Genomic DNA, 121896 nt, shown 5'->3' on the forward strand with positions numbered 1-121896 from the left:
TGTTGTCCCCTTGTTTAAGAAGGGTAGCAGGGAAAATCCAGGTAATTATAGACCAGTGAGCCTGACGTCAGTGGTAGGGAAGCTGCTGGAGAAGATACTGAGGGATAGGATCTATTCCCATTTGGAAGAAAATGGGCTTATCAGTGATAGGCAACATGGTTTTGTGCAGGGAAGGTCATGTCTTACCAACTTAATAGAATTCTTTGAGGAAGTGACAAAGTTGATTGATGAGGGAAGGGCTGTAGATTATTAACCATCTGAACCCCTCGATTAGATTCCAGTTTGTAATCACTCCCGGGTATCCATTATTCTATATATAAAGCATCTGAACCCCTCGATTAGATTCCAGTCTGTAATCACTCCTGGGTATCCATTATTCTATATATAAACCATCTGAACCCCTCGATTAGATTCCAGTCTGTAATCACTCCCGGGTATCCATTATTCTATATATAAACCATCTGAACCCCTCGATTAGATTCCAGTCTGTAATCACTCCCGGGTATCCATTATTCTATATATAAACCATTTGAACCCCTCGATTAGATTCCAGTCTGTAATCACTCCCGGGTATCCATTATTCTATATATAAACCATTTGAACCCCTCGATTAGATTCCAGTCTGTAATCACTCCCGGGTATCCATTATTCTATATATAAACCATTTGAACCCCTCGATTAGATTCCAGTCTGTAATCACTCCCGGGTATCCATTATTCTAAATATAACCATCTGAACCCCTCGATTAGATTCCAGTCTATAATCACTTCCGAGTATCCATTTTCTTCATATAAATATGTAGTTGAATATAATATTTAACAACAACAATTTTTATAGCACCTTTAATGTCGTAGACCCTTCCAAGATCCTTCACAGGCCTGTTGTTAAATGCAGTGGTTAGCACTGCAGCCTTATAGCTCCAGTGATTCGGGTTCAGTTCTGGGTACTGCCTGTGCAGAGTTTGCAATTCTCCCTGTGACCGCGTGGTGTTCCGCCGGCTGCTCCGGTTTCCTCCCACAGTCAAAGACTTGCGGGTTGATCGGTAAACTGGCCATTGTAAATTGCCCCGAGTGTAGGTAGGTGGTAGGAGAAGTGAAGGACAGTGGGGTTGTGGTAGGGAATGTCGGATTAGTATAAATGGGTGGTTGATTGTTGGCATAGACTTGGTGGGCCACAGGGCCTGTTTCAGTGCTGTATCTCTCTATGACTCTAAAATTTGACACTGAGCCACATATGGAGAAATGAGGATAAGTGACCAAAAACTTGGTCAAAGTGGTAGGTTTTAAGGTGTTTCTTAAAGGAGGACAGAGAGGCAGAGTAGTTTAGGGAGGGGATTCCAGAGCTGCGGGTCTACGTAGCTGAAGACATGGCTGCCAATGGTGGAGTGATTAAAATTGGGATGCACAGGAGGCTAGAATTGGAGGCTTGGAGGAGGCTGCACAGGTTGGAAAGAGCAAGGCCCTGGAGAGATCTGAAAACAAAGGTGAAAAGTGGGAGCAATGTAGTTCAGCGATGGGTGAAGTGGGTTTGGTGGGTAGGTTCGTGAAATTCTGGAAACTTCAAGTATTCTTTGCCCACTTTTAGGGGTTCCCAAGGAAGCAGTCAGATGTCTTTGCAGGAATGGTGTGGGCAGAAGCAGGAGGGTAGGACTATTGGTTTAACCACTGGCTGCAACAGTAACTAAGGATCAGTTGGTTAATACTAGTTAGGACCAACCCATAAACTTATCAAAATGCACCAGCTCTTCCTGACAGTGTTTGGTGAAGGCAGTGAGGTAAGTAACTAACCCCCTATAGACCTGGAGGGATCTCGGTGTTCTGATCCAAACCAGAGCAGGATTAGGGCCACGGGATTATGGAAAGAAAACAGTCAGAGTTCCTGCTCCTGATTCACATGGAGTGATTCCTGCTGGTTAGTCGGGGATGGACATCCCGTGTATTAAAAACGGATGATCTTTTCTGCCCCTGTATGAGACATCACAGAAGGTGAGGCTCACACGTGATTGGATGCTTGATGCTGTTAGATGTTTTTTGTTTCTGGTACACAACATGTAGTGTCTCTGGAGGTATCATCGAAAGCGCTCAATCCCAAGGTTGAATGTAAAGGAGAAAGAAAGACTTGCATTTATATATTTTAAAAATTCTTTCATGGGCTGTGGGCATCACTGGCAGATCAGCATTTGTTACCCCTCCCTAATTGCCCTTGAACTGAGTGGCTTGCTAGGCCATTTCAGAGGGTAGTTAAGAGTTAATTAATGACCTCATAGTTAGGGATCCTCTTGGAAGGAGTGATCACAGTATGGTTGAATTTAGAATACAGATGGAGAGTGTGAAGATAAAATCCAATACCAGGGTCCTGCGCTTGAACAAGGGGGACTACAATAGAATGAGGGAGGACTTGGCTAAAGTAGACTGGAAACAAAGATTTTATGGTGGGACAGTTGACGAGCAGTGGAGGACTTTCAAATCAATTTTTCAAAGTGCTCAGCAAAAGTATATTCCAGTGAAAAGGAAGGACTGGAAGAAAAGGGGTAATCTGCCATGGGTGTCTAAGGAAATAAGGGAGGCTATCAAATTGAAAAAGAAGGCATACAAAGTGGCCAAAAACAGCATGAAACTAGAAGATTGGGAAAACTTTAAAGGTCAACAGAGAGCCACAAAAAGGGCTATAAAGAAAAGTAAGATAGAACATGAGAAAAAACTAGCACAGAATATAAAGACAGATAGCAAAAGTTTCTATAAATATAAAACGAAAAAGAGTGGCTAAAGTAAACGTTGGTCCTTTAGAGGATGAGAAGGGGAATTTAGTTATGGGATATGATGAAATGGCCGAGGCATTGAACAGGTATTTTGTATCGGTCTTCACAGTGGAGGACATTAATAACATGCCAGTAATTGACAAAGAGACGAACGTAGGTGAGGACCTGGAAACAATCATTATTACGGAAGAGGTAGTGTTGGGCAAGCTAATGGAGCTAAGGATTGATAAGTCTCCTGGCCTTGATGGAATGCATCCCAGGGTACTAAAAGAGATGGCGGGAGAGATAGCAGGTGCACTGGCGATAATTTTCCAAAATTCACTGGACTCTGGGGTAGTCCCAGCAGATTGGAAAACAGCAGATGTGATGCCACTGTTTAAAAAGGGAGGTAGACAAAGGATGGGGAATTATAGACCGGTTAACTTAACCTCTGTAGTGGGGGAAGATGCTTGAGTCTATTATCAAGGAAGAAATAGCATGGCATCTCTATAGAAATTGTCCCGTTGGGCAGACGCAGCATGGGTTCATGAAGGGCAGGTCATGCTTGACAAATCTTTTGGAATTCTATGATGACATTACGAGCAAGGTGGACAATGGGGACCCAGTGGATGTGGTGTACCTAGATTTCCAAAAAGCCTTCGACAAGGTGCCGCACAAGAGGCTGCTGTATAAAATAAGGATGCATGGCGTTAGGGGTAAAGTATTAGCATGGATAGAGGATTGGTTGACTGACAGGAAGCAGAGAGTGGGGATAAATGAGTGTTATTCTGGTTGGCAATCAGTCACTAGTGGTGTGCCTCAGGGATCGGTGTTGGGTCCGCAATTATTTACAATTTATATAGATGATTTGGAGTTGGGGACCACTTGTAGGGTGTCAAGGTTTGCAGATGACACTAAGATGAGTGGCAAAGCAAAGTGTGCAGATGACTGTGAAACTTTGCAGAGGAACATAGATACATTGAGTGAGTGGGCAAAGGACTGGCAGATGGAATACAATGTTAATAAATGTGAAGTCATTCATTTCGGTAGGAGTAACAGTAAAAAGGATTATTACTTGAATGGTAAAAAGTTGCAGCATGCTGCTATGCAGAGGGACCTGGGTGTCCTTGTGCATGAATCGCAGAAGGTTGGTCTGCAGGTACAGCAAGTAATTCGGAAGGCAAATGGAATTTTGTCCTTCATTGCTAAAGGGATTGAGTTTAAAAGCAGAGAGGTTATGTTGCAGCTGTATAAGGTACTGGTGAGGCTGCACCTGGAGTACTGTGTGCAGTTTTGGTCTCCTTACTTGAGAAAGGATGTACTGGCACTGGAGAGGGTGCAGAGGAGGTTCACTAGGTTGATTCCGGAGTTGAGGGGGTTGGCTTATGAGGAGAGACTGAGTAGATTGGGATTATATTCATTGGAATTCTGAAGAATGAGGGGGGATCTTATAGAAACATATAAAATCATGAAGGGAATAGATAAGATACAAGTGGAGAGGATGTTTCCACTGGCAGGTGAAGCTAGGACAAGAGGGCATAGCCTCAAGATTAGAGGGAGCAGATTTAGGACTGAATTAAGAAGGAACTTCTTCACCCAGAGGGTTGTTAATCTATGGAATTCCTTGCCCAGTGAAGTAGTTGACGCTTCTTCAGTAAACGTTTTTAAAGTTAAGGTAGATATCTTTTTGAATAATAAAGGAATTAAGGGATACGGTGAGAACACGGGTAAGTGGATCTGAGTCCACGAAAAGATCAGCCATGATCTTATTGAATGGCGGAGCAGGCTCGAGGGGCCGGACGGCCTACTCCTGCTCCTAGTTCTTATGATCTTATGATCTTAACTACATTGCTGTGGGTCTGGAGTCACATGTAGGCCAGACCAGATAAGGATGGCAGATTTCCTTCCCTAAAGGACATTGATGAACCAGATGGGTTTTTATGACAATTGCCTGGTGCCATTACTGAGACTAGCTTTCGAGTCCAGATTTTTATTAAAGAACAAAGAACAGTACAGCACAGAAACAGGCCATTCGGCCCTCCAAGCCTGCGCCGATCTTGATGCCTGCCTAAACTAAAACCTTCTGCACATCCGGGGACTGTATCCCTCTATTCCCATCCTATTCATTAATTCAATTTAAATTCCACCAGCTGCTATGGTGGGATTTGAACACGTGTTTACTAGTCCACTGACATTACCACTACACCATCGTCTCCCTCTATAACACCTTTCACAACCTCAGGCTCTCCCAAAGCACTTTACTGCCACAAAAGTACTTTTGAAGTGTAAACACTGCTGTAATGTAGGAAACGCAGCAGCCAATTTGTATACAACAATGTGAAAAGGACCGGATAATGTTTTACTAATGTGGGTTGAGGGATAAATGTTGCCCAGGGCACTGGGGAGAACTTCCTTATACTGCATCAAAATAGTGCCATGGGATCTTTTATATCAACCTGAGAGGATAGACAGACCGCAGTTTAAATTCTCAGCCCAAAGACAGCACCTCTGACCATACCATATTCCCTCAGTGCTGTACTAGTAGTCTCAGGTTGTACCATGCACTTAAGACCATGGTTTGAGACTTGAACCCACAAACCTCTGAATCAAAAGTGGGATTGCTACCCATTGAACCACAGCTGACCTATATAATCGAAAATGTAGATTTGACATAATATATTGGATTGCCTGGATGGGTGTTGGAAATTTGTAAATGCAGTAACAGTATTATGACGGAACAAAAACAAAACAGACTTATTTTAGCATTAGGATATTAAAAATTACACTTAAGAACTGCTGTTACTCAAGCATCGATTCCCTGCAGTATCAGGCAGAGTCCATTAGAGGGAGCACCAAAGCTGCTGTCACACACTATAGGTCTCCAAGTACAATAGGCGCTAAAGGAAGCCTTTCGAGTCTGCTCACCATTCAATGAGTTCATAGCTGATTTGTATCATATCTCCATATCTCATGATACCCTCACACAATAAAAATCTATCGATCTAGGTCTTGAAAATTCTAATTGACACCCAGCCTTTTTATATCGTAGAATCATACAGCACAGGAGGCCATTCAACCCATCGTGTCTGTACCAGCTGTTTGAACCAGCTCTCCAATTATTTCCGTTGCCTTTCTTTACCTGAAGGCCGGCAAGTTTAGCCTCATCAAGTATATTTTGCAGGAGAGAGGGTTCCAGGTTTCCAATACCTTTTGTGTGAAGAAGTGCTTCCTGATGTCACTCCTGAATGATCTAGCTCTAATTAAAATTATGTCCCCTTACTCTTGATTCCCCCTCCCCCCCCACCATCAGAAGAAATAATTTATTCACATCTAACCTATGGAACCCTTTTAACATTTTTAACACCTTGATCAGATCACCTCTCAATCTTCTACACTCAAGGGAATACAAGTCAGGTTTATGCATCCAATTCGATCCACCTCCCAAAAAAGGTTCTTTCATACCAATTTTGCCCATGACAGAGCACCCAGTCCCTCTGTCTACAGTCCAATACAATCGAGTCTACTGTTCCTACACTGTAAGGAGTGCTGTAGTATAAGGGTCTGAAAGGGTTAATGTTTGGGACAATGAGAATAACACCTCCCACAGTGATGATGACATAAGAGATCACATTTGCAATAGGCTTGGGAGAAGAAAGAAGTATCATGAATAGCAGAAGCGAGACAGGTTTATGGAAAGTGTATATCGTCCACGTAAATATAATAACTGAGTTACTGTTTCGATTTATGATGACTGTGAGATCTCTGTAAACCAAGCTCAACTAGCATCTGAAATGCTAGCAACAATATACAATATGGTGGCGGCGGTGAACACATTCGGAAGATTTTGAGAAGTCTAACCAAGTATAGTAGCGCCAAAAGCCTGCAGATCTCATGGAGAGGCTGCAAAGAGCTCCAAAGTTGCTCCATAGATGACAAAAAGACACAGAGAGTCAGTGAGTCAGCTGCACAGGCATTCAGGCTGCACCACAGAAGCTTGGTGGTCTGGGAGAAAAATCCAGCTCCAGCGATCACAGGCATCAAGTCACAGAACCGAGCGATGGGGATCGGGTGCACAACCTTTAGAAAAGTGAAGAAATATTCTCTAACGGCGCACCGGGCAGGCAAAACGGGGAAAAGTTGAATCCTCGCAAAGGGTGGTTCCAAAGTTGGTGGCCATTATTCGAGGACTCCACAAGGGTGAAGCGCAGAAACCTCCGAGAAGTGTGGGAAACCTCTGAGAATTGCAGGAAACCGCCGAAAAAAGTGGGAAACGGGAACACTTTCATTGCAAGAATGAAAATTTATAAAAGTAAGAAAACAACCTACAGAGTTTAGGAAGGATATGCATCCAAAATATACAATGCCAGAAAGGTTTGAAAATTTGGAGGGAGCTAACCAGATTCAGAATTGGTTTCTGCGGAGGAGAAGATTTTTAAGATACAGAATAGCTTCCCCCAGCTGCACAGCAAGTCTGAAGCTGAACAAGTAAACACTTTGCTGTACTCAATAGGTGCCATAGCTGATGATGTGATCGCAAGGCAGGACATCAATGAGGTTTCCGATAGGTTTGATGATATTTTACAAGCTTTCGATAAGTATAAGTGTAAGAAGCAATAAGATTGTAGAAAGGGCCAAGTTTAATGGAAGGCTCCAGAAACCAGGTGAATTGGTGGATGCTTTCATTAATGACTTGTAGAGACTGGCTGAAAGATGTGAGTATGGAGACCAGAAGACAAAATTGAGAAGAGATTGCATTGCTGTGGGTATTGCAGTTGAATCTTTATCAGATTTATTACAGTCTAAAGAAGACCTCATCCTGGAGAAGGCGATACAGATGGTCAGACAAGCAGAGGTCCGTAAGCAGAACCAAGCAATTCTGAGAGGGGAAGAGAAACTTGGGTCAGGAAAACTCCAATGACTGTACAATTCCTGAAGCCCAGGATGGAAAAACAGTCTCTAGACAAGAAGGTACACTCAGGAGGGAAGGTGCAAGATGCTATGAAACCTTGCCAATGCTATGGTGCCTAAAAGACCCACAGATGACAACAGTGTCCTGCAAATAAAGCAGAATGCTTTAACTGTAAGAAGGTGGCCATTTTGGAAAAACGTGCCAAAGCAAGACTTCTAGTTACAAAGATTCCAAACAAAAAGTCTTCATGCAAAGAGCAATCAATGAAGTGGACAAAGCTCCATTGAAAGATAAATCAGGAAATTTCCTTGGGGAGATCAAAGACCCAAATCATTTATTCTGGACAGCAGATATTTATGTCAATGGACATATTACCAATTTAAAATTAGACACTGGAGCAAGCGTCACAGTTTTGTCAGAGAACGAACCGTAGTTATCAAAACATTGCTTGCAACCAACAGACACTCAGTTACTCGGTCCAGGAGGGATTGAACTGAAAGTCAAGGGAAAGCTACAGGCAACACTCCAGTACAAAGGAAGGCAGATATTGGAAACATTGTATGTTCTACAGAATCCAGAATTTTCTCTTTTGAGCAGAAGAGCTTGTTTAGATCTCCATTTTATTAAAAAGTGGATGAAATCAAGCAACAAGAATCCAAGAGACACTTTCAAGCAGATTTTCCAAATCTATTTTCAGGTCTAGGAAGGCTTAAGACCGAGTACAGCATTCCATCGAGAAAAGATGCTAAACCGATGTGTATCTTTACACCTAGTAAGATACCACATCCACTGATGAAGCAAGTCCAAATTCAGCTAGAAGAGGTGACCAGGATGGAAGTCATTTCTCCTGCCACAAAACCAACAGAGTGATGTTTGAGAATGGTTCCAGTTCCTAAACCAAACGGTACTCTTCGCAACAGTGTTGACCTAACTCAGCTTCATAAGGCAGTCGCAAGGGACATTCATCCAATGTCCTCAGTAAATGAAAGCTTGGCAAAGTTATCCAAGGGTATTATGTTCACAAAACTTGACATGAATATCGGCTTTTGGCAAGTTCCATTGGACGGGAAGTCAAGATTACTGACAACTGTCGTCACTCCGTTTGGAAGATTTTGCTTTAATCGTTTACCATTTGGAATAACATCAGCAAGCATTGGAAATATTCCTGAGAACTATGTCAAACATTCTACAGGGCCTTAAAGGAGTAAAATGCCATATGGACGACGAAGAACATGACCTGAGGGTTAGAGCAGTTTTGAATCGTTTACAAGAAGAATGCCTGCCACTTAATGAAAAGTGCGAATTCTCAAAAACATCTACTTGTTTTTTTAGGCCACATTGTCAGTAGCAACGGCATAATGGCAGACTGGCAAAAGATGAGAGCCATTAGTGAATTCCCACTTCCAACTTCTATCTAAGATCATTAACGATTCCCTGGAATGGTTAATCAGTTGGCAAAATATTTGCCCAATCTAGCACAAGTAACTGAGCTCTGAAGACAAATTAAAGAAAGATCAGGCACGGTGTTGGAATACACATCAAGAACAGACATTTCGAAGGATCACGGAAATGCTGATTTCGTCAGACATCTTAGCACATTATAACCCTTCACTCAGAACCAGAATTGCAGCAGACACCTCATCCACTGCGCTACAGGTGGTCATTTTTCAATGACAGCCAGATGGATGTAGAAGACCAATCTATGATGCATCTCGAGCATTGTCTGAGACTGAGACAAGATACACTGTCATAGATAAAGAAGCTTTCACAGTCAAGTGGGCTTGCGAAAAGTTCTGAGATTATATTATTGGCTTAAAAGTTGTCATAGAGACAGACCACAAACCCTTAGTTTCCTTACTGGATGAAAAGGGAAATCATGTTTAACAAACCTGTTGGAATTTTTTGAGGATGTAACTAACAGAGTAGATAAGGGGGAACTGGTGGATATGGTACATTTAGATTTTCAGAAAGCTTTCGATAAGGTGCCACACAAGAGGTTAGTAAACAAAATTAGAGCACATGGGTATGGTTCTGATGAAAGGTCACTGACCTGAAATGTTAACTCTGCTTCTCCCTCCACAGATGCCACACCTGCTGAGTATTTCCAGAATCTTCTGTTTTTATTTTATATTAGAGCACATGGGATTTGGGTGGGGGGCAGTGGGAGATATACTGACACGAATTGAGAACTTGTTAACGGACAAAAAACAGAGTAAGAATAAATGGGTCATTTTCAGGTTGGCAGGCTGTGACTAGTGAGGTATCACAAGGATTAGTGCTTGGACCCCAGCTATTCATAATCTATATCAATGATTTGGATGTGGGGATTAAATGTAATATTTCCAAATTTGCAGATGACACCAAACTAGTTGGAAGTGTGAGTTGTGAAGAGGATGCAAAGATGCTTCAAGGAGATTTGGAGAGGCTAAGCGAGTGGGCAAAAATTGGCAGATGGAATGCAATGTGGAGAAATGTGAGGTTATCCACTTTGATAGGAAAAACAGAAATACAGAGTATTTCTTAAATGGTGAGAGGCTGGGAAGTGTTGAATTTCAAAGGGACTTGAGTGTCTTAGTTCAGGAGTCACTGAAAACTAACAAGTAGGTACAGCGAGCAATTAAGAAGGCAAATGGTATGTTGACCTTTATTACAAGAGGATTTGAGTAGAGGAGTAAGATGTCTTGCTGCAATTCTATGTAGCCTTGGTGCGACTGCACCTGGAGTGTTGTGTGCAGTTTTGATCTCCTTACCCAAGGAAAGAAATATTTACCATAGAAGGAGTGCAATGAAGGTTCACCAAAGTAATTCCTGGGATAGAGGGATTGTCCTATGAAGAAAGATTAAATAAACTGGGCCCTTATTCTCGGGAGTTTAGAAGAACAAGAAGTGATCTCATTCAAACATACAAAATTCTTACAGGGCTCGACAGGGTTGATGCAGGATGTTTTCCCTGGCTGGGGAGTCCAGAACCAGGAGACACAGTCTCAGAATATTGGGCTGGCCATTTAGGACTGAGATGAGAAGCAATTTCTTCTCTCAGAGGGTGGAGAATCTTTGGAATTCTCTACCCCACAGGTCTGTGGAGGCTCAGTCGTTGAGTATGTTCAAGACTGAGAGATAGATTTCTACGTAGTGAAAACATCAAGGGATATGTGGTGGCACAGTGGCGCAGTGGTTAGCACTGCAGCCTCACAGCTGGGTACTGCCTGTGTGGAGTTTGCAAGTTCTCCCTGTGTCTGCGTGGGTTTCCTCCCACAGCCAAAAGACTTGCAGGTTGATAGGTGAATTGGCCATTATAAATTGCCACTAGAATAGGTAGGTGGTAGGGAAATATAGGGACAGGTGAGGATGTGATAGGAATGTGGGATTAGTATAAATGGGTGGTTAATGGTCGGCACAGACTCGGTGGGCTGAAGAGCCTGTTTCAGTGCTGTATCTCTAAATCTAAATCATACGGGGATAGTGCAAGAAAATGGTGTTGAAGGAGAAGATCAGCCATGATCTCATTGAATGGCAGAGCGGGTTCGAAGGGCTGAATGGCCTGCTTCTGCTCCTATTTCTTATGCTTGCTAGAATGCCTCTGAGAATTCAGAGATTCCAGTTGAGGCTAATGAGATTCATGCATGAGACAATGTATGTATAAGGCAAGAGGCAAACTTCTGCAGATGCTTTATCCAGAGCTACTGTTGACCATCCTACACAACAGGATGTTAACTTGGTTGATGACATACGAGATTACATGTGTAATAGGCTTGGGAGGAGCAAGAAGCATCTTGAGGAGCAGAAGCTAGACAGGCTTATGGAAAGTGTATATAGTCCATGTAAATAAAATAAATGAGCTACTGTTTAGATTTATGCCGCCGCCGAGATCTCTGTAAACCAATGTTAGCAACAATATGCAACAGCTGCAACTCAACAACATTGGCACTAATTGCATTTAGAGTATTCATATTTCAGGGCAGTAAGGGTGAGAAGTTACACTGCAGTCGGGTAAGATGCTTCCGATGATGGGGTGAGGGGAGGGGATGCTGTCAACTCATCACCATACCTTTCCCCTGAGCGTCTACACAGCTCAGCAAACTGGAACTCTGCTGCTGTGACCTCCCCACTGGTTTTGTTTGGAGCCTCCTGAACAGAGTACACCAAGGAGAACTGGGCCTGTGCCACTGCACTGTCAGAGATGGCCTCTTTCAGATGAGATGTTAAACCAAGCCCTCTCAGCTGGGCTTATAAGATCCTATGATACTATTTTGAAGAACAGCAGGGGAGTTCTATGTGGTGCCCTGGTCAATATCTATCCCTCAACCAACATCAATAAAAGTGGACAGTTTGGTCATTATTATGCCATGGTTTGTGGGAGTGGTAGCACTCTTGCCTGAGCGAGAATGTTGTGCATTGAAGCCCCCACTCTAGAGACTTGAGCAAAAAATCTCAGCTGACGCTCCAGTGCAGTGCTGAGGGAGTGACGTCTTTCACCCCAGAGTATGGTGGATGCTGGGACGTTGGGTAAATTTGAGGAGATAGACAGATTTTCAATTAGAAATGGGTCCAAAGGTTATGGAGAACAGGCAGGAAAGTGGAGTTGAGGCCAAGATGAGATCAGCCATGATCGTATTGAATGGCGGAGCAGGCTCGAGGGGCTGAATTGCCTACTCCTGCTCCTAGTTCTTATGTTCAGAGACAGATGTTAAATCGAGGCTTTGTCTACCTCTCAGGTGGAGGTAAAAGATCCTATAGAGTTGTTCAACAGAGAGCAGGGTTTTCCCCTGGTGTCCTGGCCCATATTTATCTCAAATAATATCACTAAAACAGATTATCTGTTAATGTATCTCATTGCAGGTTGTGGGATCTGGCTGTGTGTAAATTGCCCACCATGTTTCCTACAGTGAATACACTTGATAAAGATCTGAATATGGCTGTAAGGTGCTTGGAATGGCCTGAGGTGCAGAAGAGCACGAAGTAAATTCAAATTCTTGCTTTTTAATAATGAAACTAAAATCCAGGCTATTCTGGTGAGCCACCCTGCTAGAAAGGCCTCAGGATGATAAGGGGTGGGGGGATATTTAAGTGAAATTAGAAATGGGCCCCAATATTCTTCACCTTGCAGCATTTGAGGTCATGTAAATAAAACAAGGATCACCTCTTTTGCATTAAATAAACCCACAATTTTGCCTGGCTTCCTGTGATACTTCACTTAAATGTGAAAAGATTGTGTTTCTCTGACACACACAATGCCTCAAAAGGTATTTCATATTCAGAAAACCACTTTGAAGCACTCTCACTGACAATGCAGATTGCTCTATTTACACCTTCAGAATAAGTAGAGTTCATCTATTTGTTCTGGAATAAAAATATGAATCTAGAATCAGAGAATGATTCAGTACTGAAGGAGGCCATTTGGCCCATTGTGCCTATGTCAGCTCTTTAAAAGAGCTATCCTATTAGACCCGTTCTCCTACTCTTTCCTCATGGTCCTACAAATCTTTCCCATAAAAGTATTTACCCCACTCCCTTTTGAAAGTTGTTGAATCTGTTTACCCAACCCTTTCGTGCAGTACATTCTAGATTGTAACTTGCTGTGCACTGCAGAAGCACCTTCACCACATGAACCACAGTGTTTTAAGGTGCCGGCCCAGTGCCAACACCATCTGCGGGCAAGATGCAATGGGCAATAAAAGTCAGCCTTGCCAATGATGTCATGGCAGCACATCACAAGAATGAAAATCAATGTGCCAGATCAGAAGGATCTATAATCGGACCCAGCCTGTGTTTGAAATTTCACATGCTCGCCATCACACTTATAGCACCGATTCTGGTGTTACTTCAGAACAGAATAGAAAGGCAGGTTTATTAACTCACCCAGTGAAACACTACTTTACATCTCTTAAGTCAATGACGAACCCCACAAAACAAAAACATTTTATTTAGTAAAGAAAGGGAGGAAAAATGAGTGCAGATAAACACATTTTAATTGAGCCTAGATATATTTGGAAGGAAATGGTTTCTGAAATTGCACTGGTCATTAAAAAAAAAAGTCACGGCAATAAAATCTTTCCAAGTTTAATATTCTGGGAAAATTCTCTGCAACAGTAACAGGTTGGAACATCAGCCACATTTCCAGTAACACAATCCTGCGAATTAAGAATCCACTACATTTCCTTTTCTCCAAAAATTAGAATAATGCAAACCATATATAAAACAGCTGGTGGCGTCTGTAATTAAGAATACAGCTGTAAATACAAAGCACAAACAGAAAAGGGGATGGGAAAAGCATTATGTACAAAACAAGTGTTAAAGAAAAAATTATTTATAAAGGCGAGAGAGAAAAAAAAAAAAAACACAAAAACACTGCCCATAGAAAGAACTACTATCTCAGAACTGTACAGGTCACAGCTCTACTGACATAGGCATACCAGAATATCTCTGCAGGAAATGAAAGGATGATTTCAAAAGAAAATCTTAAAAGTTATTCTTAACTAAGTTGCTTTGGTGACAACACAAAATCCTCCAGAACAAGCCAGGACATCTGGTTGGCTGCAAAAACCCACGATGCCAGAATGTGATACAAGGATTAAATTTTACCTAAGGAAGTCTATATTTAAGGGGAGTCTGTTATACTTTTGTTACCAGTGCCAACCCTTTTTTTTATTAAATTAAATTAAATTAAAAGAAAACGTGTGCCAGGCTGGCTCTCTTGACCTGGAGCTCGAAACATAAAAGCAATTTGCCAAACTCAGGAATTTGGAAGCAGCTACCATTCCCCAACCTGGATAAATTGAGCAGTGGTTTTAAACAACCGGGCTAGGATAGAAGGTAAAATGCACTTCAGGCCAGCAAGGGATTAACTCAATATAATGAGCAACCGCCATTAAACCTGTACAATCAAAAAAATATATAGCTTTGTTAAAAATAAAAACGGTGAAAAGTAAAGGCTTTAGTGTGCACCTTCTAAGGTGAATACAGAAAACAGAAGCTTTCCTGTGTCTCAACGAATGGAACTGTAACTCCATGCTCTGTTACTGCCAATGGGGTGAATCATCGGTACAGAGGGAGGACTGCTCAGTATTTCTGTCCTCCCGTTGCTTGTCCCTCCTCTCCTGACCACGCTAACTCATTGCTAGACTGGTCTATTCTTAAATGAACATAATTGCACATAACTAGGCAAAGTGGTGAAACTTTGGACAGGATATCTGTGCCAGGAAGGTTTTTGCTAACAGTTGGCATAGGGTGGGAAATTAAAGGATCTGTGGAAGCCAGTTCAAAAACTGGCAATCCTGTGCAATTGCCAGCCAGTGTTTGAAAAGACCCATTTTGCCTGAGCTGGACTTGGGCTCCAATTCTTCACAAAAGTCAACAAGGCCAGATTGATATGACTCACAGCTTAGCATGGCTTTTCCTAGAGTCTGAATCAGCTGCTTTACCTCTACAACTCTGTCAAACTAGTGTGCTTTTTCACATGTGAGCCTAGATAGAATGACAGCAAGAACGCTCGATTGTAGAGGGCATCGTAGATAAGCCCGATCCTGCCTTCACCTGACAACCAGCAGCTGAAATCACTGAAGAGTGATTAGGACAAGGAATCCTGTCTGGGTTCAGCTGGAGATGCTATGGGGAACATTAGTCTCCTAATCTCTGCTGCAGCCGAGATCCAGTAACTCAGCATAGAGCTGATTGGTACACTTATACATCAAGTCACGTGATGGGGAATTGCTTCAGGGGTATTGGGTGGGGTATGATAAAGGGATGCAAGTGTAACCTTAAAGTCAATCCTCAAAAAACAGCAAACTGTGGTTACGTACTGCTACAGTATTCCACCACTCTGCTTGGCCCTACATTCGGTATCTCCCGTCCTCTAAAACGAGGCATTAGTTGAAGAGCTCAGGTAAGCAGCACCAGTATCTCAAGACACACTTTCGATGCAGGAGGAGTCTTCTGAGGGCCACCTTACTAAAATAAGGACATCAGTTCATTAACACCGAGGAAACTTTGCTGCAGAAAGCAGCCTGAGCAGGTCCCAGACATCCCTCCTGCCCAGGGGATGCATATGTTTCATGGACTGAAGGCGGATAAGACCAAGGTGGCAGGCGAGACAATTCTTATAACCAAGGGGACTTCAAATCCTGAGTACATCGAAGTTTTTCTTTTTAATTTAAAACTGGGAAAAGGGGTGGCGCTCACTGAATGACTGGAATTGTGCATCCCCATTGATAGTCCCACTTCCACTTCAAACAGAGTGAACAGCAGGCCCAAAAGCATCCGAGAGACAAGACGACCAGCGAGATGCTTTGGGCAGGAGTCACACACAAAACATTAATCCACTTTTTTTCTTGCAGATGACTCTCCCGCACCCTTAATTTCAGTCTCCAGCCCATGCAATTTTCAGTTTAACCACATGTCATGTATATGTCAGCAATGGTCTGGCAATAAACAATCTGGTTTCAGAACTAGATGAGATTTTTGAATACTGGAGAGCTCAGCATTAACGGGCAAAACTTTTAAACCTGTTGGAGCTGATATTCGGAGATAACTGCACGGAGGTATTTATTCAGGTGTGTTAACAAGCATTTCTTTCTTAAACCAGCCCCAGTTTTAGGATTACACCCCCAGAATCTACAGACTACACAGGTTACATTAACCACCCCTCACAATGTAGCATAACCAATCAGCGATAGCAATAACTCAGTATAATAATGACTCTGAAGAAGTCTAATGAAACCAATTCCTGGCAGTGATTCTCATTACTCCAGAAGCAGATCCTTCACCCAATTTATTACATAGAATGATTTAGATAATTATTTCATTGCACAATGTGCAAATTAAAGTTTACAAAAGAAAACAAACAAAAAAAAGCTTTTACCAAGCGTGGGCAAGCTTGGTTTTATCTGGTATAATATACTCTGTAATAAACGGATTTTGACCTCCACAGTGAATAGGAATTGTCGAATTTCAGGAGGTAGACTCCTCTGCCTGGGTACTGATGAGATCCGGCATACACTTCCTCATGGCAATCTCTTCTGTAGACTGGTACCACCTCATCTACCTGAACTTTGCTGGCCTCCTTTTTGACTTTTTCTCCTTCACTGGGATTGTCTGTAGGAGAAACACAAGGAATCAAGATTTAGAAACTTTTTGTACAAATGCACCACTTAAAAAAGAAAAAAAAGTTTCTTGCCTCTGCACCTGAAGGGGCTTTCCCCAGCTGGTGTATTGTTGCACCGAGTGCCTGTGCTGTATGGGAGCCCGGTGGGATCTTCCTGTTCCCTAGACAAGAGGCACAGTCAGCAATTCCCTGTGCTAGAGGTGCTCAGCCAACTCAACACCCAGACCAGCACTTGAGGCTGGGAGCTGCCGGATCTCGACTGGCAGCTTTAATCTTGCCATGCTTTTTTGGGGTGGGGTGCAGGGAGGGAGAAAAGAGAGAGGCTAAACAGTCCCTGCGTGTCCCTCCTTTTTACTTTTCTGCTAGTTGTCCGTCTTCACAGGCATGCTGGCTCTACTGTGCAATTTAAAGAGCCATAGGAGCAGCTACTGATTGGGGTTAGGGGAGTTTGCTAATCTGATACAAGATGTGTAGATCCATATTTCCGTGTGGGGCTTTCAGTGGGAGAATGTTTCTGCAGTCAGTCCCTTTTTCCATACTGAATGGTGCACTTGCCCCTCCCTCCACCCCACCAACTTCCCAAATCATTGGGGAGCAGGGCATGGGAGAAAGGAGAAATGTGAAAGACATTTTATTGTCTATTCCCCCACCCCCATTGTCACAGCCGATAAAAGCCGAAATGACCTGTTTCTTGTCATTTATCGAGGGCATTCATGATCCAAAAGAACAAACTTGAATTTCTATAGCAACTTTTACGACCAAAGTGCTTTACAGCCAATTAAATACTTTTGAAGTGTCATCACTGTTGTAATGCAGGAAACATGGCAGACAATTTATGCACAGCAAGCTCCCACTAACAGCAATGTGATAATGACCAGATAATGTTTTTAGGTGGTGGTCAAGGGATAAATATTGGCCAGGATACTCCCATGCTCCACTTTGAAATAGTGCCATAAGATCTTGTGTCTACCTGAGGGAGCAGACAGGGCCTTGGAAAATGGCTCCAGTGTAGTACTCCTTCAGTATGGCACTGGAGTGCCAGCCTATATTATGTGCTCAAGTTTATAGAATGTAACCTGAAACCACAGCTTTCTGATTTTGGGGTAAAATAGCATATTGTTTGTACTGGACTAGTAATGATCCGGAGACATGAGTTCAAACCCCACCATGGCAGCTCGGGAATTTATATTCGGTTAATTAAATAAAATCTGGAATAAAAAGCTAGTATTAGTAATGGTGACCATATAACTACTGGATAGTCGTAAAAATACATCTGGTTCACTAATGCCCTTTAGGGAAGAAAATCTGCCATCCTTACCTGGTCCCACAGCAATATGGTCACCTCTTAATCGCCTTCTGAAATGGCCTAGCAAGTCACTCAGTTGTATGAAAGATGGAAGTTCACCACTTCAAGGGCAATTAGGGATGGGCAATAAACACTAGCCTTGCCAGTGACACCCATGTCCCAGGAAGCAAAAAAAGGAGAGTGCACTACTCATTGTGCCACTGCTGATACCTAACTAAGAACATCTAACAAACTTTGAGACATTAGGAAGAACATGGGTGAATGCAGCCAGGATGAAATCTTCCTCAAATGCTGCATGTAATCAGTGCAGGAGCAGCCAAGCTTCAACAAAACATTGCTCAGTGCTTTGTTCTATGTCCCTACCCAAACTTATTGACTGACGCTGGGACAAAATGCCTTGCAATATTGTTCCCAAAGTGAGTGCAAAACATGGGCGGAGGGCAGCAATCAGGGTCAGGTCTCGCCTGAACCAGTCCTTATCTGAAACTTTCCTGCGTGATCTAACCTTACTTCACATAGGACATTTCCAATGTTCTACCACCATGTGACAGAGGCTCAGGCATTAAACGCAAAGTCTGAGGTGCAATTAAAACAACAGTGGGAGTCATTTTTACCTCTGTCAGAGGATTGTTGGTTTGGGGCTATATAATCGTTGGTGACCCTCCAGTGGAATACCAGAAGCGTGCTGCACTATTGGAGGTGGTGTACCTCAGATGAGAATCTATTATAAAGGATGAGATAATTGGGACACTTGGCAAATAATGATATGATTAGGCAGTCAACATGGATTTGTGAAAGGGAAATCATGTTTGACAAACCTGTTGGGAGTTTTTTGGAGAATGAGACTTGTAGCATAGATAAAAGAGAACCAGTCGATGTGGTGTATTTGGATTTTCAGAAGGCTTTTGATAAGGTCCAACACAGGAGGTTAGTAAACAAAATTAGAGCACATGGGATTGGGGACAATATACTGGTATGGATTGAGAATCGGTTAACAGAGAGTAGGAATAAATGGGCATTCTCAGGATGGCAGGCTGTTACTGTGGGGTGACACAAGGATCAGTGCTTGGGCCATAGCTATTTACAATCTATATAAATGATTTGGTTATGGGGACCAATTGTATCATTTCCAAATTTGCAGATGACACAAACTAGGAGGGAATGTAAGTTGTGAGGAGGATGCAAGGAAGCTTCAAGGGGATTTGGACAGGCTAAGTGAATGGGCAAGAACATGGCAGATGGAATATAATGTAAATAAGTGTGAAGTGGTACTTTGGTAGAAAAAACAGAAAGGCAGAGTATTTCTTAAACGGAGAGAGATTGGGAAGTGTTGATGTCCAAAGACCTGGGTGCCTTTGTTCATGAGTCACTAAAAGCCAGTATACAGGTGCAGCAAGCAATTAAGGCGGCAAACGGTATGTTGCCCTTCATTACAAGAGGATTTGACTACAGGAGTAAAGATGTATTGTTTCAATTGTATAAAGCCTTGGTGAGACTGCACCTTGAGTATTGTGTACAGTTTTGGTCTCCTTATCCAAGAAAGGATATACTTGCCATTGAGGGAGTGCAACGGATATTCACCAGAATAATCCCTGGGATGGCGGGATTGTCTTATGAGGAGAGATTGCAGAATGAGAGGTGATCTCATTGAAACTTACAAAATTCTTACAGGGTGTGACTGGGTAGATGTGGATAGGATGTTTCCTCTGGCTGGTGAGTCTCGAACAAGGGGCAGGTCATTTAAGACTGAGATAAGGAAGAATTTCTTTAGTCAGAGGGTGGTGAATCTGTGGAATTCTCTACCCCAAAGGGACGTGGAAACTCAATCGTTGAACATGTTTAAGACAGAAATCAACAGATTTCTGAATACTAACGACATCAAGGGATATGGGGAAAAATGGCTTAGAGGTAGATGATCAGCCATGATCTATTTGAATGGTGGAGCAGGTTCGGCGGGCTGAATGGCCTACTCCTGCTCCTATTTCCTATGTGACATTAAACTGAGGCACCATCTGCTCGTGCAGACAAACATAAAATATCCTATGACACTATTTAAACTGAGAGAGAGTGTTGTCTTGATGTCCTAGCCAATGTTCTTTCTTCAGTCAACAGCTATAAAGGACCAGTGCCTTTGTGGGATCTTGCTGTGCGTGAAAAAGTTACAGAACACCCCTCCCCCCACTCCCGAATTTGGACAAAATAATAATCACTGCATTTCAAATGAATTCTCTGTCTACTTTTGGACATTTCCTGCAAGGCAGGATATGCTACCTATAAATGCACATCGGTCTCAGTCCCTAAGAGGCCTAATGTAATTTCTCAAGTTTATGATGAGTTGGAGAATGATGGCCACAACAGAATGTTGTCTCACTACACTCCATGTCTCTAATGCAGCTGGGTTCAGTCACTTGGCGGGCTTATGTGGCCATATCGGGCATACTGCAATGTTGTTTGCCCATCTAATGGAGCCTTGCAAACCAGGTAAGTGCAGCTCGACCCACATGTGCAGGCACTTTGTGCCACGGCCTATCACTAGGCTGGATCAGATGAGCTAGTGATGCTGAATAGATAACCCACTCTCCCAATTGCCCCTCAAAACTGTAGCAGCTAAGTGATATCTGAAGTGATATTAAACCACATGCAACCATGTGTGAAGCAGACAGCTAGTTTCCAATGGCTCAGCACTTAGAGTTCTACAATTATCCTCAATGTCCCTGGGCTGGGAAATAGGTGGGAGGAAAGGCAACAGAAAACACGAGGCTTCCTGCTCCCAACTCCTATCCAGTGACCCCAGTTATCCCTTCATGTCCTGATCGAGCATCTCGACAAGCCTCACTGTGTAGGCTCCCTTGAGTGAGACAGCAGAGGGCTACTGGCTCTAAACTTGAAAATTCCAAAATACTCCTGGCTGGTCTCCCACATTCTACTCGCTCAACTGGAGGTCATCCAAAACTCTATTGCCGGTGTCTTAACTCACACCAAGTCCCGTTCACTCATCATTCCTGTGCTTGAAGTGCACTGGCTCCAAGGACCAAGCGGCCTCTTTCTGTGCCGTAAACTTTCTGTGGTTCTATTCTAAGTAATGTCTTACTTTAAAATTCTCATCCTGGTTTTCAAATCCCTCTATGGCCTCACCCGCTCCCCATCTCCGAAATCTCCTCCAGTCCCACAACTCTCCAAGATATCTGCACTCATCTAATTCTGGCCTCTTATGCATCTTTGATTTTATTCGCTCCACCATTGGTGGCCATACCTTCAGCTGCCCCTAGCGCTGGAATACCCTCCCTACACCTCTCTGCCTCGCTTTCCTCCTTTTAAAAACTCCTTAAAACCTATCTCTGACCAAGCTTTTGGCCATCTAACCTAATATCTCCTTTTGTGGCTTGGTGTCATACTTTGTTTTATAATGCTCCTGTGGGACAATTTATTACGTTAAAGGTACTATATACATAAAAGTAGTTGTTGTCTATGGAATCTGTGCTCCTAGCCCGAGACAGTGTCTTTAGGAGAGGATACTAATGTGGAGTGCCTGAAGTGGGGATCATCAAACACCCTCATCATTCAATGAAAGCTCAGAAAAATAACTAATTGTTAAACATTCTCTTGCTCCCCACCTACTGTCACACCTCAGCAGAGGTAGCGACCACAGTACCTTCATCATCATCCTCATCGTCGCTGGACTCGCTGACGTGCACGCTCACTGTGGTATTTGGAGAATCCGTCCATTCAAAGCACACACCAAAGCCTATGTCATAACTGTCTGTAGCAAATTCCCAGAAGAGGTAAGAGCCCTCCTCGTGAGTGGGCACCCGCACAGTTACCACCTCCCCCCGGCCCACTGTAATGACGGAATCCGCGTCCTGCCGGATCTTCTCCTTGAAGTCTTTAATTTGTGGCCGGGTCCACATGGATGGGGCTGCTATGACTGGAACTGCGTCTGCAGGAATACGAAAACATGACTCAATTGTAAAAGAAGTAATTTAAAAAGCAACCCAACAGAAAAAGTCAGGAAAGGCACAGCAAGCTGATCGACAGAAGAAGATCTCTGCACGCTTCCAATTCTGGCCTCTAGTGCATCACCACCTGCGGCCAAATCTTCAGCTGCCTAGGCCCGAAAGCTCTAGAATTCCCTCTAAACCTCTCTCTCTTTTAAGACGCTCCTTAAAACCTACCACTTTGACCAAGTTTTTTGGACACCTGTCTCAATATCTCCACGTGGATCAGTGCCAAATTTTGTTTGCTTTCTTGAAGAATTGTGGGATGTTCTACTACATTAACAATGCTATATCAATGTTACTCCTACACGACGTGATGTCTGCCCCAGTTTAAACAATTAAATACACGCGACTTACTAGTGCAGAACTGGCATGCCGTCCACTTCCCAGGCAGGTCGAACCAACCTACCTGCTCAGTCGGGTGCAGAGTCTCTTTTATGGACCAAAGGAATGTGAAAGGGGAAAACAATGGGTTTAAAATAAAACTCATGTCAGCTTTCATAAGGAGGCAACGAATGTTTTAGTAACCAGTTTAGTGAGCTTGATTGCAGAGTATTGTTGGACCATGGAACACTTTGCCATTGAAGTAAACAAATATGATCTGATAGCCATTACAGAGATGTGGCTGCAGGATGACGAGGATTGGGACCTGAATATTGAGGGGTATGTGACATTCAAGAAGAATAGGAAGCTAGTTAAAGGTGGAGGTGTAGCACTGTTAATCAAGGATGGCACTGGTGCAATAGTTAGAGATGACCTTGGTTCAGGAGATCAGAAAGTAGAATCTGTTTGGGTGGAGATGAGGAACAGTAGCGGAAAGAAGTCACTAGTGGGAGTGGTCTACAGGCCCCCAAACAGTAACCACAATGTGGGATGAAGTATACAAGAAGAAATACTGGGTGCTTGTGATAAAGGGACAGCAATAATCATGGGTGATTTTAATCTACATATAAACTTGAAAAAAATCAGACTGGCAATAGTAGCCTGGATGTGGAGCTCATAGACTGCTTTCGCAATAGTTTCTTAGAATAGCAGGTTCTGGAACCAACCAGAGAGCAGGTTATATTAGACTTGGTATTGTGAACTGTGACAGGATTAATGAATGACATCAGAGTAAAGGCACCTCTAGGTAGCAGCGATATGATTGAATTTTACATCCAGTTTGAAAGAGAGGAGTGGGTCTAAGACCAGTATTTTAAACTCGAATAAGGGCAACCATGTGGGCATGAAAGCTGAGCTAGCTGAAGTGAACTGGGTTACGAGGCTTGGAGATAGATTAATAGAGAAGCAGTGGCAGACATTTAAGGGATATTTCAGAATACTTAGACGAAGTATATTCCTACTATAAAGAAAAATTCTAAGGGGAGGACTCACCATCCGTGGTTAACTAAATAAGTTAAGGAAAGCATCAAACTTGAGGAAAAGGCATATAATTGCGCAAAGATAAGTGGCAGTTCAGATGATTGGTCAGAATATAAAGAATGGCAGAGAATGACTAAAAGGTTAATCAGGAGAAATAAATTAGAGGATGAGAGGAAGCTAGCTGGAAATGTAAAAAATGGATAGCAAGTGTTTCTATAGGTATTTAAAAAGGAAAAGTGTTAGTAAAGTGAGTGTTGGTCCTCTAGAGAGAGAGAGAGAATGGGGAGCTAATAGATAAAAAGGAAATGGCAGATGCAATGAACAAATATTTTGCTTCTGTCTTCACTATAGAGGATGCAAAAATCATTCTGGCAATAGCTGTAAATGGAAGGAAGAGAGGAACTTGGTGAAATTACAATCAACAGGGAAGCGGTACTGAGCAAACTGATGGAGCTGCAGGCTGACAAGTCCCAGGTCCTGATGGACTTCATCCTCTCATCTTAAAAGAGGTGGCTAATGAGGTAGTAGATGCGTTGGTGCAAATTTTTCAAAATTCACTAGATTCTGGAAAGGTTCCATCAGACTGGAAAGTAGCAAATATAATGCCTCTATACAAGGTGGTAGGCAGAAAAAAGGTAACAGAAAATAGGCCAGTTAGCTGGACGTCTGTCGTGGGGAAGGTGTCAGAATCGATTAAGGAGGTTGTAGCTGGCCACTTAGAAAAACTCAAGGTAATCGGGAATAGTCAGCATGGTTTTGTGAAAGGAAAATTAAGTTTAACCAATTTGTCGGAGTCCTTTGAAGGAGTGACTTGTGCTGTGGATAAAGGGGAGCCTGTTGATGTACTGTACTTGGATTTTCAGAAGGCATTTGACAAGGTGCCACATAAAAGGTTATTGCACAAAGTAGGAGCTCATGGTGTAGGGGGTAACATATTAGCATGGATAGTAGATTGGCTGGCAGAAAACAGTATGCATAAATGGGTCCTTTTCTGATTGGCAGGATGTGAGTGGAGTCCTGCAGGGGTCTGAGCTGGGGCCTCAACTTTTTACAGTTTATATCAATGACTTAGGTGAGGGGAGAGATAGCATGGTAGCTAAATTTGCAGATGACACAAAGATAGGCAGGAAAGTATGTTGTGAAGAGGACATAAGGAGGTTGCAGACCGATGTAGATAGGTTGAGTCGTCTTCTTCTTGGGTCTTCTTATCTTGAGAGACAATGGGTAAGCGCCTAGAGGTGGTCAGTGGTTTGTGAAGCAACGCCTGGAGTGGCTATGAAGGCCAATTCTAGAGTGACAGACTCTTCCACAGGCGCTGCAGATAAAATTGGTTGTCGGGGCTGTTACACAGCTGGCTCTCGCCTTGCGCTTCTGTCTTTTTTCCTGCCAACAGGAAGTCTCTTTGACTCGCCACTCTTGAGTGAGTGAGTGATTGGGCAAAAATCTGGCATATGGAGCACAATGTGGGAAAATGTGAAGTTGTTCACTGGCAGGAAGAATAAAAAAAGTAGTATTACTTTAAACGGAGAACAACTGCAGAATTCCGAGGTGCAAGGAATCTAGGTGTTCTAGTGCATGAGTCACAAAAAGTTAGTATGCTGGTACAGCAGGTAATAAAGAAGGCCAACAGAATGCTATCCTTTATTACGAGGGGAATTGAAAATAACTAAGGATGTTATGCTTCAGTTATAATGGGTATTAGTGATACCATATCTTGAATACGGTGTGTAGTTTTGGTCTCCTCATTTAAGGATGTAAATGCATTGGAGGCAATTCACGGGAGGTTTACTAGATTGATTAAGCATCTGTCATATGAGGAAAGGTTGGACAGACTGGGCTTGTTTTCACTGGAGTTTAGAAGAGTGAGGGGAGACTTGATTGAATTTTATAAGCTACTGAACGGCCTTGACAAGGTGAATGTGGAAACGATGTTTCCTTTTGTGGGCGAGTCCAGAACTAGGGGGGCAGTGTTCGAAAATTAGGGGTCACCCTTTTAGGACAGAGACGAGGAGAAATTTTTGGAACTCTCTGCCTCAGAAGGTGGTGGAAGTGGGGTCATTGAATATTTTTAAGGCGGAGGTAGCTAGATTCTTGTTAGGCAAGGGAATCAATGGTTATCGGGGGTAGATGGGAGTGCGGAATTTGAAACAGTGGCGGCACAGTGGCGCAGTGGTTAGCACCGCAGCCTCACAGCTCCAGCGACCCGGGTTAAATTCTGGGTACTGCCTGTGTGGAGTTTGCAAGTTCTCCCTGTGCCTGCGTGGGTTTTCTCCGGGTGCTCCGGTTTCCTCCCACATGCCAAAGACTTGCGGGTTGATAGGTGAATTGGCCATTATAAATTGTCCCTAGTATAGGTAGGTGATAGGGATAGGTGGGGATGTGGTAGGAATATGGAATTAGTGTAGGATTAGTATATAAATGGGTGGTTGATGGTCAGCACAGACTCGGTGGGCCGAAGGGCCTGTTTCAGTGCTGTATCTCTAAACAAACAGATCAGCCATGATCTTATTAAATAGCGGAGCAGACTCGAGGGACTGAATGCCCTACTTTTGCTCCTAATTCGTATGTTGGTATAGGAGTGGTTGAGGCAGAGGCCAATCCATATTTTAAGGGAAACATTGGATAAATATCTGAAGTAGAGAACAATACAGAACACACTCTATTTATAATATATATGTCATTTAGTAGTATAGAACTTGAGTACTGCTGCAAATAGAGACATCTTATCGAAGCTTTTCGTCTTGCACTCATCAGGACAATCCACAAGAATGTAAGGGAAAACAACAACTTGTACTGCATGAGAAGAGTGCGCTGATTAGTTGGCAAGTGAACTCTGATTGGTAGAGGCATTGCCATGGAGAATGCACCAATTTATGGTGACTGACATTTAACTGCCAAGCTTTGTTTGAAATTTAAGCTGCCTGGTTTAAATTTCAAACAAAGCTTGGCTGTTGACTGTCAGTCACCATAAACTGGTGCATTCTCCAGGGCAATGCCTCTACCAATCAGAGTTCACTTACCAATCAATCAGCACTCTCTTCTCATGCAGTATAAGTTGTTATTTTCCCTTACATTGGTTATTCTTGCAGATTGTCCTGATGAGTGCATGATGAAAAGCTTCGACATGTCTCTCTCTCTCTGGCAGGAAGTGAGTTAGTTTTGGATCTCACTCACAAAGTGCTGACTTAGGCATGATGGGGTGAATGGTTCTGTGCTGTAGAACTTCTACATCTGCAAATAAAATGCAAGGAGTAGTATAAAGGTAAAGGCAGTTGGCAACAGTGCAAGGCAAGGTGGCAGCATTAAGGGCACAATTTACCTGAGCAATGGAGGGTCAAGTAACAAAACATCAGCCACAGCTCAGGGCCGGCTGTGAACTCCCTATGCTGGAACAGCCAGCTGACTGTTCCTATCTAGATGAGTAATGTATTGGAGGGCACCCATGGAACTGGACTCCTGAGACATTTAGGAGAAACAGGGAGAAAAGCAGTTCCTAAAATAGGTGGGAAAGGGATGAAAAAGACTTTCCTACTGAGCTGACCAGCCTACACGTGGCTCCAGATGGAATATAGAAATAATGGCAAGTAAATCTACATCACATCGCCTATCACTGTACGTGGCAGAATGCACTTGGTAAGGAAAATATGGAAAAATATTTTCGCTGAGTCAATTAGAGGGAAACGTTTATCATCAAAACAATGAAGGGAGAGTTGAGAGAATTTTTTTTAAATTAGTTGTTCGAGAAACAGTAGTGGAAGCACAAACCATAACTGCTTTTAAAATGTTCATGCATAAATATTTGAAACAGTAAAAACTGAAAAGGGGCATGGGGAAAACAGGCAGCTCTTTCAGAGGGCTGGCACAAGCACAATGGATTGAATGGCCTCCTTTTCTATTGTAAAACTCCAGGATTGAAAACACTGAGCTTTTTACTCCAATTCCATGTGCACCCTTCACATCTTCAGTACTGGTTCACTCCCTCCACTCTACCTCGCAACTTCCCCGGCCTTTCAAAGACCACCTGAAAACTTCTCTTCACCGGTTTTCTGTACTCCCGCCTTCCAACTATTCGAAAAGCAAAATACTGCGGATGCTGGAAATCTGAAATAAAAACAAAGAAATGCTGGAAATACTCAGCAGGTCCGGCAGTATCTGTGGAGAGAGAAGCAGAGTTAACGTTTCAGGTCAGTGACCCTTCTGCAGAACTAGCAAATATTAGAAATGTAAATAGGCGACATGTTTAGAGAGAGGATCTGGATCGGCGCAGGCTTGGAGGGCCAAAGGGCCTGTTCCTGTGCTGTAATTATCTATGTTCTTTGTTCTAAAAGATTATAAGTAAAGCGAGGGTGGGGCAAGAGATAACAAAGGAGAAGGTGTAAATAGGACAAGGTCACAGAATAGCTGACCAGAAGGTCATGGAGCAAAGGCAAACAATATGTTAATGCTGTGTTGAGAGACAAAGCATTGGTACAGATAGGGTGTTAACAGACTGAAAATTGAACAGCTGCAAACACAAATGTGAAAAAAAAAAGTGGGTAAGCAAACTGAACGAAGATGAAATAAAATAAACTAAACACAAAAAAAAAGGAAAATAAAAGTAAAATGGAGCCCATCATGCTCTTTTTTTTGTGTTTAGTTTATTTCATCTTAGTTTGTTCAGTTTGCTTACCCACTGTTTTTCTTTCACGTTTGTACTTGCAGCTGCTCAATTTTCAGTCTGTTAACACCCTATCTGTACTAATGCTTTGTCTTTCAACACAACATTAACATATTGTTTGCCTTTGCTCCATGACCTTCTGGTCAGCTATTCTGTGACCTTGTTCTATTTACACCACCTCCTTTGTTATCTCTTGCCCCACCCTCGCTTTACTTGCTTATAACCTTTTATATATTTCTAATATTTGCCAGTTCTGAAGGGTCACTGACCTGAAACATTAACTCTGCTTCTCTCTCCACAGATGCTGCCGGACCTGCTGAGTATTTCTAGCATTTCTTGTTTCTATTCCAACTAATCTGCCCCCTTTCAATTTTCTTCATGCGCTTTCTAAATCCACGGCGACAGATGAATCACAGGAAACAAAACAAGAAGCTGCACTTGATGAGGAGGATGATAACGAAAAATCAAAACTTAGACATCAAAAACATCTTTGCGTGGAGAGCTACATAATCACAATTTGCTTTAGTTATCAATTCTCATATGTCCTCTCAGATTAAACCACTGACTGTATTTTCAGTAATTATATAACTAAGTCCAGTTGCTAATTGAATCACATTGTAGAGGGTTCAGATGCAGACATTTGTTTCATCCTATATAGTCAGGATGATGCTCCACATAAGCAAATGAGTGCAGGACCACCATCAATCCAGAACTAGACAACTAACAAGTTAGGGTTGGTAATATAGAAATACAAATGACCAAGATTCCAATGTTCCTTCAGTTGGCAATGTTCCTTGTAAGCTGCATGCACACAATCCAAATGGTTCTGTGCAGGCTGCTCACAAGTTGTCTCCTTTAAGAAACAGCGTGTGCGTAGCCGTGCAAGTACAATTAAAGGTAACACTCACTCAAATAAATTGGTCACGCATCATGAAAAATATTTATGGGACAGTAGTTGGAACTTCCCATTTCTCCACTTACTAACCCTGGATATTCTACCCATAAATAAAAATGGGTGAAAAATAAAGTGAAGGCGCATGGGGTCCAAGGTGTACTAGCTAGATGGATAAAGAACTGGCTGGGCAACAGGAGACAGAGAGTAGCAGTGGAAGGGAGTTTCTCAAAATGGAGACGTGTGACCAGTGGTGTTCCACAGGGATCCGTGCTGGGACCACTGTTGTTTGTGATATACATAAATGATTTGGAGGAAAGTATAGGTGGTCTGATTAGCAAGTTTGCAGACGACACTAAGATTGGTGGAGTAGCAGATAGTGAAGGGGACTGTCAGAGAATACAGCAGAACATAGATAGATTGGAGAGTTGGGCAGAGAAATGGCAGATGGAGTTCAATCAGGGCAAATGCGAGGTGATGCATTTTGGAAGATCCAATTCAAGAGTGAACTATACAGTAAATGGAAAAGTCCTGGGGAAAATTGATGTACAGAGAGATTTGGGTGTTCAGGTCCATTGTTCCCTGAAGGTGGCAACGCAGGTCAATAGAGTGGTCAAGAAGGCAGACGGCATGCTTTCCTTCATCGGACGGGGTATTGAGTACAAGAGTTGGCAGGTCATGTTACAGTTGTATAGGACTTTGGTTCGGCCACATTTGGAATACTGCGTGCAGTTCTGGTCGCCACATTACCAAAAGGATGTGGATGCTTTGGAGAGGGTGCAGAGGAGGTTCACCAGGATGTTGCCTGGTATGGAGGGCGCTAGCTATGAAGAGAGGTTGAGTAGATTAGGATTATTTTCATTAGAAAGACGGAGGTTGAGGGGGGACCTGATTGAGGTGTACAAAATCATGAGGGGTATAGACAGGGTGGATAGCAAGAAGCTTTTTCCCCCCAGAGTGGGGGATTCAATTACAAGGGGACACGAGTTCAAAGTAAAAGGGGAAAAGTTTAGGGGGGATATGCGTGGAAAGTTCTTTACGCAGAGGGTGGTGGGTGCCTGGAACGCATTGCCAGCGGAGGTGGTAGACGCGGGCACGATAGCGTCTTTTAAGATGTATCTAGACAGATACATGAATGGGCAGGAAGTAAAGAGATACAGACCCTTAGAAAATAGGCGACAGGTTTAGATAGAGGATTTGGATCGGCGTAGGCTTGGAGGGCCGAAGGGTCTGTTCCTGTGCTGTAATTTTCTTTGTTCTTTGAGTGTCTAAATACAGAAGCAGAAAAATCCCTTTCCACCTCCTTACCATCCTAGCAGTTCTGTCTGATAATATGTTTCTCTTCAAGACTGTTTTCCAATTTTACCTAGGTGATTCAAGCAGTTTGCCTCTACGGCCTTCCCCTTGCAAATTATTCCAAAAACTGATCGCCTATCCAGCTTTTCTTTCCAGGTCTACCTGAACTTTTTATATTCTTGGCTTACACTCATGTTTTCTGTTGTCTCATCTCACTTTAAACGGCCCTGACTAATCCTCGACATCTCCTGCTTTATTTTTAAAACCTCAATAATACCCCTACTTTGCAGTCTTTACCTCCCCAAATCCCAGCACTTCTAGCTAATCATTTTCTCCAATGAGGAGTCTCAGCTCTTCCAGCCAATCCCCCAGTCCAAGAGCCCCAGCTGTTTCAGACAATCACCCTCTCCAATGAGAATTTCAGCTCTTGCAGCCGATGCTAGGTTTTATTCTTTAACCCTCTCATTTTAACAGCTCTTAACTATATCTTTTCTAACTCAAATTCATCCTTTCTGGAGTGAGGGCTCCCGTAGCACACAATACTCCAAGTGGGTCTTGACCAATACTAAATATATTCCTCTTTTTACACACCCCAACATTCCACTAGCTTTTAAAAAATAAAAAGACAGCAATCAGACATTGGTTTGACGTCTTGAGGGTTGAGGGATTGAATTTCTTGACTCCTCGATCCTTATCCAGTTGAGTTGCCATTAATCTTGTAAGCCCTCTGCTTACACTGTATCCTTAAGTGCACAAAAATCTACATTAAGCTACAACACTAAGCCCCTGTGGGGCTACACTCAATTCATGCAGACCTTCTCTTCCCCATCACGTGCCAGAATCATAAAACCAGATGCCAATGCTGTCACTAGTAGCCCTGCACAACATACTGTGTACAACTTTCATGCAATCCCAAGGCACTTCAGAGGCACTGTAAACAAAATTTCACACTGTGCTACATGAGGATATATTAGGGCAGATGACCAAAAGCTTGGTCAAAAAGAGGTAGGTTTTAACAGGAGAGGTTTAGAGAACGAATTCTAGAGCTCAAGGCCCAGGCAGCTGAAGGCACGGCCACTAATGGTGGGGTGATTAAAATCAGGGATGCTCAAGAGACGCAGATAACTCAGAGGGTTGCAGGGCTGGAGGACAGTACAGAGATAAGGAGGGACAAGGCCATGGAGGGCTTTGAAAATAAGGATAAGAATTTTAAAATCAAGGCGAGCCAGTGTAAGTCAGCGAGCACAAGGGTGATGGGTGAATGGGACTTGGTGCAAGTTAGGACACAGGCAGCAGAGTTTTGAATGACCTAAAGTTTACACAGGGTAGAACGTGAGAGGCCAGCAAGGAGTGTGTTAGAATAATCAAGTCTAGAGGCAACAAAGGCGTGAATCAGTGTCTCAGCTGAAGAGCTGAAGCGGGGCGGAGTCGGGCAAAGTTACAGAGCCGGAAATAGGCTGTCTTAATGATGGCATGGAGATCCGATTTTTATGATATTGGATGAGAGGGAAATATTAGCCAGGGGATTGGGACAACTTCTAGTTCTTCAGTGAATAGTGCCATCAAGTAGGACCTCAGTTTAACATTTCATCCACAGAATGGCACTTTTAGCAAAACAGTGTCTCGGTACTGCACAGGAAGAGTTCCAGGGTAACTGTGATCAAGGAGTGGGGGCTTGAACACAAAACGTTACGCCTAGGTGACAGACGCCTAACAGCAAGTGTCTGGGCTTCAGGTGAGGGGTAGACAGGAGACTGGTTAATAAACTTAAATTTCTACCTTTTGGTCCATTTTCCAATATTTCTTCTGAAGATTCTGGCTCAGGCTCTTTCTCCGAACAGTCTGTGTGTGCAGTTGTCTGTCCATTCACTGTAGGGACCTCTCCTACCCCAATGTGGGTTGTTGATACTATTGGCTCCTGCTGTTTCTGTAGTGATGCCTGCCAGAGAAACCCAAAAACATAAGCCTGGTGTTCTTGCCTAAACATGACTAGCAGGATGTTACAACACGAGACCCAGCTTACGATTTTTGATGGTTGTCTCTTCCAATAGCCTAGGGTGGAATAGCATTTTTTCACACCTATTACCCTGAAGGCTGTGACTTCAAGGATACTGGTCATCCTCTGGTACTCCATTCATGAGCTTTTGTGGTCTATTCAACTAGAGCAGGCATTACAGCCTATCCAGTCCTCACTTGACATCTACACAGGCACATCAATATGGGTTTCTGAGGACTGTTTAGGGGCAGGGATGCTGGTTGATTTTCCCCTCCCACATAGGAGACACTGAGCCTATTTGTCATGCCGTGCCTGAGACCAGTGACCTCAACAGAGACTAGGCAGCTAATGCTACGATGACTGCAATCTGTATGGTTCAACTGTTGAGTGTATAATCTCAATGAGTCCTCATCAGCTGGAAACCAGGATATCCTGGCCAATTGGTTCATTCGATTGATTGAGATAGGTAAACAATCTGCATGCCCCACTCACCCCCTACCTAGGCTCGAGTTGTGAAAATCACAAATGCATAACAAAACTTTCACATGCTGCACAATGCAGTCAGACCTCAGGTAGGATAAGAATATTTGGGAAAATATTAGGCTCAAGAAGCCCTTATAATTCCCAACTCCACTTACTTGCATCTAGCCAGAATCCCAAATCCTCTTTCTGGAAACCCATCCAATTGCTCCTTTTACAAGTCCTTCCCTGGTAATAACTCATTCCACAATTTTTGCTTAGCCTTTGTGCGGGATTATTCCAGATTGAAGACTTTCAGAAAAAAAACAATGTTAATTTTGGTCTCGTCTGGGCCATGAATTTTAGTTTGGATCCCTCAAATTTAACTTGCCCCAAAAATGTTAACCAACTTCTTGTTGGGAGTTTTCAGGTGGGATAGAGAGAAGGATAAAAAAGGATGGGGTGTAGCATTATTAGTTAAGGAATCAATAACAGTTTTGAGGGATGATATGCTAAATGAATCATCAAATGAAGCTATATGGGTGGAGCTCAGAAATAAAAAAGGGGCAGCCACACTACGGGGACTGTACTATGGACCCCTAAATAGCGAGAGAGAGAAATAGAAGAACAAATATGTAGGTAAATTTCTGAGTGCAAAAACCATAGGGCAATAATAGTTGGGAATTTCAACTACCCCAATATCAAATGGGATACAAGCAGTGTGAAGGACACAGAGGGGACAAAATTCTTGAACTGCATTCAAGAGAACTTTTTAAATCAGCACGTAACAATAGAGGGGGTGCAATTCTAGATTTAGTCTTCGCAATGAAGCTGGCCAAGTGGATGAAGTAACAGTGGGTGACCATTTTGGAGATAGTGACCATAATACAGTTAGCTTTAGCATAATCATGGAAAAGGACAAAGATAAAACAGGAGTAAAAGTTCTAAATTGGGGGAAGGCAAATTTTACAAAACTGAGAGGTGATCTGGCGAAAGCGAGATGCTACAGGCAGAATGTAATCATGTCCCCACAAAGATAAAAGAGTGGTACTGCCAAATCTAGAGCCCCCTAGTTATCTAGAAGCTTACAGGGTAAGTTAAAACAGAAAAAGAAAGCTATGACAATCACAAATATCTTAATACTTTAGAAAGCCCCGAGGAGTATAGAAAGTGCAGGGGTGAAGTAAAAAAGGAAATTAGAAAAGCAAGGAGAGGACATGAAAAATTATTGGCAGGTAAAATCAAGGAAAACCCGAAGATGTTTTATCAGTACATTAAGAGCAAGAGAATAACTAAAGAAAGGGTAGGGCCTATCAGAGATGCACAAGGGAACTTATGTGTGGATGCAGAAGATGTGGGCAGGGTTATTAATGAGCTTTTTGTCTCTGTCTTCACAAATGAGAGGGTTGATGCAGACATTGCAGTTAAAGAACAGGAGTGTGAAATATTAGATACGATAAGTGCAATGAGAGGAAGTACTCGAGGGTCTGACATCCTTGAAAGTGGATAAATCGCCAGGACTACTGGATTTATTGCATCCCAGGTTGTTAAGGGAAGCCAGGGAGGAAGTAGCGGATGCGCTGAGGATCATCTTCAAATCCTCACTGGATACGGGTGAGGTGCCAGAGGATTGGAGGTCTGCGAACGTTGTACCATTGTTTAAAAGGGTATGAGGGATAGGCCAGTCAGTCTGACCTCAGTGGTGAGTAAATTATTAGAATCAATTCTGAGGGACAGGATAAATTGCCACTTTGAAAGGCATAGATTAATCAAGGATAGTCAGCATGGATTTGTTAATAGAAGGTCATGTCTTACTAACTTGATTGAGTTTTTTGAGGAAGTAACAAGGATGATTGATGAGGGTAGTTCAGCGGATGTGATCTACATGGATTTTAGTAAGGTATTTGACAAGGTTAGTAAAATGAAAGCCCATGGGATACAGGGGAATGTGGCAGGTTCGATCCAAAATTGGCTCAGTGACGGGAAACAAAGAGTAGCTGTCGACGGATGTTTTTGTGAATGGAAAGCGGTTTCCAGTGGCGTTCCACAGGGCTCAGTGTTGGGTCCCTTGCTGTTTGAGGTATAAATTGATGATTTGGACTTAAATGTGGGAGGCATGAAATTTGATGATGATACAAAAATTGGCCATGTAGTTGATAATGAAGAGGATAGCTGTAGACTCCAGCAGATCATTGGCTTGGTTGAGTGGGCGGAAAAATGGCAAATGGAATTCAATCCAGAGAAGTGCGAGGTAATGCATTTGGGGAGGGCATAGAAAGCGAGGGAATACACAATAAATGGGAGGATATTGAGAGGGGTAGAAGTAAGAGACCTAGAAGTACATGCCCACAAGTCCCTGAAGGTGGCTGGACAGGTAGATAGAGTGAAGGCATATGGCATGCTTTCCTTTATTGGCCGAGGTATAGCATACAAAAGCAGGGATGTAATGCTGGAACTGAATACAGAGGAGATTTAAAGAATGATGCCAGGGCTTGAAAGTTGCAGCTATGATTGGATCGGCTTGGGTTGTTTTCCTTAGAACAGAGGAGGCTGAGGGGTGACTTAATTGAGGTGTACAAAATTATGAGGGGTCTAGATATAGTAGACAGGAAGGACCTGTTTCCCCTAGCGGAGAGGTCAATTACAAAGGGGCACAGATTTAAGGTGATCGGTAGAAGGATTAGAGGGGACATGAGGAAAACCTTTTTCACCCAGAGGGTGATGGGTGTCTGGAACTCACTGCCAGGAATGGTGGTGGAGGCAGAAACCCTCAACTCTTTTAAAAGGTACCTGGACATGCACCTGAAGTGCTGCAAGGTTATGGACCAGGTGCTGGAAGGTGGGATTAAATTGGGAGGCTAGTTTTTTTGGCCAGCACAGACACAATGGGCTGAATGGCTCCTTTCTGTGCCGTAATTTTTCTATGGCTCGAATTTCAGTCGACGAGAGCAGAGGTACAAAATGAACCTGCTGATACTTTGAGCACATTCTACCGAATTATTAAAAGACTACCACGTCTTAAGCAGGAATTAACAGAAGACAGTGTGGTACTGGAACAGGGAAGCTACTCAAACGTGTATCTAACCAGTAATTGGAGAGGCAAATGTCTCGTTCACTGAACACCAATCCCTTTTTACTGCTTGCTGGCATGCCCACTCTTACCTGCTGCTGTGCTAGCTGCACCTGGTACAGCTGTTGCATGTACTGTTGATAGTGCTGCTCTTGAAGCTGACGAATCAGGAGTTGCTGCTGCTCGAAATTGCCAGGATACTGCTGGGCTGCGTACTGCTGGAACTGGACTGCAGTCTGTGCATTTAAGGCAGCCATGATTTGTTGCCTAAAATCAAAGGTTTGAAGAGTAAAGCTCGGAGTTAAAGTCTCACATTTACACAATACGCTTGAATTTCTGAAGCTCTTCTGCTCCTCTGCCCTCCTGTCAAAAGTCTGCTGGATAGATGCACCATCCAAATATGGTATGAAACCACACTGGCCAGGACGATAAACATAGAAACTAGGAGGAGTAGGCCATTCGGCCCTGCGAGCCTGCTCCGCCATTATGATCATGGCTGATCATCCAACTTGGTAGCCTGTTCCCGCTTTCACCCCATATCCTTTGATCCTTTTAGACCCAAGAGCCTTATCTAACTCCTTCTTGAAAACATACAATGTTTTGGCCTCAACTGCTTTCTGTGGTAGCGAATTTCACAGGCTCACCACTCTCTGGGTGAAGAAATTTCTCCTCATCTCAGTCCTGAAAGGTTTACCCTGTATCCTTAGACTATGACCCCTGGTTCTGGACTCACCCACCATCCGGAACATCCTTCCTGCATCTACCCTGTCAAGTCCTGCAAGAAATCTATAAAATTCTATGAGATCCCCCCTCACTCTTCTGAACTCCAGCGAATATAATTCTAACCAACTCAATCTCTCCTCATACGTCAGTCCTGCCATCCCAGGAATCAGTCTGGTAAACCTTCGCTGCGCTCCCTCTACAGCAAGAACATCCTTCCTCAGATAAGGAGACCACAACTGCACACAATATTCCAGGTGTGGCCTCACCAAAGCCCTGTATAATTGCAGCAGGACATTCCTGCTCCTGTACTCGAATCCTCTCGCTATGAAGGCCAACATATCATTGTCTTTTTTACCGCCTGTTGCACCTGCAGGCTTACCTTCAGCGACTGGCATGTATGAGAACATCGAGGTCTCGGCTGCATATTCCCCTCTCAGTTTATAGCTGTTTAGATAATCTGCCTTTCTGTTTTGCTACCAAAGTGGATAACCTCACATTTATCCACATTATACTGCATCTGCCATGCATTAGCCCACTCACTCGACTTGCCCAAATCACCCTGAAGCCTCTCTGCATCCTCCTCACAACTCACCCTCCCACACAGTTTTGCATCAAATGCAAATTTGGAGATATTACATTTAGTTCCCTCATCTAAATCATTAATGTATATTGTGAATAGCTGGGGTCCTAGCACCGATCCCTGTGGTACCCCACTAGTCACAGCCTGCCATTCGGAAAAAGACCCTTTATCCCTACTCTTTGTTTCCTGTCTGCCAACCAATTTTCTATCCATCACAATACACTACCCCCAATCCCATGCGCTTTAATTTTACATACTAATCTCTTCTGTGGGACTTTGTCGAAAGTCTTCTGAATGTCCAAATAAACCTTACATCCTCAAAGAATTCTAGTAGATTTTTTAGATTAGAGATACAGCACTGAAACAGGCCCTTTGGCCCACCGAGTCTGTGCCGAACATCAACCACCCATTTATACTAATCCTACACTAATCCCATATTCCTACCAAACATCCCCACCTGTCCCTATATTTCCCTACCACCTACCTATACTAGTGACAATTTATAATGGCCAATTTACCTATCAACCTGCAAGTCTTTTGGCTTGTGGGAGGAAACCGGAGCACCCGGAGAAAACCCACGCAGACACAGGGAGAACTTGCAAACTCCACACAGGCAGTACCCGGAATCGAACCCGGGTCCCTGGAGCCGTGAGGCTGCGGTGCTAACCACTGCGCCGCCCATTTCTCAAGCATGATTTCCCTTTTGTAAATCCATGCTGACTCTGCCCAATTCTACCACTGTTCTCTAAGTATTCTGCTATAAAATCTTTGATAATGGACTCTAGAATTTTCCCCACTACCGACGTCAGGCTGACTGGTCTATAATTCCCTGCTTTCAATCTACCTCCCTTTTTAAATAGTGGGGTTACATTAGCTACCCTCCAATCTGTTGGAACTGTTCCAGAGTCTATAGAATCTTGGAAGATGACCACCAATGCATCCACTATTTCTAGGGCCACTTCCTTAAGTACTCTGGGATGCATACCATCAGGCCCTGGGGATTTATTGGCCTTCAATCCCATCAATTTCCCCAACACCATTTCTCTACTAATACTGATTTCTTTCAGTTCTTCTCTCTCACTAAGCCCTGTGTTCCCCAACATTTCTGGTATGATATTTGTGTCCTCCTTTGTGAAGACAGAACCAAAGTATGCATTTAGTTGGTCAGCCATTTCTTTACTCCCCATAATAAATTACCCTGTTTCTGACTGTAAGGGACCTACATTTGTCTTCACCAATCTTTTTCCCTTCACATACCTATAGAAACTTTGTGTCAGTTTTTATGTTCCCCGCAAGCTTGCTCTCGTACTCTACTTTCCCCTTCTTAATCAATCCCTTGGTCCTCCTTTCCTAAATTCTAAACTGCTCCCAATCCTCAGGTCTGTTGTTTTGCCTGGCAAATTTATATGCCTCTTCCTTAGATTTTTAAATTATTTTTTTTTTTTATAGAGATACAGCACTGAAACGGGCCCTTCTGCCCAGCGAGTCTGTGCCGACCAACAACCACCCATTTATACTAACCCTACAGTAATCCCATATTCCCTACCTACACTAGGGGCAATTTATAATGGCCAATTTACCTATCAACCTGCAAGTCTTTGGCTGTGGGAGGAAACCGGAGCACCCGGTGAAAACCCACGCAGTCACAGGGAGAACTTGCAAACTCCGCACAGGCAGTACGCAGAATCGAACCCGGGTCCCTGGAGCGGTGAGGCTGCGGTGCTAACCACTGCGCCACCCCAATCTAATGCTATCTCTAATTTCCCTTGTAAGCCATGGTTTGGCTACCTTTCCCATTTTACTTTTGCGCCAGACAGGGATAAACAATTGTTGCAGTTCATCCATGTGCTCTTTAAATGTTTGCCATTGCCTATCCACCGTCATCCCTTTAAGCAACGTTTCCCAATCTGTCATGGCCAACTCGCGCCACATACCTTCGTAGTTTCCTTTACTAAGATTCAGGACCCTTGTCTCAGAATCAACTACGTCACTCTCCATCTTGATGAAGAATTCTATCATATTACAGTCGCTCGTCCCCAAGGGGTCTCGCACCACTAGATTGTCAATTATTCCTCTCTCATTACACAATACCCAGTCTAGGATGGCCTGTTCTCTAGTTGGCTCCTCAACGTATTGGTCCAGAAAACCATCCCGTATACACTCCTAAATTCCTCCGCTATGGTATTGTGACTAATTTGATTGGCCCAATCTATATGCAGTTTAAGTCACCCATAATTACAGATGTTCCTTTATCGCATGTGTCTCTAATTTCCTGTTTAATGCCATTCCCATTATCACCACTACAGTTTGTGGGTCTATATACAACCCCGATTAACGTTTTTTGCCCTTTAGTGTTTCTCAGCTCTACCCATACAGATTCCACATCATCAGAACTAATATCTTTCCTCACTATTGCATTAATTTCCTCTTTAGCAATGCAACTCCACCTCTTTTTTTTTGTCTGTCCTTCCTAAATACTAAATATCCCTGGATGTTCATTTCCCATCCCTGGATCGGCACAGGTCACAGCACAAAGGTTAGAACCTGGAACCTTCCTCATTTTAGCCAGGGGGTCTCAGATTGGCCTCAGTACTACCAGGCAAGGGAGGGAAGAAATCAGAGTTCCTGCTCCCACCCTCTATCCTACTCAAAGGTGCTGTACAGAGATGGCTCCCCACGGTGGGTCAACAACCCAACATCAAGGCTGACATGTGAAGAATGGTCACTTTGGAGACATACAAGGAGACTGATGCTCACTAACCTGGAGTCCAACACCTATCAGCATCAGACAGAGCAATTTAATGTTAGATTTTATCCTTGTGCTACTCATGGACACCACTAGGGAAGGTAGGGGATAAATGATTAAATAATAGATTATTTTATTTTGGGACAACCGGCTGCCAGTTACGTACAGCACTGACAGATCTGATGACTACCTATGGGGACCAGGAGGTTAGATAGGCAGACATTCACATCAATTAGTGATCACTTTGCTAAATGTCTCAGAATGCTGCCTAATAAATTTGAGTTTGGAATCTTTTGAAGGCAAAGGCAGCAACTGTCCTGTAATGGCGCTGTCCCCAAACAGCAATGAGTCAACCACTTAGCTCTTTTTTGTCCAGGTGGTAGTTAAGGATGTTGGCAAAGATATCAGGAGAGCTCCCAGCTCTTGTCCAAGAAGTGCCATTCAGCAAATAATTTAGTGGCCCGAGCTTGCCTCAGTTTAATGTCGCGTTGAAAAGACTGCACCTCTGGTAATAAGGCACTCCTTCATGCATGCACTGGAGTGACAGCCTAGATCATGATAATACAAGAATGTAAGACACAGGAGCAAGAATAGGCCATATGGCCTTTGGTACTGGCTCGCCATTCAATAAGATGACTGATTGTCTACCTCAACTCCACTTTCCCGCACTATCCCCATCATATCCCTGGATTCCTAGTGTCTAGAGAGTAAGGCCTGAACCTACAACCTGCTGACCCAGAGACAAGAGCTAATAACAAAGTTGTGATCATTAAGCAATGGTAATTTTGATACTATAATGGTTTACAAAGCTCATCAAGCACATTAAAACTACTGACTTTCAACAGGTGAATAGCTCTTACTTTTGTTGTTCCATTCGAAGCCGTTCTTCCTCCAGCCTCCTCCTTTCCTCCTCTTCCCGCCTCCTTTTTTCTTCCACCTCTCGCTGCCTTTTCTCTTCCTCCTGCCGTAAACGTTCTCGCTCCTCCTCTTCCCTTTTACGTCTCTCCTCCTCTTCTCTCCTACAAACAGAAAACAAAATGGAATATTCTGTAAAACAAAGCAGTCTGCACAGGTGACTGTGCATAGTCAGTGCTGGATACCAACAACATTGAGCAGCAGTGGGCGGTTCGTCTACCTTAGGACGTAGTAACAGCAGGACATCATTCACCCCTTCAGCCTGTTCATGGCTAATCTGTATTTTAATTCATTTACCCACCTTGATGCCATATCCCTTAAAGCCCTTGCCCAACAAAAATCTCAGTTTCAGTCCTGAAATTTTCAACTGACCCCCAGCCTCTACCAGCATTGTGGGTTGAGAGGGGAAAGGCTTCCAGATTTATGTTTGAGAGAAGAAATGCTTTGACATAACCCCTGAATGGCCTAGCTCTAATTTTAAGATTATGTCCCCTTGCTCTGGACATTCCCACAAGATGAAATGGTTTCTCTTTACCTACCCAATCAAATCCTTTAATCATTTTAAACATTAGATCATGTCTTAATCTTCCACACGCAACTGAACACAAGCTGTTTACACAGATTAATCCTTTCAGCCCCATAATTCTGGTGAATCTGCACTGCACCCCCTCCAAATCCAATACATCAGTCCTGACGTGCAGTGCCCAGAACTGAACATAGACTAACCAGAGCTCTATACAGTTGTAACATAACTTGTACCCTGTTGCATTTCAGTCCCCTTGAGATGAAGAATATCCCACTGGCTTTTTAATTATTTTTTGTAGCTGTCCACCAGCTTTTAGTGATTTCTGTACCTGGACCCTTAAATCTCTCTGCTCATTCTAGCTTGTTAGCATTTCAATAATATCCTCTGTGGCTAAGTATTACATGCTCAAACAAGACTCAGTAATTTCTCCTAAGCTCACGCTCAGTGAGGATTTTAAATTGATGACTTCTCATCCCAGACTCCACAGGAAGTAGCCACTGTTCATTATCAAAATCTCGATTAAATCTCCTATTCTGTAGTTGAAAAAGACTCCCCCCACCATGCCCCATTCTTGCATTTTTTTCCCAACCCTAGTTGCACTGGATACAACTGGGTAGCTTGCAAGGCTACTTCAGAGGTTCTGTTAAGAGTCAACATTACTGAGGGAACTGGAGTCATGTGCAGTTCAGACCAGGTAAGGATGGCAGCTTCGTAGTCCATATTGGTACCAACGATATAGGTAGGAAGAGGGATGTGGTCCTATAGAAAGAGTTTCGTGAGCTAAAAAGTTAGCAAGCAGGACCTCAAAAGTAGCAATCTCTGAATTACTCCCAGTACCACCCGCGAGAACAGAAATTGGAGGACAGTGCAGATGAATTTGTGGTGGGAAAGATAGTGCAGGAGGGAGGGCTTTAGATTCCTGGGGCACTGGGACCAGTTCTGGAGAAGGTGGAACCTGTACAGGCTGGATGGCTTGCACCTGAACGGAGCTGGGACAAATTACCTTGCGGGGCAAATGCTAGTGCTATTGGGGAGGGTTTAAACTAACGTGGCAGGAATGTGGGAACCAGGAGATAACACAAGAGACGAACACCAAGGTGCACAGATAATTGGGGGACCAGAATGAGAGAGGGAGTGAGGGGGAGGAAGGGGACAGAGAGAGAGAGAAGGGGGAGGGGAGGTTGAAAGAGAGAAAAGGCAGACAAAGGGTGAAAGGGGGGGGGGCCAGGGGTGTGGGGCCAGAGAGAAAGGATGATACGGGGTGGGGGGACACACAGGGAGAGAGAGGGGGGGGAGACAGTCATCAAGATCACTTGACAGAATGACATCTGCAATACTCCGCATTGATTCATCAAGTATGCAGGCAAATATTGACTACTTGTGCAATTAGTCTTCTCATTTAAAGCTTCTTCACGAGAGAGAGAGAGAGAGGCAAATCTGCAGGAAAATCACAGATGCGCAAGAACTACAGAGTGGTGATATTGGGAGACTTTAATTACACAAATATCGATTGGGATAATTTTACAGTAACAGGAAAGGAGGGGGAGGAATTTCTAAAATGTGTTCCTGAGAACTTCCTTGATCAGTATGTTCTCAACCGAACCAGAAAACAGGCATTGCTGGATCTGGTGCCAGGAAATGAGGTGGACCAAGTGTCTGTGGTGGAGCCCTTAGTTAAGAGTGATCATCGTATCTAAAGGTTTAGACTAGTAATGCAGAAAAGCAAGGAACAAAATAATGTAGAATGTCTAGAATGCAAGAGGGATAATTTCAATGCGATGAGAAGGGATTTAGCCAGGTTAGAATGGAACCAAAGACTGACAGGAAGAGCTGTATCGGAACAATGGGTTATCTTTAAGGAAGAGATGCTTCAGGTACAGGCTAGGAACATTCCAACAAGGGTGAAAGGTAGGGGAACTAAGAACAGGGCTCTTGGCTGACGAGGGAGATAGAAATGAAACAAAAAAACAAAAAATAGAAGTGTGTATGATGCATGTCAGGTGAGAACCAGGCTATATACAATAAGTTGAGAGGGGAGGCAAAGAGGAAAATAAAAGTATGAAAATAGAATGGCACTCAACATAAAAGGGAACACAAAGATCTTCTACCGGAAAGTAAATAGTAAGCGAGTAGTAAGAGGGGAGTGGGGCCTGTTAGGGACAGAAAGGGTAATATATGCTTAGAGGCGCAGAGCAAGGCTAATATACTTCACTAAGGAAATGGAGGCTGACAAAATATCAGTAGAAGCAATTGACAGGATAAAAACTGGGGTGGGGGGGGGGGGGGAGGTACTAAAAGGGCTGGCTATGCTTGCACAAATGGCTTGTATCTCAGGTTGCTAAAGGAAGTGGGGATGGTGATAGCAGCAGGCCTTGCCATAATCTTCCAATCTTCCCTGGATATAGCAGATGTGCCGGGGATTGGCGAGTAGCAAATGTGACACCCTTATTCAAGAAAGGGTGTAACAATTACAGGCCAGTTAGTTTAACATCAGTGGTGGGTAAGGTTTTAGAAACAATAATCAGGGAAAATACCAACGGACACTTAAAGAGAGGTTCGAGTTAATTAAGGATAGCCAGCATGGATTTGTAAAAGGCAGATCATGCTTGACTAACCTAATTGATTTTTCTTTTGATGAAGTAACAGAGAAGGTTGAAGGGAATGTAGTGGATGTTGTCTATATGGATTTTAATAAAGCATTTATTAAGGTACCACATAAAAGGCTGGTTAATAAAATTGAGGCTCATGGAATAGAGGGTCAGTGTCCAATTGGATAAAAAATTGGCTTAAGGGCAGAAAACAGCGTGTCATAGTAAATGGTTGCCGTTCAGACTGGAGGATGGTAGGCAGTGGTGTTCCCCAAGGGTCAGTGCTGGGACTATTGCTTTTTTTGCTAAATATAAATTACTTGAATCTTGGAATAAAGAACAGAATCTCAAAATTTGCTGACCACACCAAACCTTTTCTTTTATTCATTCCTGGGATGTGGGCGTCACTGGCTAGGCCAGCATTTATTGCCTATCCCTAATTGCCCTCGAGAAAGTGATGGTGAGCTGCCTTCTCGTACCGCTGCAGTCCATGTGGGGTAGGTACACCCACAGTGCTGTTAGGAAGGGAGTTCCAGGATTTTGACCCAGCAACAGTGAAGGAACGGTGATATAAGTCAGGATGGTGTGGGGCTTGGAAGGGAACTTGCAGGTGGTGGTGTTCCCATGCATCAGCTGCCCATGTCCTTCTAGGTGGTAGAGGTCTGGAAGGTGCTGTCTAAGGAGCCTTGGTGTGTTGCTGCAGTTCATCTTGTAAATGGTACACACTGTTGCCACTGTGCGTCAGCGTTGGAGGGAGTGAATGTTTGTGCAAATCAAGCAGGCTGCTTTGTCCTGGATGGTGTCGAGCTTCTTGAGTGTTGCTGGCAGCCATCCAGGTAAATCACACTCCTGACTTGTGCCTAGTAGATGGTGGACAGGCTTTGGGGAGTCAAGTGGTGAGTTACTCGCCATAGGATTCCTAGTGCTGACTTGCATTTGTAGTCACAGTATTTATATGGCTACTCCAGTTCAGTTTCTGGTCAATGGTAACCCCCAGGATGTTGATAGTGGGGGATTCAGCAATCGTAATGCCATTTAATGTCAAAGTGGAGATGGTTAGATTCTCTCCTGTTGGAGATGGTCATTGCTTGACATCAGTAAAGTAATGGAAGGTATCAAATTGGCTGGGTTGGATTTGTCCTTTTTGTGTACAGGACATACCTAGGACATTTTCCTCATTGCCGGGTAGATGCCAGTGTTGCAGCTGTACTGGAACACCTTACTGATTTTCCTCATTGCCTGGCACTTGTGTGGCATGAATGTTACTTGCCTCTTAACAGCCCAAGCCTGGATATTGTCCAGATCTTGCTGCATTTCTACACGGACTGCTTCAGCATCTGGAGTCGTCACGAATGGCGAACATCCCCACTTCTGACCTTATGATTGAAGGAAGGTCATTGATGAAGCAGCTGAAGATGGTTGGGCCGAGGACACTACCCTGAGGAACTCCTGCAGTGATGTCCTGGAGCTCAGATGATTGACCTCCAACAACCACAACCATCTTCCTTTGCGCTAGGTATAACTCCAACCAGCGGAGAGTTTCCCCCCCCGATTCCCGCTGACTCTAGTTTTGCTAGGGCTCCTTGATGCCATACTCTGTCAAATGCTGCCTTGATGTCAAGGACAGTCACTCTCACCTCTCGAGTTCAACTCTTTTGTCCATATTTGAACCAAGGCTGTAATGAGATCAGGAGCAGAGTGGCCCTGGTGGAACCCAACTAAAGAGTCACTGAGCAGGTTATTGCTCAGAAAGTGCTGCTTGACAGCACTTCTTTGACACCTTCCATTACTTTACTGATGATTGAGATTAGACTGATGGGGCAGTAATTGGCTGGGTTGGACTTGTCCTGCTTTTTGTGTACAGGACATACCTAGGAAATTTTCCTCATTGCTGGGTAGATGCCAGTGTTGCAGCTGTACTGGAACACCTTGGCTAGGGGCGCAGCAAGTTCTGGAGCACTAGCCTGCAGTACGATTGCCGGAATGTTGTCAGGGCCCATTGCCTTTGCAGTAGTCATTGCCTTCAGTCGTTTCTTGATGCTGGGGACTTCAGGAGGAGGCAGAGATGGATCATCAACTCGGCACATCTGGCTGAAGATTGTTGCAAATGCACAGATATGCTGGGCTCCCCCATCATTGAGGATGGGGATGTTTGTGGAGCCACCTCTACCATTAGTTGTTTAATTGTCCACCACCATTCACGACTGAATGTGGCAGGACTGCAGAGCTTAGATCTGATCTGTTGGTTATGGGATCACTTAACTCTGTCTATCGCATGCTGCTTATGATGTTTGACATGCAAGTAGCCCTGGGTTGTAGCTTCACCAGGCTGACACCTCATTTTGAGGTATGCCTGATGCTGCTCCTGGCATGCCCCTCTTCATCTTCATTGAACCAGGGTTGGTCCTCCGGCTTGATGGTAATGGCAGTGTGGGGGACATGCCAGGCCATGAGGTTACAGATTGTAGTTGAGTACAATTCAGCTGCAGCTGAAGGCCCACAGTGCCTCATGGATGCTCAGTCTTGCATTGCTAGATCTGTTCAAAATCTATCCCATTTATCACGGCGACAGTGCCACACAACACAATGGCGGGTATCCTCAACGTGAAGATGGGACTTAGTCTCCACAAGGACTGTTTGGCAGTCACTCCTATCAATACTGTCACAGACAGATGCATCTGCCGCAGGCAGATTGGTGAGGATGAGGTCAAGTATATTTTTCCCTCTTGTTGGTTCCTTCACCACCTGCCGCAGATCCAGTCCAGCAGCTATGTCCTTTTGGACTCAGCCAGCTCGGTCAGTAGTGGTGCTATCGAGTCACCCTTGGTGATGGACATTGAAGTACCCACCCAGAGTACATTCTTTGCCCTTGCCACCCTCAGTGCTTCCTCCAAGTGCTGTTCAACATGGAGGGATGCTGATCCATCAGCTGAGGGGAGGGGGTAGGTGGTAATCAGCAGGAGGTTTCCTTGCCTGTGTTTGACCTGATGCCATGAGATTTCATGGGATCCGGAGTCGATGTTGAGGACTCCCATGGCAACTCCCTTCCGACTGTATACCACTACGCCACCATCTCTGCTGGGTCTGTCCTGCCAGTGGGACAGGACATATCTGGGGATGGTGATGGCAGTGTCTGGGACATTGTGTGTAAGGTATGATTCCGTGAGTATGACTGTCAGGCTGTTGCTTGACTAGTCTGTGGGACAGCTCTCCCAACTTTGGCACAAGTCCCCAGATGTTAATAAGGATGACTTTGCAAGGTTGACATGGCTGGGTTTGCAGTTGTAATTTCCAGTGTCTAGGTCGATGCCAGGTGATCTGTCCGGTTTCATTCCTTATTGACATCGCAGTGGTTAGATACAACTGAGTGGCTTGCTTGGCCATTTCAGAGGGCATGTAAGAGTCTATCACATGGCTGTGGGTCTGGAGTCACCTGTAGGCCAGACCAGGTAAGGACAGCAGATTTCCTTCCCTAAAGGACATTAGTGAACTTGGAGGTGCAGCAAACAGTGAGGATGATATGAACTGCCTGCAATAGGCTAGCAGAATGGGCAGATGGAATTTAATACTGACAAGTGTGAGGTTGTGTATTTGGCAGAAGGAATAGGAAGAGGCAATATATACTTAACGGCACGGTTCTAAAGAGTGTGCAGGAACAGAGGGACCTGGGGATGCATGTGCACAGATCTTTGAAGGTGGCAAGATGTATTGAGAGTGGTTAGTAAAGCCTATGGGCTCTTGGGCTTCATAAATCAAGGCACTGATTACAAAATCAGGGAAGTTATGAAGAACTGTTATAAAGTTCTGGTTAGGCCCCAAAAGGAATATTGCGTCCAGTTTTGGTCACCACACTTCAGGAAGGATGTAAGGGTCATAGAATCATAGAGTCATAGAGAGATACAGCACTGAAACAGTTCGTGCCGACCATCAACCACCCATTTATACTAATACTACAATAATCCCATATTCCCCACCACATCCCCACCTTCCCTCAATTCTCCTACCACCTACCTACAGTAGAGGCAATTTACAATGGCCAATTTACCTATCAACCTGCAAGTCTTTGGCTGTGGAAGGAAACTGGAGCACCTGGCGGAAACCCACACGGTCACAGGGAGAATTTGCAAACTCCACGTAGTCAGTACCCAGAGCAGTGAGGCTGCGGTGCTAACCACTGTGCCGCCCCATACTTCAGAGGATGCAGGGGAGATTTACCAGAATGGTTCCAGGGATGGAAAATTTTAATTATAAGGTTAGGTTGAAAAAGCTGGAATTTATCTCCGCAGAACAAAGGAGACTGAGGGGAGATTTAATGGAAGTGTACAAGATTATGACAGGCTTAGGTAAGTTAGACACGGAAAATCTGTTCCCATTAACAAATGGTACAAGGACTAGGGGGATACAGATTGAACGTTTTGGGCAAAAGATGCAGGAGGAATATGAGGAAATACTTTTTTTTTAAATGCAGGAGGTGGTAATGACCTGGAACTTGCTGCCCACAAGGGTGGTGGAAGCGGAGACAATCAATGACTTCAGGAGGAAGCTGGATGGCCACTTGACAGAAACAGACTTGCAGGGCTGCGGGGATTGGGACAGACTGCATAACTCAGTGGACTTGATGGCCTCCTTCTGTGCTGTGAATGAGTTATTTGTCCCATTTCGCTTCCCAGATCTAAAACAATGCTTCGTTCTTGGTTGGATCAAAAACACACTGATTCAGAAAGCAATTTTGGATGACTGCTAAATGAATCATCTTTACTGCACTCATTAGAACATATTAAATAGGAGCAGGCCATTCAGCCCTTCGAGCCCACTCCGCCATTCAATGAGATCATGGCTGATCTTCAACATCATTTTCCTACACTATCCCCATATCCCTTGATGTTTTTAACATGCAGAAATCTATCCAACTCAGTACTGAACATACTCATGTTGGAACAGTTAAAATCATCCATTATTGCCATGTTGTTCTTGTATATCTAAGTCTACACATCTTACATATCTTTTGTATGCTGTTGATGACAACGCCCAAAAGTTGGCTGGAATTATATGTCTCATCTAATACACTAAATCCTAAAACAAGTTTGCAGAGCTCTTCCTTAGTGTGATCACCACTGTTTGGCGGCCACTAATGCATACTGAAAATTGCCTCTTTCTGTTTAACTCAATCCTTAGGGATACCATCTTAATGAAATCCCTAGGATGTCATATACAAAAGGCAAGATAGTGAGAATGCTGGAAATCTGAAATATTTCTCAGGGCATTATGTTCTTGCACGGTGATAGTATTAAGAAAAGATTCTGTCACACCTCCATACTTTTTTCCCCTCCCTATTGCTCAAAATTTTACAACCAGCAATATTAAGTTCCCAGTCTAACTCAAACTTAAAACATGTAAGTTACAACTAATCAATCATGGCCCTCTGTATTTATCAATTTTTAAAAATCATCCATTCTGGGCATATAGGCTCAATGGCAAGGCTGGCACTTATTGTCTATCCCTACTTGCCTTTGAGAAGGCGGTGGGCCTTCTTGAACTGCTGCAATCCTTGAGTGTGTGCTCCCGCAGGGCTGTTAAGATGTGAGTTCCAGGGATTTAACCCAGTGACAATGAAAGAATGGCATTATATGTTCTTAATGCATCTTACTCTGCGATTTTGTTTTGAATGCTTTGTGCTTTGACATACATCCCACTGGAGAAAACAAACTGTCAAGTGCTCCCCCAACACCGCACCCCCCCCCCCCCACAAAAAGTAGTTAGACGGTTGCCAGTAAGTAGAAAACTGCCACATAAAAACTTTAAAAAATTATAATTAAGAAAGTTGATTTGTGGCAAGAGGGGCGTTGGCTCAACTGCTAAGGTATAGCCTGCGTATCAACATTACTTGCACTTCAAATTTCGGACACGAGGAATTAAATATCTACGTTTAGCAGATTTAAGGGCTTGTTGCCCTATTCATTTTATTTGGGCTAATTAAAATGGATAAAGAAAACTTGCATTTCTATAGGTCCTTTCATAGCCCTAGGAAGTCCCGCAGCACCTTCCAGCCAATGAAGTACTTTCAAAGTGTAGTCACTTTGATCTGTTTTTTTTGTGATGTTGGTTGAAGGATAAATATTGAGCAGAACATTGGACTCTCTTGCTCTCATTAGTGCCACGGCCTCTGTTTAACCCTAAGGACGCCTGCTCTGACGCTGCAGTACTCCCTCAGTACTGCACTGGACATTTCAGCCTAGATATTTGTGTTTAAATTTCTACAGTAAAACTTGAACCCAAAACCTTGCTACCCATTGAGCCACTACTGACACCATGTGATAGAACAGCTCAGAGAAATAGTTGGCCTGCACTGTTTGACTTGACACAGTGCTTTATAAACACAAGCTCCTTATTAAATCACTATCCTACAAAGACAGGCAGTGCTTCTCTTACCTCTTCCTTTCCTGCTCCTCCTTCTCTATTTTATGGGATGTGACATATGGTTCAAACAGACTGCAGCACTTGTTTAGTAACTGGACAAATTCCACCATGGCATTTTCTTTCCTCATGTTTCCCAGGGCGGTCCATTCTCTCCTGATGATAAACATTAGTACAGTTAGAAAAGACAGACACTTATGCAGTGCCTTACCAAATCTCAAGTATCACAAGATGCTTCGAACATCTATTATAATATGCAGTTTCTGTCTGTCCATGCTTTCCTGATTGAGCAGTAGGCTGAATTGGTGGGCGGAGCCAGCACTCAGCAGAAAGTTTATCGGCCCAATTTTCCACTACGGGGAGGTGAGCTGTGCAAAATAAAAACTTTTTTTTGGCATTCAGATTTGGTGCCAAATGAGAGATCAGGTCTACAGTGGATATAGTCATAACGGCACAGGAGGCCGCCATTTGACCCATCAAGCCCATGCCGGCTCTCTGCAGAGCGATCCAATCATTCCCCCACTCTAACCCTGTAGCCCTGCAAGTTTATTTCCCCTCATGTGCCCATCCAATTTCCTTTTGAAATCATTCATTGTCTCCACTTCCATCACTCTTGTAGGCAGCGAGTTCTGGGTCATTAACACTCTTCCTCACATTCCCCCCTGCATCTCTTGCCCAAAATCTTCAATCTGTGTCCCCAAGTCCTTGTACCATCAGCTAATGGGAATTGCTTTTCTTTGTCGACCCTATCCAAATTTGTCAGGATCATGTACACCCCTATCAACTCTCCCCTCAATCTCCTTTGCTCCAAGGAGAACACAGCTTTTCCAACCTAACATTGTAGCTAAAATCCCTCATCCCTAGAACCATCCTAGTAAAACTCGCACCCTCTCAAGGACCCTCACAACCTTCCTAAAGTGTGGTGACCAAAACTGGACACAATACTCTAGTTGTGGCCTAACCAGAGCTTTACAAAAGGTTGAAGGTTTTGACACATAAAATGAGGGGTGAATTTTATATGCACTCGTGAGACTATAAACATAAAATTGAGAGAGAACGAGGTAAAATTTAATCAATGCAATAGCAAATAAATATAACCAATATGAGAGAGAGGCTGAGGTAAAATATAATATAAAAGAGAAAGAGACACTGAGGTAAAGTATAATCAATGTAATATAGGGATCGCAGAGGGAGACCCATTTTAAAAAAAAAGACAGCTTCTGTTGGGTTCGTAGGTCTTTGTTTTGGTGAATGCTTTGCAAGGTCCAGTGAAATTTTGCACCTGTGGGCTGACATTTGCTTGATTAGATACTGTTTATGTTTAGAGATACAGCACTGAAACAGGCCCTTCGGCCCACCAAGTCTGTGCCGACCATTAACCACCCATTTATACTAATCCTACACTAATCCCATATTCCTGTCACATCCCCACCTGTCCCTATATATTTCCCTACCACCTACCTATACTAGGGGCAATTTATAATGGCCAATTAACCTATCAACCTGCAAGTCTTTGGCATGTGGGAGGAAACCGGAGCACCCGGAGGAAACCCACGCAGACACAGGGAGAACTTGCAAACTCCGCACAGGCAGTACCCAGAATCGAACCCGGGTCCCTGGAGCTGTGAGGCTGCGGTGCTAACCACTGCGCCACTGTACCATTTTGTTGTAACATTAAAGTACAGTGTGTTTTGAGAGTTTTTTGATCGATTCAATGCAAGGCACCTGTTCAATGGGGAAGACATCTTTGGTGGGCAGTGCCTGGCGCACATGGAGTTGCACGGGGAGATGACTATGGTGATTGGTACTGCAAAGATTTGGAGGTAGACTGGCATAAAACAGGATTGACATCACAGAATTTTAAGAAACTGAGACTGAGGTAAAATATGAGCATAATATAAAATTGAGACTCTGGTAAAATATAAAATAGAGAAACTGAGGTGATGATGGCAGGGATGGGGATGGCATGGGAGGGATGCAAGGAATGGGATGGGGATGGCATGGGAGCGATGGTACGGAACGATGGGATGGCATCGGAGGGGTGGATGAGATGATAGAGTTGGTTGTGCGGCAAAATGGCGGGGACAATTATTTGATACAGCAGACCTGAAACTGGTTATGACTTGTTCAAATGAAAACATTTTCTTCACATTTAGATTTGGCTCCAAACGAGATATCAGGTCTACAGTGGATAATGTTCAAGGTTTTCACAAGCACTTGCAAGACTATAATATAAAACTGAGAGAATACTCGAAAGCTATTCTTTATGCTAAGAATAAAGATGCACTAGATTTGAATGAAAAGTTATTAAAGCTGTCAGGTGAATTGAAAGGATACATCACCATTGACTATAGACGGTAAGAGTCTGTACCCTCCAGAGTTTTTCCAGTCTAACGCCAATGGGAATGCTTCCACACAAGCTTAAACTCAAGGAAAGAGCATTTATAACGTTGCTATGGAACTTGAATCCTGAACAATGTTAGGAAGCGGTTTTTTTTCGATGATAGATGCTGAGGTTATAACAGGCAGATTTGAATTATATTGAGCCCATCAGATGTAAACCTGCCTTTTCAACTCAGGAGAAAATGGTTCCCAATTAGACTTTCATATTTTATAACGATAAACAAGTCACAAGGCCAGACTTTTGATAAAATTTGTATTTATATTGCTAGGCCTGTTTTTACACATGGACAGCTTTATGTAGCTTTTTCCAGGGTCAGAACTTTTGATTATGTTAAAAGCTTTGATGAAATAACCATAAATCCTGTATTTAAAGAAGTTTTGTTGCAATAAAGATACTAATTTCACTGCTAATGTTTTGTAGGTCTCTGCTCGTAATGAATTACTTTGAACTGCAGCCACTTAAGTACTCAAGCCATCGGGTACACTGCAAGATCCAACCACCAGCAATATGAATACCCAGTTATTCTGTCTTTTGCAGTGTTGATTAAGGCGGAATGTTACCCAAGTGCAGTCTGACCAGAGTTGCTTCAGCATATTAACTGAATTTTAACTCAACTGGTTTGGAATTAAGTTTCTTGTTGTTCTTTAAAATTGTGCCAACTGGATCTTTTAAGATCCACCCCATCACCAGAACAGGCATTCAGTTGAACACCTCATCTGAAGGACAGCACCTCTGGCAATGTAGCAAGCATTTCCTAGATTATGTGCTCAAGTCCCATAATGAGGTTTGAACTTTCAACTTCATGACTCAGAGGTGAGGGCTACAAACTGAGCCACAATAATACTGGATCAAAGAAAGCTAAAGTAGAACCAACACTTGGCTTTCATTTTTAGCATTAAACTGATAATTATAAAAGACTGACTTCTATTACAGCATTCATTTCTTTCTGAAATAAGTTTTGCTAGTGCTGTTGGGGAGGGTTTAAACTGTTTGGCAAGGTGATGGGGACCTGGGGGTAGAGTCAGCTGAGACAAAATCAAAAATTAAAATGGAAGACGGAAAATTAATGGATGAGTCTGGAAGACAGAGGAAACAAGGGTTAGAAAATAAAACAAGAGTGTTTGGCAGTGCTCAAGGGTATCTATTTCAATGCAAGGACTATGGCAAATAAAGCAGATGAGCTGAGGACACAGAAAGACACGTGGCAGTATGATATCATAGCCATTACAGAAACATGGCTTAAGGGAGGACAGGAATGGCAGCTCAACGTTCCTGGTTACAGGGTTTTCAGACGTAATAGGGAGGGGGATAAGAAAGGAGGGGGAGTGGCAATTTTGGTCAAGGAAACTATTACAACTGTGAGGAGGGATGATATGTTGGAAGGTTCATCAAATGAGGCCATATGGATTGAGCTAAGGAACAAAAAAGGGGAAATCACACTGCAGGAAGTGTACTATACACCCCCAAACAGTCAGAGGGAGATAGAAGAGCAGAAATGTCGGCAAATCTCTAAGAAGTGCAAGAACAATACGGCAGTAATAGTAGGGGATTTTTAATTACCCCAATATTAACTGGGATAGTTTTAGTGTGAAAGGAATTGAGGGAACAAAATTCTTGAGGTGCATTCAGGAGAGCTTTTTTGCCCAGTATGTAGCAAATCCAACAAGAGAGGGCGCAGTTTTAGGAAATGAAGATGGGCAGGTGGAAGGAGTGGCAGTGGGAGAACATTTTGGTGATAGTGATCATAATTCAGTCAGTTTTAACATAATTATGGAAAGTGACAGAGATAGAACAGGAGTTAGAGTGCTCAATTGGGGCAAGGCCAATTTTACTAAACTGAGGAGTAATTTAGCGAAAGTGGACTGGAAACAGTTACTTGAAGGTAAATCAGTGTCAGAACAGTGAGAGGCGAAGAACCTAAGAACATAAGAAATAGGAGCAGGAGTAGGCCATTTAGCCCCTCAAGCCTGCCCCATCATTCAATAAGATCATGGCTGATCTGTCCCAGGCCTCAACTCTTCTTTTGGGCTTGCTCTGCCTAACCCTCGACTCAGATTTCAAAAATCTATCTACCTCTTCCTTAATTACATTTAGTGACCTAGCCTCCACAACTGAGGCAGAGAATTCCAGAGATGCACCACCCTCAGAGAAGAAATTCCTTCGCATCTCAGTTTTAAATGTGTGCCTCCTTATTCTGTGACTATGTCCCCTAGTTCAAGATTCCCCCACTAGTGGAAACATCTCAACATCTACCGTCAAGCCCCCTTAAAATCTTATATGTTTCTATAAGATTATCTCTCATTCTTCTAAACTCCAATGAATAAAGGCCTAATCTGTTTAGCCGTTCTTGATAAGACAACTCCTTCATCCCAGGAATCAGCCAAGTGAACCTTTATTTATTTTATTTTTAGAGATACAGCACTGAAACAGGCCCTTCGGCCCACCGAGTCTGTGCCGACCATCAGCCACCCATTTAGACTAATCCGACACTAATCCCATATTCCTACCACATCCCCACCTTCCCCTACCACCTACCTATACTAGAGGCAATTTATAATAGCCAATTTACCTATCAACCTGCAAGTCTTTGGCTGTGGGAGGAAACCAGAGCACCAGGCGAAAACCCACGCAGACACAGGGAGAACTTGCAAACTCCACACAGACAGTACCCAGAATTGAATCCAGGTTGCTGGAGCTGTGAGGCTGCGGTGCTAACCACTGCGCCGCCCAACTGCCCAACTTCTTAACTGCCTCCAAGGCTAGTATATCCTTCTTTAAATACAGGGCCTCACCAACACCTTGTACAGTTGTAGTTGGATGATCAGCCACGATCATAATGAATGGTGGAGCAGGCTCGAAGGGCAGAATGGCCTACTCCTGCTCCTATTTTCTATGTTTCTATGGAACAAGACTTCCCTATTTTTAAAACTCTAATCCCCTAGCAATAAAGGCCAAAATTCCATTTGCCTTCCTGATTACTTGCTGCAACTGCATGCTAACCTTGAGTTTCATGCACAAAAACACCCAGATCCCTCTGTACTGCAGTATTTTGTAATATTTCTCCATCTAAATAATAACCTGCCTTTTTATTCTTCCTACCAAAGTGGATTACCTCACACTTTCCCACATTGAACACCATCTGCCAAGTTTTTGCCTGCTCACTTAACCTATCTATATCCCTTTGCAGATTCATTCTGTCCTCATCACAACATGTCTTCCCACCTATTTTTGTATCGGCAGCAAATTTGGATACACTACACTCTGTCCCTTCCTCTAAGTCATTAATGTAGATAGTAAATAGTTGAGGCCCTAGGACCGATCCTTACGGCTTTCCAACCTGAAAAAGACCCATTGATCCCAACTCTCTGCCTTCTGCGTGTTAGCCAGTCCTCAATCCAGGTCAACACATTACCCCCAATACCCCGAGTTATTTTGTGCAATAACCTTCTATGTGGCACCTTATCAAATGCCTTCTGAAAATCCAAATACACTACATCTACTGGTTCCCCTTTATGCACTCTGCTTGCTATCTATATCCTCAAAGAACTCAAACAAGTTTGTCAAACATGATTTCCCTTTCATAAAATCATGCTGACTGTCTGATTGCAGAAAAGGAAAGCTTATGCCCGACAGAGAGAGCTCAATACTACAGAAAGCAGAGAGGAGTATAGAAAGTGGAGGGGTGAAATCAAAAAGGAAATTAGGAAAGCAAAGAGAGGGCATGAAAGAATATTGGCAAGCAAAATCAAGGTGAACCCAAAAGATGTTTTAACAATACATTATGAGTAAGAGGATAACCAAAGATGGAGCAGGGCCCATAAAAGATCAAAAAGGTAACCTATGCGTAGGAGCGGAAGATATTGGTATGGTTCTTAATGAATACTTTGCATCTGTCTTCACAAAAAAGGGGGACAATGCAGACATTGTAGTTCAGGAGGAAGTGTGTGAAGTATTGGGTGTAATAAAAATAGGGAGAGGAAGTATTAATGGGATTATCATCCTTGAAAGTTGATAAATTACCAGGATCAGATGAAATGTATCCGAGGCTGCTAAAAGAAGCAAGAGAGGAAATAGCAGAGGGTCTGACCATCATTTTCCAGTCCTCACTGGGTACAGGTGTGGTGTTGGAGGATTGAAGAATTACTTGCGTTGTACCTATGTTTAAAAAGGGAGCAAAGGATAGACCGAATAATTATAGGTCAGTCAGTCTAACCTCAGTAGTGGGCAAATTATTGGAATCTGTTCTGAGAGACAGAATAAACTGTCATTTAGAAAGGCACAGGTTAATCAAGGATAGTCAGCAAGGATTTGTTAAGGGAAGATCTTGTTTGACCAACTTGATTGAATTTTTTGAAGTAGTAACAAGGAAGGTAGATGAGGATAGTGCAGTTGATGTGGTCTTCATGGATTTTAGCAAGGCTTTTGACAAGGTCCCACATGGTGGACTGTTAAAAAAAAAAATAACATCCCATGGGATCCAAGGAAATGCAGCAAGGTGGATACAAAATTGGCTCAGTGGCAGGAAACAAAGGGTAATTGTTGACGGCTGTTTTAGCGACAGGATGGCAGTTTCCAGTGGTGTTCCGCAGGGCTCAGTATTGGGTCCCCTGCTTTTTGCGGTGTATATTAACGATTTGGACACAAATATTGGGGGCATGATCAAGAAGTTTGCAGACGACACAATGACTGACCGTGTGGTAGATAGCGAGAAGGATAACCGGTAGGCTGCAGGAAGATATTGATGGTCTGGTCAGATGGGCAAAAAAGTGACAAATGGAATTCAACTTGGAGAAGTGTGAGGTGATGCATTTGGGGAGGTCAAACAAGGCAAAGGAGTACACAATTAATGGGAAAGTACTGAGAAGTGTAGAGGAAGTAAGGGACCTTGGAGTGAGTGTCCACAGATCCATGAATGTAACAGGACGGGTCGATAAGGTAGTTAAGAAGGCATATGGAATCCTTTCCTTTATTAGCTGAGGTATAGAATACAGGAGCAGGGAGTTTATGCTGGAACTGTATAAATCATTGGTTCGGCCACAACTTGAGTACTGTGTGCAGTTCTGGTCACCTCATTACAGAAAGGATGTAACTGCACTAGAGAGGGTATAGAGGAGATTTACGAGGATGTTGGCAGGACTGGAAAAATGTTGCTATGAGTAAAGATTGGATAGGCTGGGGTTGTTCTCTTTGGAACAGAGAAGGCTGAGGGGAAATCTGATTGAAATGTACAAAATTTTGAGGGGTCTGGATAGAGTGGAGGTGAAGGGATCACTCACCTTAACAGAGAGGGGGCATAGATTTAAAGTGATTGGTAGAAAATTGAGAGGGGAGATGAGGAAACGTTTTTTCACCCAGTAGGTGGTGATAGTCTGGAACTCACTGCTTGAAAGGGTAGTTGAGGCAGAGACCCTCAACTCATTCAAAAGGATTCTGGATATTCACCTCAAGTGCCATAAGCTGCAGGGCTATGGACCAAATGCTGGAAGGTGGGATTAGAATAGGTGGATCGTTTTTCGGCTGGCAGACATGATGGGACAAGTGGCCTCTTTCTGTGCCTTAAACTTTCTATGATTCTATGAAATGTGCTGGATTTAACCAGCTCACTCCAATGCTTCCTGGTATCTGTTCTAAACTCAGTCAACAGTGAATGTCGCCATCTTATCCTGCTGGCCCTGTCGATCTGAAAGCATTGCTGAGAGTGTTTTCTCTGCCCACAAAGAATCTCATTTATCTTGATTGGATCCCTCAGAGACATCTCTTATTCAGACAAACACAATAACAGGAACAGCCATTCAGGCCCTTGAGCCCATTCTGTCATTCAATTAGAGTATGGGTCATCTGTCCCTCACTAACCCATCCCTTTTACCTTTAACTAATAAAAATCTAGCGAGTTCAGTCTTGAAAGTTTCATTTGACCCAGAATCTGCTGCCTTTTGGGGGAGCGAGTGCTACCTTCTCTAATCTTTCCTCATACCTCACCCCTCTGACACCAGGGTTCAGCCTCATCACTCTCTCTGTAGTGCCTCTAACTTTTTTTAATTAGTGTAAAATGACAAAGCATTTGATTGTGGATCATCATATACAGCAAAGCGTAAGGAATACAAAACATTTGAGACACTGTACTTGTGGTGTGGAGAATATCCATTCACAAACAGAGAGAAATCTAGGTCTTGCCAGCCTGCTGTGGTACACAGAGCTTAAGTAGTGGTAGTCAGATCTGTACAGAGTACTGCAAGTGGCAGCTAGCTAGAGGCTTGCCAGCATCAGCATAACCTCAGGAGTCTCAACTGGCTCAGAGGGGGAAATTAAATGCACCCAGAGCAGCATCCCGCTCCCCACCCCCAATCTTAAATGTTGCCTAATCTCTTAAAATGCAGCCTGATCCAACTTGCTTATCTCAACATCCACCACCCCCCCCCCCCCTCCACCGCAGAAGGTGCAGCTTTCCAGTCCTGTACCTTGCCCAAGTGGCCACTCCTGATGGCCGATTGCCAACAGGCTATTGTGGTTCTTCCTCTCTGGCTGCTTACTGCAAGTGAGAGTTTAATTAAGGGCTTGTGAAGCAGAGATTTCATCATTCCAATTTGATTCGTGCTCAGATGCAGAATTAGGAGAGCAACACTATGGGAGCAAGAAAGGAAACAAGAAGGTATTTTACAAGTGGAAGCCAGCTAGGCTTGCAGTAGATGGCTGGCTGTAAGTACAGCTTCCCGTCCTCAGATACAACTCAAGTGTACGTACACAAAGGATATAGGCTTTCAAACTAGACTCTATGGACTACAGCTGGGCTAGACCTTTTGTTCAGAGATACAGCACTGAAACAGGCCCTTCGGCCCACCGAGTCTGTGCCGACTATCAACCACACATTTATACTAATCCTACACTAATCCCATATTCCTACCACATCCTCACCTGTCCCTATATTCTCCTACCACCTACCTATACTAGGGGCAATTTATAATGGCCAATTTACCTATCAACCTGCAAGTTGTTTTTTAGTTTTAGAGATACAGCACTGAAACAGGCCCTTCGGCCCAACGAGTCGGTGCCGACCATCAACCACCCATTTATACTAATCCTACACTAATCCCAAATTCCTACCACATCCCGACCTGTCCCTATATTTCCCTACCACCTGCCGATACTAGGGACAATTTATAATGGCCAATTTACCTATCAACCTGCAAGTCTTTTGGCTTGTGGGAGGAAACCGGAGCACCCGGAGAAAACGCACGCAGACACAGGGAGAACTTGCAAACTCCACACAGGCAGTACCCAGAATTGAACCCGGGTCGCTGGTGCTGTGAGGCTGCGGAGCTAACCACTGTGCGGCCCACTTCTATTTGTTTGAGATTGGGTACTGCCCACACCACAAGTAGTGTCTCGAGTGTTCTATATTCTTTACTCTTGGTTATGATAAACCACATCCAAAATATTTCTGTTGTTTCACACCAATTTAAAAAAAAAAGTCTGCAACAAAGGTAGTTTTCCTTTGGGCAGCTGCTTTTCTTTTGGTAAATTAGGAAAAGGGATCCCTATAGGGTAAACGCTTGGAATACATTTACTTAAACTACAGCAGAAAAACTAGCCATTCGGTCTTTGGTGTTTATGCTCCACATGAGCTTCCTCCCACCCTACTTCATTTCAGCCTAGTGACATAACCTTCTATTCCTTTCTCCCTGTAGCTAACGTTCCCTTAAATACATGTATGCAATACACCACTCAACCACTCCTTGTGGTACCAAGTTCCGCATTCTAACCACTCTTCTGAATTTTTCAGGTTTGCACTTGCTGCTGTTCAATATTCAGTGTATTAACACCTAATCTGTACTAATGCTTTGTCTTTCAACACACCATTAACATATTGTTTGCCTTTGCTCCGTGACCTTTTGGTCAGCTATGTGGCCTGGTCCAATCTAGACCTCCTTTGTTATCTCTTGCCCCACCCCCACCTCATTTGCTTATAACCTGTGACTTTTCTAATATTTGTCAGTTCCGATGAAGGGTCACTGACCCAAAACGTTAACTCTGCTTCTCTTTCCACAGATGCTGCCAGACCTGAGTGGTTCCAGCATTTCTTGTTTTTATTTCAGATTTCCAGCATCCGCAGTATTTTGCTTTTACTTCTGAATTCCCTACTGGTTTTATTAGCGAAAGTCTTATATTTAATGATCCCTAGCTTTTGGACCTCCCCACAAGTAGAAACTTCTTCTCCATGTCTACCCTACTGAATCCCTTCATAATTTTAAAGCTCTCTATCAGGTCACCTCTCAGCCTTCCTATCTAGAAAAAGCAGCCTCAGTTTGTTTAGCGTTTCTTGATAGTTATAACCTCTCAGACCTGGCATCACCCCTGCAAATCTTCTTTGCAGAGTTATTATTTCAGGTTTCCAGCATCAATGATATTTTGCTCTTGTCTTAAAAAAATTTCCAATCCCTGGCATCAACCTGGTGAATGTTCACAAAATGTTCCCTGTTCTTTTTATAATGGGGCACACTGAAAACTGCACATGGTACCTCTGACAAAGCGTCAGCCTCGATTTTGTGCCCATGCATCCTGGAGTTGGATTTAGACATTCTGAATGAAAGCTGAACAAAGCAGACACATAAACTGCTGTTCGATCATAACTATGCCATCAATACATCCAGCTGTGAATGCCAGGATTATAACACATACAGATACAATATCAATGCACAAACAAATGAATCATTTTTCTCTGACAAAATGTCTTTTAATATGCCTATACATTCAGTTATTGTTAACTGTTTGGCCGTTTCAATTAGTAATTCATGTGTTTTTGATTAGGTTCTTTTGTTATGCGTAACTGATTCAAACTAGAGGGTCCCAGCACTGAGTCCTAGCTGTTACTCAGAGCTGGTCAGGCTATTACGTTTGGGATCTATAGTCTCTTTTACAGATGAGGGAACTTGAAAGAATCAAGATAATTGAGGCGATTTTTTGCTTCTTTACTGTAATGGGGTTCTCATCCCTGATGCACTCAATACAACCAGTGTTCTAAAAGGGTTGCAACAAGATAGCTGAAAGAGCATATTGTACTCACTATGGATATTTAGATTTATGATTTAGAGATACAGCACTGAAACAGGCCCTTCGGCCCACCAAGTCTGTGCCGACCATTAACCACCCATTTATACTAATCCTACACTAATCCCATATTCCTACCACATCTGTCCCTATATTCCCCTACCACCTACCTATACTAGGGGCAATTTATAATGGCCAATTTACCTATCAACCTGCAAGTCTTTTGGCTGTGGGAGGAAACCGGAGCACCCGGAGGAAACCCACGCAGACACAGGGAGAACTTGCAAACTCCACACAGGCAGTACCCAGAATTGAACCCGGGTCGCTGGAGCTGTGAGGCTGCGGTGCTAAGATTTTATATAAAACAAAAAATGCAGTAACACTGAGTAGATCCGTGGAGAGAACACCACATGAAAGGTCACCAACCTGAAACGTTAACTCATTTCTCTCTATAAACACAGCTGACCTGCTGCGTGTTTTCAGCATTTTCTGTTAAGGAATTCCAGCATCTGCAGTACTATGCTTCTCTAAAGGATTTTATCCTTCATAACAGAGGAAAATGAAGGGTGAAAAAGCCAGTAAATGGGCCCTTCGTGAAGTGCTGGTGGGAGCACTGCTTGTGCAACGTGCCTGTCTGCTGTGTAACCAATAAACCAAAAGCTCAAAAAGTTAACCGTTGACATTAGAAACCTCAGCAACCTTCTGTATGATACCCAATCTGAAAGATGTGTTGCTATGACTGAACCATGTCTACAACTCAACAATTCAACAAGTCAAACAATTCAAGCACATTAAATACCCACTTCAAAGGAGCACAAAGAATAATTGACCAAGCCACAGAAGGAAATACTGGGACAGGTGACACAAAGCTTGGTCAAACAGTCAGGTTTTAAGGAGCACCTTAAAAAGGCAGAGAGGGGTGGGGAGGGAATTCCAGAGCTTAGGGCCAAGGCAGCTGAAGCACCGACCACCAATGGTGCAGTGATAAAAATTAGGACAATGCAAGAGACCAGAATTGGAGGAATTCAGCAATCAGAACAGTAAATACATAGCACATAAAAGAGACACAAAGTCAGGTTGCCTTGCTGAGTGGGACCCTGCATCACAGCTCAGTTCTCAGGAAAGGTCCCATCTGAAATGTTATACTGCCTCGACTCACTTTAAGGTTCGTTGCATCTTCAGCATTTTCTGTTTCCCTCCCCATCAGATTTCTAGGGTCTATAATACTGAATTAACAGAAGCATTATCGATTCGAAAACCAGTTAGCTCTGCATGCCTACCAAGTTCAAAGAAACCAAATAAGAGCATTTTTTTTAAAGAAACATTGATTAGTCTGATGAAGACTGTAGTTTATACAAGTACAGGTCTGAAATCCCCACTCTGAGAATCAGGTCACAATTACCTCCTATCATTACCGAGAACATCAAAGAAGCCAACCTCCGGACACGAGTCAGGACTGTAGGGACCGACTGTGATCTGTTTGTGCAGAGCGACAAACTTCAGTTTCTCTTCATACGTCGGGTGAAAAGCTTTTCCGTCTTTTTCTGTAAATGGAAAGACAAAAGATTAAAATGTTTTTCTTTTCCCATGCTCCTACCTTTCTTATGCATATTCAAATCAATGGATCCTCCTACTGTTTCATTTATATCCTGGGCTTCACTGGTTACCAAAGTTTACAATAGTGCAAGCAACATTTTTGTTTGAAGCTCAATATCGAGATTTGCTTTGCACCTGAACCAGTGGTGGTGATGGTATGAGTCCTTGCCCTGGTTCCCCAACAGAAGATGGTGTCCATTGTGCAACCATTGACATTTACCAAGTGGATGTTATGCACACACAGGCAGGTGGACACAAGTGACTGGTCCCCAGGCACATTATGACTGTTTGTGGGAAGACAGATCTTGTTTGCGATAACAATCGCTCCAACAATGATATGCTCAAACATGCAAATCTACAAGAGCAACTGGAACATGGAGTGTACATGTATAGGGATTGGTGGTTTCAAGTCTAAATTCACCTGAATAATGTTTTTTTGTGTAGGATCCAAAACAAGTGCATGGTGAAACCTCGAGACAACAGTTCCATGCTTTTTTTTGTCTTAATGTCACCTTCTACTTTTCCATCAATCCAGTGCTCTCCTTAGCAGGTTTAAGGGGAACAGATAGATTAAATTAGGAGAAACTAGGACTAGGAGGCAGTGTCAAAAACAAATTAGAGTAGGACCTTTCAAAAGTGAAATTAGTAAACACTTCAAGCAAAGGGCAATAGAAGTTTGGAACTCTCCTCTGCAAACTGCAGTTGGTGCCAGATCAATTCTAAATTTTAAATCTGAGATTGATAAATTTTTGTTTGCCAAAAGTCTTAAAGGATATGGGGCAAAGATGGGCATATGGAATTAGGTTGCAGGTCAGCCTTGATCTCACTGAATCATGGAACAGGCTCAAGGGGCTAAATAGCCTACTCCTGTGTTCAGCAGAAACCTTTCAGCCACCTTCTTTTGAAGAGCTATCGATACCCAAGCGAGGGCCACGCAGAATTTCAATCACTAACCAAGATAGGCTCTCTCTAACAGCCTAGCTAAAAGTAGTGGGTGAGGTGTGAAGTGGAGTGGGGGGAATCTGCATCGCTGGAGCAAAGAGATGACCTTTCCCCCTTGATCAGGGGACAGGGATGGAAAAGGCATAGAAACTTTGCTAATTAGGGAAATTAATTAGTTGTTGGTGAGACACTGGCATTTTTCCTACCCTTCAGCCCTTTTGTGGCTATTATAGGATTCTGGCAGCACTTGTTAAGTGCAGAAACTCACTAAACCCCTGCCTTTCTTGATAATTCAGCTCATGGTAGCTGTGGCACCCTCCCACAGCCCGTGAATTGGTTGATGGAAGAGTGATGCCATCGTGAAGCTTAACTATTACCTCTGCCTCTTCAAATTTGATGCTTTTAATTTGGTTTCTTCCTTGCCCTGGAGCTGCCAATTCATGTGTGGGTACAGTTGAAATGGCCTCAGCACCCCTCTGTACCAACTCAAACGGCCACGCTTGATGCACAAGTCGATACACTTGGAGTGTCTCCCTTCAATTACAATTGTACAGATGGTTACACCGTGTAAATGTACAGGTGAAGCGGCGCTCAAGCTGGTCTGTTCATTTAAGGCCAAATGTTATCACGAATAACAGCTTGCATATACAGCTCCACCACAGTTACTGATACTCACCCACAGCACCCACTGGCATGGTCAGTCAGAGCTGCTCACTGAACTATAGAAATTTCAGCTATTGACCCCACTATGTCTTAGTAACAGGAGTAGGCTATTTAGCCCCTCCAACCTGTTCCACATCAGAGCCATCACCTCTCTCATCCCCTGCTCTTTCCCAGCAACCTCTCAAACACAGTGGATGAATCAGTGTCAATATTGCATTCTATACATGGTAAAAGCAAAGCTGACCAATTATGTCAAAAGGTCCCCACCCAGAACATTAACCCATTGTTATGTGTATTTGAATATTGGTACAAATATTTAATCTATATAATTTCCAATCTAGGTATTGAGATTTAAAACAATGTTTAGAAACAACATTCTTGAAATGTTATGGGATTTAAAAACAAATATATATAATATAAATCCTCGGTTGTCAGAGAAGTTGCATACAATGAGTGGCTTGCTAGGACAGTTAACAGTCAACCACGTTGCAGTCATATAAAGGCCAGACTGGGTAAGGACAGCAGGCTTCCTTCCCTAAAGTACATCCGTAAACCAGTTGGAATTTTACTGCAATCGGTCAGCTTCATGGTCACTTTTACTGATCCTAGAGTTTTACTTAAACTGAATTCAACTTCTCATACTGCCATGGTGGGATTTGAACTCTCATTCTCTGGATGAAGTGCTAGCCATGCCTCAGTGACAGCAACCTCATCTGAGAGTCAGGTGGTTATGGGATCAAGTCCCACTCCAGAGACTTGAGCACAAAAATCTAGACTGACACTCGAGTGCTTGTACAGGAGGAGTGTTGCAATGGCGGCGGTATCATCTTTTGGATGAGATGTTAAACTGATATCTGTTTGCCCCCTCAGGTGGAAGCAAAGGATCCCATGGCACTATTTCAAAGAGAAGAGAAGATATCTCCTGGCTAATATTTATCCTGCAACCAACATATCTAGTCATTATAACTTTTGCTGTTTGTGGGAGCATGCTGTGCAAATTGGCTGTCACATTTCCTACAACAGTGGCTACACTTCAAAAGTACTTCATTGCTGTAAAGTGCTTTATCGATGCCCTGATGTCTCGATAGGCAATATATCGATGCAATTTTTTTTTCTTTCTTTCTGCTCCAGTAATATAGCCACGACACTACTGGACCTCAGTGTCCAGTGGTAGTTCACCTATTACAGTAATCTAACAAGATACAATGCTGCTGTGCAATCAATGTTCTCAGAACTACCGTGTTTAAGAAACAAACCAGATGATTCACAGAATCTAGAACACATCATCTGAGCCCCAGATCTAATTCAACCGTCCAATTCACCAAGAGGTTTACAGACCCACTGTAAAGTACCAAGTTTCCCAATGCAATTTCATTTTCTAAAATTCACTTATCTATGAATAGCTTTCACTAATCCTTTAAAAAAAAGGCATGAGATTAACAACAGAATCGTGAAACAGCACTGAGCCGAACATTTGCAAAGGTTAAAATATAGAATGGTGCTGTTGACCTGTTATGCACAATGCTCTATAGACAGTTAGATTTTGAATAACAAATTCATCTGAAGGAGGGAGGGAAAAGAAGTGTGTACAGTTCTAGTCACCACACTATAGGAAGGATGTGATTGCACTGGAGAGGGTGCAGAGGTGATTCACCAGGATGTTGCCTGGGCTGGAGCATTTCAGCTATGAAGAGAGACTGGATAGGCTAGGGTTGTTTTCCTGAGAGCAGAGGTGGTGAGGGGGGAGGGACATGATTGAGGTATACAAAATTATGAGGGGCATTAATAGGACAGGAAGAAACCTTTCCCTTAGCGGAGGTGTCAAAAACCAGGGGGCATAGATTTAAGGTAGGAGGTTTAGAGCGGATTTGAGGAAAAAAAAATTCACTCACAGGGTGGTTAGAATCTGGAGAACACTGCCTGAAGGGGTGGTAGAGGCAGGAACCCTCACAACATTTAAGACGTATTTAGATAGAACAAAGAACAAAGAAAATTACAGCACAGGAACAGGCCCTTCGGCCCTCCAAGCCTGCGCCGATCCAGATCCTCCATCTAAACATGTCGCCTATTTTCTAAGGGTCTGTATCTCTTTGCTTCCTGCTCATTCATGTATCTGTCTAGATACATCTTAAAAGACGCTATCGTGCCCGCGTCTACCACCTCCGCTGACAACGTGTTCCAGGCACCCACCACCTTCTGCGTAAAGAAATTTCCACGCATATCCCCCCTAAACTTTTCCCCTCTCACTTTGAACTCGTGACCCCTAGTAATTGAATCCCCCACTCTGGGAAAAAGCTTCTTGCTATCCACCCTGTCGATACCTCTCATGATTTTGTACAGCTCAATCAGGTCCCCCCTCAACCTCCGTCTTTCTAATGAAAATAATCCTAATCTGCTCAACCTCTCTTCATAGCTAGCGCCCTCCATACCAGGCAACATCCTGGTGAACCTCCTCTGCACCCTCTCCAAAGCATCCACATCCTTTTGGTAATGTGGCGACCAGAACTGCACGCAGTATTCCAAATGTGGCCCAACCAAAGTCCTATACAACTGTAACATGAGCTGCCAACTCTTGTACTCAATACCCCGTCCGATGAAGGAAAGCATGCCGTATGCCTTCTTGACCACTCTATTGACCTGCGTTGCCTTCAGGGAACAGTGGACCTGAACACCCAAATCTCTCTGTACATCAATTTTCCCCAGGACTTTTCCATTTACTGTATAGTTCACTCTTGAATTGGATCTTCCAAAATGCATCACCTCGCATTTGCCCTGATTGAACTCCATCTGCCATTTTTCTGCCCAACTCTCCAATCTATTTATATTCTGCTGTATTCTCTGACAGTCCCCTTCACTATCTGCTACTCCACCAATCTTAGTGTCGTCTGCAAACTTGCTAATCAGACCACCTATACTTTCCTCCAAATCATTTATGTATATCACAAACAACAGTGGTCCCAGCACGGATCCCTGTGGAACACCACTGGTCACACGTCTCCATTTTGAGAAACTCCCTTCCACTGCTACTCTGTCTCCTGTTGCCCAGCCAGTTCTTTATCCATCTAGCTAGTACACCCTGGACCCCATGCGACTTCACTTTCTCCATCAGCCTACCATGGGGAACCTTATCAAACGCCTTACTGAAGTCCATGTATATGACATCTACAGCCCTTCCCTCATCAATCAACTTTGTCACTTCCTCAAAGAATTCTATTAAGTTGGTAAGACATGACCTTCCCTGCACAACACCATGTTGCCTATCACTGATAAGCCCATTTTCTTCCAAATGGGAATAGATCCTATCCCTCAGTATCTTCTCCAGCAGCTTCCCTACCACTGACGTCAGGCTCACCGGTCGATAATTACCTGGATTTTCCCTGCTACCCTTCTTAAACAAGGGGACAACATTAGCAATTCTCCAGTCCTCCGGGACCTCACCCATGTTTAAGGATGCTGCAAAGATATCTGTTAAGGCCCCAGCTATTTCCTCTCTCGCATCCCTCAGTAACCTGGGATATATCCCATCCGGACCTGGGGACTTGTCCATCTTAATGCCTTTTAGAATACCCAACACTTCCTCCCTCCTTATGCCGACTTGACCTAGAGTAATCAAACATCTGTCCCTAACCTCAACATTCGTCATGTCCCTCTCCTCGGTGAATACCGATGCAAAGTACTCATTTAGAATCTCACCCATTTTCTCTGACTCCACGCATAACTTTCCTCCTTTGTCCTGGAGTGGGCCAATCCTTTCCCTAGTTACCCTCTTGCTCCTTATATATGAATAAAAGGCTTTGGGATTTTCCTTAACCCTGTTTACTAAAGATATTTCATGACCCCTTTTAGCCCTCTTAATTCCTCGTTTCAGATTGGTCCTACATTCCCGATATTCTTTCAAAGCTTCGTCTTTCATCAGCCGCCTAGACCTTATGTATGCTTCCTTTTTCCTCTTAGCTAGTCTCACAATTTCACCTGTCATCCATGGTTCCCTAATCTTGCCATTTCTATCCCTCATTTTCACAGGAACATGTCTCTCCTGCACGCTAATCAACCTCTCTTTAAAAGCCTCCCACATATCAAATGTGGATTTACCTTCAAACAGCTGCTCCCAATCTACATTCCCCAGCTCCTGCCGAATTTTGTTATAGTTGGCCTTCCCCCAATTTAGCACTCTTCCTTTGGGACCACGCTCGTCTTTGTCCATGAGTATTCTAAAACTTAAGGAATTGTGATCAGTATTCCCAAAGTAGTCCCCTACTGAAACTTCAACCACCTGGCCGGGCTCATTCCCCAACACCAGGTCCAGTATGGCCCCTTCCAGAGTTGGACTATTTACATACTGCTCTAGAAAACCCTCCTGGATGCTCCTTACAAATTCTGCTCCATCTGGACCTCTAACACTAAGTGAATCCCAGTCAATGTTGGGAAAATTAAAATCTCCTATCACCACCACCCTGTTGCTCCTACATCTTTCCATAATCTGTTTACATATTTGTACCTCTATCTCACGCTCGCTGTTGGGAGGCCTGTAGTACAGCCCCAACATTGTTACCGCACCCTTCCTATTTCTGAGTTCTGACCATATTGCCTCACTGCTCGAGTCCTCCATAGTGCCCTCCTTCAGCACAGCTGTGATATCCTCTTTGACCAGTACTGCAACTCCTCCACCCCTTTTACCTCCCTCTCTATCCCGCCGGAATCATCGATATCCTGGGATATTTAGTTGCCAATCATGCCCTTCCCTCAACCAAGTCTCAGTAATAGCAATAACATACTCCCAGGTACTAATCTAAGCCCTAAGTTCATCTGCCTTACCTACTACACTTCTTGCATTAAAACAAATGCACCTCAGACCACCAGTCCCTTTGCGTTCATCATCTGCTCCCTGTCTACTCTTTTCCTTAGTCACGCTGACTTCATTATCTAGTTCCTTACAGGCTTTAGTTACTACCTCCTTACTGTCCACTGACCTCCTCATTTGGTTCCCATCCCCCTGCCACATTAGTTTAAACCATCCCCAACAGATGAGCACTTGAAACGCCATAGCATACAAGGCTACAGGCCAAGTGCTGGAAAATGGGATTAGAATAGACAGGTGCTTGATGGTCAGCATGGACATGATGGGCCAAAGGGCCTGTTTCTCTGCTGTAATACTCTATGACTAAAACAGAGGATTAAAACATGAAAGTATACCTGCCCATTGCTGGCACTTCACATAGGTGAGTCAAGACAAATGCACTCTTCAGATGCAGTAAGGTTAGAGGGTCAGGGATAACTGGATCAAGATGGGCAGACATTATTTAACCTCCATTTTAAATTTATATATTCTGTCCTTATTTTCATTTAACTTTGAATTTATATTATTTACAGTCAACTACTGAAAGTACAGCAATTCGGGGAGCTGAATTGATTGGAACAAGTATTTTCTGGCACAGGCAGGACAGGCTGCATGGTCCCCTTGTGTGCTATAACATTCTTTGACGGTCTTCTATTCAAGGCTGGGGAGCTGGGAGACAAGACTGAGGTACTACAGTGCCACCAGTGACAGATGGGTGCAAGTACAGTGTGATAGGTTTACATGAGCAATTTCCATTCTAAAATCATAGAATCACGGAATGATACAACACATCGTTCATGTGCCAGTTCTTTGAGACAGCCGTCCAATTAGTCCCACTCCCCTGTTCTTTTCCCAAATGTGGATATGGGAATTACCATGGTAAAATTGGGAGTTGAGGGGTGTAGGGCGAGGGGGAAGAGGAGACCACCACAAAGGAAACGAGACCATCAAAAGCAGAAACCCAAGAGCTAAGAACCATGTTGATTGAGGTGCTGGTATTGTGACTGGTGTAGAACCAAAGAAAATGGGTGTTGAGAATTAGATATGGCTCTGAAAAGGAACTGGAGAGGCAGAGGATGAAAACAGCAGGGTTGGAGACAGGGAGGGAGGTGAGAGTGGTGAAGAAGACAAGGTCAGAGAGAGATTTTCCAGTCAATATATTAAAATCTCATGGGTGGTGAGGACTTGGGTGATGACAAATAAAATAGGATGGGAGAATTGATGGGCAGGGTGAGGTTAAGCGAAGACAGGAGAGTTGATTGGAGCGTACTGGTGATGGTAAAAATCATGAAGTGAACTGAATGCTGCAATTTGGGGCGGGGGAAACTGTAGGGTCAGTTGGGATAAATAAATTCAGATGGCTTCTCTCATCTGACTATCTTGGTAAAGGCATTTATAGTACTTTTACACGGATATAGAGGTCTGACTCTAGGATTTTGCTGGTCTGTATAGCTCAGTTCCTATATCAGATGGTGCACTTTGCAGTGAGCTATCAAACGGAGTAAACATTAATCTAAAAGAGGACGGCTGCGAGAGAAATAGAAACAAATCCAACAAGAAATGATTGGCATCTTACCCTTGGACATGATAGAAATTTATGGCAAAGGTGACAACTCTTCAAAAACTACTCAAGATATTATGTTAAAACAAAAAATTCTTCACAAAAGACTGCTGAACTAGATTGTAATGTGTTGGCAATACATTAAACCCCAGAGCATTCCAATTTAATTTACCACAGTGACTACTGAAGACAAGTTGGATATGGCTTTTAAGAAGAAATGAGATAAACATGGAGAAAATGAAACAATTTAGGGTGTTACGTGAGCGCTTCTATTTTTCTTTGTAAAATATGTTTTAAGAAATTATAGTTGGATTGTGCACACTGATTCATCTGTAATCTTGAAGAGGTTGAACTTGTGGTTGTTTTTAAAAGTTACTAGAAGGTTTGGACTGAATGTAAAGAAGTTTTACTGGAAAGCACCTGTTTGCAAAGAACCCATCGAGGATTGCGTTCTAACCTGAAGGGACAGATATTTACAAGGAAGTGACAAGCCAGGATTTATGGTTGTCACAGGACTTGTTTCTGGAAAAAGTTAGTTTCAGTTTGAACTGTTAAAAAGCTAGTTGGTGTTTGGCCTGAAAAACAGAAGGAGTTTGCTTATTGACCTGCCAGGAGAACAGAAGAAGATCTAGCCAGCCCACCTTTCTCTTGAAAAGCCAATCCAGTGTCAAGTGTGTTTCCTGTTGCCTCCTGTATTTGAAGGAATCCTGCCTGTTGCAGAAACCTTACATCTTTGAAGGAACTTTGCACTGAATGTGAAAGAATTGAAACTTTTGTTGCTACACACCTGACGCAAGACCTATGTGAAACCTTCTGTAGCTGCATCTTTAAAGCCTACACAGATTGATCAACAACGCCTGGAAGGGACTGTTCTAGAAAGATTCCATTGACAGCCGCCTTTTCATCTTTGGGACACCTGAGCAAAACAAAGGACTTCCTTCCATACCTTCTTTTCAGTCTAAATGTTTTTTTTTATTCCTTCTATTTCTTTGTAACAGCTGTAAACAAAAATCCCTTTCATTTTTCCCGGTTAACCGGTTGTGTATGTGTGCGTGTGAGGGGGCTGGGCTAAATAAGATTTCAATTCGCACGTATTTTTACTTTATTATTGGTTAAGACTTGGTTTATAATAAACGGATAACTTTGTTGTTTATTAAAGAAACCGGATTGGTGTGTTTTATTCTGGGGAAAAGTAGAGTATATGATTAATTGTTTTGGTACGTGGGAAAATTTAAATATATGTTGTGACCTGTGGAGAAGTGGGACTGAATTAACAGTGCACTCCTCCCGCCTTGGTGTTAACAAGGGTATGTGGAATGAGCAGGGAAATATTATAACAGATAACTCTGATTTGCAGCGAGCACGGGAACACCACAATGGTTCAAATAACATTGTCCAGTGCTGATTCTCTAGATTTATAAAAATACCCAGATCATTTCCAAAGAGAATCTCCAAAGAGGTAGATTGAGTGTAATAAAAACAGAAAGTCGTGGGAATACTCAGCAGATCTGGCAGCATCTGTGGAGAGAAGCAGAGTTAATGTTTCAGGTCTGTGACCTTTCATCAGAACGTTTCTTTCTGGGACTTTGCAGTATCCAGTGCCTTCAGCTGTTTCTTGATATCACGTTGAAGAGGGCAAGTAAAGGGTTAAGATTAGCTAGCTGGAGATGCACAAACACAGATGCAGCTGCCAGCACACAAGGGGAAGATGTGTGCAGGGTGAAGATTTCTGGTAAACCACAAGGTGCTGTCTGTTCACGGTCACAGGAATAAAGGTGGTGAATTTTTAATACAGAATGCAATGCGTTAATTGGTCGAAGATAATGTAGTCTGCTGACATGTACATTTGAGCTTCGGTTAAAGGCTGTGTAACCACTACCGACATGTCTTCATTGTAATAGGATAATATAATCACTGTGTACGAGTGAGCTTTGACTAAACAATGTCAATTTCATCTCGTGAGTGAGCTTTGATTAAACAATGTCAATTAAATGCCAACCCGCGATTGGTACATGCTAATAATTGGATCTATCTGAACCATACAATAATGATGGAATGTAATTGATCAGGGAGCCGTATGGGATCACTGGATAGGTGCAACTCCCTTGCATATGCTTGAATAAATCAGTGGAAAAAGACTCGAGTCTCGTCTGGTGACTTTGGGTGCGGACGGCAAGTGAATTCCACAGCAACATGGAGAGAATTGGATTAGCTGAAGACTGGCATCTGGGATGCTGGGGACCTTAGGAGAAGGCTGAGATGGATCATCCACTCAGCACTTCTGGCTGAAGATGGATGCATTTGCTTCAGCCTTGTCTTTAGCACTGTTGTGCTGAGCTCCCCCATCGTTGAGGATGGGGATATTTGTGGAGCCTCCTTCTCCTGTCAGTTGCTTAATTGTCCACCATCATTCATGATTGGATGTGGCAGGACTGTAGAACTTAGATCTGATCTGTTGGTGTGGGATCGGTTATCTCTGACTATTGCATGTTGCTTCCGCTGTTTGGCGTGCAAGTAGTCCTGTGTTGTAGCTTCACCAGGCTAATAGCTCATTTCTGGCCTGCTGTTGCTCCTGGCATGCCCTCCTGCACTCTTCATTGAACCAGGGTTGGTCGCCCAGCTTGATGGCAATGGTAGAGTGAGGGATATACCAGGCCATGAGATTATAGATTTTGGTTGAGTACAATTCAGCTGCTGCTGATGGCCCAGAGTGCCTCATGGATGCCCAGTTTTGAGTTGCTGGATCTGTGCAAAATCTATCCCATTTAGCACGGTGGTAGTGCCATACAACACGATGGAGGGTATCCTCAATGTGAAGACAGGACTTCATCTCCACAAGGACTCTGCGGTGTTCACTCCTACCAATACTGTCATGGACAGATGCATCTGCAAGAGACAGATTGGTGAGGACGAGCTCAAGTAGGTTTTTTCTTCTTGTTGGTTCCCTCACCACCTGCCGCAGACTAGAGGCCTGCTACCCGACCTGAACCCGACGGGACCCGGCGTGTCGGGTTGGGCTGATTCCAGGTCAAGTTGGGTTGGGCCGGACACACACGGTAGGGGCTTTGCCGGTAAGTACTGAAGTTAAAAAAAAAAAAAAAAAAAACTTACCTGAGCTGGGAGTCCGGGACGAAACTGAGTCTGCGCAGTGAGCGGGTGATGTCACTATGATGTCAGCACGCATGCGCTGCAGCTTCCTGGAGGTTCCGAGTCGAAAGGTAAGTAAAGTGATGGTCGGGTTGGGTTCGGGCTCGGGCAAAATCGGAGGGACTCGGGTCCGGTTCTTTTTTGCCGACCTGAGCAGGCCTCTACTGCAGACCCAGTCTAACAGCTATGTCTTTTAGGACTCGGCCAGCTCGGTCAGTAATGGTGCTACTGAGCCACTCTAGGTGATGAACATTGAAGTCCCCCAGAGTACATTTTGTACCCTTGCTACCCTCAGTGCTACTTCCAATTGGTGTTCAATATGGAGAAGCACTGATTCATCAGATGAGGGGGGTGGGGGTGGGGTATGGGCAGAAGGTGGTAATCAGCAGGAGGTTTCCTTGTCCATGTTTGACCTGATGCCATGAGACTTCATGGGGTCCGGAGTCAATGTTGGGGACTCGCAGGGCAAGTCTCTCCCGACTGTATACCACTGTGCCGCCACGGCTGGTCTGTCCTGCCGGTGGGACAGGACACACAGGGATAGCGATAGTAGTGTCTGGGACATTGTCTGTAAGGTATGATTCTGTGAGTATCACTATCAGGCTGTTGCTTGACTAGTCTGTGGGACAGCCTTCCCAATTTTGGCACAAGCCCCCACATGTTAGTAAGGAGGCCTTTGCAGGGTTGACAGGGCTGGGTTTGCCGTTGTCATTTCCAGTGCCTGGGTCGATGCCGGGTGGTCTGTTTGGTTTCATTCCTTTCCTTACACTTGGTAGCGGTTTGATACAACTGAGTGGCTTGCTAGGCCATTTCAGAGGACATTTAAGAGTCAACAACATTGCTGCGGGTCAGTACAGCTACAACACTGGCATCTGCCTGGCAATATGGAAAATTGCCAGGTATGTCCTGTGCACAAAAAGCAGGACAATTACCACGCCATCAGTAAAATGATGGAAGGGTTCATCAACAGTGCGATCAAGCGACACTTGCTCAGCCATAACCTACTCACTGATGCGCAATTTGGGTTCTGCCAGGGCCACTCAACTCCTGATCTCATTACAGTCTTGGTCCACACATGGACAAAAGAGCTGAACTCCAGGAGGTGAGGGGAGAGTGACTGCCCCCGACATCAAGGCAGCATTTGACCAAACGTGGCATCAAGGAGGCCTACAGAAACTGGAGTCAATGGGAATGGGGGGAAAGCTCTCTGCTGGTTGGAGTTATACCTAGCGCAAAGGAAGATGGTTGTGGTTGTTGGAGGTCAATCATCTCAGTTCCAGGATATCACGACAGGAGTTCCTCAGGGTAGTGTCCGAGGCCCAACCATCTTCAGCTGCTTCATCAATGACCTTTCCTCCATCATAAGGTCAGAATTGGGAATGTTCACTGATGATTGCACAATGTTCAGCACCATATGCAATGTCTGAAGCAGACCATGTCCATCCGCAGCAAAACCTGGACAACATCCAGGCTTGGGTTGAAAAGTGGCAAGTAACATTCATTCCGCACAAGTGCCAGAAAATGACCATCTCAAACAAGAGAGAATCTAACCATCTCCCCTTGACGTTCAATGGCATTACCATTGCTGAATCCCCCATTATCAACATCCTGGGAGTTACCATTGACCAGAAACTGAACTGGATCAGCCACATAAATGCTCTGGCTACAAGAGAAGGTCAGACGCTGGGAATTCTGCAGCAAGTAACTCACCTCCCAACTCTCCAATGCCTGTCCACCATGTACAAGGCGCAAGTCAGGAGCGTGATGGAATACTCTCCACTTGCCTGGATGGGTGCAGCTCCAACAACACTCCAGAAGCTTGACACCATCCAGGACAAAGCATTCTGCTTGATTAGCACCCCATCCACCACCCTCAACATTCACTCCCTCTACCACTGACGCACAGTGGCAGCAATGTGTACCACATACAAGCTGCACGATAGCAACTCACCAAGGTTCCTTCAAAGGCACCTTCCAAACCCGCAACCTCTACCACTTAAAAGTAGAAGGACTGCAGATGCATGGGAACACCACCACCTGCAAGTTCCCCTCCAAGCCACACACCATTGTGACTTGGAACTATATTGCTGTTCTTTCACTGTCACTGGGTCAAAATCCTGGAACTCCCTTCCTAACAACACGGTGGGTGTACCTACATCCCAGGACTGCAGCAGTTCACGAGGCAGCTCACCACCACCTTCTCAAGAGCAATTAGTGATGAACAACAAATGCTGGCCCAGCCAGCGATGTCCACATCCTAAGAATGAATAAAAAGAGAGAAAGTGGCAGCTGGAATAAGTGTGAAGTAATTCACTTTGGAAGAAAAAATAGAAAAGCAAAATATTTTCTAAATGGTGAAAGATGGGGTAATGTTGGACCCGCATATCTTTGTGCACAAATCACAGAATGTTAACACGCGGGTGCCGCAAGCAATCAGCCTTAGCCCCGGGTCATTGCTGCAGGAGTTCCTCAGGGTGGTGTCGTAGGCTCAACCATCTTGAGCTGCTTCATCAATGACCAGGGAAGTGATACTGAGCAAATTGTTGGAGCTATGGGTTGACTAGATTTCATCCTAGGGTCTTAAAAGAAGTGGCTAGTGAGATGGTTGATGTGTTAGTTTTAATTTTCCAAAATTCCCTAGATTTGGGGAAGGTTCCACTGGATTGGAAAATAGTGAATAGAACTCCTTTATTCAAAAAGGGAAGGAGACAGAAAGCAGGAAACTAAAGGCCAGTTAGCTTAACATCTGTCATAGGGAAAATGTTAGCTATTATTGAAGACATTATAGCAGGGCACTTAGAAAAATTCAAGGTAATCAGGCAGAGTCAACATGGTTATGTGAAAGGGAAATCATGTTTTACCAATTTATTGTCATGCTCTGAAGTAACATATGCTGTGGATAAAGGGGAACCGGTGGATGTATTGTACTTAGACTTCCAGAAGGCATTTGATAATGAACTACATCAAAGGTTAATGCAGAAAATAAAAGCTCATGGTGTAGGGGGTAACATTTTGGCATAGATAGAAGATTGGTTAGCTAACAAAAAACAGAGAGTAGGCATAAATGGGTAATTTTCGGGTTGGCAAGGTGTAACGAGTGGTGTGTCACAGGGATCAGCTCTGGGGCCCCAACTTTTTACAATTTATATAAATGACTTGGACGAAGGGACCGAAGGTAATGGTTGCTAAATTTGCTGATGACACAAAGATAGGAAGGAAAGTAACTTGTGAAGAGGACATAAGGAGGCTACAAAAAGAGTTATAGATAGGTTAAGTGAGTGGGCAAAGATCTGGCAAATGGAGTACAATGTGGGAAAATGTGAAATTGTCCATTTTGGCAGGAAGAATAAAAAAAGCATATTATCTAAATGGTGAGAGATTGTAGAGTTCGGAGATGCAGAGGGATCTGGGTGTCCTAGTGAATGAACTGCAAAAGGTTAGTATGCAGGTACAGCAAGTAATTAGGAAAGTTAATAGAATGTTATCCTTTATTGCGAGGGGAATTGAATACAAAAGTAGGGAGGTTATGTTTCAGTTATACAGGGCATTGGTGAGACCACATCTAGAGTACTGTGTACAGTATTGGTCTCCTTATTTAAGGAAGGATGTAAATGTGTTGGAAGCAGTTCAGAGGTGGTTTACTAGACTAATACCCGGAATGGGCGGGTTGTCTTATGAGGACAGGTTGGACAGGCTAGGCTTGTATCCGCTGGAGTTTAGAATAGTAAGAGGCAACTTGATAGATAAGATTCTGAGAGGTCTTGACATGGTAGATGTGGAAATGATGCTTCCTCTTATGGGAGAATCTAGAACTGGGGGTCACTGTTTAAATATAAGGGGTCATCCATTTAAGACAGATGAGGAGAAATTTTTCTCTCTCAAAGGGTCGTGAGTCTTTGGAACTCTCTTCCTCAAAAGGCAGTGGAAGCAGAGTCTTTGAATATTTTTAAGTCCGAGGTCGACATATTCTTGATAAGCAAGGCAGTGAAAGGCTATTGGGCGGAGGCGGGAATGTGGAGTCGAGTTTACAATCAGATCAACCAGAGCAGGCTCGAGGGGCCGAGTGGCCTACTCCTGTTCCTAATTCCTAGGCGCGTATGTATGCTGACCTTCCCTCCATAAGGTCAGAAGTGAGGATGCTCGCTGACGATTGTACGATGTTCAGTACCATTTGCAACTCCTCAGATACTGAAGCAGTCCATGTCCATATGCAAAAAGACCTGGACAACATTCAGGCTTGGGCTGATAAGAAGCAAGTAACATTCACACCACACACGTGCCAGGCAATGACCATTTCCAATAAGAGAATTGAACCATCTCCCCATAAAATTCAATGGTATTACCATCGCTGAATCCCTCACTAACGTCCTGGGGGTTACCACTGACTCACCAACCTCCTTCGACACCACCTTGCAGACTCATGACTTCTTCCACCTAGAAGGACAAGGGCAGCAGACGCATGGGAACACCATCTGTAAGTTCCCCTCCAAGCCACACGCCATCCTGACTTGGAAATACATCGTCGTTCCTTCACTGTCACTGGATCAAAATCCTGGAACACTCTCCAGCACAGCACTGTGGGTGTACCAGCACAAGATGGACTGCAGCGGTTCAAGCAGCTTACTACTAACTTCTCAAGGGCAATTAGAGATGGGTAACAAATGCTGGAGCCTTGCCAGCGACACCCACATCCCATGAAATAAATTTAAAAAAAAGAAAATGTACATTAGCCTTTATTACAAAAGCACTGAAGTACAAGAGTGAAGATGTTTTACTGTTATTGTTTCGGCCCTTGGTGATTACTGTGCAGTTTTGGTCTCCTTACCCAAGGAAAGCTACATTTACCTTAGAGGAAGTGCAACAAAGATTCAATAGACTGATTCTGGGGATGAGGGGATTGACCTTTAAGAGGAGATTGAGTAGACTAGGCCTACATTCTGTAGAATTTAGAATGAGAGGTGATCTCATTAAACACAAAATTCTTAAAGGGGCCTGACAGGGCAGATGCTGGGAGGATGTTTCCCCTAGCTGGGGAGTCTAGAACTAGTGGTCACAGCCTCAGAAAAAGGGATCAGCCATTTAAGACTGGGATAAGGAGAAATTTCTTCACAGAGGGTTGCGAACCTTTGAAATTGTCCACCCAAGAGGGCTGCAGGCACTGATTTGTTGAGTAAGTTCAAGACAGAGATTGATAAGTTTTTTGGGCATGAAGGGAATTAAGAGTAGTAAGTGAGTATAGAAATAGGAAGATAAAGCAGATGAGTGCGTGGCTAGAAAAAGAGTGCAGGAGGGAGGGCTTTAGATTCCTGGGGCATTGGGACCAGCTCTGGGGAAGATGGGACCTGTACAGAGAGCTGGGACAAATTTCCTTGCAGGGCAATTTCTCGTGCTGTTGTGGGGGGTTTAAACTAACTTGCAAGGGGTGTGGGAACCAGGAGGTAATACCAGGGAGGAATATCAAGGTGCACAGAATAATGGGAGAGACAGATAGCTTTGGAATAGGAAACAGTAAGTTGGCTCAGAGTAAAGGGAGAAAGTAATAAAGTCTAAATTAGGGTTAGTTTGCATGTATGTTATTGCGCAGAGAATGGTAAATAAGATTGGTGAGATACAGACAGATTGACGTGTAAATATAATGTTGTGGCTAAGAGAGAGACCTGGTGCTAAATATTCCTGGATACAAGGTATTCAGGAAAGGAAGGAAAGCGAAGGGGTGGCAGTATTGATTGAGAGCATTGCGGTGTTGGAGAGAGAAGATGCCCCAGAAGGGTCAAGGACAGAATCTATTTGGCTAGAAATAAGGAACAAAAAAGGTACAATTACATTGCTTTGTAGTCTATAGGCCATCAACTAGTGTGAAAGAAGAGGAGCAACAAATTTGCAAGGAAATTACAGACAGGTGCATTATAAAGCAGTCTTAACAGGGGATTTTAATTATCTGAATATAGACTGGAATAGCAGTAGTGTAAAGGGCAGAGAGGGGGCTAGAGTCCTAGAGTGTGTTCAGGAAAATTTCCTATAGCAGTGTTTCCAGTCCAACAAGAAAGGAGGCACTACTAGGTTCTTGGGAATGAGTTGGGACAAGTGGATCAAGTGTCAGTAGGGGAACAATTAGGGGACAGTGAACATTGCATCATAATGGGAATTGAAAAGGACAAGGAGCAATCCAGAACAAGAATAATTAACTGGGGTAAAGTAGGCTTCAAAGAAAGAATCTGACCCAAATAAATTAGAATCAAAGGTCAACAGGCAAGAGATAGCTTGGGCACAGCTAAGGTATATTCCCATCAAGGGGAAAGGTCGGGCAAACAAATCCAGAGCTGCCTGGATGATGAAAAAGATAAAGATGAAGCAGAAAAAGTGTGCATATGATAGATGTCAGGTGGATAATGCAATTGAGAACCAGACCGAATATAGAAGATTCAGAGGAGAATTGAAAAAGTAAATGAGAGAAGCAAAGAGAGTATGCGAAGAAACTGGCAACTAATATAAAAGAGAATCCAAAAGTCTTCTATAAGCACAAATAGTAAAAAGGTGGTAAAAGAATGGGGCCGATTAGGGACCAAAAAGGGGATTTACGTATGGAGGTAGGGGGCATGGCTGAGGTATTAAATGAATACTTTGTATCTGTCTTTACCAAGGACAATGCTGTGCAGGTCATGGTGAAAGAGGAGATAACTCAGATGCGTGAAGGGTTTAAAAGTGATAAGAAGGTGGTATTAGATAGGCTATCTGTACTAAATTGAAAAAGCACCAGGACCGGATGAGATGTATCCAAGGATACTGAGGGAAGAGAGAGTGGAAATTGCAGAGACCCTGGCCATAATTTTTCAGTCTGCCTTAGATTCAGGGGTGGTGCCAGAGGACTAGATAATTGCAAATGTTACATCCTTGTTCAAAAAAGGCTGTAAAGATAAGCCCAGCAACTACAGGCCAGTCAGTTTAATCTCAGTGGTGGGGAAGCTTCTAGAAGCAATAATTCGGGACAAAATTGTCACTTGGGCAAATGCAGATTAATTAAGGAAAGCCAGCACAGATTTGTTAAGGGTAAATTGTGTTTAACTAACTTGTTGGTATTTTTTGATGAGGTTAACAGAGAGGGCTGATGAGGGTAATGTTGTTGATGTGGTGTACATGGACTTCCAAAAGGCCTGATAAAGTGCCAAACAAATTAGTCAGCAAAGTTTAGCTGATGGAATGAAAAGGATAGTAGCATACTTGGATACAAAGCTTGGAAGTATTGTGAAGTGAGGAGGCTAGAGTTATACTTCAAAAGGGCATAGATAGGTTGGTGGAATGGGCAGACAAGTGGCAGATGAAATTTAATGCAGAGAAGTGTGAAGTGATTCATTTTGGTGGGAAGAACATGGAGTTAAAATATAAAATGCAATTCTAAAGGGGGTGCAGAGCAGAAGGACCTGGGTGTGTATGTGCATAAATCATTGAAGGTGGCAGGACAGGTTAAGAGTGTGGTTAATAGAGCATACAGTATTGTAGGCTTTATCAATATGGGCATAGAGAACAATAAAAAGTTATGTTAAACTTGTATAAAACACTGGTTTGACCTCAACTGGAGTACTGTGCCCAGTTCTGGTCACCTCACTTGAGGAAAGATGTGATGCCATTAGAAAGAATACAGAAAAGATTTTTAAAAAATAGTTCCAGGGATGAAGAAATTCAGTTATGTAGAGAGATTGGAGAAGTTGAGACTGTTTTCCTTGGAGGAGAATGTTCAGGAGATTTGATAGAGGTATTCCAAATCATGAGGGGTCTGGACAGAGCAGATAGGGAAAAACTGTTTCCATTGGTGGAAGGATCGAGAACAAGGGGGCACAAATTTAAGTAACTGGGAAATGAAGCAATGGGGACACGAGGAAAAACTTCCATGCAGCGAGTGGTTAGGCTCTGGAATGTACTGAGAGTGTGGTGGAGGCAGGTTCAATTGAGGCATTCAAGAGGGAACTGGATTGTTATCGGAGAAGGAAGAATGTGTAGGGCTATGGAGAAAAATGGCACTAGGTAGATTGGTCCTTCGGAGAGCCAGAGCAGACACGATGGGCCAGATGGCCTCTTCTGTGCTGTAACAATTCTGTAATTCTGCGAAGAGATATGGAGATTGTGCAGGAAGATGGAGTTGGGGTAAATCAGCCACGATCTTAGTGAATGGCAGATCAAGGCCAAATGGCCTACTCCAGCCCCTATTACTTATGGTTGAGAGATAAATATTAACCAGGAAATGTTACTATCAGCCTCAGTGCCTTGTATGTGGGCAGGTGCTGAAAATAAGAAAAAAAGTCATTCACGCCAACTCAATGCTTGACGCTGAAAAACACACCTGTATGGATGTCAGGCAATGCACTGCCCAGTCAAAAAGCCCACTGATACCTGCAAAAGACGGTCACCTGGATGAAGTAATGGGGAGGGGGTTCTGGTGATGGGGTCAGGGGCTACTGAAGCTCACTATTCCAACATAGTGACAATATTCACATAAATCCCCAGTCCTGATAATTTGACTTCTAGCCTCGATCATGTGGGTCTCAGCAACCTATCAATTCCATTCAGGATGTTTAATGCAGCTTCTGCCTTGCACCAACATCTACCACAATCCAGAAGATCCTCAAATGCCTTTTTTAAAAAATTAAAATTTACTCAGTTTTGCACCAACAGGCAAACAGTATTAAAACTGGTAGTCAACTGCAACAACAAAAACACTGTATATTTATATAGCAACTTAAATGCAATTATCCATCCCAAGATGCTTCACAGGAGTGTTATAAAGTATAACACCAAGCCCATAAGACAATATTAGCACAGATGACCAAAACCTTGGTTTTAAGGACCATTTTAAGGGAGGTGAGTGATTTGAGAGGTGAAGAGGGTTAGGGAGGGAATTCCAGAGATTAGGGCCTGGGCAGCTGAAAGCATGGCCACAATGTGGAGACATTAAATCGGGGATGCTCAAGAGCCAGAATTAGATGTGCACAGAGATCTGAGGGTTATGGGGCTGGAGGAGATTACAGAGTTAGGGAGAGACGGGAGGGATTTGAAAACAAAGATGAGAATAGGGATCATTAGAAACAATGAAGCCCAGACAACCAGTGGTATAATGTTTACCACATCCAGAGACCAAATGCAAGCTTGCACTGTAACTGTGCAGTTTGCCAAGGAACTTAAAATGTTTGGTAACATCTGAGCTACTAGCACCAATGAAAAACAGCCATTAATTACAAAGTAACCTTTTAGGAAGCAGGAAGCTGTGTTTAAATGCAACAGGGTTGTTTCACCAACAGTAGCAGAATAGAATAGGCAAGTACTGATCAGCCTATTTCACGACAGCATTGAAGATGCTGACTCATGTTGGGAGTACGGTTCCCACAGGTGCTGCGGCTCAACCCTCATGTATGAAGTTGCTGATGTAAGTGGACAGGCTGAGAGGGGTGGAAGGGAGAGGTGGTAGAGGAAAGAGGGACAAGCCTGACTTCCTTCTCTCACCCACTTCCTGCATGGATCACTACATAGTGATCAGAAAGGGAACACTGATTTTATTAGGGCTATGCCTTGTTAAACTACACTCAGAACCTCCCGTCATATAACAACGCATAGGTTACGTACAGTCATACATTTGTCCGAACAGATCACATTTATCTCCCTGCATTACAACCGTGACTACACTTCAAAAGTACTGCACTGGCTGTAAAGCACAGAGATGCCCTCGGTTAACCAAGTTTATAGAAATCACAAGACATCAACTGGAGCAATCTAGTTTAATCCCATTCACTCTGTCAGATGAGTGACATCCAGATAAACTGTTCTTATTTTTATACAATACCTTTACATTGAATTTACAATATGGAAACAGATCTTTCAGTCCCAGCTTGTCTAGTTGGTGTTGGTTCCTCCACATGAGCAATAGCCTTAATCTCACGTGCCTGCCCTGTTCCTACACTCCTTTAACTACCTACCTAACTATTCTTATATGCCAACATGTTCTCTGCTTTCATCACTAACTCTTGTAATGTATTCCAGTGCCTCAGCCCTCTGCTTAAAAAAAAAGTTGATTTATATTATTTATACTTAAATGACAAAACAAAGCAACGGAGCAGCAGCAACCAGTTGATTGGAACTTCACTGCAGTACAGGCTGAGGAACTGAAGCACACAAAATTGAGGTGCAAGAGTCCTAAGACTACCAGAAAGATGTAATTCTAAAGTGGAACTGACAGGAAGTACATTCAGACGCAGATTTTTAACACAGAAGTTCAATAAATATTTGAACAACTTGCACTAATGTAGAACCTTTAATGTAGTTAAATGTCCCAATAGGCTTCACAGGAGCATTATAAAACAAAAATTTTACATTCAACCACACAAGATGTTAGGGCAGATGACCAAAAGCTTGGTCAAAGAGGTAGGTTTTAAGGAGCTTCTTAAAGGAGAAAAAAAAGAGGTAGAGAGACAGGGAGGTTTAAGGAAGGAATTCCAGAACTTAGGACCTAAGGGCAACTGAAAGCATCAGCATCACTGGTGGAGAGATTAAAATTGGGGATGCTGAATAGGACAGAATCGGAGGACCGTAGATATTTCACAGCTTTGTAGGGCCAGAGGAGGTTACAGAGATAGGGAGGGGCTGAGGCCATGGAGCATTTGAAAACAAGGATGACAACTAAAAAAAGGAAGTGTTACTTAAAATATTTTACCTTAAAGATTTTTAAAATATACACAATATATTTTGCATGTAAAATGAATGTTAAAATCTTACACTTCCTTTTAACCTTTTCCATTATGTTCACATTTATAATTGAATCAACTTACAATACCTTTGTTAGAAATAAAACTACAGTATGAGAAAGTGACATGACCTATTATAAATGGCGACACTATTTCTAAAATGGCTAAATAAATGAAAATAAGGACTTTTGAAAAAAGGACTGAATTTTTTTTGCAACTATGGTCCAATTACACTCCAGTCTTCTAACCTAATTTCTCAAAGACTAAAATTAGTTTTTAACATGCTCTGTTATACCATAGAAAATCAGTTAGTAACAATGCACTTTACCATATATCCAGCACTTTTATACATTTAGTGCTTTAAACGTGCACTGTTGGGACACTAAAACAGGGATTGCTCCCCTAAGAGAATAGATTTAAGGGAAAATTTAATGGAGATGCTTAAAATTACAAGGTGTCTGGTCAGAGTAAATAAGGAGAAACAGTTTCTCTTCATTACTCTAGGCAGATACCTTGTAATTTTAATGGCAGGAGGGTTGGTAACTAGAGGACAGAATTTTAAGATAATTGGTGAATACAAAGAATCTTTTTTAAAGACCCCAGCAAGTTATGATGACCTGGAATGTGCTGCCTGAAAGGGCAGTGGAAACAGCTTAATTGATAACTTTAAAAAGGGAATTGAACAATTACTTGAAAGATAAAAATTTGCAGGGCTGTCGAGAAAGACCAGAGGAGTGGAACCAATTGGGCAACAAAACCAGTATCGGCGCGATAGGCTGAATGGCCTCCTTCTGTGCTGTATCATCCCATGATAATAGAATAAATATTTTGACATAGGGACGAGGTACATATACAACTTACATATAATTACTATTAAAGGAGTGTGTTTTCGTTGGGGGAGGGGACGCTGTACCTTTAAAGAATTTGAGAGCCAGACAGTAGAGTTCATTTAGGAGGAAGCCCCACCGCTTCTCCATCTCCTCGGCCTGTGTCTGCCCCTCCTGTTGCTCCTTGTCTCCCCCACCAGTGGCCCCGGCCCGTCCATCCCCAGAGCCTGGCGCCGCGGCGGCTGGGCTCGGCTGACCGTCGCTGAGCGAGGCCTCCCGCTGCTTGTTGCTGCTATCCTGCTCGTCCGGGCTCAGTGTCAGGCCGTCGATGGAGACTTCCAGCCGAGCAGAGCCACTGGCGCTGCCGGAATCCAAGCTGCCGTCGGCTGCCGCCATCATCCCGAGCATCGTCGCGGTGATGACACTGGAGCCGCCCCTCCCCCTCCGGTCCACAACCCCACAGCGGCCACGTAACCAGGCACATGCGTCACTTCCGGTCTCGCTGCCACCTTCACCCCGGAAGCAGAATCCCACACTCAGCCCCAAACAGTTGCTAGGAGACGGACAAATTGGGCCTGACAATCCTTTCCTCCCTGGCCCGTCACCAGTAATTTAATGTCGCATTTCTATGAACATAGCTCCAGATTTGTGTTTTTTTAAAGAATTTAGTATACATCTTTCACCACCTCAGGATGTCCCAAAGCACTTCAATGAAATGTGTAGTCACAGTTGTAATGTAGGAAACGCGACAGCTAGTTTGAACACAGCAAGATCTCACAAACAGCAAAGAGGATATCACAGCTGTGCTGAAGGAGGGCACTATGGAGGACTCGAGCAGTGAGGCAATATGGGCAGAACTCAGAAATAGGAAGGGTGCGGTAACAATGTTGGGGCTGTACTACAGGCCTCCCAACAGTGAGCGTGAGATAGAGGTACAAATATGTAAACAGATTATGGAAAGATGTAGGAGCAACAGGGTGGTGGTGATAGGAGATTTTAATTTTCCCAACATTGACTGGGATTCACTTAGTGTTAGAGGTCCAGATGGAGCAGAATTTGTAAGGAGCATCCAGGAGGGTTTTCTCGAGCAGTATGTAAATAGTCCAACTCGGGAAGGGGCCATACTGGACCTGGTGTTGGGGAATGAGCCCGGCCAGGTGGTTGAAGTTTCAGTAGGGGACTACTTTGGGAATAGTGATCACAATTCCGTAAGTTTTAGAATACTCATGGACAAAGACGAGAGTGGTCCTAAAGGAAGAGTGCTAAATTGGGGGAAGGCCAACTATACCAAAATTCGGCAGGAGATGGGGAATGTAGATTGGGAGCAGCTGTTTGAAGGTAAATTCACATTTGATATGTGGGAAGCTTTTAAAGAGAGGTTGATTAGCGTGCAGGAGAGACATGTTCCTGTGAAAATGAGGGATAGAAATGGCAAGATTAGGGAACCATGGATGACAGGTGAAATTGTGAGACTAGCTAAGAGGAAAAAGGAAGCATACATAAGGTCCAGGAGGCTGAAGAAAGACGAAGCTTTGAAAGAATATCGGGAATGTAGGACCAATCTGAAACGAGGAATTAAGAGGGCTAAAAGGGGTCATGAAATATCTTTAGTAAACAGGGTTAAGGAAAATCCCAAAGCCTTTTATTCATATATAAGGAGCAAGAGGGTAACTAGAGAAAGGATTGGCCCACTCAAGGACAAAGGAGGAAAGTTATGCGTGGAGTCAGAGAAAATGGGTGAGATTTTAAACGAGTACTTTGCATCGGTATTCACCGAGGAGAGGGACATGATGGATGTTGAGGTTAGGGACAGATGTTTGATTACTCTAGGTCAAGTCGGCATAAGGAGGGAGGAAGTGTTGGGTATTCTAAAAGGCATTAAGGTGGACAAGTCCCCAGGTCCGGATGGGATCTATCCCAGGTTACTGAGGGAAGCGAGAGAGGAAATGGCTGGGGCCTTGACAGATATCTTTGCAGCATCCTTAAACACGGGTGAGGTCCCGGAGGACTGGAGAGTTGCTAATGTTGTTCCCTTGTTTAAGAAGGGTAGCAGGGAAAATCCAGGTAATTATAGACCAGTGAGCCTGACGTCAGTGGTAGGGAAGCTGCTGGAGAAGATACTGAGGGATCGGATCTATTCCCATTTGGAAGAAAATGAGCTTATCAGTGATAGGCAACATGGTTTTGTGCAGGGAAGGTCATGTCTTACCAACTTAATAGAATTCTTTGAGGAAGTGACAAAGTTGATTGATGAGGGAAGGGCTGTAGATGTCATATACATGGACTTCAGTCAGGCGTTTGATAAGGTTCCCCATGGTAGGCTGATAGAGAAAGTGAAGTCGCATGGGGTCCAGGGTGTACTAGCTAGATGGATAAAGAACTGGCTGGGCAACAGGAGACAGAGAGTAGCAGTGGAAGGGAGTTTCTCAAAATGGAGACGTGTGACCAGTGGTGTTCCACAGGGATCCGTGCTGGGACCACTGTTGTTTGTGATATACATTAATGATTTGGAGGAAAGTATAGGTGGTCTGATTAGCAAGTTTGCAGACGACACTAAGATTGGTGGAGTAGCAGATAGTGAAGGGGACTGTCTGAGAATACAGCAGAATATAGATAGATTGGAGAGTTGGGCAGAGAAATGGCAGATGGGGTTCAATCAGGGCAAATGCGAGGTGATGCATTTTGGAAGATCCAATTCAAGAGTGAACTATACAGTAAATGGAAAAGTCCTGGGGAAAATTGATGTACAGAGAGATTTGGGTGTTCAGGTCCATTGTTCCCTGAAGGTGGCAACGCAGGTCAATAGAGTGGTCAAGAAGGCATACGGCATGCTTTCCTTCATCGGACAGGGTATTGAGTACAAGAGTTGGCAGGTCATGTTACAGTTGTATAGGACTTTGGTTCGGCCACATTTGGAATACTGCGTGCAGTTCTGGTCGCCACATTACCAAAAGGATGTGGATGCTTTGGAGAGGGTGCAGAGGAGGTTCACCAGGATGTTGCCTGGTATGGAGGGCGCTAGCTATGAAGAGAGGTTGAGTAGATTAGGATTATTTTCATTGGAAAGACGGAGGTTGAGGGGGGACCTTATTGAGGTGGACAAAATCATGAGAGGTATAGACAGGCTGGATAGCAAGAAGCTTTTTCCCAGAGTGGGGGATTAAAATACTAGGGGTCACGAGTTCAAAGTGAGAGGGGAAAAGTTTAGGGGGGATATGCGTGGAAAGTTCTTTACGCAGAGGGTGGTGGGTGCCTGGAATGCGTTGCCAGCGGAGGTGGTAGACGCGGGCACGATAGTGTCTTTTAAGATGTATCTAGACAGATACATGAATGGGCAGGAAGCAAGGAGATACAGACCCTCAGAAAATAGGCGACATGTTTAGATAGAGGATCTGGATCGGCGCAGGCTTGGAGGGCCGAAGGGCCTGTTCCTGTGCTGTAATTTTCTTTGTTCTTTTGTGATAATTTGTATCTTATGATGTTGATTGAGGGTTAAATATTGGCCAGGACACTGGGGAGAACTCTCCTGCTCTTCATGAAAATAGAGGCTATGGGATCTTTTACATCCGCCTGAGAGGACAGACCAGGTCTTGGTTTAACATCTCAACCGAAAGACAGCACCTCCGACAGTCCAGCACTCCCTCAGTACTGCAGTCTTCTGATTCAGAGGCAAGAGCCCTAGCCACTGAATTACGGCTAACAGGTAGTCAATTGGATGCCCATTATATATGAAACCCAATTTTATTTTTTGCTGACTTCAAGGAGAATCTGGCAGAATCTTTGGCAGCTACCACTTCCGTTACCATCAAAACTAATAATTGGCCACGTGGAACTCTTCCCAGCAGATGCCAGTTTGGAAAAAGAAAACAATAGATTCACACAAGGAGAAGACACACTGTACAGAAACATTGAAGTGTTTTAAGTTTTAATTTGTTTCAATTGTGGTTTTGTTTGGTTTTTACATAAAGGTCTACATACAACACAATCAGTAAAATATTCACTGAGAGGCACAAATAGAACACTGCCTGACAAACACTTCTGCAAACATGTATTCCTAATAAGCAAATATCAAGCTCTCAGGTCAAGGATGACTGTTCTCTGCATCTAGTCCTATGGAAGGATTGGTTTCTGAGGAGTGATTACGTAAATACATTTTTTGCAGTTTACATTTTGTTAATATACTTTTTCCTTTGGTTGGTGATATTCTAATTGGTCAACCTTCTCATCCTCAAAACTGCAGAGGTTTGCTTGTTCCCAATGAAGAGATGCTCCATGCGAAGCTAACTAATCAGTCAATTGGAAACCTTCAAAATAATAGCGCACATGCACTTAGGGGAGATCCAGAGAGGCAACACAGTCTTCCCAGTCGGGTCCCGGCTCAGAAATGGATGAACACGGGCCCACAGATTCCCATAGGGAGTGACGCCAGGTGGAATAGGGGCTTGGAGTCAAAGAGAAGGCTGAAGAAGTGCTGGGAGGGACCTTAATATCCATCTCAGACCCAATAGCACAAGTGTGGAAGAGGGGATGGTCACCTTCAAATGCCACCATTAGGGTCTGCCCAACGAGCATCTTCATGTCCCCAGTGACTTCAGCAACCTGAGGCGATTGGTCATCAGCCTCAATTTTCACCTGGCTTGAAGCTCTGAATGTTCCACCACTGCTGGTGGGGTTTTGGGCTTGACTGGAGTCACCCTCCCTTATTCTCCACCGGTATCCAGCGTTAGATGCTCCCCGACCTTCACCCAAAGCTGAGGACACCTGGGTCAAGACTTCTTGGAAGTGGTGGCTGTGCGCCTCCGGCAGACAGGATTGTTGGGACTGATCGGAGCAGTTACCAGGCAACGGCATGCGTGCCTGAGGCTTTGCTGAGTGAGTTGCCTCCATATTTTGGCGGCGGCATTTAGCCCGCCGGTTTTGGAACCACACCTGCAAATCAACAAGAGTTTAGTTAGAAGGCTGGTCACCTGCGGGAGGGGGTGCGGGGGGTGGCCAGGGTAGGGGCGGCAGTCGGAGCAGTGCTGCAGTTGGGCGCCACTCCTTCCCCTTACCCCCACCCTGGATGCCTGATTGCTGGTCCATGCCCTTAATTATGGCGCGTGTGGCCCAGGGTGAAAAGAGGACTATGAGGGCCCTTGTTGTCGAATAGCCTACTGACATTTACTGTCAGGCTTCACTCATGAATATTGGCTATTCAGGCGAGACATGGGAGAGGGGGGAGTTGACCACAGACTGTGAGAAAGTACCCCAGCAAGAGTTACCAACTTATTCCCTCCCCTTCCATCCTGGTGGTGCTGCCTTGTTGCTACGGAGCCCTGCCATGCAACATCCCCACTACCTTTGACGACTTGCCATTCCTAACATATGAGCCAGACTGTAAATGTTGATGGGTCATTCCACTATGTAGGGCAGCGCAGCCAAACCCAATCCTGTCATAGGAACATAGAAACATGAGGAGGCCAGTTAGCCCCTTGATCAAGCTCTGCCATTGAATTAGATCATGGCTGATTTGTGACTGCCTTTATCCCATATCCTTTAATATCTTTGGATAACCAAATCTCTCAATCTCAGTTTTAAATTTTACAATTGATCTAGCATCGATTGCCATTTGCAGATAAGAATTCCAAACTTCTACCATTCTTTGTTGTGTAGAAATGTTTCCTAATTACACTCCTGAAAGGTCTGGCTCTAATTTTTAGACTATGTCCCCAGTCCTAAACACCCCAGCCAGTAGAAATAGTTTCTCTCTATCTACCCTATATGTTCCCCTTAACATCTTGAAAACTTAATTCAAATCACTCCTTAATCTTCTAATTTCCAGGGAATACAACCCAACTCTCTCCTTGTAATTTAACCTTTGGAGTCCTATAAATCAACCCTGCACTTCTTCCAAGGCCAGCATATCCTTTTTTTTTACACTGCGAGTTATGATGATTTGGAATACACTCACTGAAAGCAGATTCACTGATAACTTCCAAAAAGGAATTGCACAAAGACTTAAAAATGAAAAATGTACAGGGCTGTGGGGAAAGAGCATGGGAGTGGGACCAATTGCTCAGATCGTTCAGAGCTGGCACTGACATCGTAGCCTGAATGGCTTCCTGTGCTATATTTTTTTTTAATTCATTCATGGGATGTGGGCGTCACTGGCTAGGCCAGCATTTATTGCCCATCCCTAATTGCCCTTGAGAAGGTGATGGTGAGCTGCCTTCTTGAATCGCTGCAGGCCATGTGAGGTAGGTACACCCACAGTGCTGTTAGGAAGGGAGTTCCAGGATTTTGACCCAGTGACAGTGAAGGAACGGCGATATAGTTCCAAGTCAGGATGGTGTGTGACTTGGAGGGGAACTTGCAGGTGGTGGTGTTCCCATGCATCTGCTGCTCTTGTCCTTCGAGGTGGTAGAGGTCGTGGGTTTGGAAGGTGCTGTCTAAGGAGCCTTGGTGCGTTGCTGCAGTGCATCTTGTAGATGGTACACACTACTGCCACTGTGCGTCGGTGGTGGAGGGAGTGAATGTTTGTGGATGGGGTGCCAATCAGCAGGCTGCTTTTTCCTGGATGGTGTCGAGCTTCTTGAGTGTTGTTGCAGCTGCACCCATCCAGGCAAGTGGACAGTATTCCATCACACTCCTGACTTGTGCCTTGTAGATGGACAGGCCTTGGGGAGTCAGGAGGTGAGTTACTCGCCGCAGGATTCCTAGCCTCTGACCTGCTCTTGTAGCCACGGTATTAATATGCTAATAGGTTTAGGGCGGCACAGTGGCGCAGTGGTTAGCACCACAGCCTTACAGCTCAAGGGACCCGGGTTCAATTCTGGGTACTGCCTGTGCGGAGTTTGCAAGTTCTCCCTGTGACCACGTGGGTTTTCGCCGGGTGCTCCGGTTTCCTCCCACCGCCAAAGACTTTCAGGTGATAGGTAAATTGGCCATTGTAAATTGCCCCTAGTGTAGGTAGGTGGTAGGGAATATGGGATTACTGTAGGGTTAGTATAAATGGGTGGTTCTTGGTCGGCATAGACTCGGTGGGCCGAAGGGCCTGTTTCAGTGCTGTATCTATAAATAAATAAAATAAATGACTACTCCAGTTCAGTTTCTGGTCAATGGTAGCCCCTAGGATGTTGATAATGGGGGATTCAGCGATGGTAATGCCATTGAATGTCATGGGGAGATGGTTAGATTCTCTATTTTTGGAGATGATCATTGCCTGGCGCCTGTGTGGTGCGAATGTTACTTGTCACTTATCAGCCCAAGCCTGGATATTGTCCAGGTCTTGCTTCAGTATTTGAGGAGTTGCAAATGGTGATGAACATTGTGCAATCATCAGCAAACATACCCACTTCTGACCTTATGATTGAAGGAAGGTCATTGATGAAGCAGCTGAAGATGGTTGGGCCGAGGACACTACCCTGAGGGACTCCTTTGACAAGGTCCCTCATTGCAGACTGGTACAAAAGGTGAAGTCACACGGGATCAGAGGTGAGCTGGCAAGATGGATACAGAACTGACTCAGTCATAGAAGACAGAGGGTAGCAGTGGAAGGGTGCTTTTCTGAATGGAGGGATGTGACTAGTGATGTTCCGCAGGGATCAGTGCTGGGACCTTTGCTCTTTGCAGTATATATAAATGATTTGGAGGAAAATGTAGCTGGTCTGATTACTAAGTTTGCGGACGACACAAGGGTTGGTGGAGTTACGGACAGTGATGAGGATTGTCAGAGGATACAGCAGGATATAGATCGGTTGGAGACTTGGGCGGAGAAATGGCAGATGGAGTTTAATCCGGACAAATGTGAGGTAATGCATTTTGGAAGGTCTAATGCAGGTGGGAAGTATACAGTAAATGGCAGAACCCTTAGGAGCATTGACAGGCAGAGAGATCTGGGCACACAGGTCCACAGGTCACTGAAAGTGGCAACGCAGGTCGATAAGGTAGTCAAGAAGGCATATGGCATGCTTGCTTTCATCAGTCGGGGCATAGAGTATAAAAATATGCAGGTCATGCTGCAGCTGTACAGAACGTGTTAGGCCACACTTAGAATATTGCGTGCAATTCTGGTCGCCACACTTCCAGAAGGACGTGGAGGCTTTGGAGAGGGTACAGAGGAGGTTTACCAGGATGTTGCCTGGTCTGGAGGGCATTAGCTATGAGGAGAGGTTGGATAAACTCGGATTGTTTTCACTGGAACGACGGACGTGGAGGGGCGACATGATAGAGGTTTACAAAGTTATGAGTGGCATGAACTGAGTGGATAGTCAGAAGCTTTTTCCCAGGGTGGAAAAGTCAGTGACTAGGGGACATAGGTTTAAGGTGAGAGGGCCAAAGTTTAGAGGGGATGTGCAAGGCAAGTTCTTTACACAGAGGATGGTGAGTGCCTGGAACTTGCTGCCGGGGGAGGTGGTGGAAGCAGGTACGATAGCGACGTTTAAGAGGCATCTTGACAAATACATGAATAGGTTGGGAATAGAGGGATACAGTCCCCGGAAGTGCAGAAGGTTTTAGTTTAGGTAGGCATCAAGATCGGCGCAGGCTTGGAGGGCCGAATCCTGGTCCTCTGCTGTACTGTTCTTTGTTCCTTGTTCCTGCGGTGTTGTCCTGGAGCTCAGATGATTGACCTCCAACAACCACAGCCATCTTCCTTTGTGCTAGATATGACTCCAACCAGCAGAGAGTTTTGCCCCTGATGATTGAGAGTAGACTGATGGGGCGGTAATTGGCCGGGTTGGACTTGTCCTGCTTTTTGTTTCCAGGGCATACCTGGGCAATTTTCCACATTGCCGGGATGATGCCAGTGTTGTAGCTATACTGGAACAGCTTGGCTAGGGGTGCGGCAAGTTCTGGAGCACAGGTCTTCAGTACTATTGCCGGAATATTGTCAGGACCCATAGCCTTTGCAGTATCCAGTGCCTTCAGTTGTTTCTTGATATCACGCGGAGTGAATTGAATTGGCTGAAGTCTGGCATCTGTGATGCTGGGGACTTCAGGAGGGGGCCGAGATGGATCATCAACTCGGCACTTCTGGCTGAAGATTGTTGCAAATGCTTCTGCCTTATCTTTCGCATTGATGTGCTGGGCTCCCCCCTTCATTGAGGATGGGGATATTTATGGAGCCACCTCCTCCAGTTAGTTGTTTAATTGTCCACCACCATTCAAGACTGGATGTGGCAGGACTGAAGTGCCTAGTTCTGATACGTTGGTTATGGGATCGCTTAGCTCTGTCTATCGCATGCTGCTTATGCAGTTTAGCAAGTAGTCCTGGGTTGTAGCTTCACCAGGTTGATACCTCATTTTGAGGTATGCCTGGTGCTGCTCCTGGCCTTCACTCTTCATTGAACCAGGATTGGTCTCCTGGCTTGTTGGTAATAGTAGAGTGGGGGATATGCCGGGCCATGAGGTTACAGATTGTGGTTGAGTACAATTCTGCTGCTGCTGATGGCCCACAGCGCCTCATAGATGCCCAGTTTTGCATTGCTAGATCTGTTCGAAATCTATCCCATTTAGCACGGTGATAGTGCCACACAACACGATGGACGGTATCCTCAATGTGAAGGCGGGACTTCGTCTCCACAAGGACTGTGCGGTGGTCACTCCTACCAATGCAGTCATGGACAGAAGCATCTGCGGCAGGCAGATTGGTGAACTCAAGGTCAAGTATGTTTTTCCCTCGTGTTGGTTCCCCCACCACCTGCCGCAGACCCAGTCTAGCAGCTATGTCCTTTAGTACTCGGCCAGCTCGGTCAGTAGTGGTGCTATTGAGCCACTCTTGGTGATGGACATTGAATTCCCCCACCCAGAGTACATTTTGTGCCCTTGCCACCCTCAGTGCTTCCTCCAAGTGGTGTTCAGCATGAAGATTACTGACTCATCAGTTGAGGGAGGGCGGTAGGTGGTAATCAGTAGGAGGTTACCTTGTCCATGTTTGACCTGATGCCATGAGACTTCATAGGGTCCAGAGTCGATGTTGGGGACTCCCAGGGCAACTGCCTTCCGACTGTAGACCACAGTCCCGCCACCTCTGCTGGGTCTGTCCTGCCGGTGGGACAGGACATACCAGGGGATGGTGATGGCAGTGTCTGGGACATTGTCTGTAAGGTATGATTCCGTGAGTATGACTATGTCAGGCTGTTGCTTGACTAGTCTGTGGGACAGCTCTCCCAACTTTGGCACAAGCCCCCAGATGTTAGTAAGGAGGACATTGCAGGGTCGACAGGGCCGGGTTTGCCGTTGTCATTTCCGGTGCCGAGGTCGATGCCGAGTGATCCATCCTGTTTCATTCCTTTTTATTGACTTCGTAGCGGTTAGGTACAACTGAGTGGCTCGCTAGGCCATTTCAGAGGGCATGTAAGAGTTAACCACATTGCTGTGGGTCTGGAGTCACATGTCGGCCAGACCAGGTAAGGACAGCAGATTTCCTTCCCTAAAGGACATTAGTATATGATTCTACAAGGAAACCAAAGGTAAGGGGAGACTTACGTGTATTCTGGACTCTGGCTGCCCAATCAGCTCTGCCAAGGTTTCTCTGAGATAAATGTTGGGATATCTGTTGGAGCTGAAAACTGACTCCATTGCAAGGATTTGATCCTGAGTGAAGCTCGTACGTTTTCTCCTTTGGAACTTCAATCCCAGCTCTCCTTGGATGACGGAGGAAGTGGTTTCTGACCACTGCCCCTTGCACTTAGAGAAATCTGTTTCTTAATGAAAAAAATAGACATACATTCATCAGCATTTAGTTGGACCTAACTTTCTGCCCTCACCCCCCGACCCCCCCCACCACCCCCTCATGGGACCAATTCCTTCTGGCAGTTTGCTACCTTCATCATTATACAATAAATGTATTGGGGCCCCTGCAGTTCAAAGAATGGTAAAATAATACAGGACAGAAGGAGACCATTCTGTCCATTGTTCCTATGCCAGCTTTTTGAAAGAGCTGTACAATTAGTCCCAATCACTCGGTCTTTCCCCACATCTTGGCAAACTTTTCCCCACAAGGTACTTGTCCAATTATCTTTTGAAAGTTACTGTTGAATCTGCTTCCACTACCCTTGCAGGCAATGAATTTTAGATTAAAACAACGATCTGAGTAAATAGATTCTCCTCAACTCCCCACTGGTTCTCTTGTTCATTAGGTTACTGCTCCACCCAGGTAGAGCCACACAGATCAGGATGATCACGCTCCACCCACACCCCAGCCCTTCCTTCTCTTCATGTAGCATTAACTGCACTGTGTTGCGATGGGTGTTACCAGATGTGCGACAATTGGATACTAGGTAAATAATGTCACTACCCTCCCCCAGCCCCCCGCACCCCTCTGTAAATACCGACACACTCCCGGGGACGCCCTGTAAATACCGACACACTCCCGGGGACGCCCTGTAAATACCGACACACTCCCGGGGACACCCTGTAAATACCGACACACTGCCGGGGACACCCTGTAAATACCGACACACTGCCGGGGACACCCTGTAAATACCGACACACTCCCGGGGACACCCTGTAAATACCGACACACTCCCGGGGACGCCCTGTAAATACCGACACACTCCCGGGGACGCCCTGTAAATACCGACACACTCCCGGTGACCCCCTGTATATACCGACACACTCCCCGGGGCACCCTGTAAATACCGACACACTGCCGGGGACACCCTGTAAATACCGACACACTCCCGGGGACACCCTGTAAATACCGACACACTCCCCGGGGCACCCTGTAAATACTGACACACCCCCGGGGACCCCCTGTAAATACCGACACACTCCCCGGGGCACCCTGTAAATACTGACACACTCCCGGGGACACCCTGTAAATACTGACACACTCCCGGGGACACCCTGTAAATACCGACACGCTCCCGGGGACACCCTGTAAATACCGACACACTGCCGGTGACCCACTGTAAATACTGACACACTCCCGATGACACCCTGTAAATACTGTGCGCTCCCGGTGACACCCTGTAAATACTTACGCACTCCCCGGGGACATCCTGTAAATACCGACACGCTCCCGGTGAGCCCCTGTAAATACTGACGCACTCCCCGGGGACATCCTGTAAATACCGACACGCTCCCTGTGAGCCCCTGTAAATACCGACACGCTCCCGGTGACCCCCTGTAAATACTCACACACTCCCGATGACACCCTGTAAATACTGACACACTCCCGGTGACCCCCTGTAAATACTGACACACTCCCGGTGACCCCCTGTAAATACTGACACACTCCCGGTGACCCCCTGTAAATACTGACACAATCCCGGTGACACCCTGTAAATACGGACACACTCCCGGTGACCCCCTGTAAATACTGACACACTCCCGGGGACACCCTCTAAATACTGACACACTCCCCGGGAACCCCCTGTAAATACTGACACACTCCCGGGGACACCCTGTAAATACTGACACACTCCCAGGGACACCCTGTGAATACTGACACACTCCCGGTGACCCCCTGTAAATACGGACACACTCCCGGGGACACCCTGTGAATATTGACACACTCCCGGGGACACCCTGTGAATACTGACACACTCCCGGTGACCCCCTGTAAATACGGACACACTCCCGGGGTCAACCTGTGAATACTGACACACTCCCGGGGACACCCTGTAAATACGGACACACTCCCGGGGACACCCTGTGAATACGGACACACTCCCGGGGACACCCTGTGAATACTGACACACTCCCGGGGACACCCTGTAAATACTGACACACTCCCGGTGACCCCTGTAAATATGGACACACTCCCGGGGACACCCTGTGAATACTGACACACTCCCGGTGACCCCCTGTAAATACGGACACACTCCCGGTGACCCCCTGTAAATACGGACACACTCCCGGGGACACCCTGTGAATACTGACACACTCCCGGTGACCCCCTGTAAATATGGACACACTCCCGGTGACCCCCTGTAAATACGGACACACTCCCGGTGACCCCCTGTAAATACGGACACACTCCCGGTGACCCCCTGTAAATACTGACACACTCCCGGGGACACCCTGTAAATACTGACACACTCCCCGGGGCACCCTGTAAATACTGACACACTCCCGGGAATCCCCCTGTAAATACTGACACACTCCCGGGGACACCCTGTAAATACTGACACACTCCCTGGGACACCCTGTAAATACCGACACACTCCCAGTGACCCCTGTAAATACTGACACACTCCCGGGGACACCCTGTAAATAGTGACACACTCCCCGGGGCACCCTGTAAATACTGACACACTCCCGGTGACCCCCTGTAAATATGGACACACTCCCGGGGAAACCCTGTCAATACTGACACACTCCCGGGGACACCCTGTAAATACTGACACACTCCCCGGGGCACCCTGTAAATAGTGACACACTCCCGGGGATCCCCCTGTAAATACTGACACACTCCCGGGGACACCCTGTAAATACTGACACACTCCCGGGGACACCCTGTAAATACTGACACACTCCCCGGGGCACCCTGTAAATACTGACACACTCCCGGGGACACCCTGTAAATACTGACACACTCCCCGGGGCACCCTGTAAATACTGACACACTCCCGGGGATCCCCCTGTAAATACTGACACACTCCCGGGGACACCCTGTAAATACTGACACACTCCCGGGGATCCCCCTGTAAATACTGACACACTCCCGGGGACACCCTGTAAATACTGACACACTCCCGGGGACACCCTGTAAATACTGACACACTCCCGGGGACACCCTGTAAATACTGACACACTCCCCGGGGCACCCTGTAAATACTGACACACTCCCGGGGATCCCCCTGTAAATACTGACACACTCCCTGGGACACCCTGTAAATACTGACACACTCCCGGGGACACCCTGTAAATACTGACACCCTCCCCAGGGCACCCTGTAAATACTGACACACTCCCGGGGACACCCTGTAAATACTGACACACTCCCCAGGGCACCCTGTAAATACTGACACACTCCCGGGGACACCCTGTAAATACTGACACACTCCCAGGGACACCCTGTAAATACTGACACACTCCCGGGGACTCCCTGTAAATTTTGACACACTCCCGGGAACACCCTGTAAATACCGACACACTCCCGGTGACCCACTGTAAATACTGACACACTCCCGGGGGCACCCTGTAAATACCGACACACTCCCGGTGACCCACTGTAAATACCGACACACTCCCGGTGACCCACTGTAAATACTAACACACTCCCGGGGGCACCCTGTAAATACCGACACACTCCCGGTGACCCCTGTAAATACCGACACACTCCCGGTGACCCCCTGTAAATACTGACACAATCCCGGTGACACCCTGTAAATACGGACACACTCCCGGTGACCCCCTGTAAATACTGACACACTCCCGGGGACACCCTCTAAATACTGACACACTCCCCGGGAACCCCCTGTAAATACTGACACACTCCCGGGGACACCCTGTAAATACTGACACACTCCCAGGGACACCCTGTGAATACTGACACACTCCCGGTGACCCCCTGTAAATACGGACACACTCCCGGTGACCCCCTGTAAATACGGACACACTCCCGGTGACCCCCTGTAAATACTGACACACTCCCGGGGACACCCTGTAAATACTGACACACTCCCGGTGACCCCTGTAAATACCGACACACTCCCGGTGACCCCCTGTAAATACTGACACAATCCCGGTGACACCCTGTAAATACGGACACACTCCCGGTGACCCCCTGTAAATACTGACACACTCCCGGGGACACCCTCTAAATACTGACACACTCCCCGGGAACCCCCTGTAAATACTGACACACTCCCGGGGACACCCTGTAAATACTGACACACTCCCAGGGACACCCTGTGAATACTGACACACTCCCGGTGACCCCCTGTAAATACGGACACACTCCCGGTGACCCCCTGTAAATACGGACACACTCCCGGTGACCCCCTGTAAATACTGACACACTCCCGGGGACACCCTGTAAATACTGACACACTCCCCGGGGCACCCTGTAAATACTGACACACTCCCGGGAATCCCCCTGTAAATACTGACACACTCCCGGGGACACCCTGTAAATACTGACACACTCCCTGGGACACCCTGTAAATACCGACACACTCCCAGTGACCCCCTGTAAATACTGACACACTCCCGGGGACACCCTGTAAATAGTGACACACTCCCCGGGGCACCCTGTAAATACTGACACACTCCCGGTGACCCCCTGTAAATATGGACACACTCCCGGGGAAACCCTGTCAATACTGACACACTCCCGGGGACACCCTGTAAATACTGACACACTCCCCGGGGCACCCTGTAAATAGTGACACACTCCCGGGGATCCCCCTGTAAATACTGACACACTCCCGGGGACACCCTGTAAATACTGACACACTCCCGGGGACACCCTGTAAATACTGACACACTCCCCGGGGCACCCTGTAAATACTGACACACTCCCGGGGATCCCCCTGTAAATACTGACACACTCCCTGGGACACCCTGTAAATACTGACACACTCCCGGGGACACCCTGTAAATACTGACACACTCCCCAGGGCACCCTGTAAATACTGACACACTCCCGGGGACACCCTGTAAATACTGACACACTCCCCAGGGCACCCTGTAAATACTGACACACTCCCGGGGACACCCTGTAAATACTGACACACTCCCAGTGACCCCCTGTAAATACTGACACACTCCCGGGGATCCCCCTGTAAATACTGACACACTCCCGGGGACACCCTGTAAATACTGACACACTCCCTGGGACACCCTGTAAATACCGACACACTCCCAGTGACCCCCTGTAAATACTGACACACTCCCGGGGACACCCTGTAAATAGTGACACACTCCCCGGGGCACCCTGTAAATACTGACACACTCCCGGTGACCCCCTGTAAATATGGACACACTCCCGGGGACACCCTGTAAATACTGACACACTCCCGGGGACACCCTGTAAATACTGACACACTCCCCGGGGCACCCTGTAAATACTGACACACTCCCGGGGACACCCTGTAAATACTGACACACTCCCGGGGACACCCTGTAAATACTGACACACTCCCCGGGGCACCCTGTAAATACTGACACACTCCCGGGGACACCCTGTAAATACTGACACACTCCCCGGGGCACCCTGTAAATACTGACACACTCCCGGGGATCCCCCTGTAAATACTGACACACTCCCTGGGACACCCTGTAAATACTGACACACTCCCGGGGACACCCTGTAAATACTGACACACTCCCCAGGGCACCCTGTAAATACTGACACACTCCCGGGGATCCCCCTGTAAATACTGACACACTCCCTGGGACACCCTGTAAATACTGACACACTCCCGGGGACACCCTGTAAATACTGACACACTCCCCAGGGACACCCTGTAAATACTGACACACTCCCGGGGACTCCCTGTAAATTTTGACACACTCCCGGGAACACCCTGTAAATACCGACACACTCCCGGTGACCCACTGTAAATACTGACACACTCCCGGGGGCACCCTGTAAATACCGACACACTCCCGGTGACCCACTGTAAATACCGACACACTCCCGGTGACCCACTGTAAATACTAACACACTCCCGGGGGCACCCTGTAAATACCGACACACTCCCGGTGACCCACTGCAAATACTGACACAATCCCGGTGACACCCTGTAAATACGGACACACTCCCGGTGACCCCCTGTAAATACTGACACACTCCCGGGGACACCCTCTAAATACTGACACACTCCCCGGGAACCCCCTGTAAATACTGACACACTCCCGGGGACACCCTGTAAATACTGACACACTCCCAGGGACACCCTGTGAATACTGACACACTCCCGGTGACCCCCTGTAAATACGGACACACTCCCGGGGTCAACCTGTGAATACTGACACACTCCCGGGGACACCCTGTAAATACGGACACACTCCCGGGGACACCCTGTGAATACGGACACACTCCCGGGGACACCCTGTGAATACTGACACACTCCCGGGGACACCCTGTAAATACTGACACACTCCCGGTGACCCCTGTAAATATGGACACACTCCCGGGGACACCCTGTGAATACTGACACACTCCCGGTGACCCCCTGTAAATACGGACACACTCCCGGTGACCCCCTGTAAATACGGACACACTCCCGGGGACACCCTGTGAATACTGACACACTCCCGGTGACCCCCTGTAAATACGGACACACTCCCGGTGACCCCCTGTAAATACGGACACACTCCCGGTGACCCCCTGTAAATACTGACACACTCCCGGGGACACCCTGTAAATACTGACACACTCCCCGGGGCACCCTGTAAATACTGACACACTCCCGGGAATCCCCCTGTAAATACTGACACACTCCCGGGGACACCCTGTAAATACTGACACACTCCCTGGGACACCCTGTAAATACCGACACACTCCCAGTGACCCCCTGTAAATACTGACACACTCCCGGGGACACCCTGTAAATAGTGACACACTCCCCGGGGCACCCTGTAAATACTGACACACTCCCGGTGACCCCCTGTAAATATGGACACACTCCCGGGGAAACCCTGTAAATACTGACACACTCCCGGGGACACCCTGTAAATACTGACACACTCCCCGGGGCACCCTGTAAATACTGACACACTCCCGGGGATCCCCCTGTAAATACTGACACACTCCCGGGGACACCCTGTAAATACTGACACACTCCCGGGAACACCCTGTAAATACTGACACACTCCCCGGGGCACCCTGTAAATACTGACACACTCCCGGGGATCCCCCTGTAAATACTGACACACTCCCTGGGACACCCTGTAAATACTGACACACTCCCGGGGACACCCTGTAAATACTGACACACTCCCCAGGGCACCCTGTAAATACTGACACACTCCCGGGGACACCCTGTAAATACTGACACACTCCCCAGGGCACCCTGTAAATACTGACACACTCCCGGGGACACCCTGTAAATACTGACACACTCCCAGTGACCCCCTGTAAATACTGACACACTCCCGGGGATCCCCCTGTAAATACTGACACACTCCCGGGGACACCCTGTAAATACCGACACACTCCCTGGGACACCCTGTAAATACCGACACACTCCCAGTGACCCCCTGTAAATACTGACACACTCCCGGGGACACCCTGTAAATAGTGACACACTCCCCGGGGCACCCTGTAAATACTGACACACTCCCGGTGACCCCCTGTAAATATGGACACACTCCCGGGGACACCCTGTAAATACTGACACACTCCCGGGGACACCCTGTAAATACTGACACACTCCCCGGGGCACCCTGTAAATACTGACACACTCCCGGGGATCCCCCTGTAAATACTGACACACTCCCGGGGACACCCTGTAAATACTGACACACTCCCGGGGACACCCTGTAAATACTGACACACTCCCGGGGACACCCTGTAAATACTGACACACTCCCGGGGATCCCCCTGTAAATACTGACACACTCCCTGGGACACCCTGTAAATACTGACACACTCCCGGGGATCCCCCTGTAAATACTGACACACTCCCTGGGACACCCTGTAAATACTGACACACTCCCGGGGACACCCTGTAAATACTGACACCCTCCCCAGGGCACCCTGTAAATACTGACACACTCCCGGGGACACCCTGTAAATACTGACACACTCCCCAGGGCACCCTGTAAATACTGACACACTCCCGGGGACACCCTGTAAATACTGACACACTCCCAGGGACACCCTGTAAATACTGACACACTCCCGGGGACTCCCTGTAAATTTTGACACACTCCCGGGAACACCCTGTAAATACCGACACACTCCCGGTGACCCACTGTAAATACTGACACACTCCCGGGGGCACCCTGTAAATACCGACACACTCCCGGTGACCCACTGTAAATACCGACACACTCCCGGTGACCCACTGTAAATACTAACACACTCCCGGGGGCACCCTGTAAATACCGACACACTCCCGGTGACCCACTGCAAATACTGACACACTCCCGGGGGCACCCTGTAAAAACTGACACACTCCCGGGGACACCCTGTAAATACTGACACACTCCCGTTGACCCCCTGTAAATACCGACACACTCCCCGGGACCCCCTGTAAATACTGACACACTCCCGGTGACCCCCTGTAAATACCGACACACTCCCGGGGACACCCTGTAAATACTGACACACTCCCGGGGACACCCTGTAAATACTGACACACTCCCGGGGACACCCTGTAAATACCGACACACTCCCGGGGACCCCCTGTAAATACTGACACACTCCCGGTGAGCCCCTGTAAATACTGACACACTCCCAGGGACCCCCTGTAAATACTGACACACTCCCAGGGACCCCCTGTAAATACTGACACACTCCCGGTGAGCCCCTGTAAATACTGACACACTCCCGGTGAGCCCCTGTAAATACTGACACACTCCCGGGGACACCCTGGAAATACCGACACATTCCCGGTGACCCCCTATAAATACTGACACACTCCCTGGGACCCCCTGTAAATACCGACACACTCCTGGTGACCCCCCGTAAATACTGACACACTCCCGGGGACACCCTGTAAATACCGACACATTCCCGGTGACCCCCTATAAATACTGACACACTCCCAGGGACCCCCTGTAAATACCGACACACTCCTGGTGACCCCCCGTAAATACTGACACACTCCCGGGGACACCCTGTAAATACCGACACACACCCCGGGACCCCCTGTAAATATTGACAAACTCCCGGGGACACCCTGTAAATACTGACACACTCCCAGGGACCCCCTGTAAATACTGACACACTCCCCGGGGCACCCTGTAAATACTGACACACTCCCGGGGACACCCTGTGAATACTGACACACTCCCGGTGACCCCCTGTAAATACGGACACACTCCCGGGGACACCCTGTGAATACTGACACACTCCCGGTGACCCCCTGTAAATACGGACACACTCCCGGTGACCCCCTGTAAATACTGACACACTCCCAGGGACACCCTGTGAATACTGACACACTCCCGGTGACCCCCTGTAAATATGGACACACTCCCGGTGACCCCCTGTAAATACGGACACACTCCCGGTGACCCCCTGTAAATACGGACACACTCCCGGTGACCCCCTGTCAATACTGACACACTCCCGGGGACACCCTGTCAATACTGACACACTCCCCGGGGCACCCTGTAAATACTGACACACTCCCGGTGAACCCCCTGTAAATACTGACACACTCCCGGGGACACCCTGTAAATACTGACACACTCCCTGGGACACCCTGTAAATACCGACACACTCCCAGTGACCCCCTGTAAATACTGACACACTCCCGGGGACACCCTGTAAATAGTGACACACTCCCCGGGGCACCCTGTAAATACTGACACACTCCCGGTGACCCCCTGTAAATATGGACACACTCCCGGGGACACCCTGTCAATACTGACACACTCCCGGGGACACCCTGTAAATACTGACACACTCCCGGGGACACCCTGTAAATACTGACACACTCCCGGGGACACCCTGTAAATACTGACACACTCCCGGGGACACCCTGTAAATACTGACACACTCCCCGGGGCACCCTGTAAATACTGACACACTCCCGGGGATCCCCCTGTAAATACTGACACACTCCCTGGGACACCCTGTAAATACTGACACACTCCCGGGGACACCCTGTAAATACTGACACACTCCCCAGGGCACCCTGTAAATACTGACACACTCCCGGGGACACCCTGTAAATACTGACACACTCCCCAGGGCACCATGTAAATACTGACACACTCCCGGTGACCCCCTGTAAATATGGACACACTCCCGGGGACACCCTGTAAATACTGACACACTCCCGGGGACACCCTGTAAATACTGACACACTCCCCGGGGCACCCTGTAAATACTGACACACTCCCGGGGATCCCCCTGTAAATACTGACACACTCCCGGGGACACCCTGTAAATACTGACACACTCCCGGGGACACCCTGTAAATACTGACACACTCCCCGGGGCACCCTGTAAATACTGACACACTCCCGGGGATCCCCCTGTAAATACTGACACACTCCCTGGGACACCCTGTAAATACTGACACACTCCCGGGGACACCCTGTAAATACTGACACACTCCCCAGGGCACCCTGTAAATACTGACACACTCCCGGGGACACCCTGTAAATACTGACACACTCCCAGGGACACCCTGTAAATACCGACACACTCCCGGTGACCCCCTGTAAATACTGACACACTCCCGGGGGCACCCTGTAAATACTGACACACTCCCGGGAACACCCTGTAAATACCGACACACTCCCGGTGACCCCCTGTAAATACTGACACACTCCCGGGGGCACCCTGTAAATACTGACACACTCCCGGGAACACCCTGTAAATACCGACACACTCCCGGTGACCCCCTGTAAATACTGACACACTCCCGGGGGCACCCTGTAAATACTGACACACTCCCGGGAACACCCTGTAAATACCGACACACTCCCGGTGACCCCCTGTAAATACTGACACACTCCCGGGGACACCCTGTAAATACTGACACACTCCCCGGGGCACCCTGTAAATACTGACACACTCCCGGGGATCCCCCTGTAAATACTGACACACTCCCGGGGACACCCTGTAAATACTGACACACTCCCCGGGGCACCCTGTAAATACTGACACACTCCCGGGGATCCCCCTGTAAATACTGACACACTCCCTGGGACACCCTGTAAATACTGACACACTCCCGGGGACACCCTGTAAATACTGACACACTCCCCAGGGCACCCTGTAAATACTGACACACTCCCGGGGACACCCTGTAAATACCGACACACTCCCGGGGACACCCTGTAAATACCGACACACTCCCGGTGACCCCCTGTAAATACTGACACACTCCCGGGGGCACCCTGTAAATACTGACACACTCCCGGGAACACCCTGTAAATACCGACACACTCCCGGTGACCCCCTGTAAATACTGACACACTCCCGGGGATCCCCCTGTAAATACTGACACACTCCCTGGGACACCCTGTAAATACTGACACACTCCCGGTGACCCCCTGTAAATACTGACACACTCCCGGGGATCCCCCTGTAAATACTGACACACTCCCTGGGACACCCTGTAAATACTGACACACTCCCGGGGACACCCTGTAAATACTGACACACTCCCCAGGGCACCCTGTAAATACTGACACACTCCCGGGGACACCCTGTAAATACTGACACACTCCCCAGGGCACCCTGTAAATACTGACACACTCCCGGGGACACCCTGTAAATACTGACACACTCCCAGGGACACCCTGTAAATACCGACACACTCCCGGTGACCCCCTGTAAATACTGACACACTCCCGGGAACACCCTGTAAATACCGACACACTCCCGGTGACCCCCTGTAAATACTGACACACTCCCGGGGGCACCCTGTAAATACTGACACACTCCCGGGAACACCCTGTAAATACCGACACACTCCCGGTGACCCCCTGTAAATACTGACACACTCCCGGGGATCCCCCTGTAAATACTGACACACTCCCTGGGACACCCTGTAAATACTGACACACTCCCGGTGACCCCCTGTAAATACTGACACACTCCCGGGGATCCCCCTGTAAATACTGACACACTCCCTGGGACACCCTGTAAATACTGACACACTCCCGGGGACACCCTGTAAATACTGACACACTCCCCAGGGCACCCTGTAAATACTGACACACTCCCGGGGACACCCTGTAAATACTGACACACTCCCCAGGGCACCCTGTAAATACTGACACACTCCCGGGGACACCCTGTAAATACTGACACACTCCCAGGGACACCCTGTAAATACCGACACACTCCCGGTGACCCCCTGTAAATACTGACACACTCCCGGGAACACCCTGTAAATACCGACACACTCCCGGTGACCCACTGTAAATACCGACACACTCCCGGTGACCCACTGTAAATACTGACACACTCCCGGGGGCACCCTGTAAATACCGACACACTCCCGGTGACCCACTGTAAATACCGACACACTCCCGGTGACCCACTGTAAATACTGACACACTCCCGGTGACCCCCTGTAAATACTGACACACTCCCGGTGACCCACTGTAAATACTGACACACTCCCGGGGACACCCTGTAAATACCGACACACTCCCGGGGGCACCCTGTAAATACTGACACACTCCCGGGAACACCCTGTAAATACCGACACACTCCCGGTGACCCACTGTAAATACCGACACACTCCCGGTGACCCACTGTAAATACTGACACACTCCCGGGGGCACCCTGTAAATACCGACACACTCCCGGTGACCCACTGTAAATACTGACACACTCCCGGTGACTCACTGTAAATACTGACACACTCCCGGTGACCCACTGTAAATACTGACACACTCCCGGGGGCACCCTGTAAATACCGACACACTCCCGGTGACCCACTGTAAATACTGACACACTCCCGGTGACCCACTGTAAATACTGACACACTCCCGGTGACCCACTGTAAATACTGACACACTCCCGGGGGCACCCTGTAAATACTGACACACTCCCGGGGACACCCTGTAAATACTGACACACTCCCGGGGACACCCTGTAAATACTGACACACTCCCGGGGACACCCTGTAAATACTGACACACTCCCCGGGGCACCCTGTAAATACTGACACACTCCCGGGGATCCCCCTGTAAATACTGACACACTCCCTGGGACACCCTGTAAATACTGACACACTCCCGGGGACACCCTGTAAATACTGACACACTCCCCAGGGCACCCTGTAAATACTGACACACTCCCGGGGACACCCTGTAAATACTGACACACTCCCCAGGGCACCATGTAAATACTGACACACTCCCGGTGACCCCCTGTAAATATGGACACACTCCCGGGGACACCCTGTAAATACTGACACACTCCCGGGGACACCCTGTAAATACTGACACACTCCCCGGGGCACCCTGTAAATACTGACACACTCCCGGGGATCCCCCTGTAAATACTGACACACTCCCGGGGACACCCTGTAAATACTGACACACTCCCGGGGACACCCTGTAAATACTGACACACTCCCCGGGGCACCCTGTAAATACTGACACACTCCCGGGGATCCCCCTGTAAATACTGACACACTCCCTGGGACACCCTGTAAATACTGACACACTCCCGGGGACACCCTGTAAATACTGACACACTCCCCAGGGCACCCTGTAAATACTGACACACTCCCGGGGACACCCTGTAAATACTGACACACTCCCAGGGACACCCTGTAAATACCGACACACTCCCGGTGACCCCCTGTAAATACTGACACACTCCCGGGGGCACCCTGTAAATACTGACACACTCCCGGGAACACCCTGTAAATACCGACACACTCCCGGTGACCCCCTGTAAATACTGACACACTCCCGGGGGCACCCTGTAAATACTGACACACTCCCGGGAACACCCTGTAAATACCGACACACTCCCGGTGACCCCCTGTAAATACTGACACACTCCCGGGGGCACCCTGTAAATACTGACACACTCCCGGGAACACCCTGTAAATACCGACACACTCCCGGTGACCCCCTGTAAATACTGACACACTCCCGGGGACACCCTGTAAATACTGACACACTCCCCGGGGCACCCTGTAAATACTGACACACTCCCGGGGATCCCCCTGTAAATACTGACACACTCCCGGGGACACCCTGTAAATACTGACACACTCCCCGGGGCACCCTGTAAATACTGACACACTCCCGGGGATCCCCCTGTAAATACTGACACACTCCCTGGGACACCCTGTAAATACTGACACACTCCCGGGGACACCCTGTAAATACCGACACACTCCCGGTGACCCCCTGTAAATACTGACACACTCCCGGGGATCCCCCTGTAAATACTGACACACTCCCTGGGACACCCTGTAAATACTGACACACTCCCGGTGACCCCCTGTAAATACTGACACACTCCCGGGGATCCCCCTGTAAATACTGACACACTCCCTGGGACACCCTGTAAATACTGACACACTCCCGGGGACACCCTGTAAATACTGACACACTCCCCAGGGCACCCTGTAAATACTGACACACTCCCGGGGACACCCTGTAAATACTGACACACTCCCCAGGGCACCCTGTAAATACTGACACACTCCCGGGGACACCCTGTAAATACTGACACACTCCCAGGGACACCCTGTAAATACCGACACACTCCCGGTGACCCCCTGTAAATACTGACACACTCCCGGGAACACCCTGTAAATACCGACACACTCCCGGTGACCCCCTGTAAATACTGACACACTCCCGGGGGCACCCTGTAAATACTGACACACTCCCGGGAACACCCTGTAAATACCGACACACTCCCGGTGACCCCCTGTAAATACTGACACACTCCCGGGGATCCCCCTGTAAATACTGACACACTCCCTGGGACACCCTGTAAATACTGACACACTCCCGGTGACCCCCTGTAAATACTGACACACTCCCGGGGATCCCCCTGTAAATACTGACACACTCCCTGGGACACCCTGTAAATACTGACACACTCCCGGGGACACCCTGTAAATACTGACACACTCCCCAGGGCACCCTGTAAATACTGACACACTCCCGGGGACACCCTGTAAATACTGACACACTCCCCAGGGCACCCTGTAAATACTGACACACTCCCGGGGACACCCTGTAAATACTGACACACTCCCAGGGACACCCTGTAAATACCGACACACTCCCGGTGACCCCCTGTAAATACTGACACACTCCCGGGAACACCCTGTAAATACCGACACACTCCCGGTGACCCACTGTAAATACCGACACACTCCCGGTGACCCACTGTAAATACTGACACACTCCCGGGGGCACCCTGTAAATACCGACACACTCCCGGTGACCCACTGTAAATACCGACACACTCCCGGTGACCCACTGTAAATACTGACACACTCCCGGTGACCCCCTGTAAATACTGACACACTCCCGGTGACCCACTGTAAATACTGACACACTCCCGGGGACACCCTGTAAATACCGACACACTCCCGGGGGCACCCTGTAAATACTGACACACTCCCGGGAACACCCTGTAAATACCGACACACTCCCGGTGACCCACTGTAAATACCGACACACTCCCGGTGACCCACTGTAAATACTGACACACTCCCGGGGGCACCCTGTAAATACCGACACACTCCCGGTGACCCACTGTAAATACTGACACACTCCCGGTGACTCACTGTAAATACTGACACACTCCCGGTGACCCACTGTAAATACTGACACACTCCCGGGGGCACCCTGTAAATACCGACACACTCCCGGTGACCCACTGTAAATACTGACACACTCCCGGTGACCCACTGTAAATACTGACACACTCCCGGTGACCCACTGTAAATACTGACACACTCCCGGGGGCACCCTGTAAATACTGACACACTCCCGGGGACACCCTGTAAATACTGACACACTCCCGGGGACACCCTGTAAATACTGACACACTCCCGGGGACACCCTGTAAATACTGACACACTCCCCGGGGCACCCTGTAAATACTGACACACTCCCGGGGATCCCCCTGTAAATACTGACACACTCCCTGGGACACCCTGTAAATACTGACACACTCCCGGGGACACCCTGTAAATACTGACACACTCCCCAGGGCACCCTGTAAATACTGACACACTCCCGGGGACACCCTGTAAATACTGACACACTCCCCAGGGCACCATGTAAATACTGACACACTCCCGGTGACCCCCTGTAAATATGGACACACTCCCGGGGACACCCTGTAAATACTGACACACTCCCGGGGACACCCTGTAAATACTGACACACTCCCCGGGGCACCCTGTAAATACTGACACACTCCCGGGGATCCCCCTGTAAATACTGACACACTCCCGGGGACACCCTGTAAATACTGACACACTCCCGGGGACACCCTGTAAATACTGACACACTCCCCGGGGCACCCTGTAAATACTGACACACTCCCGGGGATCCCCCTGTAAATACTGACACACTCCCTGGGACACCCTGTAAATACTGACACACTCCCGGGGACACCCTGTAAATACTGACACACTCCCCAGGGCACCCTGTAAATACTGACACACTCCCGGGGACACCCTGTAAATACTGACACACTCCCAGGGACACCCTGTAAATACCGACACACTCCCGGTGACCCCCTGTAAATACTGACACACTCCCGGGGGCACCCTGTAAATACTGACACACTCCCGGGAACACCCTGTAAATACCGACACACTCCCGGTGACCCCCTGTAAATACTGACACACTCCCGGGGGCACCCTGTAAATACTGACACACTCCCGGGAACACCCTGTAAATACCGACACACTCCCGGTGACCCCCTGTAAATACTGACACACTCCCGGGGGCACCCTGTAAATACTGACACACTCCCGGGAACACCCTGTAAATACCGACACACTCCCGGTGACCCCCTGTAAATACTGACACACTCCCGGGGACACCCTGTAAATACTGACACACTCCCCGGGGCACCCTGTAAATACTGACACACTCCCGGGGATCCCCCTGTAAATACTGACACACTCCCGGGGACACCCTGTAAATACTGACACACTCCCCGGGGCACCCTGTAAATACTGACACACTCCCGGGGATCCCCCTGTAAATACTGACACACTCCCTGGGACACCCTGTAAATACTGACACACTCCCGGGGACACCCTGTAAATACTGACACACTCCCCAGGGCACCCTGTAAATACTGACACACTCCCGGGGACACCCTGTAAATACCGACACACTCCCGGGGACACCCTGTAAATACCGACACACTCCCGGTGACCCCCTGTAAATACTGACACACTCCCGGGGGCACCCTGTAAATACTGACACACTCCCGGGAACACCCTGTAAATACCGACACACTCCCGGTGACCCCCTGTAAATACTGACACACTCCCGGGGATCCCCCTGTAAATACTGACACACTCCCTGGGACACCCTGTAAATACTGACACACTCCCGGTGACCCCCTGTAAATACTGACACACTCCCGGGGATCCCCCTGTAAATACTGACACACTCCCTGGGACACCCTGTAAATACTGACACACTCCCGGGGACACCCTGTAAATACTGACACACTCCCCAGGGCACCCTGTAAATACTGACACACTCCCGGGGACACCCTGTAAATACTGACACACTCCCCAGGGCACCCTGTAAATACTGACACACTCCCGGGGACACCCTGTAAATACTGACACACTCCCAGGGACACCCTGTAAATACCGACACACTCCCGGTGACCCCCTGTAAATACTGACACACTCCCGTGAACACCCTGTAAATACCGACACACTCCCGGTGACCCCCTGTAAATACTGACACACTCCCGGGGGCACCCTGTAAATACTGACACACTCCCGGGAACACCCTGTAAATACCGACACACTCCCGGTGACCCCCTGTAAATACTGACACACTCCCGGGGATCCCCCTGTAAATACTGACACACTCCCTGGGACACCCTGTAAATACTGACACACTCCCGGTGACCCCCTGTAAATACTGACACACTCCCGGGGATCCCCCTGTAAATACTGACACACTCCCTGGGACACCCTGTAAATACTGACACACTCCCGGGGACACCCTGTAAATACTGACACACTCCCCAGGGCACCCTGTAAATACTGACACACTCCCGGGGACACCCTGTAAATACTGACACACTCCCAGGGACACCCTGTAAATACCGACACACTCCCGGTGACCCCCTGTAAATACTGACACACTCCCGGGAACACCCTGTAAATACCGACACACTCCCGGTGACCCACTGTAAATACCGACACACTCCCGGTGACCCACTGTAAATACTGACACACTCCCGGGGGCACCCTGTAAATACCGACACACTCCCGGTGACCCACTGTAAATACCGACACACTCCCGGTGACCCACTGTAAATACTGACACACTCCCGGTGACCCCCTGTAAATACTGACACACTCCCGGTGACCCACTGTAAATACTGACACACTCCCGGGGACACCCTGTAAATACCGACACACTCCCGGGGGCACCCTGTAAATACTGACACACTCCCGGGAACACCCTGTAAATACCGACACACTCCCGGTGACCCACTGTAAATACCGACACACTCCCGGTGACCCACTGTAAATACTGACACACTCCCGGGGGCACCCTGTAAATACCGACACACTCCCGGTGACCCACTGTAAATACTGACACACTCCCGGTGACTCACTGTAAATACTGACACACTCCCGGTGACCCACTGTAAATACTGACACACTCCCGGGGGCACCCTGTAAATACCGACACACTCCCGGTGACCCACTGTAAATACTGACACACTCCCGGTGACCCACTGTAAATACTGACACACTCCCGGTGACCCACTGTAAATACTGACACACTCCCGGGGGCACCCTGTAAATACTGACACACTCCCGGTGACCCACTGTAAATACTGACACACTCCCGGGGACACCCTGTAAATACTGACACACTCCCGGGGACACCCTGTAAATACTGACACACTCCCGGGGACACCCTGTAAATACTGACACACTCCCCGGGGCACCCTGTAAATACTGACACACTCCCGGGGATCCCCCTGTAAATACTGACACACTCCCTGGGACACCCTGTAAATACTGACACACTCCCGGGGACACCCTGTAAATACTGACACACTCCCCAGGGCACCCTGTAAATACTGACACACTCCCGGGGACACCCTGTAAATACTGACACACTCCCCAGGGCACCATGTAAATACTGACACACTCCCGGTGACCCCCTGTAAATATGGACACACTCCCGGGGACACCCTGTAAATACTGACACACTCCCGGGGACACCCTGTAAATACTGACACACTCCCCGGGGCACCCTGTAAATACTGACACACTCCCGGGGATCCCCCTGTAAATACTGACACACTCCCGGGGACACCCTGTAAATACTGACACACTCCCGGGGACACCCTGTAAATACTGACACACTCCCCGGGGCACCCTGTAAATACTGACACACTCCCGGGGATCCCCCTGTAAATACTGACACACTCCCTGGGACACCCTGTAAATACTGACACACTCCCGGGGACACCCTGTAAATACTGACACACTCCCCAGGGCACCCTGTAAATACTGACACACTCCCGGGGACACCCTGTAAATACTGACACACTCCCAGGGACACCCTGTAAATACCGACACACTCCCGGTGACCCCCTGTAAATACTGACACACTCCCGGGGGCACCCTGTAAATACTGACACACTCCCGGGAACACCCTGTAAATACCGACACACTCCCGGTGACCCCCTGTAAATACTGACACACTCCCGGGGGCACCCTGTAAATACTGACACACTCCCGGGAACACCCTGTAAATACCGACACACTCCCGGTGACCCCCTGTAAATACTGACACACTCCCGGGGGCACCCTGTAAATACTGACACACTCCCGGGAACACCCTGTAAATACCGACACACTCCCGGTGACCCCCTGTAAATACTGACACACTCCCGGGGACACCCTGTAAATACTGACACACTCCCCGGGGCACCCTGTAAATACTGACACACTCCCGGGGATCCCCCTGTAAATACTGACACACTCCCGGGGACACCCTGTAAATACTGACACACTCCCCGGGGCACCCTGTAAATACTGACACACTCCCGGGGATCCCCCTGTAAATACTGACACACTCCCTGGGACACCCTGTAAATACTGACACACTCCCGGGGACACCCTGTAAATACTGACACACTCCCCAGGGCACCCTGTAAATACTGACACACTCCCGGGGACACCCTGTAAATACCGACACACTCCCGGGGACACCCTGTAAATACCGACACACTCCCGGTGACCCCCTGTAAATACTGACACACTCCCGGGGGCACCCTGTAAATACTGACACACTCCCGGGAACACCCTGTAAATACCGACACACTCCCGGTGACCCCCTGTAAATACTGACACACTCCCGGGGATCCCCCTGTAAATACTGACACACTCCCTGGGACACCCTGTAAATACTGACACACTCCCGGTGACCCCCTGTAAATACTGACACACTCCCGGGGATCCCCCTGTAAATACTGACACACTCCCTGGGACACCCTGTAAATACTGACACACTCCCGGGGACACCCTGTAAATACTGACACACTCCCCAGGGCACCCTGTAAATACTGACACACTCCCGGGGACACCCTGTAAATACTGACACACTCCCCAGGGAACCCTGTAAATACTGACACACTCCCGGGGACACCCTGTAAATACTGACACACTCCCAGGGACACCCTGTAAATACCGACACACTCCCGGTGACCCCCTGTAAATACTGACACACTCCCGGGAACACCCTGTAAATACCGACACACTCCCGGTGACCCCCTGTAAATACTGACACACTCCCGGGGGCACCCTGTAAATACTGACACACTCCCGGGAACACCCTGTAAATACCGACACACTCCCGGTGACCCCCTGTAAATACTGACACACTCCCGGGGATCCCCCTGTAAATACTGACACACTCCCTGGGACACCCTGTAAATACTGACACACTCCCGGTGACCCCCTGTAAATACTGACACACTCCCGGGGATCCCCCTGTAAATACTGACACACTCCCTGGGACACCCTGTAAATACTGACACACTCCCGGGGACACCCTGTAAATACTGACACACTCCCCAGGGCACCCTGTAAATACTGACACACTCCCGGGGACACCCTGTAAATACTGACACACTCCCCAGGGCACCCTGTAAATACTGACACACTCCCGGGGACACCCTGTAAATACTGACACACTCCCAGGGACACCCTGTAAATACCGACACACTCCCGGTGACCCCCTGTAAATACTGACACACTCCCGGGAACACCCTGTAAATACCGACACACTCCCGGTGACCCACTGTAAATACCGACACACTCCCGGTGACCCACTGTAAATACTGACACACTCCCGGGGGCACCCTGTAAATACCGACACACTCCCGGTGACCCACTGTAAATACCGACACACTCCCGGTGACCCACTGTAAATACTGACACACTCCCGGTGACCCCCTGTAAATACTGACACACTCCCGGTGACCCACTGTAAATACTGACACACTCCCGGGGACACCCTGTAAATACCGACACACTCCCGGGGGCACCCTGTAAATACTGACACACTCCCGGGAACACCCTGTAAATACCGACACACTCCCGGTGACCCACTGTAAATACCGACACACTCCCGGTGACCCACTGTAAATACTGACACACTCCCGGGGGCACCCTGTAAATACCGACACACTCCCGGTGACCCACTGTAAATACTGACACACTCCCGGTGACTCACTGTAAATACTGACACACTCCCGGTGACCCACTGTAAATACTGACACACTCCCGGGGGCACCCTGTAAATACCGACACACTCCCGGTGACCCACTGTAAATACTGACACACTCCCGGTGACCCACTGTAAATACTGACACACTCCCGGTGACCCACTGTAAATACTGACACACTCCCGGGGGCACCCTGTAAATACTGACACACTCCCGGTGACCCACTGTAAATACTGACACACTCCCGGGGGCACCCTGTAAATACTGACACACTCCCGGGGGCACCCTGTAAATACTGACACACTCCCGGGAACACCCTGTAAATACCGACACACTCCCGGTGACCCACTGTAAATACCGACACACTCCCGGTGACCCACTGTAAATACTGACACACTCCCGGGGGCACCCTGTAAATACCGACACACTCCCGGTGACCCACTGTAAATACTGACACACTCCCGGTGACTCACTGTAAATACTGACACACTCCCGGTGACCCACTGTAAATACTGACACACTCCCGGGGGCACCCTGTAAATACCGACACACTCCCGGTGACCCACTGTAAATACTGACACACTCCCGGTGACCCACTGTAAATACTGACACACTCCCGGTGACCCACTGTAAATACTGACACACTCCCGGGGGCACCCTGTAAATACTGACACACTCCCGGTGACCCACTGTAAATACTGACACACTCCAGGGGACACCCTGTAAATACTGACACACTCCCGGTGACCCCCTGTAAATACCGACACACTCCCGGTGACCCCCTGTAAATACTGACACACTCCCCGGGGCACCCTGCAAATACTGACACACTCCCCGGGGCACCCTGTAAATACTGACACACTCCCGGGGACCCCCTGTAAATACTGACACACTCCCGGGGACCCCCTGTAAATACTGACACACTCCCGGGGACACCCTGTAAATACCGACACACTCCCGGTGACCCCCTGTAAATACTGACACACTCCCAGGGACCCCCTGTAAATACCGACACACTCCCCGGGACCCCCTGTAAATACTGACACACTCCCCGGGGCACCCTGTAAATACTGACACACTCCCAGGGATCCCCTGTAAATACTGACACACTCCCAGGGATCCCCTGTAAATACTGACACACTCCCCGGGGCACCCTGTAAATACTGACACACTCCCAGGGATCCCCTGTAAATACTGACACACTCCCAGGGATCCCCTGTAAATACTGACACACTCCCAGGGATCCCCTGTAAATACTGACACACTCCCAGGGATCCCCTGTAAATACCGACACACTCCCAGGGACACCCTGTAAATACTGACACACTCCCAGGGACACCCTGTAAATACCGACACACTCCCCGGGGCACCCTGTAAATACCGACACACTCCCGGGGACACCCTGTAAATACTGACACACTCCCAGGGATCCCCTGTAAATACCGACACACTCCCAGGGACACCCTGTAAATACTGACACACTCCCAAGGACACCCTGTAAATACTGACACACTCCCGGTGACCCCCTGTAAATACCGACACACTCCCGGTGCACCCTGTAAATACTGACACACTCCCAGGGACACCCTGTAAATACTGACACACTCCCAGGGACCCCCTGTAAATACTGACACACTCCCGGGGACACCCTGTAAATACTGACACACTCCCGGGGACCCCCTGTAAATACTGACACACTCCCGGTGACCCCCAGTAAATACCGACACACTCCCGGTGACCCCCAGTAAATACCGACACACTCCCGGTGCACCCTGTAAATACTGACACACTCCCGGTGACCCCCAGTAAATACCGACACACTCCCGGGGACACCCTGTAAATACTGACACACTCCCGGGGACACCCTGTAAATACTGACACACTCCCGGTGCACCCTGTAAATACTGACACACTCCCAGGGACACCCTGTAAATACCGACACACTCCCGGTGACCCCCTGTAAATACTGACACGCTCCCGGTGACCCCCTGTAAATACTGACACGCTCCCGGTGACCCCCTGTAAATACTGACACACTCCCAGGGACACCCTGTAAATACCGACACACTCCCGGTGCACCCTGTAAATACTGACACACTCCCAGGGACACCCTGTAAATACTGACACACTCCCAGGGATCCCCTGTAAATACTGACACACTCCCAGGGATCCCCTGTAAATACTGACACTTTCCCAGGGACCCCCTGTAAATACTGACACACTCCCAGGGACCCCCTGTAAATACCGACACACTCCCCGGGGCACCCTGTAAATACTGACACACTCCCAGGGACCCCCTGTAAATACTGACACGTTCCCAGGGACCCACTGTAAATACTGACACACTCCCAGGGACCCCTGTAAATACTGACACACTCCCGGGGACCCCCTGTAAATACTGACACACTCCCAGGGACCCCCTGTAAATACTGACCCAGTCCTAGGGATGGAATTTGTAAAAATCATGCAGGCCGCATACTGCCATGTCGCTGCAATCTCGCACAGGGTGGCCTCATAATACCTAGGGCAGCCATTCCTCCCAATCAGGCGGCGGGGTGGCCTCGGCGACCCCGTCAATGGCGTCGCTTGTTTCTGCACAGGCGCTGGCACTATTTTTAAAGGGCTGCCTGGCCTGCGTTACCAGATCAAAGTTGAACCTGTCCTCCCTCCCCACCCCCCAACAACTGCAACAAAAAATAAAGTTTGACCCAAATATACCAGAAAAGCTCAGATTACCCCTTTTCCATCCCAAATGCACTAAGCGCAGAGTTGATCCCTTTCACCCCTCCCCCAACCACCTAAGTGCAAAGTACAACCCTTCCCCCCTCCCCTCACCCCCACTACACTGACAATGCAGAGTTGACCCCGTTTCCCCCTACTCCACCTGGGTGGTGCCAGCTTTCCCTGGACGGGAATGTGAAGGCGTGGTAAGTGTTGCCTGTCGCTCGGAAGTTCTGGAACTGCCGGTATGATTGCTCTGGCGTCCATTTAAATGTATTTAAATAGCTGATTTGAACATTGAAATGCGGGTCCTACCACAGAGTGGTAGATGTACCACCATGGAACTTCCCCGCTGCCAGTAAGATTGGGCCCGGCATCGGGCTCCGTGGTGGGCTGCTGCCACTGCGACCTTCTGGCACCACCCCCCCACCCCGGCCACAGAGCCCAACATCGGGAGCTCAACAAAATCCAGCCCCTAGGAACCCCCTGTAAATAATGACATACTCAAAGGGAACATCTGTAAATTCTGGTAAACTCTCAGGGACCTCATGAATACTTAGAATTTGACACATCTCCGAGGTGAGGTCTGTTTTTTGATTTCATCTGTTACCAGTTTTATTGACAGATGGAA

At 46.2% G+C, this 121896-nt stretch overlaps 2 protein-coding genes across 2 annotated transcripts; both read right to left on the reverse strand.

Annotated features, from left to right (window-relative positions):
* Positions 1 to 13690: 13690 nt before the first annotated feature.
* acbd3 (acyl-Coenzyme A binding domain containing 3) lies at positions 13691 to 86491 on the reverse strand. Its single transcript, XM_068027931.1, has 8 exons — positions 86107 to 86491; positions 63123 to 63264; positions 50287 to 50427; positions 40689 to 40847; positions 35872 to 36046; positions 32034 to 32193; positions 21705 to 21989; positions 13691 to 16736 (listed from the first exon to the last, which is right to left on the reverse strand). Exons 1-8 carry the CDS (start codon positions 86426 to 86428, stop codon positions 16525 to 16527), a joined length of 1596 nt encoding a protein of 531 aa, XP_067884032.1. The 5' UTR covers positions 86429 to 86491; the 3' UTR covers positions 13691 to 16524.
* A 3498-nt stretch (positions 86492 to 89989) lies between these two features.
* On the reverse strand, positions 89990 to 121642 carry LOC137367171 (homeotic protein ocelliless-like). Its single transcript, XM_068028607.1, has 3 exons — positions 121600 to 121642; positions 96488 to 96705; positions 89990 to 90949 (listed from the first exon to the last, which is right to left on the reverse strand). The coding sequence occupies exons 1-3, from the start codon at positions 121640 to 121642 to the stop codon at positions 90350 to 90352; spliced, it is 861 nt and encodes a 286-aa protein (XP_067884708.1). The 3' UTR covers positions 89990 to 90349.
* Positions 121643 to 121896: the final 254 nt, after the last annotated feature.

The sequence above is a fragment of the Heterodontus francisci genome, chromosome 3 (assembly GCF_036365525.1).
Source record: "Heterodontus francisci isolate sHetFra1 chromosome 3, sHetFra1.hap1, whole genome shotgun sequence".
Classification (NCBI taxonomy): domain Eukaryota; kingdom Metazoa; phylum Chordata; class Chondrichthyes; order Heterodontiformes; family Heterodontidae; genus Heterodontus; species Heterodontus francisci.

What these genes read in the sequence shown, in the direction of transcription:
- acbd3 (XM_068027931.1), bottom strand. Translation starts at nt 86,428, where the DNA reads ATGCTCGGGATGATGGCGGCAGCCGACGGCAGCTTGGATTCCGGCAGC. An exon ending in GGCTCTCAAATTCTTTAAAG is followed by an intron (nt 63,265 to 86,106) that starts GTACAGCGTCCC and finishes TTCCATTTACAG; the next exon opens with AAAAAGACGGAAAAGCTTTT. An exon ending in TGCAGCTAGCACAGCAGCAG is followed by an intron (nt 32,194 to 35,871) that starts GTAAGAGTGGGC and finishes TTTCTCTGGCAG; the next exon opens with GCATCACTACAGAAACAGCA.
- LOC137367171 (XM_068028607.1), bottom strand. Translation starts at nt 121,642, where the DNA reads ATGCCGGGCCCAATCTTACTGGCAGCGGGGAAGTTCCATGGTG. An exon ending in AGCGGGGAAGTTCCATGGTG is followed by an intron (nt 96,706 to 121,599) that starts GTACATCTACCA and finishes TTTTTCATTAAG; the next exon opens with AAACAGATTTCTCTAAGTGC. An exon ending in AGCCAGAGTCCAGAATACAC is followed by an intron (nt 90,950 to 96,487) that starts GTAAGTCTCCCC and finishes GTTGATTTGCAG; the next exon opens with GTGTGGTTCCAAAACCGGCG.